The 144179-nt window shown below is 36.0% G+C and overlaps 1 protein-coding gene and 1 pseudogene across 3 annotated transcripts; one reads left to right on the top strand and one right to left on the bottom strand.

Annotated features, from left to right (window-relative positions):
* Nucleotides 1-42654: 42654 nt before the first annotated feature.
* SLITRK5 (SLIT and NTRK like family member 5) lies at nt 42655-53498 on the top strand. Of its 3 annotated transcripts, none has more exons than XM_032402781.1 (2): nt 42655-42743; nt 45863-53498. In XM_032402781.1, the coding sequence occupies exon 2, from the start codon at nt 45871-45873 to the stop codon at nt 48748-48750; it is 2880 nt and encodes a 959-aa protein (XP_032258672.1). In that variant the 5' UTR covers nt 42655-42743; nt 45863-45870; the 3' UTR covers nt 48751-53498. The 3 variants fall into 3 exon arrangements, with proteins under 3 accessions (XP_032258672.1, XP_032258673.1, XP_032258674.1); XM_032402782.1 differs by lacking the exon at nt 42655-42743 and adding an exon at nt 43108-43339; XM_032402783.1 differs by lacking the exon at nt 42655-42743 and adding an exon at nt 43987-44055.
* LOC116631384 lies at nt 50688-120176 on the bottom strand (annotated as a pseudogene).
* Between the last annotated feature and the right edge of the window lie 24003 nt (nt 120177-144179).

Below are 144179 nucleotides of genomic sequence, written 5' to 3'. Positions count from 1 at the left end.
AGAAAACTTAGTTCCTTATTGTTTAATGGTAATTTTTTTCTCTTAACTACACCATAAAATGAATACACACACACATATGTATGTACATATATCATTCTGAAATACCACAAGGTTAGCTGAAAATAATGAGTTTCGATTTAACAATTTAACCAACTATCAGAGCATTTGAAATAACCAATTTAAGTCCTAATTCTTACTGCACGCTCCTCCTCAGCAACCAAACTACAAAATCCAACGGGATAAACGATGGTCTGTTAATTTTATATCTCTGGCACAGAGCAAAAGGCTTGCTCAGTAACCGCTGTGTGTTGAGTAAATGTCATCACATTTAAAAGACTGATCGGAGGAAAGAGAAATAGTCTACCTTGTTGTCATGGAAACAAATTAAAAGAATTCAAAGTGGTAAATTCATTTTTCCTTGGTTATGTCTTCATTAAAAAATTTTCCAGGAGTGATACGTAATTCCTGTCTGACAGAAAATTATAACAATTTGAGGTCCTAAAAAGTTTTTTTGTTTTGTTTTGTTTTGTTTTGTTTTTTCTATCAAGTTTTAATAAATTTCGTGAGTGGCAAATGTTGGGATAACAGGCGCTCATAAAAATGTGTTGAATGACTGACATAATATTAACAGGTAATTTCAACCATATACTTGAAAACACTTCTCCAAATTTAGTGAATTTTCTCCTCTTTTCCTCCTTTATCTGGCAAATATGAAAGTGAAAGAAGATATGTAATTCAATGAACAGTTTCTCAAGTTTGAAGAATGTATGGGCCCCTTTTTTACATTAAAAAGATATCTTAGGTGTTCTCTGTACCAATTTAAATTACATTATGTTATTAATTACATACTTGAAAACATAAATCTTGGGATGAACTTCAAGTATTCTTCGGATTTATAACTATAAAACCAAAGGGAATTTACAAATTAAGTACAAGCACAATTACAAAACCCATAAAATTAAAATGAACAACATAAATTTAGGGTAATGGATCATGTTGTGCTGCTACCAATAAATTTCCAACCTCAGGGCGCCTGGGTGGCTCAGTTGGTTGGGCAACTGCCTTCGGCTCAGGTCATGATCCTGGAATCCTGGAATCGAGTCCTGCATCGGGCTCCCTGCTCGGCGGGGAGCCTGCTTCTCCCTCTGACCACCCCCATGTACTCTCTCTCTCTCTCATTCTCGCTCTCTCAAATAAATAAATTAATTTAAAAAAAAAAATTCCAACCTCAGTTTGAATGTGATATGACTTCTATGATAAAATTCTTGAGTTTCCCAAGTGTAGTCAACCCTGAGCCATGCAATGATTCAATTTCTCTTTATTCTCACTTTAAGGTACCACCAAATCTTTGTTTCTGTAGTGTCCTGTGGATGTAATTTGACCTTCGCAGGGGACAAACACATTGTTTCTGTGACTTTTCTATCTAATTTTTTTAATTAACTTGTCATTATTAAAGTGTTACTTGAAGCCAATGAAATCATAAAGCTAAAGGAAAGCATGGCATGAAATGATAGACCTGTATTTGGTCACATAAATGATACTGACTATGCTTATATAAAGTTATAATTAAATTATTATTAAGATGAAAAGATATAATTAAAATAAAAAGTTTAGTAAAGAACTTGTGGCACCGAAAAATGTGTACGCAGATCTCTATGTGTCTATAGTAACAGGTTTGAGAAACACTGTACAGCAGGAAAAATACCATTTGTCACACAAATGGTGTTAGGAAACATTTTAGTTTTATCAGAGAACATTTGTAAGTTGATTAATTCGAAATCTGGATCCACTTTGCTTTGTTTTCTTTTCCAGAAGGGAATGATAAAAGAATTGTTTTGGGCCCAAACCATTACAACACAATTTAACTTACTTCATAATTGTGCTGAAAACTCTGCGTTTTCATAAAGATAATAGAAATTACTTCAGCAAAGTCACTATCTTCTTTTCAGTATATGAATATAAATTATGTAAATTGCTTTACAGTAGTTTCTCTAAGTATTGCAATAATAATAATTAAACAAAAGCTCAAGAGTAATATTTGATTGGGTATTTTTTAAGTTAATGTTGAATGCAGGTGCTGGAGGGAAAGTAGATTTAATTATTGACGTAGCAAGTTCAGAACATCTGCGGAAATGTTAAAAGGTGCTGGTTACAGTTGGGAGCCTTAAAATATTCACCTAACTAGTTCTTGATTAGTCCCATTCACTCAGACGCTCATTTTTCCTTAAGAGTAATATCTCCTTAACAGTAGCCTGAAGCTTATTATCTATTATTGAGTTCCTATTTTAACAAAAGAAGAGAAATAGTCTGTGCCATTTTTCACTTCGTCATTTCAAGTCACTAGGGAGAATTTACTCGTTTAGAAATCTCAAATATTTCTGTTTACATAATGGGTATTTTTTCCCTAATATCAAAAACTAAACATGTTTGCTGTAAAAACAGCAGATAATATAAACAGAGCTTTAAGTTAATGGAATTTTACCATTTATGAATTGCATTATCTCAATCGTACCATTATACTTCAAGTCATTCCAAGATGAAATAACTAAATATTTGGGTTTTTTTTTTCTTGATCACAATTTCAATGTGTTTCAGCTAAGGAGAAAGTTTTTTCTATGTGACTGTCACCTAAATTTTCACAGGTTATAGAATTCCATAGGTCATTTTCCAAACTTTATAAAAATAAAGTTACATTTATAGTGATAATCCATGTTTTACTGGGTTTTGCTCACAGGAGCTCTACAGGAAGTCTATACCTTTGCAAATCTCCTGCTTTGCTTATTTGTTTTGTTTTGTGTAACTCAGGAGATATTTTCTTTGTGCTCACAAATATATTCAAGAAGCAAGCATTCCAACTCCTTTGTGCTTTCTCTACACGGCAGCTTCTGAGCAGACTACATCTGCTGGACTCTGTTATTGCTTCTCCTGGCATGTACCATATTTTCAAGGCAAAATTATAATTTTATGGAGAAGTCATAAAAGTCACTGCTTGCTTATTCTAGGCACAGCCAACACTTGCATTAAGGGTGATCATATATACAAGTTATTCCTATCACCATGACTTTTTTTGACAATGTTGAATTTTACTTGAATCCTGTACTCCTAAAAAACAGTGAGGATTTAAAACTCCCCCCAGATTGTGTGTTTCAGGAAATGGCTCACTGCAAAAACCAGTCTTCCTCATGTGACTTAGATAAGATTCATAGATGCCACCCACTCCCATTTACCCATGAGTAGGCCAAACACAGACCCTCTAAATTCTTATTCTTTGTCCCAGAAGTAATTAGCTTGTCAGCAGACATCCATCCTTGGTTGATGGCCTTAGACTCCTATGTCTTAACCTCATTCAAAAACTGTTTTTTGGAAACAGAGCTGGAAGTGTCTGGAATGGAATTCAGCTTTTTAAAAATGTATCTAGTATGTTTCTTCATTCAGCATTTATTGATGAACAATTCTTAAGATGGAGAGGGTCCAGCAATATGATTTAGTAAGTTATAGTCCTTAAAAGTTTTATATTCAAACAGCTATTTTGAGTGAGTAAGTGGCATTCTAAAAGGAAGAAGAAACATACTTAGGGGGAGAAGAATAAAGGATTTTTCTGTCTTTTTCACTGTCATAACTACAATTTGTCCAACAGCTGAGATATATTCAGCATTCAATATATATTTATTGAATAAATTAAGGAAGCTGGTACATAAAATGGTAATGTAATATGCTTCAGAAAAGAAAAGGACAGCAATTCTAAGTTAAAATTTTGAACATGTACCACTCCCAGTGTTACACTTAGTATTTCATAAAAGGAAAAATGAGAGAGAGAGAGAGAGAGAGACTGAAGCTGTGTCTGTTCTAGATTAAAAGAGATTTAAAAGCCAAAACAACCAAATGCAATAATGTATTGTCTTTGATTGACTCCAGGTGTGAACATATCAGCTATAAAAGACACTTTTGGAATATCTAAATATTCTCAAACATATAATTAATATTAAATAATATTAGGTAATCTATCTCAATTTTATTAACTGTGATACAGTATTATGGTAAAATAGGAGAATTTTTTGCAAGGGAGATGCACGCTTGAGGTATTTAGGAATGAAGTTTTTTTCATTTTATTTACAATGTAAATATATATATAGCTAGTGAAGCAAACATAGGAAATAGCAACACTTTTTGAAATCAGATTTTGGATATTTGTTTGCTCATTGTATTTTCTAAACAGGCAAAAATATTCATGTTTATAGTAGATGTGAAGAAGAGATGGAAGAGAAAATATTCAGATAAAGAGGAGAAAAATAAAGTAGCTATTTCAGAAATAAAAAAAAAAACTTCGTTAAAATTTCCTTAATAAATGTGAAGCTCCTGAGAATAAAGGAGAAAGAAATGCTATCTCTACAATAAAATATGAGAAGGGGAGCTCTGTAGATACCTCCTCAACCAAAGGGAAAGTGGGTGGTGCTAGCCAAGAACAAAGATCAGCAAGTTCCCATGGGTTAGCATCCTACTTTTCCCTGAAACTTATACCAAATTAGTTTAGCCTAATAGCAATATACAAAAATTAGCTTCGATAAAAACCTGGAGATATTTACTATTCTTTTATTGATAGATATTTTTAAACTCAATGTATCTTTATCATAAAATTGGTGTTATAAGTCTGTGTGAGAGAGAGGGAGAAACTTTGATTATTTTTTGGAGGGTAAATTCTTACAAATAGAATTATTGGGCCAAAGATCTCAACATTTTGAAGTTTCCAAATGCAGATTACCAAAGTCCTTTCTAGAAAACATAGACATGATCATAAACTATCACCATTATCATGATAACCATTTATATAATTTCCTACATATAGGCATTACACAAAGAATATTATGTGCCTGATTTTCTTACTCCATGCAATAGTTCCATTAAATAAATATTATTACCCCAATTTAAGAGACTGAAAAACTGAGGCTTAAATGCTTTAGGTTATTTACAAGTGTATAAAGAAAGGAAATTATACAAATTCATTTGTGTTCTTTCCACCAGAACATATAGATCCCTACCAACATTGCTTACAGTGTTCATATGCACCTTTCCAACAATGGATCTTATATTTTTTTAAAGGTTAATATGATAGGTAAAAAACGATATCTCATTGTTTAAAAGGTTGACCATTTTATTGGTCATTTATATTTCTTCTTTCATAATTGTCTTTTCCCTTCTTAAACACATTCTCTACTGGAGTATCACCCAGTTCTTATAATTTATAAGTTATATGTAGATTAACAGTATTAACCTCTATGGTTAAAAATACTTGTCCCTAGGGTGAATAGAAAAGTATCTTTTATTTTATTTTTTTAATTTAATTTTATTTTATTATGTTATGTCACCATACAGTACATCATTAGTTTTTTTTAATTATTATGTCATGATAATCACCATACGTTACATCATTAGTTTTCGATGTAGTGTTCCATGATTCATTGTTTTCGTATAACACCCAGTGCTCCATGCAGTATGTGCCCTCCTTAATACCCATCACCAGGCTCACCCATCCCCCCACTCTCCTCCCCTCTAAAACCCCCAGTTTGTTTCTCAGAGTCCATAGTCTCTCATGGTTTGTCTCCCTCTCTGATATCCCCCCCTTCATTTTTCCCTTCCTTCTCCTAATGTCCTCCATTCTATTCTTTATGTTCCACAAATAAGTGAAACCAAATGATCTTTTAAAAAAATAGAGCTGTTCACCTAAATCTAAATTAAATAGCAAAACATAAAAAAAATTACCTCTGAATAATTCCTGTGAAAAGAAAATGTAGAAAGAGACTCACTTTATAGATAAAAATAAAATTCAAGTTAAATTACTGGGGTTTCAGTCCAAATAATAATTTTATACTGTCCATTGCTTATATTTGTCTAAATCTCAATACTTATTTTAAAGCAACTTCACAAAATATGTTCAAATTTCTTAATCTCTTAATCTTATTTGCTTCATGGTTGTATCTCTTAGTAACAAAAATGAAAAGGTACAGATGAACAAATTGCTAATATTTTGGGACAATGCAACTATTCTGGAAAACTTGGTTGCAAAACAGCCTATTCTTCTTTGAGTTTTTAAAGTGCAGCTAGCTATTCATGGTGTACAGGTCAAACTTGGCTCCGTTTTTGCATATTTTAATTAAGGGAATGAATTTAATTTGCTATCTAATCTTTTGGCTTTAAAGTAGTACAAATTTTGTACTAACATTTTAAAATGTTAGAATTTTAAACATTTTTTAAAATGAAAGTGCACTCAAGTAACCATTAAATTATAATGCACAAAATGGATACATCTTTTTTTAACATTTCAACCATTTGTAATTGAGTGCAACTATAATTTTTTTAAAAAATTAGTTGTACAGGTGCAACATGAGTATCTATGTAACTTATTTAAATACATCTATATTTTGAAAAATGTGCCCTCACTGGTTTTCAAAATACATCAAATATTAACTTTATACATATTCACATAATCCATGCAAAGTCTACAAATATATAGACGAAATGAAAAGTGGAAGTCACGACTGAGCTAAGTTAGGAACTGCTCCTACTTTTAGAGTAAATATTTTAAAGGTTTGAATCATGCTGATTTGCTCTTTTGTTTTAGAGGTACCAACAGCGAATGAAGAGTCATCTAAGCCATATTTATTATGGAACCCTATCTGAAAAGATTTGTAGTATTGTCAAAGAGCTTTCTAGAAATAGCAGTCATTAAATAGCATTTCTAAGAAAGAACTAAAACGGCATAACCAAATGAGTATCATTCTCAGTTTAATGCCACTGTTGGCTAGACTACTCATAAATTCTCAGAGGATATGAAGTAGATCAGATAAAATATAAATGATAATTCAAATAGGTTAATCTTATTTTATATTATCCTCCAAATTTCATAGAAACTATTTTTTTTTTTTTTCCCTACATGTTACCTCTGATTTGCAGACCTATCCTTTGAAAGAGGTTCAGGTGCAGTCAAGCAGTTATAAATGTTGTTAGGATATTTTACATCCTAGCCTAGAAAACTGCATTCCACTAGACTAGTCATCCACTTTAATAATAAATTCTGTAAGGGACATTTGTAAGAAAGAGAGCCTGGATGAGTGTTATTCTCTTCTGTAACATTATTCATATTTTGCAAAAGTGAACTTTTGGCTTTCTTTTGGTCAATTTTATTACACTTTAAGCAAGTTGCAGTGAATCCCATGCTTCACACCCTTGATTTGTGAAGAGAGACACAGAGTTCATTTCAGGAGAGAAAAGCACATAAATCTTGATAAAGTCTAAAAATGAAAGAAATAGCTAAAAAAATCTAGGTCTACCAGAATCCAGTCTTATTTTACTATAGTCTGCATATGTATCTTTTTTAATTTGTGAGAAATGTATTTAGGAGTATCTTAAAAGAAAATTTCTAAACAACATTTACTGTAAGCAATTATTTCCCAGAGGGGGAAAAATAGGGCTACAACAATCCTGCAAGTCTTATGTCAAGTCAGTCTATGAAACAAGTTGAGTTCATGTTGTTTATTAATCATTAAAATTCATACCTTTTGCATCAACTTTAGTAAAACATGAAAGACAGAGGAATTTCACACATGTGTTTATTGTACTTACGACGGAGCTTCAACCCACCCTACTACTCAGCTATAGTGACAGGTCGGGGACGAGTTACTCTCTCTGTTCTATAAGGCTTCACTTGCTTTTTACACCTCCAGCACCTTGAAAATCCATCTTTCTTTCCCATTCATACCTAAGTCCCATCTGTCACAAATCCGTATCTCCCTCAGCTCTGATTCCTCAGGACATGCTTCTTTCTCCCAAATCAAGTAAAACTATGAACAATTTGGAGTAAAAAAGAAGGCTCTCTTTTATGGACGCTATCATTTGTTGCCACAAAAGCAAATTAATATAACATGGAGACCACATATTTTTGTATCCCAACAGATTCTACTTACTAGTCTGACATCACATATATCATTAAATTTGTATTAGACTCTGTTAGATAACTAGATGTTGTGAATTACAATCCTTATTCTTTAGGTTTACTGAAACGTTTACGTCTACATGTTATTCCACCCCTGAAACCGTATTTGGTTTCTATGTAAAATTTCTGAATCTTCAACCACCTATTTTCTAGAGCCATAGAATTAAAAAAAAGAAGATAGCCATTAGATATAAACAGGTAATGGCCAAATTATATTACTGGCTATGACTTTGGTCCAAGGCTCAGTGGCTTCCTGAGTTGGGCTAGTCTGTGTAAGGTTTTCAGAACTCCTTTTGCTTAGACCACTGGCAAGCTTAAGGGCAACATTAAAAGCAGTACTAATGTGTTTCTTGGTTGTTTTCTGCTTTTAAAGAGTTTATTTATTGGGTGCCTGAGTGTCTCAGTGGGTGAAGTGGCTGCCTTCGGCTCACGCCATGATCCCGGGGTCCTGGGACCAAATCCTGCATCGGGCTCCCTGCTCAGAGGGGGACCTGCTTCTCCCTCTCCCTCTGCTACTCCCCCTGCTTGTTCATTCTCTCTCTCTCTCTCTCTCTCTCTCTCTCTCTGCCAAATAAATAAATAAAATCTTAAGAAAATAAATAAAAAACAAAGAGTTTATTTATTTATTTATTTATTTAAGAGTGAGAGAGCACTGCTGAGGGGCAGAGGGGGAGGCAGAGAGGGGGAGAGAGAGGAGGAGGAAGAGGGAAAGAGATTCTGAAGCAGACTCCACTGAGTGCACAGCCTGGCCTCTAGGGTGGATCCCAGGACCATGAAATCACAGCTGCAAGATCACAACCTGAGTTGAAACCAAGAGTCCAACGCTTAACCAACTGCACCACGCAGGTGCCCCTGAATACCATGATTCTATTGGTGAAGACAGCAAAAAGCTGTTCCTAAGAAAAAATTCACCAAAGACAAAAGGGAAAAAGTAATGCATCCCTAAGGCCAAGAACCTCAAACTGAGTCACATGTTTTCAATCTTCTTCGACAGGGTCCCTTCCTTGTTGTATTATATAGCCAGCAGTATGTTTTGAGAGAGAAGTTCACAGAGAAAGAACTCCAAGAAATACATTTGATGATTATGAATCAAATTTTTGAAGAGTTCCAATTTTGTACAAGACACTAAAGTTACATTCTAAGTAGGATAGATATTTAACAACAACAAAAAAACCTGGTAATTTTTAAAACCATTACTAGTTTGATTTCTTTGTTAAAGTAGTGTAGTCTGAGTTCTAACTGTGCCAGGTTGTATTTTTCCAAAAATGACTGCAATATTGTGTGTTCTGCATAATCTTCTTACCATGTGACTTCGACAACCCTCTTATGAAGAGGTGAGATCTATGCCCCTTTCTCTTGAATCCCAGAGACTTTATGTTTATGACAGAAACAATGATATGTGACTTCTAAAGCTAGGTCACAAATTTCCACATTTTGTAAACCAGCAACCATGCTATGACAAAACCTAAACAAGTCCACATGGAGAGATCATATAGAGGAGGAACTGTCCCTGTAAGAAGACAGACAAGGCCAGCCCTCAGCAGCCCACTGTCTAGCTCATCACCTTTGACTGCAGGTGTATGAGAAACCCCAAGTTTAAGTAGCCATTATTACCTCATATAGCCTCACAAGGATCTCAAGTTAGAATAAAGTTTATCTCAGGGAGATTTGTGCTTGTGGTTTCTACCTAATGGAGTAAAGACCAATAAAATCTATAGAAAGCCTACAAAGTTGTTCTGATAGCAGCACCACCAGGCTGAACTGAAAGGAACAGAGACCGTACAAAATAAAAACAGGTGTTTGAACTCCTGAACTTCTATGGGCAGGAAGCAGGCTACTCAGCTACAAATATCAACTACATTTTATGGAAAGAGAAGGATGTTTCAGAGGGCAGAACCATCATCCCAAGGAGAGAAGCCACAAGCAATAAGGAATCATTCCCAGAAAGCAGGAATATGACTCAATCAGTAAACTAGCAACATTTTCCAGCTGGATTTAAAGTTTATCATGGACAAACGACTGTGCTATGCCTCCTCTCCACCTCACCTCCCTCAGTAACTATTGCTGTTATCCCGTCCTGTCTGACCACTGAATGTTGGGCACATGGGAGGCAGATAATGTGCCCCTTTATTTCCTACAGCCTCATGTCAAGGATTGCTGTATTTGAGGAGAAGTAACCAAGGAACGGCACTAAGGAGCCTTATCCACAGCTAAACATGATTTAGATGAAGAGATCTTATTCCTTGATCTTGTTCCTGATGCTGTAATGAGATGAAATCTCTGGGACTTTTTGAACAGGATGAATATATACTGCATGGGGGAGGAATGTAAATAATCAGTGGCCAAAAGGGAGAATATAGCCGCCAAATTCTTGTTTCTCCTGTCATTGAGAAATAGTATAAGCCTTTACCTGAAATCTGGGCTCTATACACAAACCGATAGTATATGGTAGAAGGGAAGTTGTGCCAATTTCCAGAAATGTCTCCTGAGACCTTGACCTTATAACCAGCTACCACGGTGTGAAGAAGCCCAAGCAGCGCAATTGGGAGACCTGTCTGGAGAAATTCACATGGAGAAAGACAGAAGCCCCTGGCTGTCACCTCTAGCTGAGTTTCTAGCCAAATGCCAGCATTAACTTGCAGCCATATAAGAGATCCCCCAGCTCCCAACTGAGCTGACCCAGCTCTCCTTGCACCAGATTGCAATTTGGTAAACCAAAGAACACGCTGTTGCTGTTTTATGCCAATAAGCTTGAGGTGGTACGGTAGAGAGCAACTAATTATACCTAATGTCCTTGCTTAAAACCCTCCAAAAATTTCCAGATGAATTTGAAAAACAAGCCACAACCTCAGATTTCTTACCAGAGACTAACAAGCCCTTCTTGACTGGAACTCTAATCACATTTACAAGCTCATTCAATTCCACTTTTCCCACCTCTCAGTATTTTGAAGGTCCAAGAGGTTTCTCTATGGTCTTCAGTCAATCCAATACCCTTCCAGCTCAGGGCCCTTGTTCTTATCTTTTTTTCAGGGATACACTTTCCCTGATTTATGTGGTTCCTTCTCATCTTTTAGCTTGAATGCCGCCTCTTCAGAAAAGACTTATCCAATCATTCTCGTCAAATTTGTTCCCCTTGCAATTACTCCTTTTTACAGTGCCCAATTTTATTTCTTTATAGCACTTATTACTATTGAAATGAACTACATTAGTGTATGCCTTTATTATCTGTCTCTGCTACTAGATTTTAACCTCCATGAACTAGCGACATTGTCTTCCTATTCCCTGCAGCTTCCCCAGAGCTATATGGGACACATCTTAAGTATGAAACTATATGTGAAAAGGATACTGGTTGAACAGAAAACATAATATATACTTTGTTTCTCACTTATTTGTCACCTTTTCCTGTCACCTGATGACATCAATAGCTTACTCAGACTTAACAGTAAAATAAGGATATTCTAGAATTTTCCATTGTGGCTACATGGCTCCATACATTGACAAAGGCCCAAAAATTGTATTTATTAAGGGAACAATGAGTTAGGTTCTGCCATGTACATAATATTTAGATACAACTTAAGTTGGGTAGAGTGCATACAGAATAATTTCTTTTGTTTTTTTTCTAGGTACCTCTAAACCTACAATAATCAGGACGCTGGAAGAGGCATAAGATAGAGGTCAATGGAACAACAGAGACCAAAAAATATTTAGGTAGCATAAACCTATCTATTTATGACTTTTAGAAAGTTGGATTCATATAGAACTAAATTTTTCTAAATATAGTTTTGAATCAGGTGAACTAATTTGATCTTCTCTTTATTTGCTAAATAATTTTGAATAAATTGTAGGCATTCATATCCCATTACTGCATCCCTGTCTCCCATCAATTGAGTCCAGGACTTGGCCTTCTCGCAAGACACCTAAACATATGATAATTTTTCTATTTCCTCCTTACAAGCTGCTGCACATTCCTTTAAGACCATCTGGTTCCAGAACAACTTAATTAGAACAAAATTTCACCCCAGACCATATGTAAATAGAGACCTCACTTTTTATTGTTGTTTTAGCTCACATTCATTGAGCACATACATTGCAAGAACTATTTGAAACACCTTAACTGTATTAATAAAATTAATATTCTTTCTCCATGAGGCTGCTGGAATATACATGACCAAACTGCAGCATGGTGGGTTTAACTACTATATTATATGGTATGAATGGAGGTTTCTGTGATCTGTCCTGTGTAACCCACCACCCCGACCTGCACACATGCAGGCAGGATAAAGAATGTTGTTTGTGAGACTTTTGCTGCGTAAGTGACCTGGGGAGCCTGATTAGTGGACATTAGCCGGCCTCCAGGTCAGAATTGGCCCTTCTGGTCTGGACGCCAAGAGCTGTACATTCCCTCCAGCTTACATTCCCTCCAGCCCCAGACTGGGCTGGCCCCCAGGAATGGAATCCCCTGGGACACAATAATATAGGAATGCAGCTTGCTCCAAACTGCACATAGGCAAGCAAATGTTTAACTTCAGATCCTGTCATTGGCCCTATAAATAAGGCCTTTCTGGGGATGGTCAGTTGGAAGTCTCACCCGAGGGGAGGATCCTCGCCCAGGCCTCTCCATCAGGACTCCAGCCTGGCTGTCTCCGCAGGGCTGCTCCAGCTAATGAGGTTGGAGGTTGTACCAGATATTTTTTTTTTTTAAGATTTTATTTATTTATTTGACAGAGAGTGAGAGAGCAAGTGAGAGAGTGAGAGCACAAGCAGGAGGAGAGGCAGAGGGAAAGGGAGAAGCAGAGTCCCTGCTGAGCAGAGAGTCCTATGCAGGACTTGATCCCAGGACCCTGGGATCATGACCTGAGCAGAAGGCAGACGCCTAACTGACTGAGCCACCCAGGCGCCCCGGTTGTACCCGATTTGATCTAACTCTGTCTTATTCTCCTTTACTGCTTACTATTGCCCTCACCTATGTGCAGATTTCCCTTTTCTTCTGTTTCTATTAGACTTTTATAATATCAATAAAGTGTTTTTTCCCCTTCAAAGCCAAAAATATGGCTGCTGTGAATCTTTCATTCAGAACATAGATCTCGAACAAAAAAACACATTTAAAAGCAACTGAATCAATTTCTAAATTTTGTTTTTATAGATCTAAATTATGTATTAATCTGACATTGCTCCATTTAAGTTTCTTCAAGATATCTCCGCTTGCAAACACCACAGCCAAAAAAAATTTTAATGTCCAAACTTCACTTCATTGCCTATCCTTCAAAATGGATAAATCTGCGCCTTTCTTGTATTTCATATGAGGTGAATACCCATTGCCATAGCTAGAATTCTGGAAGATCTTCTTTTCTGACCCTCATAGTCAAATCTTCTACCAAATTCTGTTGATTTTATCTTCTTAGTAGTTCCCTAACCAATTCACTCCAAAGCATTCCCAGATCTCTCTTAATTCAAACCCATGTCCTTATTCATAGAAATTACTATAATATACTCTGAACTAGTTTTATTTATTTCCCCTGGTGTCCAATCTACTCAGAAAACGCTACAACAGTAATCTACCCAGTAGTCTAATCTGATCATGGCGTGAAGCTAGATAAAATGTTTCAATGATTCTCCACATTGCATTGAATTGGTAATTCATTTTTACTCACTTTATCTCTCTACTAGACTGTGGAATGTTTGAAGGCAAACTAGATCTTTATAGCCTCCTAGCCCAGGGTCTGATACTAACAAATTATTTTTTTAATGTTTACTAAAACAATTTTTTAGATGAAGAGAGTTAATGAGTACAACTTGTTTTTTGTAAATAGTGTACAAGTTGAAAGCAGAAATCTGGCTTTTCACTACATTTGAATTCTTTTGGTAGTATCAGAGAAAAATAAAACTTAAAATGCAGGGCTCATATAAATTTGAAGTGATTATGTTGAAATGTTGGGTGGTGTAAGGATTGATTTCCTTAACTAAATATATTTGTAAACTAGCTGAGACAATATCAGACGCTGAAGTTACCCCCAAATTGAAAATCTTACTATTATTTAAATTTTAAAATCAGTAATAATACTTATTAAACATTATTATGATAATCATCATTATCAAAATAAGTTGGGGAAGAAAGCTCTGCTTATAAAAAATAAGAAAATAAAAGAAATACAATAGGTATGAAAATCAGTCAGTAAAGGCATTGAGAGTTCTTCAAAATAAGCTGAATATTTTGTCAATGCAAGGAAAACCCAACTAGATTCATTTATTTTGAAGAATTGGAAGAAAAACTTTGTTAGCCCAATTGTAAAATAAACATTATATTGCCTACTTTTTATTAACATAAATCTGAAAAGAGACAATGATTTCTTGCTTCAGTTTGTTTTGTTTGCTTGTTTTCTTTATTTTCTTGGTTGCTTTCTTTGCTTCTTCCTTCCTTTCTTCCTTCTGTTCTTTAATGAAATAGTGTTTTATCCAGGTATTTCATTATGTTAATGGAAACTTTTACATGATAAATAATCATTTGATCATGAAAAGAAAAAAATAATTTATCTACTTTGGTCATTATCACAAACATGAAAATTACTGAAAACTAGTGAACATTGAAATGTTTCATACACTTAGCAAACTTTAATTGTATGGTACGTAAGCTTAGTATAATAAAAAGGATTGTACAAATTCAAGAAAGACAAGAAAATGATATAATGTCAATTTTAGTGACATATTGAGACTAACAAATGCTTCATAAATTAAATTTAATTTCTTGTACATATTAAAATGAATAAATTAATAAAGTAATGACATTATTTTATATAAAATATTGAATATTAGGTTATGTGAATAACTCTCTGAATAGGAGTATGTAAAATGATATACAAAAAGAACTAAAATCTGTTAACAGTATTAAGTAGACTGTAATTAAAATTGGTTGCCTGAGAATATATCCTTCTGCCTAATTTAAATATTTTTAAGTGTCATCAAGGAATCTTTTTTTTTTAAAGATTTTATTTATTTATTTGAGAGAGAGAATGAGAGACAGAGAGCATGAGAGGGAGGAGGGTCAGAGGGAGAAGCAGACTCCCTGCCGAGCAGGGAGCCCGATGCGGGACTCGATCCCGGGACTCCAGGATCATGACCTGAGCCGAAGGCAGTCGCTTAACCAACTGAGCCACCCAGGTGCCCCCATCAAGGAATCTTTTTAAAAATACCTCTTCAATGGAGCACCTGGGTGGCTCAGTCGTTAAGCGTCTGCCTTAGGCTCGGGTCATGATCCCAGGGTCCTGGGATGGAGCCCTGCATTAGGCTCTCTGCTCAGCGGGAAGCCTGCTTCTCCCTCTCCCACTCCCCCTGCTTGTGTTTCCTCTCTCGCCGTGCCTCTCTCTGTCAAATGCATAAATAAAATCTTTAAAAAAAATACTTCTTCAATGTTTAATCTCTACTAGAATCAGGATATACTGAACATCAGTTTTTCATATTTGAGAGGGCCATTAGTAATGCTTTCCTGTATACTTAACTTTACACAATTGTTGCGAAGGTAATGATTAACTTCATTTTATTCTACCTTAGTTCTACTTTCAAATCCACATTCTTTGTAAAGATGAAGAAGAAGAAGCAAAGGAGAGATTATTATTTAAAAATACTGTGAAGATCAGTGTCTGTGATATGCTTAAAAGCATTATAAAATTGTAGCCTCCATAAATAGCATCAACACTTTCTTAAATCTCTGTACCACTAATTGAATGATCTGATCATGTGGCAATTTTTAATATATATACTCCCATGTGTGTGTATGTAATTTATACAGGTGACTTACATGCATGTACACACATGTCCATTTTGAAGAAGTACATGTTTCTTCACTTTGTCTCTAAATGAAAAATTAAGGAACTTCCAAATTCCTAAACTTAGTGTTTATGTTCTACAATATTTTAAAAATGATGTCAAATGTATAAAATCCTGAAGAGAATAAGATCTCCTGTTGCTGTCCTATGAGACCACAAAGTTCTAAGTAACTGGTCAGGAAAAATAGATTCCCTAAGTTTGAAAGGGTTAGTGAAGTTCGATAAGAGACAAAGAGGAACAAATATTTATGGGCAGAAGTAAAACGGCAGGAAAACAAAAAGTGCATTTACAGTGTTCAGTATACTAGTTTATGTGTTCATGTATGTGAGTAGTTGAAACTAATTACAGATATTAATGCCAGATTATGTAGGTTCCCAATTTCAGAAAACACTTGGAATTTATCAATTGGTCAAACTAGATATAAAAGTTTTTGACCCCAAAATTCATATGATCAAGATCCTGCTTTGAGAGAATTCATCTGAAAATCATATATTGGATATATTGAGTGAGAAAAGTTTGAAGGCAAATAAATCAGATACAAGTTTACTGTAATTCTCTGGATGAAAGTTCATGGGACCCCTGAGATATGTTTGTGGTAGTGGTAATAGAAAGGAAGGGACAGATTTGAGGCATTGTGTAAAATAAATTTAGTGAGCTTTGTGAACAATTGAAAATAGAAGTAGAAAGAAAAGTCATATGTATCCCTGATGGTCCTCTGGGGTGTGTTCAGGTGGGGAGGGCAGGACACTGCATAATATCCATCAACTTTCACAGGTCATCTGAAGTACTAATATTAATAATACTCCTAAAAATAATATAGCATTAATTTACATTTTCATAGTTTTATATAAAATATGAAAGAAAAATCTTTTTAAATTTATATTAACTTTCATTTTTTAATAATAATATATAAAATGGTTGCTATGGAAAACTAAGAAAAATTTTACCTATGCTCCTCTTTCCTTCAATGTCACTAAGTCACTCTCTGTAATGCCCTCATAGACATAAATTCTGGAGCATCACAGACAGGGACTTAGGCTGATTATCTGAGATTAGTGCTAATAATAATAAGACAATCATAATTGCAAGGAATTAATGTCAAGGGAAATGTGGAATTCTTTTAAAGATGTATGGAGTTTGAGATAATGAGATATAGAAATATCCAGCAGGCAGACAGAAATGCAGGACTGAAGTTCAATGAGAAATTAGAGAATGAAGCAATTGATGAAAGGGTTAAATGTATGAACCGAATTCAGGGCCCAAACATATGTTAGAGGTGATGCAAGGAATAAAGTATAGCGAGGCAGAGCATAAAAATTGGTCAGAGAAGCATGAAGAAAGGAATGTGGTTTAAAGCACCATAAGGTCCCAAGAAGAGAATTTAAAAAAAAAGAATTTAAAAGAGATATGGATCAACGTCAAATGCTGCGAAGTCAAAGGAAATGGTGAGGACACTTGCCATACATATGTTCAACAGATATTGATAAATATGTTGAATAAATGAGATCTCTTAGTGACTTTTGAGAATAACTTTCAAAAAAAGAGGACAGACAGAAATCCGATTTCAGGTTTTAGACAAGCTTATGTAGTAAAATATGAGTCCCCAACGTCAAGGTCAAGGATGTAATGTGCCTTGCTTTCTGGCTGCAGTATCCACTTTGGTGTCTGGAAGTTATGGAGCTTAATGAATAATTGTCGATCATGGTGATGAGTGGAGAATATAGACTTATAGACTTTTTTTTTTTTAATTTTAGAGTAAACTATCACTTACTAAATGACTCCTCTGTGCTAGAACTGTGGTAGATGTTTTAAATGCATTCATTTATTTAACTGTCATGAGTTCTTAAATCCATTCTAAAGATAAGGAAAAAACGTGTTTACACACTAAAGGTAACGGTTCAAGGTTAAAGAAATCACAAATATTGAAATCAGATTTTAACTTCCCAAGTTTTAAAGGCTATATTCTTTACAATGCGCATGCCACGTTTTTTTTTTTTTTTTCAGGTGCACAGTAAGATCCAAATGGAAAGATGAATAGAACCTGGGGATGGTTTTTGAACAGGTAGTGGTGATAAATCAAGGGCTAAGAAAAAGTATAGCTGTCTAAAAGATGAAAGAGGAGCATTTTTGTTAGTAAGGACATAGAGAGAGACATATACGGGATGGTAGAAAGAGGGAAGACAGCTCTCTGTAGGCAGCTGTCATGATGGATAGCCCAGAAATGCTCTCGTGAGTACGGAGTTCCACGGAGAAATTTGTGTTTTAAACACACATTTAATCCATCCATATGTAAGAAAGTTTAGAAGAACACGATTAAATGTAGACTCAGAGAAAGTTAGAAGGAGCAGTGGTACACAGAACAGCTAAGGGGACATGTGACAAATTTTTGAAGGAAGAAAGCATACCATGCTCCATAAGTCTTTTGCTATGTGATTTTCATGAAGGGTGAATTTAAGTTAAACAGGTAACTGAAATGCAGACAATGAACAAATATGCCTTTTAATCTAAGCACACATTAATCTATGTCTTGTAGATACATGAATAAAAAAGAAAGTGGCACACTTCCTCAAATCCTGCTGGCTTGCCCTGAAATGGTGACCTATCTGCACTCAATAAGATGTTAGACGAAAATATATATTTATATTATTCAGCATAAATGGTAATAGTGACCTAATTTCAGTATAATTTAATTTTTATTTAGTGCAAATGTGGAGATGTTAAAACAGTGTATCTGTTTTAAATATATTGATAAATAAAACATGCAATCTGGTTTTGCTACCCCAGGAATCATTTCAAATATTTGTAAGTATTTTATAAGGCTAAACATAAACTAAATATAATCATGGAATGTTTTCATATCATAATTATAGAAAAGTTTACATTGATAAATTCAATATAAATCCTAGAATTATTATTATTACTATGCAATTATTTTGCCTGAATGAAATGTCATACTGGATCCTTCTTTTGTCAGTTTAAAACCGGATAGCATTTTTCATTTATTCCATGAAGACCATATTGTAAAATGGAAGAGGAGCAAATTAATCGCCATTCAGACTTCTGTCTCGGCAGTGGAGATGGGTAGAGAAAGGATCAAGTTAAGTAAGGACAACGCATTTTTTTCAAATTCTCTTGGATTCAGTGCTTAAATATTGTGAATGCCTATTACATGGAGATTTCTTTTCTTTGTGGTTGCTGTCAATTCCAATTCTTTCACAAAATATTACATAAAAGCTCTGCAAAATACTATAATGTGCTTGCATAAATTGTAAATTGATTTCCATTTCAATGCCTTCTAAAGAATTAGGAGATACATATATATACCCTAATAATAATATACATGTGTATCTATTATGTATAATATATGCATATATGTAGAATCTATTACATATAATTATATAGGACTATAAATAATTAAAGAACAACATACTTATTAAAATATTTAAATATTGGGGCGCCTGGGTGGCTCAGTTGGTTAAGCGACTGCCTTCGGCTCAGGTCATGATCCTGGAGTCCCGGGATCGAGTCCCACATCGGGCTCCCTGCTCAGCAGGGAGTCTGCTTCTCCCTCTGACCCTCCCCCCTCTCATGCTCTCTGTATCTCATTCTCTCTCTCAAATAAATAAATAAAATCTTAAAAAAAAATAAAAAATAAAAAATAAAATATTTAAATATTAAGTGATATATTTTGATTAGCAGGTACAAAGCCTTAAAAGCAAGAGAGACCATTGCCAGATCAGACAATGCAAGTCATGTTATGAGAATGGAGTACCACAGCCCGGAGTTTGGCAGATGGCAGGTGGCAAGCGAAGAGATGAACCTGCGTAGACCAGCAGGGGAACAAACCGCTTTCTCAGCTAGGGAATAAAAACCTCTCCCTCTCACAGGAATCCAGATATCTCCCCAGAGCCACACAGGTCACAGGTGGTTGAAATGACAAGTCAAGATTTCCTGAGGCCCAGACCAAGGCTGTATCTTGTATACTCTGAGAATCATGATTCTCAATTAAGTGTTCCAAGTAACTGTTAAAAATAAAGTATTATGTATTATATTAAAATTCTAAGAATTGTTGGGGTGCCTGGGTGGCTCAGTCGGCTAAGCATGCGCCTCATGACCTCCTGGGTCATGGGATCCAGCCCCACTCTGGGCACCGCACTCAGCAGGGAGTCTGCTTGAGATTATTATCTCCCTCTGCCCCTCCCCCACTAGTGCTCTCCCTCTCTCTCTCTCTCTCTCTGTCTCCCTCTCTCTCAAATAAATAATAAACCTTTTAAAAACAAACTTCTAAGAATTGCTGTATGAAATACTCACTTGAACTTTATCTTGTAAAAGGCATATGTGAATAGTTGTTCAAAGTACGTGGCCTGAGTATTAGCAAGAGAATGATTTTCAGTTTTTTCAGTTAAACCATACTGTTTAAACACTGTAGTATCATTACCCATGTATCTATAGACTTTGTGTAGGTTTTTAAAATAATAAATACCTTAGATATTGATAAACTGTCTCCAGCATTCTGCCAAGATTTCTCGTGCTCTGAGCCTTGCAGTGGTGGTTGAGTACATCGATACCTTAGGGTATTCAGTTAAAACACTTCAGTAATTAACCAGAGAAAGCTGTCGATGAAGTTAGCTCTGATTAACTAAAGGGATCCTAGAAAGGTAAAGCCTGGATTTAGATAAAAATGTTATATGAAGGAAGCAAATTTGATGAAAATTACCCATCTACCTTGTCTTTATAAACTTTTGCCAGCCATTTGACAGCTCCATTTAGTCCACCTTATACTCATACCCGGTGCCATTCAGTTACCTGAACATCTCTTATGTCAACAGGGAGAACTCAGGTGATAAGATTATCTCATTTTTCAGTCACTTTTTTACTTCCTGGGTCCCCAGGGGTCGAATGTGTAATATCTTATCAACCTGAAATTCCCTATAATGTTATTGTGATACAAACATTTGACACTGAGCATTAAGTGAATATTTATACTTTTAATAGGGGTTTTTTGGATTAACGGGGGTTTTTTGGAAGCTACATTGTAGAACAAATTATTGAAACTGTTAGTCTTACAGTCTAAGTTGTTGAGGAAAATATCTGGATAGCATGAACTTTTTGACCTTTCAAATTTCAGTGTTCACCCTTACAGCAATGGTCCCTGACTTTTGTATTTTGTATTCCATAACACTGGCTTGTGTTCATCACTGGTGAGAAAGCACAGGTGTTGTCACAACTAGAAGCCACAGGGTGTTTTCAGTTTTCCTGTCTCCCACACACGGATAAAGGAAAACAAACAGGGTTCCTTGGGGCAGTTTCATACAATGGAGATGTCTGAGGAAGGCCAACTTTCTGAATGATTATCCAGCTAAGACAGTTCCTCCTTTCAATAGGAAACCTAAAAGGAGAAATTCTATCAGCCTTCAGTGACAATTCTTAATCACTGCATGACATAATATTTAGCACAAGTGATTTCTTGTTACAAAATAGGGGAAAATGACACCCCTGAAGTAAGACCTGCATTCAGAGCTCTGGCAGGCAGCTCCCCCCACAGCATATCTCAAAACCTAACAATCATGTCTTTCTGGCCTCTAAGGAAAATCCACTGGAGGGTGTCTGTCCTCTGGCTTCTGCCAGTGTAGATGCTCCTGAAGCTGCACCTCTAAATGACAGGGGTTAAATTCCATCCAGCCCCTATACCAAATAAATTCACTGCATCCTTTAACACCCAATTAAATGTTGTTTGGCTAAATATTTGTATCTCTGTGCTTTTGCTGTGAAAAAAAAAAAAAAAAGTCATACTATTCTGATATCTGCTATGGGTTTAGGAAATCAACAACTTGCCTAATTTTACATAGTCAGTATATGGTAAGGAAGACAAAAATCTAATTCAAACTGCTACTTGATTGCTAATACCTCCTATTGCTTTTTATTAGGTGCAGTGCACTTTCCGTGTCCTGAAATTTCCGTTTCTGTCCTCTCTATTCAGGACACCTGGATGCTATTAGAAACTATGCTATCTACAAGGTTTAAGACTTCTTTTTTTTTAAGATTTTATTTATTTATTTGACAGAGAGAGACACAGAGAGAGAGGGAACACAAGCAGGGGGAGTGGGAGAGAGAGAAACAGACTTCCCATCGAGCAGGGAGCCCGATGCGGGGCTCAATCCCAGGACCCTGGGATCATGACCTGAGCTGAAGGCAGACGCTTAACGACTGAGCCACCCAGACACCCCAGCTTTAAGACTTTTAAAATATCTTTGGATATCAGTATCATCATCTATAAAAATGTTGATTAAACTATACATCTCATTTGCATCTGAAAAATATTTAAATCTACAATCTTACTTTTCCTTCCTTTTCTTCATTGTATTGGTGGATTTTCAAAATACCCACATCAGCCTCTCAATGTAACTACTGATCTACAAAAAATACAGGGAAACAGGGAGCATTTTTTTAAGTTGTTGTGTTTTTTTTTTTATTTTAGAGAGAAAGAGAGCGCATGTGGGGGGAGGGGTGGGGGGAGGGGGAGAGGGAGAGAGAGAATCTTAAACAGACTCCATGCCCAGCACCTAGCCCAATTTGTGGCTCCAACTCATGACCCTGAGATCATGACCTGAGCTGAAATCAAGAGTCAGATGCTTAATCTACTGAGCCACCCAGGTGCCCTGGAAACAGGGAGCATTTTAAATGACACCACAGAAGGCAATCTGTACAATCCGGATTAGGAGAATTATGCAAATTCTTCATCAGATATTTTGCAAGAATAACACCAGGAGAGAGAGAGATATTGGGGTGGGCGGCAGGTGAGGGGGGAGGCAGCATGTATGAACATGCTGTGATAGGAACATATAGATTAAAAGAGGCTTAGAAAGCATATTAACAAAGTGTTATACGTGAACACTATTTGGATCTTAATTTGAAAAACAACAATAAAGTTTGTGAAAAAACAAGAAAATTTGAACTTGGGTTTCTTGACAGCACTAAGGAACTATTGTTAATTTTAAACCATAAAATGATTTTATGGTTTAAAAAATGAATCTCTAGCTTATACGTGCACTCTGAAATATTGTGGCTGAAATGAAATTGTGGTATTTACCACAATATATATCTGGGGATTGAATGGGTAAGAGTATAGAAAAAATATATATTATAAAAGTTATGAAAATTAGGAAAATACATGAGTTATGGATATGTTCAAATAAAAATGTTCAAATTTTCAATAATAAATGTTAAAATGTATCTATATCATTAAAAGTAAATATTGTTGATAAAGATAGTACATGGAATTTTTACCCTAAAGATAATTTCAATCTAATTTAATAAATGATGAATTTGATCTTTATATGCTAAAACTGACAGCTTAAAAGAGAAGGTCCTTTGGCACAAATAAAACATTTGTATAAATAGTCAGCATTTTGAGCACTTCCAATTTCATTGACCATGTATTGAACATGACTTTTTACATATATTGCTTTTTTTTCTCTTTATTAACCTGTTTAATCTCAAATTACACCTCCTCTGAAAAGCCCAAAGAATCCTTTACTGTCTTTAGGATATAACCAGAGAAACTTTACTATCACAGCTTCAAGATATAAATTGTAATCATAGATTTGAACTTAACCAAAACAAGAAAAGCTGCATTCTTTCACTCCCACTCATTCAATAAAAATTAATGGATCCCTAGGGGGCCTGCATATTTGCTAATATAGAAATGCAAACTGGGTTTCATTTTTGTTACTTAACTTCTGGTGTAGTTTTCAGAAATATTTTTCCATTGGAAGTGAAATCTTTCTACTTACAAATAATATTAAGTCTTCATTTTTGTACAAAAGGGCACTTAATTTTTTCTAATTTAACTTATTGACAGCTTTATTTATATATTATATCTTGATATATACCTTAGATGTAACAAATTATTTAAAAAATATGAGTCAACATATAATATTCATAAACAGAAGCATCCCATTAATACCAATTACCTCTTCGGGTGATTACACATTTTTGTGGCAATGTTTTCAAATTTTGGAGAAAAGTTGCTTTATTCAATTTTTTGAAAAGTTTTTTGAAAAGTTGCTCTATTAAAATATTTAAAATTATATATTATTAGATACCAAACCTCCAAAATTATAAGTTCTAATCAATCTATAATTTTTAGACATTTTGTAATGCCATCGTATAATTTTATACTAATATTGTTGCTTGTATTAATGGTAAGATGATGATATTCATGTTGGAAAATGTATTATGGACCCATGTATATTAATTCCTAAAAGACAAGCCAGGCTAATGTTACAACGGTTCCATGGGTTACACCTGCTTGTCTTAAGGAATAATTATGATGGAAGATGTTTATAGTTTATTTGAAACTTATCATGAAAGCAATTTACATGTGTTTTTTATGCAGTTGGAAACTTCAAGAGTTTACAAAGAGATATTACTGCTTGCTCAGGAATACAGTATTAATCATAAGATTTTTATGTTACTGACATACACTATGAGCTAAGAATTTTAACTGAAAACATAGAAATTGGGAAGACAAATGCTTATAAATTTGTGCAATTTTACATAAATTTTGACCCAAGGAAATCTTAAATTAGGCCTAAGTTAAATTATGGGAAATGTATCAAGTAACATCAAACATTTAGCATTGTTTTAAAATTATTGTTTAATTATTTAAAAGAAGTCCCAAATCTTCCTATCCATGTATTCTAATAGCTGACTTTTAGGCCCAAGAGTTATTCTAAAATAAGCCTTACATGATGGAATTCACTAAGAGTAACTTCTAAAGATCTATCCATTTAAAACTCTTTGTATAATATCTAGATTTATGGGGCACCTGGGTGGCTCAGTCGTTAAGCGTCTGCCTTCAGCTCAGGTCATGGTCCTGGGATAGAGCCTTGCATCGGGCTCCCTGCTCTGCGGGAAGCCTGCTTCTCCCTCCCCCACTTCCCCTCCTTGTGTTCCCTCTCTCGCTGTGTCTCTCTCTGTCAAATAAATAAATAAAATCTTTAAAAAAAAAATCCAGATTTATTGCCATGGCTATTGTGGACATAATTGTCTGACATTCATGCATGACTTAATTTGCAAGAACATTGATTCTCAATATGGCTTCTTCTCTGCCATGACTTGTTTCTAGGCCATTAATTGGTCTGTGCTCACTTGATGTCATATAATTAGCAAAGAGGAGGCACAATATTAGGTTTGAACAATAGAGAGAGCTTTTGGGCTAGAATATGGAGGACAAGTCATTCAACCTCCCTAAGTCTTCATTTTTTTCTTTTTTATGACATAGTGATAAAAGTACGTAACATTCATAGCTTGTCCACTTATTCATTGGATTTTTATCCAGGTAACATTTATTGATCCTTGATTGTAAACTGCTTATATGTGATACTTGATTTTGGAGACACAACTGTCATTAAATTTTAAAGTTCAATGAATTTATGTTAGAATAGCCACTAAGACAAACAAATCCTTATGTCCTGGTGCCATAAGTACAACCACAAAGGTATGCACAGTTTCTCTAAAGCAAAAGAAAGGCAGAAGTAAATGTTGTGGAATGGTCAGAGAAAAATCTCCTCAAGGGAGTTGATATTTTTAAGTTTTGAAGGACATCTGGAGGGAGGAATTGCTAGACAAAGATGGAGAGAGAAAGCACAGACAAAGCAGAAAGCATGTGAAAAGACATGAAAGCCTTCCTTCAGAGTCTGAGTATTGATTTGTAGACTAGATTCAACATAGACAGTAATAATTTTATCAATTCTAAGATACATTTTTTTTCACATTTTTATATCATGGAAATGAGGGTGCATTTTATAGGTGTTGATGTCTTATAATCACTGTCAGATGACTATTGTCAGAAAGTTGTATAAAAATTTCCAATGATGCCTTCTATTGAGGTCAAGCAAGAGCCAGGATCAATGCATCTTAGATCTGGTGAGACACAGATAGAGGACATGATGGAGATGGAGATGGAGGGGATAGACAGGGTGAGTGGGAGGGAGAGGGAGAGAGAGACAGGGCGTACTGAGGAAGAGAGAGAAGAGGTATCTGCTCTCTCACTATGAATTATCTATGAATTCTCTCCTATTTTTCTTTTGTTCCTTCTTATTTGCACTGGTTTACTTTTCAGCTACCATCCACAAATAGCTTCTAACACTTCCTGATGGACTTGAATAGGATTTTCAGCTTGAATTACTTATGGGGAAGAATTTGGTGTACCCTCAACAAAGTATAAATCACAAATTGAAACTGCAAAATAAATCACAAATTAATTTAAAATGCAAGCTAAAATTCTGTCCCTTATAGAATGCTGATTTATAAGTGTATGTATAATCAACAATTGACACATTTCCCACTGCTCACTGTGCATCAAATCCTAGGTGGTTCTAATCCTGCCAAAAGCAAGGGCTCTGCTTTCCTAAAATACCAACTCCAGAATTTATTCTACATTAAATTTATAGCAGCATAAAGCTGAATACAGAATATCTTGGTTCTTCCATTGGTTCATAAATTATTGGAAGATGGTTTTTAGTGATTAGGGGTCTGATCCACATTTGCTCTTAACTCAGTCTTCCAAAAATTATTGTCTTTTTTCACATTAGTTGAACTTTAAGTACATAGTCAGTACATTTTAATATTTCTTTTTGTATGTTTCACCTCAAAGTGAGATCTTTTCCTTCTTGATGCCATTTGTTCCTGAAAATTGACAAAGAAACTTACACATGTTAAGGGATTAGTAAATGACTGTTAAATGTTCAAATATTTTTGAAAATTTAATTTTTGAAAATATAAACACACATAAGTTCACACAGTGACCTGTCGGGGTTTGAGGATAAACTTAAGAGTTTCATAGTAAAATCAGATGAGGCAAAAAGTAAAATGTCCACAGATATCCTGTTCTAAGTTAGGGAGTATGCATCCAGCACTTTAGGAATATTAGGTTAGAAAGATTAAATATTTATCAACCAGAAATTTTTTACTAATTTTTTAGCATTTCTTGAATTTGACTAGTGAATTTACCAAAATTTCCTTCTTTAATAATCATTTCACTCCTAAATTCCATTATCTTTTGCTGATATGCCTGCAATAGATTGTTTTATAATAATAATATATTTGCCTACCAACTACGTGTCCTCTTAAAGTGCAAATTTCTTTATAAAGTCCGCAGGTGTTGGGCGCCTGGGTGGCTCAGTTGGTTAAGCGACTGCCTTCGGCTCAGGTCATGATCCTGGAGTCCCTGGATCGAGTCCCGCATTGGGCTCCCTGCTCAGCGGGGAGCCTGCTTCTCCCTCTGACCCTCCCCCCTCTCATGTGCTCTCTCTCTCTCATTCTCTCTGTCTCAAATAAATAAATAAAATCTTAAAAAAAAAAAAAAAAAAAAAAGTCCGCAGGTGTTGGCAGACATCGAGCTCTTATTTTGTTTCTCACTATCAGAAAGGTTTTAAAACAAAGAAACACAAATAAACAAACCAAAACCCATTTCAGAGTTTTATTTTGTGAGAACATTCATCAGACTCTCCTAACACTTCACCCTGCAAATTCAGGAACGTCAGAGCATAGAGCACTTTAGAATCACCTTTGCAGACAAGAAAAGGCTTCTAGAAATACCTGCTCTAACAGCAGCCTGAAGGATTCTGCAGTCTTTCAAAGCTAGCACAGAATGGCTTTAGTGGCCCCTACAACCTGCCTGGTCAACCAACCAGGATTTACATAGCTCTCTATTTCTGAAGGGTTTCTTGTGGCCGAAGCCCGCTGCATGATGGGAGGAGTCCTTGGGCCCCAAGAGTTACAGCCACTGTGGCCCCAGGCTCCTCTTTTCAAGTGTGCTCAAGCTCTGAGCCATGGGTTATTCCACATTCTGCAAGAATACGATGGGGGTATAAGGAATAGAATTTTGAACAGCAAAATAAAAACAAACACACAAATCCTTCCACTCATGTTTGAGGAAATAGCAAGAGATAGACAAAACAGGCTTGGGGACTGTGTCCAAATATGCCTTCTGAATATTGCCCTAACATATGATCTTGGTATATTAGGCGACATAAATATCTATAAACATCTAAACTTCCAAAATTCAGTACAATCTGAGTCACTGGATTTTCTCCCAGCAAAAAGCATCTATTAACTAACATTTGGATATATTAATAATTATTCTTTGAAATGATGGGCAGATGTAGCAAGCAGATCACAATCTTCATGTGAAAGTCAACAAGTAGCCCAGCTACTGGGAGATATTAATATTAGCACAATAAAGTTGCTACCCATTAAATTTAAATTATTATTAAATTAATTATTATTATTAAATATTAAATTAAATTTCCATCAAAGTAGTTACCAATTATTGAGAACACATGAACAGTATATTTGCGTACATGTGGCAAATGTCTTTTAATATTGGCAGCGATTTTTTTAAATTTACTGCTTTCAGGATGACATTCATGGTGAGTGCATTTTATGATGCTCTGATATTTGGAAAATTGAATACACCACATATAGTATATACATTTATCATTTTCACTCACTCTCTGCTAGTATGCATGTGTGTGTGTGTGTGTGTGTGTGTGTGTGTGTATAAACTAAGCCATGCATCTCCACAACTATAAGAGGAGTTATTATACAGTTTGCTGTCATATCAAAAATAGTATTTATCAGTGAAATGCACCAAAATCAATCTTGTGGAATCGAACAAAAATACCTATGGTCAAAATATTTTCTTCAAGAAGGAACAAGTTACTTCCTTATATGTGACTTTCAAGATCATAATCTTGGGCTGCAAAATCGCACCTTAACAAAAGTACTTCTTTAATAGGGGCATTTAGAAAAATATATATATATATATTAAATAACAGAATTCAAAGTTAGTAAGGTTTGCTTAAAATATAAATTCAGGGATGATAGAAGTCATTCAAAATATACAAGCAAAAAGTATGTATATGCATATATATATTTAAAGTAGCAATTAAACCATAATATTACTGATATTTATTTGCATACATACCGACAAAAATTAATAGATAATACAGCAGAGCAATAATACGAATTAATGGTATGCATGTATAATGTTCTATATGCCTGATAAACTAATTTATACCAGAGTTTAATATTCCTAGTAACTTAAATTGACAGTCCCATATTTGTTTATAAAAGCAACTTTTACTTTCCTGTCTGTTAACTCTAGTACTACAGACTTATTTTAAATATATCCAAATTATTTATTCATCACGAAGACAGTTATAACAATTGCTTTATAATTTCTTTAGGGTAGTAAATATGTTTCATATTCAAACCTGACTTAATTTTCCATACAATTTTACCAGAATTTCTCATTATTTATGTTGTAAATTCTAGATTAAAAAAACTGTAGTTTCTCCACTATTCTGTCCTCCAGATCTTTTGGAACAATGTACAAGCATGAGTTCTACAAAATTCATCACTAGGAAGTTCAGCCTGGCAAGGATTCCCATTTTCTTATTCCAGTAGCCAAAAAGAGCTGGTGAAATCTGCAAGCCCGCAACTGCTTCATCTATAGCAGACTCCTGGTGCTATAAATCCGTAACTAATCAGGATCAGCTGATAATGAATGCAACTTGTCTTGAAAAACATCTATTCTGGGGGAAAAACCGAAAAACAAAAAACACCTCTACTGCAATCCCATATGGCCTCCTCCAACTCTTTGCTTTATCGAGTAGACTCAAACTATGTTGGTGCCTTTAACAACTAATAATATGACACAAAACAATAGCTAACACTTATTCAGTGCTCACAATGTGCTGAGAAGTATGCTAAACATTTTGTGTGAATTAGCTCATTTAATCCTCACAACAAATGTAGGTATTAGCTGAGATAAATAAATTAACCAATATTTTAAGCAGTCACTAAAAGGCAGAGGTGGAACCAGAATCCTAGGGAATGTGTACCCAATCCTGTTTCTAGTCCCTGCATTATCTGTGAAAAAGACCATCACACAGTAAAAGGCATCAATGCAATCAAAAAGGACCCATCCCTCTGTGTTTTAAAATATTAAATGAATATATTTTTTAAAAGAATTCAAACTATTATTTCCTAAACAATGATTTAAAAGGAATCAAAGAAAATCCACTTCAGATTTTTGTTTAGTTTCCTTGTATAAAGTACCTCTCTGAATGACATTTGGGAAAATATTCTGCATTTTAATTATGTCTTCCATTAGAATGTTATCAAATTCACAAAAACCTCCAAAATATAATGTCCTGATAGTACATTAGTTGGTATTAGAAATGCATAGTATGAGTTCCCTGATAGGAGTAAAAGTACCCAGAGCACACTCTGATGTACATAAATTAACGTGCTTGTAACCAGAATTATGGGACATCTTCATTACAGGCCGGCTTTATCCCCGTAAAGGTAACCCATTTTTGGCTTCATTTTTTCTGCCAGTGAACACACTTGCTAAGAATACAACATAATAGCTTACTTATTGCTCACATTGCATACTGAAGTTCTTCAAGCTTTCTTTATGATAGCCCATTCAGTAGATGTAGATGAAGGTCTTATGCAAATGGCTTGAAATGCTGCCCCAGTATGGAATCTGTGGTTGTTAGTGTTTTATGTTTACTTTGTGCTTTCCAGAATAAGGTAATTATCAAATTAACTCACGCTTCTGTTCCTTCTGATGTATGCTAAGGAGTCAGAAAATTGGGAGACCTGTCTAATTCTCCAATAAACAGAGGTGCACTTTGGTTAAAACATTTACTCTGCCTGGGTCCTTTAAATAAGGAGGTAGTACCCTGTTTTCCTGCCACTTTTAAAATTTGATGTGAATAGCTTTCCATTTTTCTTCTTTATTTCTCATTCCCACAACTCTAAAAACATACTCAAAAACTGACACAAAAAAAGCTTCTAATTGTTTTGCTTTTATTTTTTTAAGATTTTATTTATTTATTAGAGAGAGAGAGCACAAGCAGGGGGAGGGGAAGGGAGAGGGAGAAGCAGACTCCTTGCTGAGCAGGGAGCTCTGCCTTGGGGTTTGACCTTAGGACCCTGAGATCATGACTTAAGCTGAAGGCAGGAACTTAACTGACTGAGCCACCCAGGCGCCCCTGTTTCTGCTTTTAGATGTGATTTTAAAAATGTTCCTTGAGGTAAATCTTCAATAATTCACTAGATTTTAGGAATCAGATCTTTATATTTTTAGGGACTATTGATCTTCTAAGTGACTCAACACTTATAAAACTGATAGACTTTCAAAGGGGTTTCTCCATTCAATTGTAAAGTTGAATAGCTAGCCAAAGATGAGCTAGTCTACTTGCCTCCATTTGGACCTCACCTAAACCCTTACAGGAACAGATTTATGACTTTTTTAGAATTTTTCAGATATTTTCAAAAAGTATTGTATTGGGGCACCTGGGTGGCTCAGTAGTTAAGCGTCTGCCTTTGGCTCAGGTCATGATCCCAGGGTCCTGGGATCAGCCCCACATCGGGCTTCCTGCTCCGCGGGGAGCCTGCTTCTCCCTCTCCCACTCCCCCTGCTTGTGCTCCCTCTCTCGCTGTGTCTCTCTCTGTCAAATAAATAAATAAAATCTTAAAAAAAAAAAGTATTAAGCTTTAAAAAAAGTAATTCAATTCTGAATGACTTGTTATCACCATATGGGCATAGAGAGTATAGGGCTAAACATTTTCAGCATAGTAACCATTTGTCCTGAAATACCTGATAATTGGGATAGATCATCCCAAATTGAAAACCTTATTTGCAGATGTAGCTCCCTTTTCTAGTACTCTGCTCAATTCTAGTACACATTTCTGGAAAAAAAATTCAACTTCTTCATTTTGTTAAGCATAAATGGAAACACAATATACCTGTTCATGTATGCATTGCTTTAGTTATGCATGCTCTCACACACTCACTCACAGTCAGTGCTGCCTTGCAGACTTTGGTTTGTGCTGCAATTTCTGTGATCCTGAATCTTACACACCCGCCGCTAGCAGGTGTCTGCAGGTGTTTGCCTACAAGAAGTTCATTGACAGTTTATTGCAGCAAGAGTACTTTCTCTGGTAGTGAAAAATAGCTGGAAAACCACTGCAGGCTAAGGAATGCAGGACAATGATGCTTCATGTACTGTGAATGCATAATTATTCATTATCAGTCGGGCAAAGATTAATCATTCTTCTGTGTTATTTTTCCCATGGAAGATCTAGTTATCAAATTCTAGTTTCCACAGATATTGTCAGTGTATTGGAAGGACTGCAGCTGTACTATGAGTCTCATGGACATTTAACTTCTGACAGCTGTGAATGCTTCTTTGTGAATGCAGACATTGCTCTTTGACTCAGAGTTTCTGGAAGAACTCCAAGATGCATTTTCAAGTGCTGCTCAGGCTCGCCGGGCGCATATTAGGAGAAGGTGGTCAGAAACGTCATGAATTGCTAACATGGACAGATACTTATAGTTCTTCTAAATATATTTATTTCAGCACAGTTATAAATAGATGAAGTAATTGTCAATAATGAATCTAATATTTATAAACTTTCAATATTTGAAGATTCGTAATTATGTCAAATTGTTCCATGTCCAATTTTACTTACATTGAGGAAATACTGACATACCCCAAATCTCAAACATTTTCTTTGAGTTTTATGGAGATATCCATGTGGCATTCATAGCAATAGACATGGATGACCAATAAGATTAAGGTCAGATGTTGAAAAATAATGAAATAAAATGTAGCGAATGTTAATCATTTGTGATTAGTATTTTCATGAACTTAAAGGGTTTATCAATCATTCAGAAATTCAATTTAGTAGTGATATTATTTCATTGTATGTATTCTTCGGAAAAATTTAGAAAATTGTGTTATAACAAATGATCTATATAACAAATTCATATGGCAAATCGCTATGGAGTTTTATCCTTAAACTTATGCATGAAAGGGTTGAAATGATTCCTCCTCGAGGGAACCATTTTAGTATTTTTTACTATTGATTTTTTTAAAGATTTATTTATTTATTTTAGAGAGTGGGGGGAGGAGCAGAGAGAGAGAATCTCAAGCAGATTCCCCACTGAGCACAGAGCCTGACAAAAGGCTTGATCTCAGGACCCCAAGATCATGACCTGAGCCTAAATCAAGAGTGGTATGCTCAACTGACTCAGCCACTCAGGGACCCCTACTATTGATTTTTTTAGGAGGTATATAATGCTTGCTTTGACTCCTGGTTTACTAAATATAAAATAATAAATATTCAAAAATTCAGAAATAGAAAAACTATTAGGGACATTTTCTATTTTAGAATAAAGTATACTATATATATTCAAAAATATTGTTTTATGAAACTTATGTATTCAAGTTACTGTGACAATAATTCCTGGTAGTTAATAAAGTCTTTGATATTTTTAAGGTACATCAATATAGCTACAGTTTATTTATAAATCTATTTAGTGATCAGTTTAATATATATTTTATCATAATTTTATAAGAGTAGTATATATTGATGATTTGAAATGTATTTCTACTGTTGACTTTCTCAGAAAACGTTTGACATTACAGAAATGATGAATCACTTAGGAAGTATCTTTGTTAAAGCTAATTACCAGGTATTGATACACATTATTTTCCCTTTTCCTTTAAATTAAAGTCCAAATGTGTACATCTAAATTAGCAAAGTTAAGTTAAAAAAAAAAAGGCATACTGAGAGTCCCTATAATTCATATCATAGTATGTTTCTTCTATGTACTATCTGTATGAAATAATGGAATATCACCAACTACCAAGAAACAATATGCAGTTGTTGTAATAATTATATGAAAGAATGGGACAATTTCATGAGATAGCTAGCAAATAGCAAATGACTATTTGTATGTTGTAGGCATGTATACATTCGAGATGATTGATTCTGAATTATAAATGATGTACGGATTGCTTGTTGATGCTTGTGTTAACCGTGGCTGGTAAATAAAATTACAAATTGAAAAACCTTGTCAAATAGATTCCTATTCTTCGGGACAAGTCAATTTAAGCCTCCCTTTCTCTAATTAATGGATTACTTCTAAATGCTACTATAAGAATACTATAATGAAAAACTTTTAAATATAAAAATACTTACAAATAAATTTCAGTATTTACATATGAGCAAGAAGCACTACAGTGATTGATCAAAGTCTGCCTTCATAGCCGTCACTACCCATATAATATTGCGATGAAGGACACAGATTGATTGTACAATGAATCGTACCTCTTATACTGGTGATTCAAATCCAAATTGGTTATTTGTTCATTGGGATATGTAACAATCAATTAAAATTACAGCATACATTGTAATATGTCATATAACAATAACTATGAATCCAGTGTCACTATAAAAGCATCATTAGATTGACAGAATGTTTTGGATCACAGAATAAAAATGCATCATGTAATATTAAACAAAAATTAGCCGCCATAGATCTATTTATCACAAAAGGTACACCATTCACAAGTTAGCATGCTATTATTAATAGTTATTTAAATGAAAATAACTTTACATTTTAAGATAAAGTGAATAATTTAAAGTCTACAATTTGAGTAATAATTGTATTTTTCTTCCACAGACATTTTAACACTTACCATTTGATTAACCAGTGTGGTTATCATAAGGTCCATTGGAGAGAAGCACTGTAACTTTTTTATAAATAAAATATGTGATCTGCCCAGAGAGTTGTCTTCGTAAGTTCTGCAAAGCCAGTCAAGAATGGAGTTCAGATCTCTGAGAGCCACCTAGTGCTCTGGATCAGGAGGCTTCCTCTTAATTTTGGACTTAAGCTTTTAAGCAGTTCATGCTTCTTTTGAAGCTATATTGATTTTGGCCACAGAAGAGGTATAATATATACCTCTATACTATAATATAATAATAATGGAAATATAGGTCAATTTTATTATTCGTATTTCAGGTAAATTGATGGAAAACAAAAAAATTTAATCTCAAAAATTGCAGTAATTTGTACCTCTGGTTACCAAGCTATTACATCGGTTTCAAATATATAAATATGACTTTATTTAAACTGAGATTTATACAGATCTTCATGGAAATTAGAGGCTATATTTGCATTCTATAAATTCATTAATTACAGTTTCTTGTCCAAACTCTGCCCACTCTACATGTACAAAACACCACTGAACTTCAAAATAGAGCTTCTGTATTCAAACGGTGGGCTATGAGAGTTCAAGTGTAGTTTTGTTACGGACTGACAGACTTCTCTGCACAAAAGGCCTATTCTAGATAGTTCCTTGAAGCAAAACACCCATGTAGGACTTTCTTTTCAGTTCTACTAACATCCTGCTGTGTGATCTGAAGAAAGGCACCTTAGAGAGTACTTCACCATACATAAAAAGGCACTTATCTTCTAATAAAATTCTATTGATATAAAATAATCTACCTTGCCTTCCTTATAGTGGTGTAGTAAGGATGTAATAAGGAATTTTGAAATGCCTGTAAAATGCTTTGAAATCTTTAAAAGAATGGCAGAGGTCTTCAACTGAACACAATTTAAAAGAATTGAATAGAGACCCTCAACAGAATGCAAATCAGGCCCCTTGCCAAATGTGAATCATAATTGTCCTTATTTATTGAGGGTGTCATAATCACCGTCATTACTTATGAGTACAGCTCTTCATACTGATTGACTTTCAAGGTATCCCAGAAATTGCAGGAGACATACAGTTTTGGCTCTCTAGGAACTTACACTCTAGATCTGCATTGCCCAGTAGGGTAGCCTCTAGCCACGTGTGGTTATTTACATTTAATAAGTTAAAATTTTAAAAATTAAAATTGTATATCCTGTGTTACACCAGTCACGTTTCAGTTGCTTGTCACATGTGGCACTGGCTGTCATACTGGACAACGCACATATAGGGGTTACTTCCATCATCACAGGAAGTTCTATTGGAGAGCATTCTTATGGAAGCTTGGCAAATATATGCTACAGGAAATACTATTCAAGTACACGATTTATGCAATAGTTTTTCTATATGTTATATTCCATTTATTTTGACTGGAGAATGCAGGTGATTTGTGAAAAAGTAAAAATGTCCTTGAACTCCTCTAACTACCCTGATATGAATCAGTGAATTGCTTTATCTCAAACATAATATGATTTAAAACAAAATATTTCCCAAATAAATATTTGTTGAGTGAAAAAATTTAAAAATGGACATGCATTTCTTATGTATACAAAGGATTTTTGGGAGCTCATTTTTTCACTCTTTGAGGAGTAGCAAACTCCAATTCTTTGCTCAACAAGGAATGATAATCTAGTCCAGAAGAAAACAGCAACTTTGTGCTAGTCAAGTGCTAAATAATGGAAGAGAATGTTCAGATAAGTAAGTCTTCAATGTTGTTAGAGTGGACAGAATTTTTTTTTTTTTTAAGAAAAGATTTATGATGAATTCTCTAGAACAATAGCTGAAAGAAAAGAGAAAAGCCAATTAGATGAATGGGCAGTACAAACCAAGTTTTGGAGTTGAGAGAAGCTGATTTATTTTGAGGGGATAGAGAGATGATGGGAGTGTCCTCTTGAATGAAAGATCCCAGATGATAAAAGCTGAATAAAGTATCGTCAGTTTAGACATTCTCATATAAGCAATGGGCCTTCTGACACTTTTGTGATGAAACTGTGTTTTAGGATGGTTAATTGTTTTTCTTCGAAAACCCAGAAAGGCTACAGAAAATATACAAAATGCCTGTTTTGACTTGTTTCCTAAAAATGACTAGAGAGATGCAAGAACCAAGAACCAGTAAATCTTAAGAGACACATCCCAGCTCTAATAGAAAGATATATAGAAAAGCCTATCTAGCTATATAATAAAACTGCCTCTTTTCCCATGGAATATGCATATTTCAATGTGAGTATAAGCCAGATGGCAGCAACCTTTGTTCTAACAGGGCCTGATGATAGTTTGTATACTTAAAATATGCCAAAATTACACTTACTCATCATCCTGCCAATAGCAGTAAGATCTGCTGCTGACAATTTCAAGTATAATCACTTATCTTCTCTAGAGAACCATTTTGATCTTTCCCTTCACCCACCACAGCATCAAATAAAAGTAATGTTACCAGTACACAGCATGGTTCTGCATAGTGAAGGAAATGGAAACTATCTTCTATTAATTACTATTCTCATAGTTAATACTGGCAGCTGGAATTGAATGTCACATGTTAGAGCTACGAAGAGAAGCCATTTCAACTAATTAATTTACAGTCATATATTTAGAAACATGGTGTCTTCATGGATAGCAACGTGTCCTAGAAAAAACAGTTCTGAGAACTATGGGACAGAGATTAACGTGATAAAGTCATCTTCCACTCTTCATCGCCTCTCATATCATTCTTCCCAATACAGATTTCCCTTGACTTATGACAAGGTTATGTCCCAGTAAGCCCATTGTAAGGTGAAAGTGCATTTAATACACCTAACCTACCAAAAGTCATAACTTAGCCTAGCTTACCTTAAACATGCTCACAAATAGCTTAAATAGCCTACAGTTGGGCAAAATCGTCTAACACAAAGCCCATTTTATAAAAAATGTTGAAATACCACATATAATTTACTGAAGACTATACTGAAAGTGAAAAACGGTGGCTATATGGGTACAGAATGATTGTTTTTTTTTTTTTTTTTTTTTTTTTTTTAAAAGTTTTTTTTTTTTTATTTGACAGAGAGAGACACAGCGAGAGAGGGAATACAAGCAGGGGGAATGGGAGAGGGAGAAGCAGGCTTCCCGCGAAGCAGGGAGCCCGATGCGGGGCTTGATCCCAGGACCCTGGGACCACGACCTGAGCCGAAGGCAGACGCTTAACGACTGAGCCACCCAGGCGCCCCTGTTTTTTTTTTTTTTAAGATTTTATTTATTTATTCATAAGAGACAGAGAGAGAGAGAGAGAGAGAGAGAGAGAGAGAGAGAGAGAGAGGCAGGCTCCCCGCTGAGTAGGGGGCCCAATGCAGGACTTGATGCCAGGACCCTGGGATCATGACCTGAGCCAAAGGCAGACGCTTAACCATCTGAGCCACCCAGGCATCCCAGAATGATTGTTAAGTGTATGGGTTGTTTATGACTGGGATGGCTGACTGGGAGCTGAGGCTTGCTACCCCACTGCTCAGCACCACAAAAGGGAATCATACCACATTTTACTGGCTCAGGAAAGGATCTAAATTAAAAATTCCAAGTAGTTTCTATGAAATGTGTATTGCTTTCACACCATGGTATAGTTGAAAATCCTAAGACAAACCATTGTGTGTCAGGGATCATCTGTAATATCCTATTTTTCAAGTACATATATTTTTTAAAATTTTTAATGGAAATGTGCATAGAAATTGAAATTTTCAAATAATAAAAAATAGAATATAGGGTGAAAAATCTTCATTCTACTCAAGACTCCCCAGTCTTCTTCCAAAAGGCAAATGCCATTACTGAATTTATGTATCCTTCCAGAAAGATTCTCTCCTCCCCACCCAACAGTGTATATAGATGATGTTATACACACTATCAATAATGACAGAACCATATACTTAAATATACTGTTATTAAAGGCAGAAGAGTATTCCAAGGTATAGATGGAGATGTACCACTTTTTACTTAGACACGTGGGCTGTTCTTATAGTCATTTACAAATGCAAGCATGTGTTACAATGAACGTTTTCTTACCTATTGTTTTGTACATTTTATTTTGGTACACCTGTAGGCTACTTTCTAAAAGATAATTGTTAAAAAAATGTATCTTAAATTTTGGAAGGTACTTCCAATTGGTCCTTCAAAGAGAGTGTTTTAATACATAATCGGTCAAAAGATTATCAGAGTATATTTATAAGGAACTGTATGAGGCAAGGAAGAAAATTGTCTATTTTATGCACATCTTTCTCTTCTGCCACTGACAGTAAATTTCTAAGATTGTAAATAACAAATTAAGTCTATAAGTGAATAAATAATCTTGGTGAAATTAACCAGTTTAGCTAACCATTTTTGGTTTGATAAATATCATTGTATGATAATTTTGATTGCTGTAATTCCAAATGTACCAATCTGATAAAAAATATGCTATATTACAGTTATTTAGCTTATCAATTACGTAGAGAAATGATCATAAATGATGACTCATGTTTTTCCCACCAGGAGAAACTTTTCTGCTTTTAGGGATATGTGGTATATATAATTTAAATTTCAAAGACATTGAAAATATAATTTATATCTGAAAAGTGTGTTGTTTAGCAAATACGGTTGTATAGACTTCTTTAGCTACTACTAACATGAAAATAATCTATTAGAGCTAATTTTGGAGGAGTCTGGAATCCAGCATTACATTTTATAATCTTAATTCACCAGTTAGGCTAACAAAAAGAAATGCAAGGTCTTCTTGCTTTAGACTTCAATAATGTTAATCAGTATTTACGAAATGTCATTATCATTACCAAAGAATAATCTCTTTTAGGTTATTCCATAAGGGACTATAACACTTGACTAGGCATTTTAGTATTCTAAAGAAACCATACAATACACAAATGTAATATGATAAGATATTTTAAGAAATGCACTTAATACAAGAATTCTTCCAAAGAGTCCATAAAACACTAAAATGACAATTCCAGGTAATAATAAATATGAACTCACACAAATGTATGGTCAATTTCAAGTGAGAAGTATGCTCTTTGTGGTTTGAATTTAAATTTTAATAAGGAGGTATCAGATTATGTCCATAATTCCCACTAATTATCACCAAATATATTAACATATATGAAATCTATTTATGATGATAGATCATGAGCTAATTAAAATATGCATAACTATATTCACAAACATTTAGACAAAGATTTTCAACTTTTCACATCCAACCAACTGAATCAAATAATGTTTAATTTAGCATAATGCCCTTAATTCTGGACAGATCTATTTGATCAGTCATTTCATTTTCTAGTTTCCAAAGTGTTTATGTAATCCTGTGCCTTCATTTGGGTACTGTGTGAAAGCAAGTATATATATCATACGACTATATTTTTTAGTATGGACTGAAACATAGATATGTTTGTTCTTGTAGCTAAAAGTCTTGGCTCAGATTTGATCACTGTTACATGATTCATTTATTTCTTTTCTAGGCCATAGTCAATATTCAAAGCAAATAGGAGTCCAAAGACTAACAAACAAGGATTTTCCTTATTTCTATGATGTTTTTCCTCCCGAGTTCTTCTGTTTGGTCTCTGCATGTCACAGTATTTTCTCAAAATTCACTCTCCTGCAGAGCAGCTTATAGGGACACCTAGTGGTAAACCGTAACAGTGGCTTCTCAGGCTATCCTTAATGAGTTAACAGTAGAGAGTTGTCATCACTAACTCATCTGGACCACAAGAAATAAACTGGAATATTTTTATGTCAGTGTTTCTAACAAAACCGGCATCTATAATAATTGCAATCATGTTTCATACTTTTTACCTCGACAAAATTTATTTTTAATTGGGATAATAAATATTTAAAATGAAAATAATACAAAATCAAAAATTAAACCAAATTTTGATACTAAATACAATTATGAAGATTTAAAAAAGCGACAAAAGAATGAACTAAAATAGCTATTATACAGCTATTCTGAAAAGTCCAGTAATTGATTAAACCATTTTATACCCTTTCAGAACTTCTATGGAATTTGTCCACATCGAAAATTATGTCTGTGATAGAATGCCAGGAGTTTCCAAATGTAAATAATTTTTACAGTAATTAAGTTATGACACTTTAACACATTAATTTAAAAATATAAAAGCAATATTATTCTTTAAAAATAAGTTTTCTAAAATATTCATATCATGTTAGAAAACGCTGACTAAATAAAATATACAGTAAAAGACTTCTGTGGGTGAAGTTTAAGTTGTCTGTTTATATAAGGTAACTGCAGCAAGTGGCTATCATTCCCGGTGCCAAATGTTTCTAAATTCACAGGAAGTTCTTTTATAAGGTTTTATTGTCATTATCAAATATTACAGGTTACTTCTTTTCTCCCCCTCTTGTACATGCCCTGAATTTAAACGAAATAAATTGTTTTCAAACAAAGTATGTATGGATTAACTGAAAAATATTTGCAAAACGGAGCAAGAAGAAATTTCAAGAAATGTTGCAAAACCTCAAGAGACTGCAATATAAACCACCTCTAGAGAACTCCTTCTAATTTCAACACAGAGAGAGGATGTGGGAAGATATGTTTGTATATATGTCAGAATCTTTATAATCCTATATTTAATTAAGATATTATAACCACAATAGTATCCCAAATATTACCAAGGAGACAATATCTATTCTGTTTAAGATGATTCCAAAAAGTAATTAATTCATAATTAATCATAAAATAAAACAGATAAAAATATTTAAGTGGTAAAACTGCCCAGTTATCATAGAATAGGTACATGTGCACTCAGCCTCCACTGGGCCACTTACAGCGATCAACTTCTTTTCTATACCTGGGAAGGAATGCAGTTCTAATATTACAAACACTAGAAATATGCCTACGAATGTAAAGAACCCCTCTGGGGAGGGAGGTGTCTGGTTTCATGGAAAGAGACAGGAATACTTACTGTAGAGATGATGCTAGTGGAGTTTAGCAGGTGACTCTTCAAGAAACTCGCTTTCTATCGATACTGCATTTATTTAGGGGTTTCCAGCTTTTTAGTACACACCAAATGTATTCACAAACATTCTCTCTGAAAGTCGTTCACATTCCCTTGCATCGCTCAGACATACCTATAAAACGCATTTCTTTTAGTATTTATTATAAATATATATATATATTAGCGCCCTTGTTTGCAGCTAGGATGAACCACTCCCTCTTCCAGGGTCCTTTAGAGTAAGTACATGAGACAGAAGCAGGGGCTCTATTATTCTAAATGGCAGGAGGAAGGCAGGCGATCAGCACAGGGCTGGAATCGTCTGTCCCTGACCACCAACAAGCCTGGCTCTGTCGGGGTTATTTCCACTTCTCCCTTTTTCAATCCAAGGATTGCACAGTCCCACGCTTGTGTTACGCACATGGTCCAAGACTCCTCCGTCTCCCACGAATGTGACATCCAAGGGGTGCTCCGATTGCACCGCCCGAATCCAGAGACGCCTTCGCCCTCGGCTGCCATCTATCGGCCACTGAGCGCCCGCTTCGCCCCGGGCCCATCATGTCTGCTGCAGCTTGGCTCGCACCAGCGGCGCGACAATAAACAAGTGCACTGGACGGGGCCCTGTGCCCGAGCTGGAGCAGATGTCTCAGAGACCCCTGTGATGCTTACCGTGTTGCCACATCTTCAGCGCCCGGGAGGGAAGACGCGATTTTCTCTGAGTATTTTAGAGCCGCCAGGCTGCCGGGACACGCCACAGGCGTAGAACAACGCTGCTCCTGTCCCCCCAGGCCCCCTAAAGGATGTCGGAGATAGAGAGTTCCAAATAATGACGATCGTGCGCCGCATCTGGGGAAGGGATGAGAAAAACCCCTGCAAACACTGGGAGCGATGAAACCGCCAAGAGGATGCGGGAACCGTAAAAATACTAATTAGGGGCCGCGGCGGCGGCGGCGGACTCGGCGAGGGGACAGCGGCGGCGGGATCCCACCGCGGTGGTCTCCGCTGCGCTGGGGGTGGAGGACGGCGCAGGAGCCGCAGCCGCCGCGGGAGTAGCCGAGGGGCCGGTGCCACCTTTGCTCGCCCCCTCACTACCATGTACAGTGTGCGCTGCAAGAAGAAGGCGGGCGATGCATGCACACCCCCGCGCCCGGCTCCCTCTGGCTAGTCCCCGGGCGTGCGCCACTGACCAGGGGGGAATGTGGTGAAGACGGCGAGGAGGAACGCCGAGGGGGGAGGGGAGGGGCGGCCAGCGCGAACCCAGGCCGAAGGGTGCGTGGAGCCGGAGGCTGCTGGAGGGGGCGGCGGCTGCTGCTGGCTTGGAGAAAGTTGCCCCTTATGCAGATGGCAACTGTAAGTACCCGCCTGGGGAGTGAGGCGAAGGGTGCCTGGGACCCTGCGATCGCGCGGTGGCGCGGGTGGGAACGAGTATGCGAGTGAGCTTGAGTGTGAGCGGGTGCGATCGCTCGGCGGGGCTGACCGTCACGTTGGAGGGGCCGGCGGTGCCAGGCAGCCCTCACGTCCCCTCCTCGGGCTCCGCGCCTCCCCCCTCCAACAGCTCCCTTCCCGCCCCGCCCGGCTCCGGCTCCCGGCCCCTACTGCGAGGAGCCTCTACCGCCTGTCCTCCGCCGCCCCCTCCTCCTCCTCCCATCCCTACCGGCCGCTCGCGATCGCCCCCTTCTACCCTCCCCCCCACACCCCGCTGCCCGCTCCGACTACCGCGGAGAGTGCCGGGGAGAGCCGTTTGGGGAGCCCGGGAACCCGCGGTCGCCACCGCGGCGGCGGCCCCGGGCTGGCGGCGTCCGGGCGCCTCTTTCCTCCAGCGGCTCGGACCGCACTGCTCGCCGCCTTCTTGCCCTGCCTGGGCTCGGGAAACCCAGTGCACACCCCAAAGAGGTGTTTTTTATAGGGGCGGCTATGATGAGTGGGCCATGGAGATGTGAGACGGGGTAAGTCGACCGTATACTTTGCAAAAGAGGCTCGTGTGTGTGTGTGTGTGGCAGCGGGGTGGCTTTCTTTCCCTCTCCTCCCTCTCCTCCTTCCTTCCCTTTCTCTTCCTTCGCTTTGGGGCGGAGTGGGGGAAGGGAGCCTCACGTCCTGGAACTCCGGGTGCTTCTGCCTGGGCCGCTGTGGGAGCAGCTGTGCCTAGAGCAACGGGTCCGGCCTGGGTGCTGGGCTCCAGCCCGCGCAGCCCCACTCTGTTCAATGCGGGATGTGCAGGGCGATGGTCTAGGGTCTAAATCCTTCGGGGCAAACAAATACAGTTCCTCCGCCCCCGCCCTCCAAAAGAATAATCTGAGATGAGATACTCTGAAGAATGTGCAACGCAACCGCTAATTTACATCGGAGGTGCGTTTCCCAGTCAGAATGTCAGCCTTCCCCGGCTCATTCAACTTTATTTTCTCAAATTCTCGGGCTCCTTTGATGGCAAGGAGGAGGAGAAAGAGAGCGGGGTGAGAGGAAGCTCTTCGACCCCGGCTAACCAGAACTGAATTAAAGTTGTAAACGCTCCAGTTTAATACCGGCTGGACACAATTTGCAATGGGCTGTCAGAAAGGGTGGGAGGTGAATGGGGGCGGGGAAGCAGAGGGAAGGAGGGGGAGGGGACCCAACCCCCGCTGAATGGATGTGCAGATTTGATCCAGTGGAGAACAGAAATTTCAAGGTAAACGTTTTGCTTTCCACAGTGGGGTTTTTGCCTCTTTTAAGCCAGGAGTCGTTTGCGGTTGCGTTGGGAGGTCGGAGATACTTGTGAGGTTTATACACTGTGATTCCGATTCGTCTCGACACGTCTGGGTGGCCACACGTGAATGATTCGCAGGCACACTTGCACATGTGCGTGCGAATGCAGGAGCTCTTAATAACGCGGGCTGGATTCGGCTAGGGGAGCAAGATCGAGGTCTCCAGGCTTGAACCCGTGACTCAGACACGTCTTGGTTTTAGTTTGGGTTGCGATTCGACATCAGACTTCGGTAGTGGTGAGGCAAAGGCAAGGTTGACTGGAGAAAAGGCATGGGTTCTTAGAGCCCAGCATCTCTATCAAATTCCCGTCGCCCCCCCCCCCCCCCGCCGCAACCAACACAACACGCACTCACACACTCTCTCCATTTATGTCCTTTCCTTTTTGAGTACCGCTGTCGACCCGAAGTAGGAAGTCGAAGGAAGCCTTTAAGAGGACAAAAAAGAAATCGAGAAAGAAAAGGAAGAGGGGGTCCGATTGATTCCTTGAGGAGATGAAATTCGGATATTAAAGCACAGACCTATGTCACTTGCTGTTCTCCCTCGCTTCATCCTTGCTATTTTGCCTGTTAATCAGCCCGGGTTCCCTTTCACTTAAGGGGGGAGAGGAGGGGGAGGAGGAGTAAAACATTGACAATTAAATGCAATAAACAACTCCAAAGATGATGGGGATGCTGGTGAGGTGGTAGTTCAGTCCAAAGCTTGCTAATTCAGTAGGGTTGGTTTTGCATACCGTGGCGAACAGACGCTGAGCGGGAGGTAAGGGAAGCTTTGGCGCTGGTCCTTGGTTTACTTTTAGCTGATTCCCGGTAAGCGGTAGGAACATCCTCTTTAAACTCCAGGTATCCAGAGGTGTTCCGGGATTGCGGATGCCTTCGCTGAGTTCTTTGTAATCCATCCTGCAGAACTATTTCTGTGGCTTAAAGATGCGGTTTGGTAGCGTCGCTGACATGATCAATGAGGAGAAGTGGACGCAGGGCGCACTCAGAGAAGCGCTGCTAAGTGGCACCGTGCATGCAATTAGGACGCTGATATGCTTAAAAGCGTGGTAGTGAAGTCCACCATGAAAGCAAACGCACTCTCCTTTTCTCCATACTCAAAGCTCCCAAAGACAATTGGTGATTTAAGAGCTTCTTCTGGGTCCTTTTGATGCATTATCTTACATCTTTTTTGCCTCTGAAAAGTATTCTTTAGGTTCCCACCCTGGCATTTCCAGCGATGGTTTAAAATAGCCCAAGTATTGTGACTCCTTGCTTTTTTGTGAAAATGGGAGACCTTCACGGTGAACTGTTAACTGAGTAGGTTCTGAAAGAAAGGCAGACGGGTTTGGTATAGGTGAGGTGGGGAACCTTGTAAAATGGTGCTTCTTTTCTCTTAAATTAGAACCATAAAACTGAACTGACAGCCATTTTATGTATATTTATGGATTGATTTTGAAAAGGGGGGAGCAAGGAAAAACACTAAAATGGGACTTTAACCTGCCCTTATCTTGTGGAGGGCAGCATGTTCCTGTTGTACTCATTAGGAAATGAAATCAACCTTTAAATCAAAATGAATATCAGATATTAATAAAGTCTGAAGAATGTCAGTGTTCCACTGAGGGGGGGATGTCATTCATATCCTCTCCTTCTGGATTTCAGAGAAATAGTATTAGGGACGAGAGAGACTTTCTTACTGATCCCTTAAATTTTTGTCATATTCTGTTGTTTCCTTTTTTCCTCTCTCCCTTGCAGGAGGTAAAATGCACACTTGCTGCCCCCCAGTAACTTTGGAACAGGACCTTCACAGAAAAATGCATAGCTGGATGCTGCAGACTCTAGCGTTTGCTCTAACATCTCTCGTCCTTTCGTGTGCAGAAACCATCGATTATTATGGGGAAATCTGTGACAATGCATGTCCTTGTGAGGAAAAGGACGGCATTTTAACTGTGAGCTGTGAAAACCGGGGCATCATCAGCCTCTCTGAAATTAGCCCTCCCCGTTTCCCAATCTACCACCTCTTGTTGTCTGGAAACCTTTTGAACCGTCTTTATCCCAATGAGTTTGTCAATTACACTGGGGCTTCAATTTTGCATCTGGGTAGCAACGTGATCCAGGACATTGAGACTGGGGCTTTCCACGGGCTGCGGGGTTTAAGGAGATTGCATCTGAACAATAATAAACTGGAACTTCTGCGCGATGATACCTTCCTTGGCCTGGAGAGCCTGGAGTACCTACAGGTCGATTACAATTACATCAGTGTCATTGAACCCAATGCTTTTGGGAAACTGCATTTATTGCAGGTGCTTATCCTCAATGACAATCTCTTGTCCAGTTTACCCAACAACCTTTTCCGTTTTGTGCCCTTAACGCACTTGGACCTGCGGGGGAACCGGCTGAAACTTCTGCCCTATGTGGGGTTGTTGCAGCACATGGATAAAGTTGTGGAGTTACAGCTGGAAGAAAACCCCTGGAATTGCTCCTGTGAGCTGATCTCTCTCAAGGATTGGTTGGACAGCATCTCCTACTCGGCCCTGGTGGGGGATGTGGTTTGTGAGACCCCCTTCCGCTTACACGGCCGAGATCTGGACGAGGTGTCCAAGCAGGAACTTTGCCCAAGGAAACTTATTTCAGATTATGAGATGAGGCCACAGACGCCTTTGAGCACCACGGGGTATTTACACACTACCCCAGCCTCGGTGAATTCCGTGGCCACTTCTTCCTCTGCTGTTTACAAACCCCCCTTAAAGCCCCCTAAGGGGACGCGCCAACCCAACAAGCCCAGAGTGCGCCCCACCTCTCGGCAGCCCTCCAAGGACTTGGGCTACAGCAACTATGGCCCCAGCATCGCCTACCAGACCAAATCTCCGGTGCCTTTGGAGTGTCCCACCGCGTGCACTTGCAACCTACAAATCTCCGATCTGGGCCTCAACGTCAACTGCCAGGAGCGCAAAATCGAGAGCATCGCAGAGCTGCAGCCCAAGCCCTACAACCCCAAGAAAATGTATCTGACGGAGAATTACATTGCGGTTGTGCGCAGGAGCGACTTCCTGGAGGCCACGGGGCTGGACCTCCTACACCTGGGCAACAACCGCATCTCCGTGATCCAGGACCGCGCCTTCGGGGACCTCGCCAACCTGAGGCGCCTCTACCTAAATGGCAACAGGATTGAGAGGCTGAGCCCGGAGTTGTTCTATGGCCTGCAAAGCCTGCAGTATCTCTTCCTCCAGTACAATCTCATACGTGAGATTCAGTCTGGGACTTTCGATCCGGTCCCAAACCTCCAGCTGCTATTCCTGAATAACAACCTCCTGCAGACCATGCCCTCAGGCGTCTTCTCAGGCCTGACCCTTCTCAGGCTGAACCTAAGGAGTAACCATTTCACCTCCTTACCGGTGAGTGGAGTTCTGGACCAGCTGAAGTCACTCATCCAAATCGACCTGCATGACAACCCTTGGGATTGTACCTGCGACGTGGTGGGCATGAAGCTGTGGGTCGAGCAGCTCAAAGTGGGTGTCTTGGTGGACGAGGTCATCTGCAAGGCGCCCAAGAAGTTTGCGGAGACGGATATGCGCTCCATTAAGTCGGAGCTGCTGTGCCCAGACTACTCTGACGTGGTGGTTTCCACGCCCACGCCCTCCTCCATCCAGGTCCTGGCGAGGACCAGCGCGGTGACCCCCGCGGTCCGGTTGAACAGCACCGGGGCCCCCGCGGGCTTGGGCGCGGGCGGAGGGGCGTCCTCGGTGCCCTTGTCCGTGTTGATTCTCAGCCTGCTGCTGGTTTTTATCATGTCCGTCTTCGTGGCCGCCGGGCTCTTCGTGCTGGTTATGAAGCGCAGGAAGAAGAACCAGAGCGACCACACCAGCACCAACAATTCCGACGTGAGCTCCTTCAACATGCAGTACAGCGTGTACGGCGGCGGCGGCGGCGCGGGGGGCCACCCGCACGCGCACGTGCACCACCGCGGACCCGCGCTGCCCAAGGTGAAAACGCCCGCGGGCCACGTGTACGAGTACATCCCCCATCCACTGGGCCACATGTGCAAAAACCCCATCTACCGCTCCCGAGAGGGCAACTCCGTGGAGGATTACAAAGACCTGCACGAGCTCAAGGTCACCTACAGCAGCAACCACCACCTGCAGCAACAGCCGCCGCCGCCGCCGCCGCCGCCGCCGCAACCTCAGCAGCAGCCCCCGCCGCAGTTGCAGCTGCAGCCTGGGGAGGAGGAGAGGCGGGAAAGCCACCACTTGCGGAGTCCCGCCTATAGCGTCAGCACCATCGAGCCCCGGGAGGACCTACTGTCGCCGGTGCAGGACGCCGACCGCTTTTACAGGGGCATTTTAGAACCAGACAAACACTGCTCCACCACCCCCGCCGGCAATAGCCTCCCGGAATATCCCAAATTCCCGTGCAGCCCAGCTGCTTACACTTTCTCCCCCAACTATGACCTGAGACGCCCCCATCAGTATTTGCACCCGGGGGCAGGGGACAGCAGGCTGCGGGAACCGGTGCTCTACAGCCCCCCCAGTGCTGTCTTTGTAGAACCCAACCGGAACGAATATCTGGAGTTAAAAGCAAAACTAAACGTTGAGCCGGACTACCTCGAAGTGCTGGAAAAACAGACCACATTTAGCCAGTTCTAAGCGCAGAGAAACTCCCTTGGAGCTTTTGCATTTAAAACAAACGAGCAAGCAGACACACACGGTGAACACATTTGATTAATTGTGCTGGTTCAACGTTTAGGGTGAAGTGCCTTGGCACGAGATTCTCAGCTTCGGCGGAAGATACTGAAAGGGTGTGCAATTTCCTTTTAATTTTTACACATGGGGAAAACATTTGTGTAAACTGGGCACATCACTTTCTCTTCTTGCGTGTGGGGGAGGAGAGGAGAAGGGTTTATGGAGGGCAGTTTGCTGCGCAGGTGACTTGTTAAAGGTCGCAGTTATTTTTGTAGTGGTTGGAAGTGCTAAGAATGGTGGAAGATGGCAGCGCATAGATTCTACTCTTCCTCTTTTGTTCCCTTTCCCTGCTCTCCTCCCCCCTCCCCCTTTAAGCCATGGGTGGGTCTAAATGGCTTTTGTGGAGAGATTAGCACACCCCAACATTAATAGAAAGTTTGTTCTCTCTCTCTCTTTTCCTCCCCCCCCCTTCCTCTCTCTTTCTCTGCTTCCCACCCTCCTCCCTCATTGCTTTTCCTTTCTTTTTAAAGGATGTGTTTGTATGCATTCTGGACATTTGAATTAAAAACAAAAGTATTGTGATCTGGAGAAGGATCACCATAGATGTGGACAAATCATTAAAATTACAGAGCTATATGATCCATAATTGATTAGTCAAAATAACTTATTGATGAAATATACAAATATTTTATTGTAGCACCTATTTTTATATACACATTTAGCATTTCTCTTTCCTTCACTATTTAGCCTATGATTTTCACAGAGGTGTCGCACTATATTAGGAGCTGCATTTCCAAAAGTGAAGTGATATCAGGAAGGCATTTTAAATCATTAAAAATATGGAGAACTTAATGGGAAAATCGTAAAACCAATGCAACCCACCCAATTGGATCTGTAATTTAAAAACAAACTGTATCCCATTGTATAAGAGAAAAAAAATAGGGCAATTAATTGGGCCATTTGAGTAAGAATCATGTGCAAGTTTCTGGTTTTATTAGAGAAGATTTAAAAGTATTTTTATTAGTCAACCAAAACGATGTATTGATTTGACTACTATTGTAGCCGATTTTTGATTGTTTAACCAAACCCAGTTGCATTTGTACAGATCCACATGTACTGGCACCTCAGAAGACCAAATGATGGACTGTACAAATCTCTATACAATGTCTTTAATCCCTCTGGGCAGCAAGCAATGATGATAACCACAAACAGGATCTCTGTAAGATGGGGCTACTGTTGTTACAGTCTCTCATGTATCCCAGCACATGTAATTTTTTAAATAGTTTCTGAATAAACACTTGATAACTATGTCAAATATGAGGGACTGAAGTAATGATTACTTAAAGTGCAAAAGAAATAGCTATGTGTGATTGACTGAATCTCTATTATTAACAATTAGGACATAGTAGCTAACTTTTATTCTTAATATTAAAAAATTTTCCCTAATTATCAAGTTTGAATATATGTATATATATGTAAATTCACCTTTGAAAATTCAGGGAATTATGTTTTTCTAAATGTGACAGTTAATGTGTTTATTAATGAAATTTCAATTGTATACTTTCTTTCCTTACGGAAGTATTCACCTAATACATGGACCGTGGTAAGTAATAGACTGCCTATTCATTTTTCTCCCAATGTTATGTATTTTGTTATGTCAGTATTATTTATTCAGTCTACAATACCTGTAGTTTCCTAATTTTCCCATATTCCCATAGTTTTCCTAATTTTAACTCATGTAAAACTACCTTCAACAATTATGATGGATACTTTATCTCAAGTTGATCTATATCCTAAATGTTCAAAAGTTGGTGGGTATAAGCTGTTCAACTCTGAGTAAGGCTTGCCAGTGAATTTAGGTTAGTACTTAAGGGTAGGAAATGTTTGAATTAATCTGAAACTTAAAGAGCCATGTGCTTCATTGGTATTGGTGGATCTTCCCCTAATTTCACCAGAAATGTGTACAACATCAAGGGCTGTTCATGAACTTGATGTTTAAAGAGCACTTTCCATGGCATTCTGCCACAAAGAGGCAGCATTCGCCCGTGAGAAAATTGACAGTAACCGCTTGAATTCAGATTGAACAGGTGGTAACAGTTTCCCTGAGGAATTAAAAAAGAAAAAAATTAGTAATCCTACATCGGTCAAGTGAAATAAACTATCCCCATTCTGTGCAACATTTTCCCTTCCAAAATTTTCTTTCAAAGGGGAAAGTAACAAGCTTAATAATGCCATGATATTATCATGAAAAGAAAAAAAAAAAGTATCTCTTACTCTTCATCTACCTCCTCCATATTAGATACAGGATTAGAAAAGAAAAATAAATAATAGCATTTGACTTCACAATTGGGGTTATTAATTTTTCTTCACAATGGGAGTTATTTTTTCAATGTCAAAATCACTTCCTCAATGTTATATGTAGATACAATGGTATTGTATAAATTATAAAATATTAATACAAAGTGGAATCTTCCATGTAACTAAGTTTTATTTCTTAATTGATGCATAAAAAGTAAGAGATAAGAATTACATGAAATTAAAGATGTAGTTCTGAACAATATATGTAGCTTCCAAAGAAAGTTTGTTGATGCATTTTTCAAAGATTTACAAAATAATATTATTATTTCACGCCAGCACTATTGCGCATAATCTTGTCACATACTCTTTCTTTAGATAGCTCATTTGTACTTCTACTCTTCTAAGGTGTCCAACCTTTATTTTAATATCAAAAATAACAATTACATGATTTATGAAAAGAGGCTACTTCTAATTTTTATATTTTCCCCAAGTGTATTAAGAGGATAAAAGTAAACTCATTCCTGCTCTAATAAACTTGAAAATTTTTAACATGTAGAATTATGAAACTGTGTAGAACTAAAAAATGAATTATCTTTCTCTTTATACATGGCGCCCAGCCAATACATTAACATATACAATAGAACATTAAGTTGTGTGGTTTTGAGTATTTGATTTTTGGTTTTTCAGGTTGTTCGCTGAGGAAACAATTAAATTGGGTATATCAGTGGTATATGATTGGATTAAGGAACCCTGCAAATTCTCTCCGTAGAATTTTGGAGAACAATATGTAATATTTCAGGCATCAATTAAAATTTGGATGCAAACTAAGCTTACTCTTTGTGCTTGATCCATTTGCTGTGTTGCATAATCTCATACAAATATATTTCCAGGTAGGCATTATGAAATCTTATTTTTGTCTATATATGAATATAGTGTAAATACTTAAATTATCTCAGCAAAAGTAAATATATTCTATGTAAGTGTGGCAATTGGTATGCTAATATTCAAAATTATTTACAGCTAAACTATTGATTAAAGTTATGTGTTAATCAACTTTAGCATAAATATACTTGGAACACATCTCTCATTTAGGCAAGATTATCACCTTTACACTTGTGAAGTGTGAGATTTCGGTAAATGTCCTGGATATCCAGTCCCTCACCACTGTTCCCTCAACCGCAGTAGGAAAATCAAACTGTGTGCAATGAAAACATCCACAGGTAATGTGGAAAAGGTTAGGACTTAAGAACCTAATTTAAGATACCAGTTTCTTGCCCTATGTCATTAATTCCATTCTTGTTACTAAGTTATGTTGTTAGCAAATTATTCAAATTAAATATGTATAGTTTCTTTCCCTATTCTATTTTTCCTGACTCTCTTCCTTTTTCCTTACATCTCCCTCCTTCTCTTGTCTCATCCTTTCTCTTCATTATTTTTCAGTAGGGCAAGAGAGAGAGGGAGAAGAGTTCAGTCCCTGTTTGAAATGCCAAAAACTAGCTACTTGATTTCAAGAGCTCAATGGATTGTCCCCAGTCATGCAACTCCAAATTAATGTAAATAAAGCAGACCACAAATATGGTTCTAATTCATTCAGGAATATGCTCTTGTTGCACTTTTCAGGTGGCTCCGAATTAAGATATTTGTAGGGGTGGCAAAATATTTAGTTAACCAATTTTTAGACTAAATTTTAGACTGAGAAAGAAGAACCTAAAAACAAAACAAAACAAGAAAAGAACCGATTTAAATGCTAAAAGACGGGAGCATTTAACTAATTGATTTTCAAAGGAAATAAAATGTTAAGAGGTAATTAAACTTACCAGATTAACTGTTTTATTTATGGATAATGTTTCCAAACCCCTCGATGTTCTCTACCTTTTTGCTACTACAAATATACAAAATTAAAGGGGGATGGACATTAGGCATGTGCATAAAAATAATTATTTAACATCTAGATCCAAAGGAACCTTACGTAAAATAATACTGCATTTGACAGCTGCTCATTTTATCATTAATTTTATTTCAATTCAACATAGTGCCTTTCTATAATTATCTATATATATTTCCATCAGTTCGTGTAGCATGTATATGGCATACAAAAATACGTATCATCAAAGAAAGCACTGCATACTCAATTTTCATCTAGAGTTCTTTATATTTCAAGTTTTTTTAAGTTATTTCAAATTCTACTTCCATGGTCTATGACATGGTAGACTGAGAGAAAGAAAATAATTTTATGCAGTATAATGTTTGAGTGTGACAATAGTATAATACTCTTTTCTTCCTCTGTTTATAGCAGACTATTTGGCTTACAAGACACAGGTCAAATATTTCTCATGTAACCAATATTATAAAATGAATAACTTCTATACTCATTTTTTTTAAAGATTTTATTTTTATTTATTTGACAGAGACACAGCGAGAGAGGGAACACAAGCAGGGGGAGTGGGAGAGGGAGAAGCAGGCTTCCCGCCGAGCAGGGAGCCCGATGTGGGGCTCGATCCCAGGACCCTGGGATCATGACCTGAGCCGAAGGCAGACGCTTAACGACTGAGCCACCCAGGTGCCCCTATACTCATTTTTTAAAAGAACAACATGTAACCTTACTTAAGTTTAAGAGTGAATTAGATTTTGGGCGCCTGGGTGGCTCAGTCGTTAAGCGTCTGCCTTCGGCTCAGGTCATGATCCCAGGGTCCTGGGATCGAGCCCCACATCGGGCTCCCTGCTCGGCGGGAAGCCTGCTTCTCCCTCTCCCACTCCCCCTGCTTGTGTTCCTGCTCTCGCTATTCTGTCTGTCAAATAAATAAATAAAATCTTTAAAAAAAAAAAAGTGAATTAGATTTCTTCTTATAAAAAATTCTGAAGATCAAAACATAAATATTTCATAAAGAATTGATGTAATGCAAATATGAATTAATTTTACTTTCTCACTTTCTATTTACTGTCAAAATTAAAATGTAACGATGTATTGCATAATGCTAAGTATATCTGATACATTTTTATTAGATATTAGGAAATTCCTTTTATAGAAAAAGAGTAATGTTCATAGACATATGTTGAATGGAAGTCTTCCAAAGAGGTTTTTTTTTAATTAGGCACCTTCTTCAGAACATGAAAGAATATTGTATATTTCTACTACAAAATGAACACATACATGTTTAAAAATTACACGTGTTTCCAAAAGTGGAAATTATGAAACAGTGTTGTCAAGGATAAATTGCTTTCTTTTTTAAATTTAACTTATGAAGAAATGGAATTGTGGCTTTATGGAATTGAAGGCTCGTTAATGTCATGGTCTAATTTGACACTTATTTACAGATCATTAGGTTTTAAGAAATATTTTTAACATATCATGATATAAATTCAATTCAAATTTAACTTTGATTGTTCAATATCGAATCGTATATATGCAAGTAGGAAAATTTGGTGACTTCTCAGTGTTCTGGAATACACATTTTAGATTTTCTTACAAATTTATTTCTACCACCAATAATAATTTCTAGTGGTGCCAACTAACGCATGTTTTAAGAATTTTATTTTATGCTTCCTATAAATAAGACTTAATATTGGATATTGAATCCAAATTTGCTATATATTTTCAATTTGTAATTAGCAATGTGCCTATTCAAATAAAACATGAAGGGTGGCAGTAAACCCGTGTTAGTTGATTAGCAAAAGTCTTTGTCAGATACTCCAATAAATTTTTTGACCAACATGGTTTGTCCATGAGAGAGGTTCATCTGGTTAATGTAGACTAAAAATTTAAATATTAAATATAAAAATTAATATGTAAAAATGAATAGTTGATCAATAAACCATTCTACTTGTAATGATATATCTATTTAATTATCTGTACAAAGGTCATGCTTGTTAACATTGCGACAAAAGAATATTTTTACTATATTTAAGTCCAAAGTCAAAGGGTGTTTCACTTCTGAAAATACTACTAATAATGGGGAACGTATATCTTTCCAATTTATTTAAACCCTGAGTTTTAATATCAACTTTAAATCTCCACTGACAGTATAAAGTTCATAGTACATGTTTTTTCTTTATATTACTGCACTCTGCTCTTGATAAAGTTCCCTTGAAGTATACAAATACCCATAGTATTTTTCCTTTGTGTTTTTCTTTTTTTGCAGGTCTAGGTAGCAAATATTAAAACAAACAGTTATGAACTAGCACTGTTAAATTGTAAATTGAATTTCATTTCACTCAAATAGTATCCTTCAATTTTATAATTATCTTCAAATTTTTAAAGCTAGTGAATAGTATATTTACATAGGTACTTACAAATATGAACATTTAACTACTCATATATGTCAGAGAATATCTGAAATCATTCACCATACTGCCATCTAAATTCACTCAATCAGTGCAATGATATTCTTGTTACTTTGTTATGATTAAAGACCCTCAAGTCTTAGATGAAAATTAAGTATCTCCTTAGAAATTTTAACAAGAAAAAAAGTAAAAGATAAATATTGAGTATTTGGATTCTAATCTTAACATATCTTCTCCAAAGCTAACAAAATTGTATATACAGAAAACCATTTAGAAAGGTCTTTGTATAGAATTGCTAATTCCATATGGTTTATCTTTTGACCTATAAGTTAATAATGAACTCTGTCTTCATTTAAGAATTTTTACCTGAGAGAAAATATCTTTTGCATTGGATATACTTGAGTTATCTTGTCACATTATGGCTTTGATCTATCCTTTCCTTTTAAAAGTTCAATTTTAAACATATTGAAAATGGTCTCTATTATTATGTTTAATTCTTGCAACTCAAATCATTTACCTCTCAAAATTTTTTGAAAGCAGAAAAAGTTGTTATATTTCTTCAATTTGCTTACATGAATTTTAAAGGTATCTTCAAATTAATGACATCCCTTCAATGTCAAATTAAAAATATGATTACCTCACACTTTTCCTAATGTAACAATCAAGCACTATGTAAGCATGACAATGTGAGTAGGAGGATGTGGATATTAAATTGTCACTATGGACTTGTCACCCATGAGTAATCATCTTTGATACAAAACACCTAAATATGAAATTTTTCTTTGAATGTTAACGTACTTAAAATTACACACGTTGATTAACTGGGTAGCACATATAGTTTGCAAAATGCCACCTTTGTGTGCTTATAAATACTAAAGCAATGCTCGCCAAGTGGTAATCCATAGGCTAAATCCTGAAAAATCTGTCTTTTATTTGATCATACAATTTTATTTCCATTTAAAAATAATTTTGAATTTGAATGCTTTTAGGCTGGATAAGCACCCTCCATATTGTCTTAACTTAGCAGCTTCATATAATATCAGATTATCTTCTGGACCATGAGGGCACTTGAGCTTTTAACAATGTTTAAATAAAATTGTTCCTCCAAAATTACAATCTATGTATCACGATCATGGATTTTCAGGAAATGGTCTCTAGGAGCTCAGTTTATGAATGCTTTATGAAGTAGCAGATTCTATGTAGGTTTATACTATAAGAAATTAAGTATAGGGAAAAAGCCAGAATGAATAATTTCACAATCAGAGGAAACTGGTTTACTATATATGAGTGTTCTATTAAAAATGTAAATATAAAATTTACAGTGACTTGGAGTCTCCAGAGCCAATTTTGCAAACTGCCCTGACTCTGACAGGACCCTGGACATCCTAAAGGGGGCTGCAGTAGTAACTTCAGAAGTGTTTTATTACAGAGGGAAAATTTTAATCAGAGCTCACAACAGAAGCTTTTCCCCAAATGTCTAACTGCTGATGTACTTGAAAACAATGCAAAAGGTCAATTCAATGAAAATATGTCAAACATCAAATATCATGAGAATCGCTTCAAGGATGGAAGATACAACTTGGAAAATCCGATCCAATAGTTTTAGGAGCAAAAATTTTTAAAAGAGGGAGACTGAATTGCCAAGACTACTTTTTCATACTGAGAGAACAAAATAATGATTAGAGGAAAGATATTCTTCAGTATTGCTAGTGATAACTTGTTTGTAATTTGATGTACATCTAGAGGAAGCAAACTGATGTATATTTAGAGGATGTAAGAGAGAATTAATGAGATTCCCAAACTTTCCAAATCTGTTTTTCTTTAAGACTTTTTTTTTTTTTTAAGACTAAACACATACTTTGTAAAGAGATTTTGGATTTCATCTTCTCTGTTGTTTTTCTAACACGATATGAACTAGCTTTGATATATTAATATACTGTCCTTTGGATTTTTATTTTTACTGTTGATTTGGTTTAATAATCATGTAACCTTAACTTTTTCCTTTTTTGAAAGTTTTTTTAATCTTTTTATTTTTTAAAGATTTTATTTATTTATTTGACAGAAAGAGACACAGCCGGAGAGGGAATACAAGCAGGGGGAGTGGGAGAGGGAGAAGCAGGCTTCCCGCCGAGCAGGGAGCCCAATGTGGGGCTCAATTCCAGGACCTGAGCCGAAGGCAGATGCTTAACGACTGAGCCACCCAGGCGCCCCTGAAAGTTTAATAAGCTGTACCTGAAATAACAAAATGATAGTTGCACATTATTTATTTTATACCAAATTGTAGCCAGTTTTTAGATTACAGGTGGTTTGTCCTTTGGCAACTTTCTTTGTATCTCTGCCTTATTTTCAATTTGTAAAAATTAATATAATGTGCGTAGTTTATGAAGAGCTTAAAAAATTCAGATTTCCGTTGTCTTTACTGGGTGTATGTCAACTGTGATTCTTTCTAAAACTAATAACATGGTTATTATCACTGCTATTTATACTACATATCTATGAGTGGTATGATTTTATCTTTCAGATAAAGTCATCTTTTTCTCTTTCTAATATATTAGTTTGAAATGTATTTTTAAATTTCTCATTAACTGTGCTTATGGTTTTTGTTTTTATAAAATTCAATGGTCATTTGTAGATACGTTACAGTAAATTTAAAGGCACAACTTCTTTGAAAAGGAAAGAATTTGGTATAGTTTTATTGACTTTATGACATATTCTTACTCTTTGAAATGATAACATTGAACTTTTGGTATATTTCAAAAAGATATGATCGGTATTTATTGAGTGCTGTTTCTAAATTAGGTGGTAATTTTTTCTTACATAGGCTTATTTTGTTTGCATTTAACACATTTTGAAATTATGTGTGACATAATTTCCATTATTTTGTTTTTAATTGAAACAATCTTGGGCATACTTATTTTTTGTTAGATAATATTCCATAATAAATATCATAGAAAGATGTATCAATAATATGAACCATATGTAATATTTAGGGATCTTTGGCTTTTTTTTTCCAGTTAATTATAAAAGGTAGAATAAATATGTGAGATGGCATTCATCATTTTAATATTCTAAATTTAGCAACTGCTCTTCTACATAATGATTAATAACATAGATGGTACTAATTTTCTTTTATCTATTGTGGTATAAATTTGGTTTTCAATCCAATAATGAAATTGTTTACATTCTCAATATTTTGATATACTCTTACAAGTGGTATTTACTAGTCTCAGTGGCAATCTGAGTTCTTCCTCAAATTCTTCAAGGAGTTTTTACACATTATAAACAGAGAGCTCTAATGTTTAGAATTTAAAATGGTGGTAATGACAAATCTACTATAAACAAATCCATGATAAACATTAATAATTAAATCATTACCTTTTCTATTAAGAAAAGAACAGAAACTCAAGTACATTAAAATAATGTCTTGAAAGATATTGGAAATGTAGCAAGCTGACATTCCTACCTAATAAAAAGGCCTTACTAATATCATCTTACAACATTTATATTGTTCTTTACAAATACTATGTTTCCATTCAGTGCAACAGAGGATTAATTAATCCAGAAATATTTTGATCACAACTTGTCTCTCTAATTTGCTTACAGAATTCATCTAAACAAAGATACAGTAGAAAAAAATGGATACTTGTCATAACAACTGTATCTATCCCCACATCATAGAACTATGAGTTGCACTTAGTAGGCAGTCCCCTCATGAATTAAGGAATATGTATTTATAGATGTGTAAGGACTAATGTGAATTCAGTGTACACTATAAACTTCCTAAATTGTTTATCACGACACCATTTACCTTGGTATAAACTTCACAGATGACTAAAATATCACTAAGAATATTAGGTGACTGTTTAGTACGTTGGCATGCAAATATTTATTTGAAAACCATTGGAGAATGCTAGTGAATTTAAATAAATTTATAATAATAAGCATTGGAAATATTTTCCAAATGACTCCACTTTTAGTCCCCCTTTTCTAGTAAAGATCTGATAGTTAAGGAAAAACGGAAATATCTTGAGCACTTAGACATAAATCTTATCCCAATCTTAAATTTTAATTATTAATTTTGTTTTGTTGGTATAATTGGCTATGTTTTTTAAATAATTAAGAGAAGAAATGATTGCTGTTCTGCACGGATATTACTGTTCAGAGCCTGCTTTAATGGAGGGGCTGGTTAAATTTTCAGGGATTTCACAGATATGCTCCTAGTGTTTTAAGCTGGTAAAGTGTTTATCTATTTAGAAAGCTTTTCTGGGCACTATGTGTTTTCCCCTGGGTGTGAGAAAATCAGTTCATCCTTTTAATGGGAATGTTACCTCCAGGGAACAAGTAATCCAGAAGGAATAATACATTCCTTAGGGCAGTTGCCTATACACGGACACATTTTTCTCTGGGGCGGACTTCATGTATATTTTAGTTGGAAAGTTTTAATACTTTAAAATATCATTGCATTTAGTCATAAGGCACCGTGACTATCGGATAGAGTATTTTTGACACATTTTTTTGAGCTTTTTTAGACATCAATTATAATTTAGGAAATTTAATTTATTGCTAAAATGTTAGCTGTCTTCATAGTTGAGGTTACAATAAAATAGACAATTACTAATATGGGCTTTACATATTTTCTTAAACTTGGAGACAGAGAGCAGGAGGCTTAAATGAAGTGGCTTTCGAATTTCACTTACAAACCCCAAACAGCACAATTTGAGAAGCCTTTAAGCTGTTTTCATGCCAAAGTATAAATTCTTTCTCACCATCCATACTTACTTCATTTTAGCTTTGATGAACTCTTGTATGATGAACTATTTACTTCTTGTGGTTACTTCGAATGTCTTGGAGAATTTATGACTTAAGAATGTGAAGCTGTTTGACTTTGTAGCCCCATTTTTTAATTCCTCAACATTATATTTAAAATTCATATATTTCAAAATTCTTCTGAAACTTGGGCGCCTGGGTGGCTCAGTTGGTTAAGCGACTGCCTTCGGCTCAGGTCATGATCCTGGAGTCCCGGGATCGAGTCCCACATCGGGCTCCCTGCTCAGCGGGGGGTCTGCTTCTCCCTCTGACCCTCGTCCCTCTCGTGCTCTCTGTCTCTCATTCTCTCTCTCAAATAAATAAATAAAATCTTAAAAAAAAAAAAAAATTAAAAAAAAAATCAAAATTATTTTCAGTCACTATTTTTGTCCATTAAAGCCTATTGGAATAGAACTATAAGACTTTTTGGATTTTAAATACTTCGGTATTTTTTCTTTTACAAATTCTTAATAATCCTCTTTCCAAATAAGAACCAGCTAGATATAAAAATATATAATATTAAAACATTAAGATATGTTGATATTTTGCTTTTTTGGTAAAATATACACTTTGACAACCAACTACAGTAAATTATTCCATTTTAGAAAACATAACTATTATACAAATATTCCATAGAAATTCGATGATAAATGTGAAAAATGAATTTCATCTTAAGAGAACTAGCCTCGTGGAATAATGAGTCATAAAAAACAAAAGAAGCACCTTTTCAAAATATTTAACATTATCAAAATGAAAGTTAAATTTTTGTATTTGGGAAATTCTTTTCTTCCCACTACTATCTCTCATTTCATGATACAAAATCAGTTTCCTTTTACTAATGTTCATTAAAAATTGCTTAATTTGAATTGCTATTTATTATGTAAAAATAAAATCACTATTTGTTATTTAAAATAAAAATAATAGGTAAACTTATTCAAATAAATAGGTTTGATGTAGCTTTGTCTTTGTGCATTCAAATAGCATTTAACTAAAATTAAGATCAGTTATTTTTGAATGAATTTTATAAATTAGAAATGTAAAATCTATTATATGTTATATATCAAAGTTGTTTTATCATATGCTAGAACATAGTAAATACTTTTAAAGGAATAAAACATCATTTTTTTAGGGGCGCCTGGGTGGCTCAGTCAGTTGGGCGGCTGCCTTCCGCTCAGGTCATGATCCCTTGGTCCTGGGATCGAGCCCCGCCTCCGGCTCCCTGCTCAGTGGAGAGCCTGCTTCTCCCTCTCTCTCCGCCTGCCTCTCTGCCTACTTGTGCTTTCTCTCTCTGTGTCAAATAAATAAATAAAATCTTTAAAAAAAAAAAAAAACATCATTTTTTTAATAATCTGAATCTCTTTTTTAAACATTTGAACTGTGATTCTTTAAACAAAACTGATAATGCAGATTTCTATGGACCTGTCTTTTTAAATGGGAATGTAAGTATTCGTATGCATGATTTAAATACTGTCTTAATAGTTTAAATTACATTTTGTTCATTGAATTGGAAAAAAAATGACATAACATCTAAACAATTAACTGAGAAAATTTAAGATCATCATATTGGGAAAAATACTGTATCATCTCATATGCACATTTTTGTAAAGTAACTTAAAAAAATACAACCACATACGTATTGGCAGAAATTGCATATTTGTATTAAAGTTAAACAATGTGTAAATATTTTATTCAATTTTATGTGAAATTTCTATTTGCAAATATTTTTAAAATAATATTACACTAAAAGTTAGTCTAGTGTATGTGGTACAAATAATACTAAAGGCATTACTTGCATTGCCAGAGAATGAAGACAGTCTAAAGAAAATAAATAATTTTTATTTTAAAATAATTAGAAAAAATACAGTATGTGGTAAATTTTAACCTACATCTGATTTCTAGGTGTTTTGCATGGTGGTTCAATTAGTAGTATGTCTTTTCACATACTCTTCGTATTCGTTTATTTTAAATCATTCCAATATTGATATACATGCCAAAGATAATTCCTTTAAAAATGCTATTTCAAAGTAACAAAAAAAAAAAAAATTAGGCAATTATTTATGTGGAATCTGTACCACAGCTATGACAAATTTGTAAATATCGCAATGGAAAGAGCAGTGTTTGGTTTAGTTTTGCTCCCAATTTATTGTATTTACTTCTATAGATACTCTCTTCACTTGATATTTTTTCTACAAAACAGGAAATTTCCCACGCAGATAAAATGGGACAACAAGGAAAGAAAGGAAAATAAAAATGTGGTTATGGTCAAACTAAGACAATTTTCAAAATAATTAAGCTTAAATTAGTTTTAAGAAGTTCTGAATTTAGTATCTATCAGGGAGTAAATAAATAAATACATAAATCTGATAATCACATAAGAATTTTGGGTACATAATTTTAAACTAACTCTTAATCCCACTACATCATAACAGTTGTAACTTTGCTCTTAGATTCATATTTGAAATATTGGAAGTGTTAGACAAAAATCTATTTGATTTGATTTTCTTCTAATGAATCATGTTGTTATTACTGTTGCTAGGGTTTCCTTTAGAATCATTTTATAACTGAAACTCTATCTGGGTCTTATCATCTGGACCTGTTTTTGCACTGGATCTACGGGTGTTGTGAAGAAAATTTCCATAAAATAAATAGTGTCTAAACCAAATATTTATTCAGTCATGAACTCTGAATATCTATGTATATTCATATGTATACATTCTATGTATACTATAGTATTCATATGTATATATTCTATATATATATCTTTTCATATTTGGATAGTGAAATTGTTTTATAACTGGAATGGTACCATGTATTAACTAGGATTTGGGGCTTGGGGGGTCTCGCATTTTTCCCCTTTATTTTTTTTTATTTCCCCAATGGATATAGAATTTTGGTGTAAAAGTTTCTATATAATGAATTATTCACATGAACCAGATTCATGCTTATACATTATTGTTAGACTTCATTTCATGATACAATATTATGGTTTATGTTGTTTTAATTAAATGTAATTCATGGATCTTCTAAAAATTTACCTCTTTGTCAAGATTACCATCCTCCTTTTATGCTCTGTGTATAAAATAGCATTGTCTGATAATTTTTTTGTAATGCAATAAGCCAGATAGAGTACTTACCTAATCAAATAGTGTAAAGATATGGCATCTGTCTATATAGGGAAATCAAAAATATTTTAAAGTGATTACTGATCTTTTTACATGTTAACAATATTCAATTCAGTGAAAACACTGCACACTGTGATCCCTGTTTAAGTTAAGATCCCTCTTTATTCATTTTTTAAATGGCTTTGAGTTTTGAAAAATTTTTAAATTTACATTGTTCTAGTTGTTCATAACTTCAAGAATTCACTCAATCTGGTTGGATTTAACCTAGGAAAACTGTGAAGTAGATAAGTAACGTCTCTCTTTCAGTCTTGTTCTCTATTTTGGCTTGCCTTTTAACCTGAAGTTCACCAAGCAAGTTACAATCATGTCACTTTGAACTTATTTTTTCTGAAGTGTTCATTTGTTTTTGACATTGTGCTTCATGAGAGTGATATTATGATGAATGTAACTCAGAGATCAAAAGGATTTTCAAGGCCGTTACACATACCTCTACCTAGGAACCCAAGTTTGGTGACAGCAATGGACAGGAAACCAAACTTCGCACCAAAGACAGAAACTATGCAGATGAGCCTGCTCAGCTTACTTCCGGGCCAAGCCTGCCAATCACATAGAAAATATAGCCACCTAAGGGAATAACTAACCTGTCTTTTTTGGTTTATATTTTCCATCTTAAGTAAAAAAAAAAAAAAAAATGTTGGGGGAAGATATAGATAGGACTTAAACCAAGAAAAGACATTTTAATCAACAAATCTAATTAATTCTATTTCAATGCCTTAAAAAAAAAACTTGGTTTTTAACAGTTATTTCCATTTATGCTATCAAATTTATTCTGACAGCCTATAGTTTTAAAAATTGCCAAAAGAAAATATGCATAGTTGTTTTTTCATTAATTGGCTGATATAACAATTATGTATATTTACTTAATAAATTACAAACAGTTGAAATATATTTGGGTATTATACTATTCAGTTATTCACTGGTACAATGAAATATATTATTTCTGTCTCCACACATATAATGCAATTTCATGAGAGAAACGTCCCAATGAACAAGTAGTTTTTTCCTTTAAAATTTCCCTTTTAATTCTAATTTAAATAGTTTCTTCAGTAAAAACATAACTCGTCAATAGTAATATAATTCTGCGATTCTTTCCAGAATAAAACAGATTTTGTGCATATCCTTTTAAAGTATGATCTAAATCACAGAAGTGTTTTTAGTCTTCGATTGGGATTTTTCAAAAGAAAACCCAAGCTCAGGGCCTTAAATATCTTTCCTATAAAATAATCTAACAAGTATGATAAAATAAGTACTCCTCATATTTTTAATTTTAATATTTTAAGATCTTTAGTATCTTTGACCTAGGTTAAAACACTCCAGTGAATAACTGTCAAAGAAGAATTTGCATGGTCAGCAATTTGGGCCAACTGGTGCAATAAACTTGTATTTACAAAAATAAGAGAACGAAAGAAGCAGTGTTTCCCTTCAGCATGTTTTTTAGGTTATGATCTATGTATGTGTGTTTGTGTTATGCGAGTTTTGCAGGAAGAGTTGCTGGTTTCATCAGTTTTTGTTTCTTTTTTCTTTCATATTTTCTAAGCCATTGTGATCGTTTTCATTATAAGCCGCACACATGAAGATTTGAAGGAGGGGTCAGCATAATCTTTTAGCAATCCTTTTATCCCATCAATCACCAGCAGCAAATGATGCCTAGAAACCCTGTGAGCTATAATCTTCATTGATCATGTCCTCAAGAAGGAGTGGGGCTTGCAAATGTGGCAGTGGTAGGCTATGCCTTATTAACTGCATATGTATTTGTTATCTGATTTGGGGGGCGGGAAACAAGACGTTAGCAATAGCCACTCATCTGCAACTTTCATTGTCAAATACACCAATATTTGAAATGGCAGTTTTGGTCCAGAAAAAACTTAGTATGATTTTGAGTGAGTAAATACAGCCACATCTGCCTTAGAGGGTTTTGTTTTGTTTTGTTTTTTAATCTCTCTATTTCTATGCTTTTTATAAATAATGTAAAACTAAGTGTCATATAATGGATATAAGACAAAATAGCAAAGCCACTGAAATACTGACTTCTTCCTGTGAATTAGTCTCCCTTTCCTGTTGTCTTGCCTTGTTTGATACAATATATTTCTAGTGTGTCACCTGAGGATTATTTTTGACATTTTTCTTGAATAGTTATTTATTTGCATAATTCACATTTTCTCTACTAATTATCTCAAAAAAAAAAACCCTAATGTTTAAATTATTGAGGTATCCAAAAATACTCCCTAATATATAATTCCAGATCATTATCATTATTCATTTTACTCTATACAAACTATGGTATTGTGGATAACGATTCAGTGTATAAAATATAGGTCTCCTTTCTTTTTTCCTGTTTTGCATTTTGGTGCCCTACTTGCTATGTACTATTTTAGTTTTCCTTTTCCTTGATATTTTGCTTAATGTAGGTTCATTTTTATTACAAGATTTATATGACGATCTGAAAGCCCTTAGTTAGTTAAACAATGCAAAAAATAGTATTTGGGAACCATACATTTTTTTTACATTTTACTTTTTTTTCGTTGTGCCTTGATTGTGTGGTGTGTGTGTGTGTGTGTGTGTGTGTGTATGTGTGTATAAAACTAAGATTTTGAAAATTGGGAAATTTTATTCTTCATTTAATTCTATTTCTTTGAGTCCTCTTGAAGCCTGAAACAATAGTTAGGGGAATAATATAAAAGGTGTCATGTACCAGTGAAAGTTGCATTATATATTATGCAAGTATAATGCATTTGTGTATTTTTCCCCTGGGTGCTTTTCTGTTATTTTATTCCCCTCACCTCCTAAAATTAGTGAAATTGGGGCTACAGATGACTATTCATTTGGATGATTGATTTTTAAAACTACACTAAACTATGAACTACCTAAGATTATATTCAATCTTGACAATTTCAATAATCTGAGCCACTCAAAAATCTTACTTTGGAATAGCCAAATGTCACCAGAGTTAGGTGTTACTTGGACCCAGGCATTTTTTAAGGCCGCAGTTGAAATTGCCTGTTGCCCTCACTCCATTCTCAAGAATCCTGCCCAGGATTGAGGTATCCTGCTACGCATTCACAGATTCCATGGGCTGGTGCATGGTGGAGCCCCTGGCAGCAAAATGCAGTTAACAGGAAACAGAGAGAAAGAAGAAAGGAAGGGGGGGGAGGGGAGGGGAGCGGAGGGGAGGGGAGGGGAGGGAAGGAAAGGTATTGGAAAAGGGAGCTCTTTCTACCACTGTTTTCAGCAACTGGAGGACTGTGCATGCCTGCTTTCCAATGCTCCTTTCTTCATTTACTGGTGCCAGAAAGCCCTGATTGTGGTGAGCACAAAGCTCCAGGCCCAGTTTCTGTGATCCTTCCTTGATATTGCCTTCTGACATGTAGATGGTTTTTGTCCCTCTGTTTGTTTGTTTTTAGTTCATTCATTAGGAACTTTGTGTGTGTGAATGGAAATGTTTGTTTTTACTACTCTCTCTATACAAAAAGAGATTGGCAGCTGAAGAAGAAAGGTGAACTTTAACTCTCTGTTTCCCTAAAACGACTAGTGATCATAGATAGATGGATGGGTGGATGGATGGATGGATGAATGGATGGATGGATAGATGGATGGATAGATGGATGGATGGATAGATGGATGGATGCATGGATAGATGGATGGATGGATGGATGGATGGATGGATAGATAGATAGATAGATAGATAGGTAGGTAGGTAGATAGATAGGCAGATAGATGCCCCATGGATTTGCTTTAGGTAGATGAGACATGGTGTAGTTGTGGCTGTATGCTACTGCAGATTTTCCTGGACTTACAATGGGGCTATGTCTCAATAAGCTTTTATAAACTGAAAATATCGTAAGATGAAAATACATTCAATACACCTAACCTAGTGATCATTATTGCTTAGCTAATCTACTTTAAATGTGCTCAGAATACTTCCATTAGCCTACAGTTGGGCAAAATCATCTAACACAAAGCTTACATTACAATAAAGTGTTGAATATCTTGTGTAATGTATCAAATACTGTACTGAGAGTGAAAGACAGAATGACTGTGGGCTGCAGAAATGCTTGTCAGTGTAATGGTTGTTTACCTCCGTGATCCCACAACTGCTGTTGACCAGCATCCCCAGAGAATTCCACACTCAGTTAGCCTGGGAATAGAGCCAAACTCAAAATTCTAAGAATGGTTTCCACCGAATACGTTACCACTTTGGCACTATCGTAAAGTCAAAAAGAAATATAAGTCAAACTCTAGTACGTCAGGATCCTCTCTGTTTGGTGAGTTATGGAGGAAAGAAACTCTCAGTAGAAGTACAGAATAGTGGCAGGGGAAAGCATTAGTAAAAGGAAAGAAATTGGGCAAATATTAGTTGCCCTAGGATATGTTGTCTTTATGAGTCTCATTTTATTCTCTGCTCCCTGGAGCTGCTGATCGGATCCTAGTCATTGAGCTGAACATTCATCTCCGGGATCTTCGTGTCCACTTCTCCAATTTCACCCACTCCTACCTACCTTGAATTCCTTCTGCAGGCCTTGAAGGGCATAACGGCTTTATTCGGATTGGAGCAGCCCCCCGTGGCTTTACCTTTGGAGAAGGCAGAACTTAACAACCCATGATCTGACTGGATATGTGTTCCTGGTAACTTAGATCTTTTATTTTGCTTTTGAACATTGTCACATACATTTCATTGTAAAAGTCACAGTGTAATAAATACTTAAGGGGCATCATAGATTAGATTATCTTTGTTAATAGTATAAAGGCATGTTTTATAGTTTGATTTACAGTAGAAAAAATATCAACTTCAAAAACAGACTATGGGCCATAATGTTTAAAATATCCCATTTGTAAATTGATTTTTGTGTATTTCTTAATTCACAACTTTGCATTTAATCCAATGTACGAGTGACAAAAGTAATAAGAATGTATGTATGTAGAATTTAAATTGTTTATGCTTTTCATTTAGTATTGAAATGCTGAGGGTTTTGCTCTGTTTTGTTGTTTTTGTAATCAGTGGTGGCCAGGTAAAGCCAATGATACATTTAAGAATGCACAACCTTAAAGACACTCTATCATTGTATAAAGACATGGCTACAACATTTTATGCAGCTATATGTAGATTCCAATAGAGTGATCTGGACACTTGTAATAGGTATCTTTCTCTTTTTAAAACCACACTAAGAACAATCTTCATGAATTTCTTTCTGTTTAGACTAATACATATAAATCTAAAGAATACTACATCTCTGAAAATAGCTTTTTAAAATATTGATTTGATTTAAAAATGAAGGCATTCATTAAAACAAGCCTCCACCTCCTCAATCCTTAAGAAACTATCATGGCTTTGGACATTTCTAGTTAGGGGACTGTAAATTCATTTGGACATCCTTACTATCTAATGACTTAATCCGGTCATAAATACGGCAACCACCTTACTAACTGAGCTGGATTGTGTATGGATTTCTAACTAATTATCTAATAATACCATGAGGTTATATTGTTTCTATAATGTGAATGAGGCAGAGAAATTTTATATGAACATTTTTCAGCCGATTTGAAGCAGAATATTTATGCCTATGAAATGACAGAAGCAGGCAGATTTTGCTGACAAGAAAAAATAGTTGCATTTGTGAAAAATCACTATATGAAGACCACAGGGCAAAGAAGAAAAATTGCAGATAGTGAAATGCCTTCTTAAAATGAGAAGACAGCCACCAAACATCAGCAAACCACGTAAGGCAGTAAAACATACGTGTGACAAGTCCGATGGTTGTCATTCCGACCATTTCCAGAAGAAGCAACAAAATAAGGCAACTAGAAGGTATGTTATGTTCAATGTTTACCCATTACTCTTATTGTTCAAAGTAAGCAGGTCCTCACAATCAGTTGGGAAGTGAGGTCTCGGGGTGGCGGGTAAAGTAACCAGGAACATGACATTTCATGTCTTGACAAGTGACAGTAGTCCTTTTTAGAAATTGGCTAAATTTGATTGACCATTGAATATAGTGAGCAGATTTTATAATCTTTTATTTTGAATAAGCACATGAATGAGCAGGCCTTGTCTTACTAGGTTAATATTCATTGAATATCAAGGAAACACTCTACAGGCATGCATATTAAAATCACAATAAAAAAGAACCACTCATTACTTTCAACACACTAGCTAACTGGACAGACACACATACCAAAAAAATAGATAATTTCAATATACTGGGATATAAATTTATAATTTCTTATAATCACTTCGAGTTGGGAATCTAGACAAAAGATTTACCTCTAAAGTAAGTAATCAAATATTGATTTAAATATTGATCACTTTGGATAATTTTTATTTTAAGGATTCAGTTAATCAGTACATAACCACTGAAACTATACTGTATAAATTTCCCAGTTTTCTGCTCATTCTCTGTTTGAATTCATCTTTACTAAAAATTTGGTAAAAATTCATCTTCACTCAGATTTGTAGAAAACACTGCTTTCATTTATTTGAATCCATTATTTATCTTAAGAATCACAGTTCCTGTGCACATTTTAATTTTCTTTATTTTACCATAAATAATTAAGCTTATTTGGAATGTGGTGTCCTTGGGTACTCAAAAGTGATTACCAGACATGACAATGATCACAGACATTGTGGCCTGGACCTCATGCTAAATAAGTAATACCTGGGAAGCAAAGAATTATCTAGACAGAGACAGAGTGAAGGTGTTCTGACAGAGACAAGGGTGAAAGTGTTCATTCTCTCTTTTTCTTCCCCTCCTCCTTCTTCTTCTTGTCCTTCTACTTCGCCTACCAAGTGACTGCAATTAGTTGATTCCAGTTATCAGAACAGTTTGCAGCCAGATAAGGCTTCAACAATTGATGTACCAGGCTTAATAAAAATGATTAAGGTGGTTTTTTGTTTTTTGTTTTTGTTTTTTATAGCTAAACTATTCAGACTAAAGATATCCTAGGTTCTTTGGAAGGTTTCATTTGTAATTTCAGATCTCTCTCTCTGGTTTGAGCTGCATGAGTATACCAGATACATTTTTTAATAAAGATTTTATTTATTTGAGAGAGAGAGTGAGTGAGAGAGAGAGAGCACAAGCCGGGGGGAGAGGCAGAGGGAGAGGGAGAAGCAGATTCCCCACTGGGCAGGGAGCCCCATGCAGGGCTCGATCCCAGGACCCTGGGATCATGACCTGAGATGAAGGCAGACGCTTAACTGAGCCACTCAGGCGACCCTATTTTTTTTTTAAATTTTTTATTGTTATGTTAATCCCCATACATTACATCATTAGTTTTAGATATAGTGTTCCATGATTCATTGTTTGTGCATAACACCCAGTGCTCCATGCAGAACGTGCCCTCCTCAATACCCATCACCAGGCTAACCCATCCTCCCACCCCCCTCCCCTCTAGAACCCTCAGTTTGTTTTTCAGAGTCCATCGTCTCTCATGGTTCTTCTCCCCCTCCGATTTCCCCCCCTTCATTCTTCCCCTCCTGCTACATTCTTCTTCTTCTTTTTTTCTTTCTTAACATATATTGCATTATTTGTTTCAGAGGTACAGATCTGAGATTCAACAGGGATGGGGTGACTGGGTGATGGACACTGGGGAGGGTATGTGCTCTGGTAAGCGCTGTGAATTGTGCAAGACTATTTTTTTTTTTTTAAATAAAAGTTACCAGAGAGTGTTTGGTTGTTCAAATATATATGATTATACTAGTCAATTCAATGAATATTAAGATATTAAGATACTGTTAATTCCCTACAAACCTGAGAAAAACTTCAAATTTCAGTTCTGTTAATTTATATAGATTTGGTCCAAATCTATATCAAAACTCATAATGGTTAAAATTCAAATAATATTGGGAATTTTATTTAATAATAGGAGGTGAACAGTTGAAAATATATCAACATAATTGTCAGAATCTTAAAATTGTCCTTTATATGTGTTTGATATTCTAGAGAGATGAACTTCATATATAAAATATTCAATATTACAGTTTTGAATAAACTCTTTTAAGTTAAACACTTTTTTTTAAGAATTGTGAGTTACCAGGAATTGTACTATTTTTTGATAGTTTGTATCCAAAGTCATATATGTTTATAACAAGTGCAGACTATGATGTTCTTGAGGATATAATTAGAACACTTCACTATCCTTTGCCAAAAAAATGTTCCCTCTTTTAATTCCCCCTGAAAATACTACACATTAATGCACTTGTTGGCAGTGAAAATCAGTAGAGTAACATAATGTGGTATTGCAGTAGGTTGCATTTTTATATTTATTAACATTCGTCTATACTCGAAGTCTTATTTCCTTTGGATTTGGATAATTTCTTTTTATGAGATAAAAGAAAATGTGTCATAAAGTTAATTTCCACATCTAAATTGCAGGATTGTTGGTCCCTGAAAAATAAGACTTTTTTAATAGGGAATTTACCTACAATAATAAAGCCTTAAAGCTTTCATTGCAACTAATTTTTAGAAAGTCTGCAATAAGGAAAATGATTATACTACAGCAGCAATAAAATGTACTGTACAGATTTAGTCAATATATGGTGCAATATGATATAGCTTACTTATTTTTTATGGATTAATATAATCCTTCCCTTCCCAGGAAAGGGCAACCAGAGGAAGAAATGGAGAAAAAATTAATCAAAACAAAAATCTGTTCACAAGCACCTGGATTCTGAACTTTATATAGTTTTGTGCTTGAAATCTTCAGTTTTTATTTTAATACCCAGCATTTAATAGTCACCATGTACACTGGAAATAAGCTTTGGTATATATTGATATATTTTATAAAGATGTATTACATTCCTAATACAAGCCAGGCACTGTGAATACAGCTATGAAAAATCCTGGAGTTGTCTCTGTCGTCCTTGGGTTTTCAACCCTTATTTCTCGAAGTGTACTCTCCACGTGGACCCTAATGCCTTACAGATTTTTGCATGCATGATCTCTCCTCATTTTATGAGTAATCTATTCTCACTTTGTAGTGGTAAAATGAGTGAGAGAGAAGTTACATTTTTCAAGGTCATCCAGCAAGTGGTTAAGTCAGGATGAAGAGGTGATCCCCTCTGCCTCCAAATTCTTTTTTTTTTTTTTTTCATTCCATGAATGCTAAAACTTAAAAATATGTAGGCAAGTAGAGAGGTAAGGGCGCCTGGGTGGCTCAGTCAGTTAAGCATCTGCCTTTGGCTCAGGTCATGATCCCAAGGTCCTGGGATGGAAACCCACGTTGGGCTCTTTGCTCCGCAGGAAGCCTGCTTCACCCTCTCCCACTCCCCCAGCTTGTGTTCCCTCTCTTGCTGTGTCTCTCTCTGTCAAATAAATAAAATCTTTTAGAAAAAGCACACTGTTTTAAAAAAAGTAGATAGGGGCGCCTGGGTGGCTCAGTTGGTTGGGCGACTGCCTTCGGCTCAGGTCATGATCCTGGAGTCCCGGGATCGAGTCCCGCATCAGGCTCCTTGCTCAGCAGGGAGTCTGCTTCTCCCTCTGACCCTCCCCCCTCTCATGTGCTCTCTCTCTCTCTCTCTCTCTCTCTCACTCTCTCAAATAAATGAATAAATAAAAATGTTAAAAAAAAGTAGATAGGTAAAAATATAACTGAGATCTCTTACAGAAAGGAAAAAGTAGTTGGTGAGAATACAAAGGGGGAAGATACACTGAGATACAATACATTGTATCTTGGAACAGGTGGTATCCTCAAATGCTTCAGAAGTAAGTTAAGATTTTGACAGGAAAGAGTGGGAAATTCTAATGTATAGTAACAGCCAAAGCACGGACAATCCCAGGGGCATACCTGAGAGTAGGCTATTCAACATTACTATTAGTATTAGTGCAGTGGTGTGATTTACAGAACATTCTGGAAAATCAAATTATTTTTAAAAAGTGAAGAGCCTTGAAGCAATGTTGGGGATTTCCAGCCAATGATGAGCAATTAAAAGATTTTGAGCAGGGTTCTGACATAAATCAGATTTTGATTTAGGAAAATAAGTCTGGCAGAAGAGGGCAAACTGGCTAAGAAAGGAGAAGCATTGGAGAAAAGAACACTGCTTGGATAGGTATTTCTGTAACCCAAGTGTGAAACAAAAAAAAAAGAGAGAGAGAGAGAGAGAGAAAGAGACAGTGGAAATGGAAATGAGAAGGCAGCTCACAAAGATAGTAAGTATATGGGAAAGTTTGGACAATAGAATGCATTTACCAGAACTTAAACTCCACGAACATAAAGCATTTGTTGGCCCCTCCTGTGTCCCCAGCCCTCAGATAAGAATCTGGCACAAAGGACAAGGTAATCAAGATTTTTTTTTAATGATTTTATTTATTCATTTGAGAGAGAGACAGAGAGAGCATGAGCGGGGGTAGGGAGGCAGAGAGAGGGAAAGGGAGAAGGAGAGAGAGAGAGGCAAGCAGACTCCTCACTGAGCAGGGAGCCCAATGCGTGGGGCTTGATCCCAGGACCCTGAGATCAAGACCTGAGCCGAGGTCAGACACTTAAACCACTGAGCCACCTAGGCGCCCCAGGAAATATTTTTTTAATTAATAAATGTAGTGGGTGAAGGAAAGAGTCTAGTAAAATGTAAGTGAACTTGGATGGCAATTTTTGACACAAGGGGGTGAGATGTTTTTGAAATACATTTTTATGATTCCAAATTTTGATGTTAGTAATATTCTTCTGAACACTCCTATTTGCTGATCAGTTTTTAAAACTGCCTTTGAATCTTGCTGGGTTTGTATAATTCTACCAAAAATAAAGAATAAAGAATGGTGAATATTTTTATGTGTTATTTGTGTAGTTTTTAAATAGTTAACTATTAACTGAAAAATTCCATCATCATGAATTGCAGATCAGGGCAGTGGATTGTAAAAATACCCATCAGAGATGCCCATTAACTGCTGGTGAAGGCACATAACTAATTTTCGCATGTACTTTCCTTATAATGGAGAAAAGCAGATTAAAAGATCAGCGTTTTCCAGTGAATGGAAAATACACTAAACATGTTCAATATAGGGGCCACTTTGATAAACCACTCTGTTGTTTCCGTGTGTATGTCCTTATAGAAAATATATATTTCATTTTGCTCTTCATAGTAAATAGCTTAATTACCTGAAACTACCAGTACTCCAGTCATATTAGCCTGAGCAGGATTCCCATGTTTCGTATGGGAGACATTATTTCTAAATTTATCGAAGGCTGTCAAAATGTGAACATACAACCTTGGGTTAGCACGATTCCTTCAGTGTTCTTTTGGGACTTAACAGATTTAATGGTTTCATTCCACAGAAGAGTTCATGTGACATAATCCATGTTTTTCTAGTAATATAAGACTTCCTGTATCAAATTTTCAAAAACTAATTTCCAAGAACACATTTTATAAGTTGGATAGGTCCTTACTTTAACTGCTCACCTTCCTGAGGACGATGGACACACAGTGGCAGAATTTGTTATTCGAGCTAGAGGTAAGATTCCCCTTGCAGGGTGCTGGTCCTTCACATTTCTCTTATCCCTGCAGCATTGTTTAATCTCTTGTGCACCTTGTGTCTTACAAACAAAATGACAGTTGAACCAGGATTCAGCACCTGAAATGAAGGCATCCCTGCAAAGACCTTACGATTTCTTGTAGGAGATACAGATATCATCGCTGTGCTCTGGCTAGCTGGCCCCATTTTAACTCCTCACGTGGAGCAGAGCCACATATACAACGTTTCCTTTCTTCGTGCATGTGTAGATGTGCACCTAGCCACTCATCCTGAGCAAGGAAGCAAAATTAAAAATGGAATATAAATTTTCCCAGGCTTGTATTTGAGCCTCAAATGGAGGCAGAAAAGGCAGCAAACTCTGGAATGATTAGCAAAGTTTAGATTTTGAACTTCCGGAACATCTACCTAAAATCTGAAGCACAATGTACGTGGTTGTCATAGTTTCTTGGGAAAGAAAATGATTATGAGCTGAAATGGTTTCATTTTTGCCTGAAGAAATTCGTGACTTGGTGCATACACTGTCCAGGATTTGGAAATTCAGGAGAGAGATTTGTTTAACTAGACACCTCCAGGTCAAGGTCAAGAGTGCCGTGTTCTTCGGCCATAACACTAATGTTAATCTCTCTACTCCTTTCTCTTCTATGTATCTTTTCACTCTCTCTACTGAATTTCTACTCTCAGTCTATAAACATGCTCACACATATTTACAGGAATTTTTAAAGCTTTATTTTATCTAATTACTCTTCTAGCTATTGTCTCTCTCATCTCCTAATTATCCTTATTTTTAAACCATGATCTGCCATTTTCTTCTTAATTCTTGTCCATTGATTTGATTTTTCCCTCAACCCAGGTCAATTGGATTTATGATTCTGCAACTGTTTTGACAATGCCCCTGATAATGTAACTAGTAATAGCCTATTTTTTTTAAAACCCACTATACATGGTTTTCATCTAGTGGAAGTCCTGCTGCATTTAACACTGTTAACTGCTCCCTTATTTCATGAATATGTCTGGTGCCTTTCCAGCTACCTCTTATGATTTATCATACATCTGTTGGGTCACTTTTTCTATCTCCATATTGAATATCACTTGTCCCCCTGCCCTTTAATGTTGGTGTACTCCAGATATCGTAATTTATGCTTCTAATCTTTTTCTCCCCAGTTTTATTGTTCTAAAGGTTTTGAGTCATTTAGGGAGCTTATTAAAACTTGATGCTTTGGTGAACCCCATCCCACTGCCATCATTCTGATCCATCTGGTCAGCAGCTCTTGCCACGTGAAAGAGAACCCTATGTACAAGGAGGCCAGTAAAGCAGAATCAACCCATACTAGATGCTTTTGTTTACTTTTCTTCTTATTTTTTTTTTTCATATGCTGCCATTTTATTTTTTGGATATTTTTCAAATCACTGTCTTTTATCTTTGATAAAAGATATTATCTTTATGTTTGATAATATCATTCAAATTTACAGCAATAACATTCGTTTTTTTTAATTTTGGCAAAATATACATAATATAAAACTTACCATTTAACCACATTTAAGTATACAAGTCACTGACATTAAGTACAGTCACATTGTTATAACAATGTTACAACCACACCACCATGACTCTCCAGAACATTTTTCATCTTCCGAAACTTAAACTCTATACCCATTAAACAGTAATCCTCTGTTATAATTCCTTCTCTCCCTTACCCCCTACAACCACCATTCTACTCACTGTCTTTATGAATTTGACTACCCTAGGTACTTCATATAAGTAGAATCATTAGTATTTGTCCTTTTGTGACTGGTTTATTTCATTTAGACTAAGCTCTTCATAGTTTATCCACGCTATAGTTTGTGTCAGAATTTCCTTCCTTTTTAAAGCTAAATACTACTCCAGTGTGTGTGTGTTTATGACATATTTTGTTTATCCATTCATCTATTAGTAGATACTTGGTTTGTTTCCACCTCTTGGGTCTGGTGAATAATGCTGGTGTGAACATAGATGTACAAATGTTTGTTTGAGTCACTGCTTTCAATTATTTTAGACATATGCCCCGAAGTGGGATTGCTGGATCATACGTAGTTCTATTTTTAATTTCTTGAAGAAATGCTCTTCTCTTTTCTATATCAGCTGCACCATTTTCCATCCCAACCAGCAGTGCACAAAGCTTCCAATTTATCTAAATCCTCACTGATATTTGTTATCTTTTATTTTTTATTTTGTTTTGGATGGTAACCATCTTAATGGGTATAAAGGGGTATATCATTGTGATTTTGATTTGCATTCACCTAATGTTACTGATGTTGAACATATTTTCACAGGTTTATTGGTCATATTTATATTTTTCTTTATAGAAATGTCTATTCAAATGCTTTACCCATTTTTAATTGGGTTTTTAAAATTGTTGAATTGCAGAAGTTCTTTATATATTCTAGATAATAATCTCTTATTAGATATACGTTCTGCAAGTATTTTCTCCCATTTTGTGAGTTGTCTTTTTACTTTGTTGATGGTGTCCTATGATGCCCTAAAATATTTAATTTTGATTCACTCCACTTTATATTTTCTTTTGTTGTCTGTGTTTTTGGTATCATATCCAAGAAATATTTGCCATATCCAATACCCTAAAGATTTCCCACTATGTTTTCTTCTACAAGTTCTATAGTTTTAGCTCTCACCTTTTGGTCTGTAAGCCATTTTGAGGTTTTTTTCCTTGTTTTTGTTTTTGGTATAAGGCATAGGTAAGGGGCCAACGTCATCAACTATTATTTTATTTTTTGACATTATGTTATGATATTGTCCTCCATTCATTCTTCCACACTTTTAGCAGAGTAATTTGTATAAATTATAAGTCTGATCATGTCATTCCCAAGATTAAAAACTCTCTGACATATCTCCTTTTCCTATGGGAAAAAGCCTAAGGTCTTTAAGATGATAAATAAGATGTTCATGGTCAGACTCTTGCCTCACTTCTCCACATACTCTCCAACAGCATGAACATATTGCCTCCCTGCCTTTGGTGATAGTGCTCCTTTCCTTGAACGCCATCTTCCTCTTCTTGTTCAGACCTTAGGCAGGAAGTCCTTCCTTATAATTCACCACTTTCTAAGAATCGTATTCAAATAGGGTCCATTTCATGTGCACCATTAAATCTGATGCCTATCTTTTACAATGATTTTGTCAGTCCTTTTTAATAATAATGGTTTTCTGTCATTTTTCCATGCTAGAACATGACCTTTTGCAGGAGAGGACTATGTTTTATTCACCTTTATATCCCATATGCCTTAGCATAACGTTAGGCTGAATCTTAAATTTGTGGCTATGATTAAATGGAAACTTGAGGAGCATTGTAGTTTTGAGATAAGTTGAGGTGACAGAGGTTAGGAAAGGGGAAGTAGAGGAACTATTGCAGGGCAGGAATCTCTTAAGAGGGACAAAGTTTAAGAGTGCAGGGAGCATGTGAGAGTAATTCAGAGCCTATGAGTGAGGAATCTGGAGAAAGGCCAGAGAATGGATATACATGTAGGATCAGAGAGATTTTGAGGAGGGTCATCTGACTTTGGAGGGCAAGAACATCTAGGAAAATAAAGTATTTCTTTCTGGGCTAAATGCCAAACAGAAAAAAAAATGTTCAAAAAATAGGCATAGCTATGTCCCTATTAGGAAACAAACATTGCTGTCAGCAGCAGCAACCGTGGATATATTACCTGTAAGACGATGAAATTATGACCATAGAGAAAAAATAAATCCTGACTCAGCCTTGAAAGTGCCTAGAAAAAGGACACACTGCCATTAGGCCACTCACACCCATTTGAGTTGGGACCCATTTCTTATTAGAACACACTCATTAGGATTAAAATAACAGAGGAAAAGAAACACTATGATGGAGATTCTTGGTTTTCAGATGATTTCATCCAATACTAATCTCAGGCTGTATTTATTTCAGATAAAATACTCCAATTCTGGAAACTCTGAACAGAGTAGTCTTATGATAAACTAATTTAAACATAATACCACCATTCAGATTTTTTTTTTCTGATTTATTAAAATAGCAGGTATTTTCTGTTGCGTTGCTTTTCCTGATACTTGAAATAACTGCTTCATTTCAGATGTTTTATAATACAATATCACTACCTTTGTTTTGATTTGTTCTTTTAGTTTTGACTTTGAAATTATATGGTTACATGCAGGAGTATCATGTCATTTATCTTTCATAGGTGGTAAAACTATACTTTTTTTTCCTTTACAGTTGGATCAAGGACTATATTGAACTTATTTATTATACTACATATAATCTATTTCCACAATGAACTAAAGTACTGAAAAATAGAAATATAATGCTATAGCATTCATCATAAATTTAATTAGAATGATAAAATCACATAAGATAATTTTATAGTATATTAGGTCAAGTATCCAATCTTCCTTCAGTTACCAAACCCTATAAAAACTTCAAGAAATGGCATCCTTCATTTGACTACCTCTGTTGTATTTGGCGAGTGACTTGGAATATCTCCAGAAAATCATGTTAGTGAAACAGTAGTCTTCTAAAAGCGTAGAACTACAGCACTGATATTTCTAATATCTTAGCAATAATACCCACAGTAATATGAGTATATCTGCATGTCCCTTAAATTATTTTAGTAATTTCAATCTGAAGTATTTATTTTAGTTGTTATAAAACTACAGTGTCATTTTTTTAAGAAAATCAAATTTTATTTCAAATATTTTAACACTCTGTAATCTATAAGACAGGTCCAAAACAAACTATTTAGAAGAGTGTAATCAGGGCACCTGGGTGACTGAGTCAGTTAAGCATCTGACTCTTGGTTTCAACTCAGGTCATGATCTCAGGGTTGTAAGTCTGCTTAAGATTCTGTCTCTCTCTCTCTCTCTCCCTCTCCCTCTGCGCCTCTCCGCCCCACATATGTGCACACGCTCTCTCTCAGAAGAAGAAGAAGAAGAAGAAGAAGAAGAAGAAGAAGAAGAAGAAGGAGAAGAGGAAGAAGGAGAGGAGGAGGAGGAAGAAGAGGAGTGTAATCCATTAGTAGACTAATTAGTCCATTGTAGCCAAGGGCTATTCCAGAGCAGTATCTGTTTAGTTGTCTGTGCAATCCGTATAGCAACTTTTGAGTACTTCTGGTATTGCAGCTTTTTTTTTCTTCAACTTTGTATTTAAATTCCAGTTAGTTAACACACAGTGTAATGCTAGTTTCAGGTGTAGAATTTAGTGATTCATCACTTACATACAACACCTAGTGTTCATCACAAGTGCCCTCCTGTATGCCCATCACCCATTTAACCCATCCCCCCGTCCACCTCCCCTCCAGCAACTCTCATTATTTTCTCAGTATTTAACAGTCTGTTTTATGGTTTGCCTCTCTCCCCCACCCCCACTCCCACCGTGTTAATCTGTTTTTTTTCTTACATTCCACATATGAATGAAATCAAATGGTATTTATCTTTCTCTGACTGACTTACTTTGCTTAGCATCATACTCTCTATCTCCATCCACATCATTGCAAATGGCAAGATTTCATTCTTTTTGATGGCCCAGTAATATTCCATTGTAGATATATACCTCTTCTTTATCCATTCATCACTTGATGGACATTTGGGCTCTTTCCATAATTTGGCTATTGTTGATAATGCTGTTATCAACATTGGAATGCATATGCCCCTTCAAATCAGTATTTTTGTATCCTTTGGGTAAATACCTGGTAGTGCAATTGCTGGGTCATAGGGTAGCTCTATTTTTAACTTTTTGAGAAACCTCCATAGTGTTTTCCGGAATGGCTGCACCAGTTTGCATTCCCACCAACAATGTAAGAGGGTTCCCCTTTCTCTGCATCCTCACTAACACTTGTTTCTTGTGTTGTTAATTTCAACCAGTCTGACAGATGTGAGGTGATATCTCATTGTAGTTTTGATTTATATTTCATTGATGATAAGTGAGGTTGAGCATCTTTTCATGTGTCTGTTAGTCAACTGTATGTCTTCTTTGGAAAGTGTCTATTCATATCTTCTGTCCATTTTTAATTGGATTATTCATTTTTTGGGTGTTGAGTTTCATGAGTTCTTTCCATACTTTAGATACTACCCTTTATCAGGTATGTCATTTGCAAATATCTTCTCCCATTTTGAGGTTGCCTGTTAGTTTTGTTGATTGTTTCCTTCACTGTGCAGAAGCTTTTTACCTTGATGAAGTCAAGTACTTTTGTTTCCCTTGCCTTAGGAGATGCATCTAGTAAGAAGTTGCTATGGCCGATATCAAAGAGGTTATTGCCTGTGTTCTCCTCTAGGATTTTAATGGCTTCCTATCTCAAATGTAGGTCTTTCATCCATTTCGAATTTATTTTTGTGTATGTTGTAAGAGAGTGGTCCAATTTCATTCTTTCGTATGTTACTGTCCAATTTTCCCAACACCATTTGTTGAACAGACTTTTTTCCATTGGATATTCTTTCCTTCTTTGTCAAAGATTAGTTGGTCATATAGTGTGTGTCCATTTCTGTGTTTTCTTTTCTTTTCTTTTTTCTTTTCTTTTCTTTTCTTTTCTTTCCTTTCTTTTCCTTTCTTTTCCTTTCTTTCTTTCTTTCTTTCTTTCTTTCTTTCTTTCTTTCTTTCTTTCTTTCTTTTTTTTTTTTTTTAAGTAGACTCCATGCCCATTGTGGAGCCCAATTTGCGTCTTTAACTCACAACCCTGAACTCAAGACCTGAGCTGAGATCAAGAGTGAGGCACCAACTGAGCCACTGAGACACCCCCATTTCTGGGCTCTCTATTCTGTCCCACTGATCCATATGTCTGTTTTTGTGCCACTACCACACTGTCTTGAATCACTACAGCTTTGTAATATAACTTGAAGTCTGGAATTGTGATGTCTCCAACTTTTCTTGTTTTTTTTGTTTGTTTGTTTGTTTTTTGTTTTGTTTTGTTTTGTTTTTCCAAGTTTGCTTTGGCCATTTGGGGTCTTTTATGGTTCCATACAAATTTAAGGGTTTTGTTCTAGCTCTGTGAAAAATGCTGTTGGTATTTTGATAAGGACTGCATTAAATGTGTAGATTGCTTTGGATGGTATAGACATTTTAACAATATGTGTTCTTCCAGTCCATGAGCATGGGATGTTTTTCCATTTCTTTCTGTCATCTTCAGTTTCTTTCATAAGTGTTTTACAGTTTTCAGAGTACAGATCTTTTACCTCTTTGGTTAGGTTTATTCCTAAGTTTCTTATAGTTTTTGGTGCAATTGTAAATGGGATGGATTCCTTGATTTCTCTTTCTGCTGCTTCATTATTAGTGTATAGAAATGCAACAGATTTTGTGTGTTGATATTGTATTCTGTGACTTTACTGAATTCATGTATCAGTTCTAGCAATTTCTTGGTGGAGTCTTTCAGGTTTGCTACATAGAGTATCACGTTGTCTACAAATAGTGAAAGTTTGACTTCTTCCTTGCCAATTTGGATGTCTTTTAGTTCTTGTTGTCTGAAGGATTGCTCATGCATTTATGACTATATCTGTTTTTTCCATGAACATTATTTGGTCTTGCAATGTGTCAGATAGTATATTAGGAATTAGGAAAAAGAAAGCAATAGTAATTTCAGGCCCTAGAAGTTTGCATAAAAATACTAGACTAGACATAAGCAAAAAGTTTTTGTTGTTGTTGTTGTTAATAATAACATGGGAACCTAATTTACTTGGTATAAAAAAAAAGGGGGAGAGAAGAAGGAAAAGGGAACTTTGTGGAATAGTTGTCTTCTGAGCTACATGTGTCTTGAACAAATAGCAAATCTTAGTAATTTTGGACTTTTATAATAACTTTGTACACATTTATGACTGTAATCTATCTTTCTTTCTCTCTGTCTCTGTTTCTATCTTTCTCTCTCTCTTTTTTTTTAATTTTAGACTTTTAGCCCCTTTATTTCCATGCCAAAAAGACATATAGACATTTTAGTGTCTTATCACTGAGTACTCCATCTATTGAATTATTTTAATTTCTTTCTTTAAAATTTTCTTAAATGGCTTTTTTTTAAAGTATTCCTTGTACTGCATGGTTTAAAATGTTCAAATTTTAAAATATCATTGCAGAAATGGATGTCACAATCAAGTACAGTGAAAGAATAGAATCTGTTATGAGCTGTCTGACCTCTACATGGTTCTGGAAGGTCTAGGCTAACTTTAATTAAAGTCACATCCATATATCTGTGCCCACCTACCAATTTCCATAGTTAATTATTCAACATAAATTCCATTTTGATGTTTCCCATATGATATTCTGAAATTTAAAAATGTAAACAATTCGAAGTTGTTTATTTTTATATTATATGTTTATAGCATATAATCCATGTATCACACAGAACATTAAAGGATGTTATGCAAAAATAACATACCTTACATGCCAAGATATTTTAATTTCGTTTGACTTGTACATGCTGACAGATTGGTAGAAGAGTATCATAATAATTTTAAGAATGCAATTTTCTTTAAAAATTAAGCAAATTTATTATAGAACTATTCATATCATACAGGTAAGTGGTCTAACAGATACCGAACTTTTCTCATATAGCACAGAACAAGCTAGATGTTTTGCCAAATAATTTCATTTTATTTTTACAAAAACACCTGGACATTTACCTGCTATCTCTGTTTTGTAAAAGAGAATTGAGAGTTCGAGAAGTTAAACAACCAGAAAAACAAGGTCAAACTAAAGCTATTTGGCTGTAAACCTCTCGTGATTCTATCATATCATGGTTACTAGTAAAGAGTCACTTTATAAGTGAGAAAACAAATTTTCTTTTAATTTGTTTTGTTTTCAAAATAAAAATCTTACAGTAAGGAAGGAAATAGGGGTTGTTGGAAGATATGGAGTAGTCTGCTTTTCGTGGAGTTGGTGAGGACACTACTTGAAAGACAGCTGGAGCATCTATTGGAGGTATACATTGGAATTTTCAAATTTGAAGACAAATATTCCGTGGTGAAACACCAAGTCAATAAGTCAAAATGAAGGAAAAACATAAGCAAAGGCAGAGTAAAATTCTACCAGGCAATACCTAAAGTGTTAGGAACAATATAAATTTAAATAAAGTCTTTACTATAACTGAATTATTAATTAAACGGGGATTTGAGAAATATTGGAAGATATAGGGAAAACAACTATATATCTCAGATATATAAAAGCCATTTATAAGTGGAAAAAAAATTTAAAAATTTAAAGAAGAATAAAGACCAGTTAAATGTCCAAAATTAAACAGAATCAAAATAATCAAATCTGCAAATAGTGCATTATTATCACACATACATACACAAAATAAGTCAGAAAACACAAAATAAGTCAGAAAAAAAAGGCCCGTGTTTATTAGGAAGAATATATACATTCCCATTTACAATCTATACCCCATTAACTCCTTATTTAATTTACTGTGGTTTGTCGTTACATTTCTACATTGCTTGGTTAGTGATTTTGAGATATATATGTCCTTTACATGTCAAATTCAAATCATTATATACTGAGAGCTGCTTTTTGAAAAGATGACATGACTAAATACCTCATTAATTCTCTTTAAAAATTAGGCATTAACTCAGACAGCAAGGGTTAAAAAAAAAGAAAGAAGAAAATTAGAAAAGGTTGTGCCAGAGGAGTGTCTTGACAAGCCACTCAATCATCTTCAATTTCTCTGTGGGATCATATTAAAAATAAGATCTCCAAAATCAAGAAGGGTGATTTGTATCAAGTAAAAGTTTTGTTATTAAGGTTGTCATCCATTCAACACCTTCAGACAATTGTCAGAAATTGGTTAGTATTATTCAGGGATATGAAGGCAACAACTTAGGAATTGAACAACCTTCTATTATAGTACACCATAAAACCACAGTTAGCAATAATGCCTTCTTTAATTTTTAAAGTATATTTATAACATTTTTTTTTTTAAAGATTTTATTTATTTATTTGACAGAGAGAGACATAGCGAGAGAGGGAACACAAGCAGGGGGGAGTGGGAGAGGGAGAAGCAGGCTTCCTGCAGAGCAGGGAGCCCGATGTGGGACTCGATCCCAGGACCCTGGGATCATGACCTGAGCCAAAGGCAGTCGCTTAACCAACTGAGCCACCCAGGCGCCCTATTTATAACATTTTATGATAAAATATATTTTTAATTACTCTGCCTGGTTTAGAAATCAACAATCAACTAAACATATGTTCTAATCTTAAAATCTCTATCTAGTGTGGATCTTAGTGTCTATTAATGTATCAACACAACTTATAATAATAATTATTGTACCAATATCTATATTCCTTGTCTTTATTAAGTGGTATTGTGTTTTTATGAAAGTGCATACAAATAAGTTTGAAAACATTTAAATCACTTTTGAACATAAGTACTAATTTCGTTAATAATTATTAAGTGTTTGCCAAGTGCCAAACACCATTTTAAGCATTTAAATTCACTGTACAGTTGTAACTATTAAATAAGAATACAACCCAATAACAAAAAGAGCTATTATTATCCTCATCTACCATTCAACATCTTCGAGACAGTAAATCATTCTCTCAAGTTCACAAAGAAATTAATTGACAAAGACAATGCTGAAACCCACATCTGCCTGCCCCAAATGTTCTACTTTTAAGTACTTCATTATATTGATGTCAAATTTTATCTTATGTTCTTTCATCCTGCCTACATGATTGTTTACTTTAAATTGCTACCTTTCTGAAACATAAAATTCCAATTTATATAGATGAAATCAATAGAATTGATGAACTGCCAGTGAAGATAATGCCAAAAAATATTTTCTCCCCAAGAGTGTATAAATTCATACTGCTCTTTCCTGTGTCATCAGTGTTCTCTTTGTGATCAAGGGCATAAGGTAGAAGTAGTCTGCCCCACGTTATATTGAAGTTGTAATTCTATGGCTATTGAACAGTGGAAATTTAACTACAATGGAGATGAAACTCAAGACTTTAATTATATTAACACTGTACTCTAGTCTATAGGGACTTTTTTTAATACAAACATTCACTATAAATGAAGAGATAAAGAGTTGTTTCCAAGATAGCCTAATCTGATTCTATTTGAATTAATCATAAAATGCATGCATTTTAAGATACTCAAAAAATGATCTGACTACTTGTTAAACCAAGGACAAAGTGCATGGGGTACACACAGAGCATCATCATCCATGTGTCATCTTCTGTATACTACCACTAGACTCCTTGATAATATTTTCGAAACGCCAGAAAGAAAAATTTTGAGAATTTGCGTATTTTCTTTATCAGATAGCTTTATGAAAGAAAGTTTCATACATTTCAAAGCTCTTAAAGTCTGAACTTGTTCAAATAAGTATATTTTACTCAAGACTATAAGGTTGGCTGAAATGTAAAGAACAGTCAGATATTTTTAGTGATTTAAATATTCATGATTTAAAATTAAATGTTCAGCTTAATTGCTTTTTACTCCATAGGGATTTCAGTAATCCGTACATTGCTTAGTACGTTTCTGCATCACATAAGACAGTCATAAAAACAAGAACGTGAATACATCTTGGTCTTGTATATCCAAATATCTCCCAATCTTGTTAGAAGGTATTTGTGCCTCTAAAACGGCAATGAATTGTCAAAGAAAACATTTAATTTCTCCTGAATCTGTTAGAGAGCCATCATATTGAAGGTTTCCAAACCTTTGCATTTTATCTTGCATGTTTGATTTGAACCACCCTCTGAAAGGAAGCAAGTTTCATAATTTACTACCTGCTGTTAGGTAATATTTGTGGTTTTCTTTCTTTAAAACTTCAATAAATGTTCTTTATTTTTAATATCATTTTCTACATCACGTTTCTTTCCCCTTAGCCAGTTTTTTAAGCTACGGGAATTTACATGAAGTATTTATATATTCTGTCATGACTTGTCTGTCTCTTCCCACACCTGTCACTTGTCTGATTAGGTGAACAGATGACTTCGTCTTCTTCATTACCTTCTAGAACACCGTGAAATTCTCCTAGAATAACCTACTGGGCTAGCACCAAGCTGTAGCTGTGCCGTGCACTCAGCTGCTCACCCCAATTTTCTACCACCCATTTTCATTTTCTGGCTCTCTCTATGGAGTCTATTCTTTCTATAAAGGCCTTAGTAACTCTCTGGAAATGGCTCCGGCTTTAATAATTTAAAACCCTTCTTCTTTTCTTCTAAAATTGAAACATTGAAACTAACAGAAAAAAAGTAAGATTCTCTTGAAAAACAATATTCTATCTCTAATTCACATGAAAAAAGGAAAGAGAAAGAGAGAATGTAGGGCAAAGAAGTTTTTTCTATGACTTGATATAAGAACAAAAGAACAAGGATCTCGTATATCTCTATCTATATATATCCATGTACTGTTGATCCTTGTTATATGTTTATATGTTACATACAGCTTTTAAAAAATAATACAAGTTAAAACATCAAAACATAAGCAATACACTATCTTCTCTAATTAGAAGCAAAATTATATATACTCGTACTCTTTTGTTCTTCAAATATATTTTCCCACTCATCTCTAATGATTGCTTTTCATTCTACAATGTAATATTTTCTGTCTTTTCTGGTGTATTTTATTTTATCATAAACTGAGTTTAATTTAAAAACTACTTTTCCAAATCATTAACAAAGTAGTTAAGCAAAAGATTTCAAACAAAATCACAGGAGCAAACCAAACAGAATTTAGAATTTATCATTTGTCTCTGGCACAATTTCATATTTAATTTTGCCACCATCTTTGCAAGTAATAACTTATAAATCACAATAAAGAAGTTTAACAATATTCTCCAAATAAATTTCATGATCAAATACAAATATATAAATTTCTAATATGCACTTAGAAATATATACACACTTAGAAATATATATGCACTTAGAAATATATATATTTGTTGTATAATAAAATCATTTCAAAACTAGAAACCTACTTTTTAATGATTTTATCATTTGTATTGGATTATGTGATCAAAACAATATAAATCTACATCTAAATATTTTATTAATTTTACATGTAATACGAGATTATGAAAAATAATTTATGTAACTAAAATTTACAATCCTATGAGTATTTTTCCATAAGTATATTATAGATATAATTATACCATTATAGAGATAATTATACCATATTTAAATTTGATAAAGTTTATTGAACTCCTGTATGAGAGAAATCGATATTTGAAAAGATTTAAAAATATATGTGCTTTAAATTTTATGTCTATATAGGGCACCTGGGTAGCTCAGTCAGTTAAACCTCCAACTCTGTATTTATGTTCAGGTCATGACTTCTCTCTGCCTTCCCCCACACCCAACTCCCAGCTTGCATGAGCACTCTCTCTCTCTCAAAAAAAAATAAATAAAATAAAATATATATCATATTCATATGTATACCAAGAGCTTTCCTAAAGCATTTACCTAAATTGTCATTACTAGTCATGGTCTGCAGTTAAACAAACATGACTTTCACTTTGAATGCTCACAATCAACTGGAGAAATACTTTTATCTTAATTCTTTCATAGCACTGACTCTCTTCCCTCAGCTTCCATGACATACATCACCAGATTATATATGAACTAAATGTTTTTTGGCATAAGGTCAATTGCCAAGGGAATTGGCAATGATTATATTTATTCCTTTCAAGGAAAGAAGAAATAGAATACAAATAAGAAGGGAAAGAAGATGGAATGCTGATAGGTTTCAGTTGTATGAGAACAATCACAACTGATATGGCCTCAGGTATAGTAACAGATGGCTAAAGTGCGTATTAGAAATCTACGGGAATCAGCAATACATAATGCCCAGTACTCTTGAGCTAAAGGTGTTTGGCATCAGGGTCAATTGCTTCTGTTGATCCTTACGTTTAATGTGTTGCGATTTCACCCTCAAGATGATGGATGTTTATGTTAGGAGCTCAACTGATGTGGGAAAGAGAGAACAGAAATACTAGGTGTTGGAGAAGCCAAATTAATGCAACAAGTCAAAAATGAAACAGTTCAACCTTTAATTCCTGCCACGGTATAAACAGCAAGCTAAAACCGGAGGAAGTGCTGACTCTCCCTGTTTCGTTTTTCTCCACAGATTGCCATGTAGGTTGAGGGTCCTGTGGGTCAGCGTGGAAGGAGGGGTCATCCCACTGTTGAGGTCGTCCTGAACAAAAGTTTTATGGATTCTGGAGTGCGGAAGTGAGGAGGGCAAGGGATGAGCTAGGAGTAGAAGAGTACTGGGTGCTGAGGCAGGGGGGCAAGGAGATGTCTTCAAGATTTTCTCCCTCTTGGGGCGCCTGGGTGGCCCAGTCAGTTAAACGTCTGTCTTTGTCTCAGGTCATGATCCGATGTCCTGGGATCGAGCCCCCTCTTCTTCTGCTGTTCCCCCTGCTTGTGCTCCCCCCCCCTCTGTCAAATAGAAAAATAAAATCTTAAAAGACTTCCCCCCTCTTTCCTCCATAACTAGGCCTCACCAAAGGTTCCTGAAGAGGACCTCCACCCAAGGCCTTAGATGAAGAAACCTAGAAATGAAGGCCCAGGGCCTGGGAAGGCAAGACCACCCTGAGCCTGAGAGGCAGGGGGCCTGAGTCCTTGGCCACAGCCCCCTCAGCCACTGCAGGGCATCCTGCTCTGTCTGGTGTGCGGAGGGCAGATTTTCCTCTTTATAAGTACCTGTAGCTGGGCCTGAAAAATCAACAAAGGTTTTTAACCAGTAGCCTGACTCCTCAGTTTACATTGTGATACCCACCTCACTGATTGTGAGAATCACGTGGGGGGGTGATTGCCAGCGCTATAAAGGGCATGGTTGACAGCCTGCGCCCGAAGCTTCTCCAAATAACACTTTAGAAGTATGGGTCCAGATTCAATCCCTACAGATTAAAGAAGGCAACTAAATAGAAAGCTAAACGTATCAATTAACTTGCATATTTTTATGTTCCTGGACACATGGGCCTCTTAATACTCTGAAAAATCGAGGACCCTCAGTAATCCTACACATTGCCTCCCTTTTTTGAAAAAACAAGATGAGAGAAGAAGGAGGGAAGGGAAACACACCAAGGGAAGAGAAAGCGGATTGGGAAGGTAATATTAAGATTGGGTAACACATTACTTTCAGTTTATCTTAAGAGAGGACAAAAAGAGCCAGGGCGCGCTATATGACATAGGTCATAATTTAAGGATTGATGATAGGGTGAAGAGGTTTCTATATTAATAAAAATAGATTTCAAGCAAGTGCCCCTGAATGCAAGAGAAGTAGTATAGAATTGTTTTTCTTCTCCTTTTTATAGTAACTTTGTGAAGTCGACAGGAAATTCGTTAAATAGGAGTTCAATTGTTTATCTCTTATGCTCAGGCTCTTGGTCATCATATAGTTGAGTGGTAGTTGGAGGATCCTTCATCCAGACATAAGAATCCCACAGAACACGAATCATTGTAAATGTTTATTATATATATAATGTTTGTAAAAATGTGTATACACACACACACACATATATATATATATATATATATATATATATATATATATATATATTTATAAAAATATATCCTGGTTCCCAGGCACCTGGGTGGCTCAGTGGGTTGGGCATCTGCCTTTGACTCAGGTCATGATCCCAGCAGGGTCCTGGGGTCAAGCCCACATTGGGCTCTCTGCTCAACGGGGAGCCTGCTTCTCTCTCTCCTTCTGCTTGCCTACTTGTGCTCTTTCTCTCTCTGTCAAATAAATAAATAAATAAACCTTAAAAAAATAAAGCATTGAAAAAAAAATATATATATATCTCCTGGTTCCTATAGCCCCACACATGGGATGACTACAAGAAAACAGGGGAGCTTCTGGTGGCTGCTGGAGGGATGTGGATTCTAGGAGAGAAGAGCCAGCAGGGCTGCCAGGGCATCCTTTGAGTCAGGCCATTGCAAATTTGAACAATAAACTCTGTTTTGAGGGGGTGGGGGCTTATGGAAATGGTCTACAACAGTGAGCGCAATTGAATCCCACTTTGGAGGACATTGCCCACCTGCCTCCCACTGTTGCCTAGGTGAATGACTCAGGATTGGGAAGTGGCTTGGTTTCCTTGGAAAATCTCCACTGACGGATGTTACTAAGTTACAGAGAAAAGACAACCAGAAACGAAATGAGCCTGAGGGATTGTTTTAAATGTTTCCACAGAAAATCAGGGTAAAATATGAATTAATTTTATATCATATTTATAATAATCAAAATAATACATTTAACCTCATATTGACTCTAAGACTTGAAATTATTTAAAATCACTTTTTATAAGATCACTTAAATGGTTTTAAAAGATTAGTATATATCATATTTGGTTTGACAGGTGCTTCATGCCATGACAGTGTATCTCTATGTAATGGTCTGAAAGGTTACTATTCCAACATTTTTACTTTTTGTCAGATCAGCATTATGAATAACTTCAAGAGATGAACACTGAGATTTCATAGACATATACTTACACACCCTTAAGTACTCTTTCCCAGAGTCTCAGTCCTGTTCACCATCTCCATAGAAATGAGTATCTGCCTGCTTGCAGACATTCCCTAAGTTTATTTCAAAACAGGGCATGTAATATAGTTTCATATTTTCTCCCTTTGTGTTGCTTTATTTTTGTATTCTATATTATGCAAAGCTTGAGTACATCAGCTGTGATGTAAAAATATGAAACAAGTTATATACACTAGTTAGTGTCTTGAACATTTTTGAAGAATTTACTTATACAATGTATAGAGAGCTTTCTAAAGTGGAAAGATATAGGGAAAATTGTATGCAATTACATTACAGAAATTAGCAGTTTATGGACTCAAGAATTCCAGGAGTGGCTCTAAATCTGAGTAAAACAGATGCAGCAGATATACCAATGTAAATTTCAAATTGGTGTATGACCTAAGTTTTAAATGTAAAATCATTAAAATAACAGAAAGACAAATAAGTAAGTATTGCTCTACTTTTTCTAAGCATGACTCCAAAAGCAAATAGCGTGAAGAAGATAAACTATTTATAAATAAAAGATATTTCTATGTATCTGAGCAGTGGTAAAGTAAATTTAAAGGCAGCTAATAAAATGCTTGATTGCAGGGCACCTGGGTGGCTCAGTTCGCTGAGTTATCTGTCTTGGTTTCCTTTCGGGTCATGATCTCAGGGTTATGGGATCAAGCCCTGCTTGAGATTCTCTCCATCTGTCCCTCCCCCTGCTCACACGTGCTCTCTCTCTAAAATAAATAAAGTCTTTAAAAAACACATTTAATTGCAACATACATTAAAGACTAAACATCTGTTTCCCTGATGCAAAGAATTTCTTCAAATCAGTGAAAAGTGAGCTTACCAGGAATGAAACACATAAATTATATGAATAAGCTATGAATAAGCTATTCCTAAAAAAATATATGAGACAATTTTAAACATAATTTTTCAAAAAAAGTAAAATAAACAGTAGGGACGCTATTTCTTTTTTCTATTACAGTACCAGATCTTAAGTGCTGGGGGCAGTTCAGGTAAAGCCTATGCTTGTCTACAGGCATTGAAACAGGAATACCAACAGCAGCGAAGAAAGTAGTTTGCACATTCTTATACGTACAATTTTAAGAACATTGTGAAAATAGAAATAAAATGCTGACAAAAGCTTAATTTTAAAGATTTTCTCATCTTAATGTTAATTATTGTAGCAAAGAACACAAGTATCTTGAACCAATTTGGAGAAATTTGTTCAACAAATGATGTATTTCAGAATAATGAGATTTTAAAAGTGATGTGGCAGATTAATTCTCTTTACGTGGAGTATATTAAGTTATATGACATGTATTTTGAGTAAGAAACATATTACAAGAAAATATGACACATTTTTAATCAATAAATAGGACCTACACTGAATATTTTTAGTTTTCATACATCATAAACTTATACTGATTTTGATTTTTTAATTTTGTGTTTTACAGGTTGTCTACATGTTTTCCTTTTAAAATAAAATGTATTTAATTCCAAACAACAGAAGTATTTAGTGTAGATTATTCTTATAAATATTTTCAAATGTATTAAATAAAAATTAATTGATTTGCTGTTTTAAAATCAAATGGTGCTAGAGAGTTAATTTTTCAGAGTATGAAAAATGGAGAAAAATTACACTTAGAATTTAATTTTTTACTTTAGGCATTTGATAATCATTAAATATGATAAGATAGTACATAAAAACTCAGCGCACTAATTACAATCAGTATATGCATGCAACTATTGCAAAGAACACACATGCCATCACCCTTCAATTGGAAAATGTTGAAGATGAGTCTACCATAAGCATTGATCTTGTAACTAGGACAATTTTCTTTACATAAATCCTTCACATAAATTTCCTTGATAGCTAGTTATCAAAAGTGACGCAGGCTTTGAGTGTATAAGTGAGAGGGAAAAATAAAGTGCCTGTTAAGATAAATTATAATCACATATAATAAAAGAAGATAGATTATTAAATTTATTGAAATAAATCAAATGAAATAGTGTGATTTCAATATATTTAATATATTTTACCATTTATAAAAATATTTTATTGAAATTCAAGTTTTCCCCATTAGTGCAAGATAAACATTGAGACGTTGTTTTAACAAAGTTTTTAGGCCATTTACTATTTCTCAAGTTTTGATTAGGAAGTTGTGTGTAATTGCCCTTTAAAGGAATCAAAAGTAGAATAACTTAAATGCTCATTTAAGAAAAACACCACCTTGCATACTAAAACCTTGAAAATTATGTCTTAATGTCCAGTACTTTTGTTTACTTGTCATGATTAGGAATATTTCAGATAAAATATTTATTTACTCCTTCATTTACTCACTTATAATAAAACTTTACACTTTAGACAATATAAAAATTTCTTCTCTGGCTATATACCCTAATACAAATACATCATTCTCTATCTGATTGCTGATTACGTACAAATCCAAGCTTGGGCAGGAGAATCCCTCTTTTACACCTGTTGAAATATTCTGGACTGTATAATTTAGCAGTCACCCATTTTCTTTTCATTTTTTAATTGTCTTAGCATTAATGTTGCATTAAAATAAGTCATGCTGGGTTTGGTAGAATTCCCCTTTGTAAAACTAGTTTCTTCCATGGTCTTTTCTAGTAGTCCCACTTTAAAACTTAGCTACATCCATAAAATTACCCAGGGCCACAATTCTCTCTCCACATGACCCTTATTTAGAAATGTGGCCAACACTTCTCTTTGACATATGGCCTGTTGGTTCACTTACTGGTTAGGCAGAGTGTGGACATGCAGAAAAAAAAAGTACATTTTTGGTAGTAGTTTTGTTTACCAAATGTGTTATGCACTAATCAATATAAAATAAAGTCATTCAAAACATAAATGTTTTGTAGTAGTATTTTCTTTCTAAAACCTGTTAGATTTTCAAAACTTTGCTGGTTGATAATAAATTATATAGTTAACCTAACTCTTACCATCATCATAAAACACTGACTTCTTCTTGTAAGCTAAACTTCTTAAAGTTTGGTGTTAATAAAAATCTCTCATAAATCTGTAACTCCTCTTCAAAAATTAAATATCAAAATTTCCTTAACTGTATCCTCAAGCTATGTAAAGTTATTGGCATGATGTGAGATGTAATTAAAACTCAAAATAACTTATTTATTCAAATTTTTCTAAACTTTGTACATTTAAAACATAACCTATTTTTTCATCACTTTTTATATTACTTGGCAAACACTAAATGTTTGTGTTGTTTGTTCTTTTTTATGATGGTTGAAAATGTACTAAGCTTGCTATCTATTTTTTTTTTTCATGTCTTTAAGTACTAGAATAGAAGTAAGACATCTCATTCTTTCAATTGAATTGTTATATAAAAATGTTTTTATTAAACTTGTTTTCATTAATTTATCTTTTCATCATTTGTTGCAAATGAGGTGATTAAAAGACAGTTGGCAAAGACAAGAAAGAAAACAGGTTCTGATTACAACAAAAGAATATTTTTTCTATTTTCGGGGGAACTTTGCTCTACACATCAAATTCCTTTTAGAAATAAATGATAGAGCAATTTGGAAAAGCAACTCAAATGAGTTCCTCTGACTTCTAACTGGCTGTATAGAGCTAATGCAAACTGGGAAGAATTAAAGAGAAGCAAGATATAACTTTCAAATCTTGAAACTTGAAGATTGATGCCCAGGAAAATCTAGAATTGATGATAATCTGATGCGTGGGATGCATACCTAATGTATTTGTCAGAGATCCATCTAGGATATTTAGAACAAAGTGCAAAATCATTACTTTGACTGGGGAAGTAACAAGAGATGGAAAATGATAGCATCGTTTTGCAAGAATTTAAGTTGCTGGAATGACTTCAAGGAAAGCAAAATTAGCAAATTATTACAACAGTCAGGCTTAGTTTAAGCAAAAGAAGATTTTCCCATAGCAAGGTCTGCATCTGAGTAAAATGAGTATTATAAGATATTACATTTCCTATTATTTTTGTTACTAAGTTGCTATTGTCATCTTCCTCCTTTTGGAGAAACACTGAAAGTGGAACATCTGCTTTTGATGAAATTGGTGTACCAGTATTTCTGTACAAATCCCAGTCATAATTAAAGGTTGCTATTCCTATCTTCTCAAAAGATGTTTTGAAAATTACATCTCATTTAGAAAAATTACTTCCCTTTTTATCTAATAGTTATACTTCTTTCTGTTTCTCAAAAATAAAATAAAATAAAAATGACCCATTCTGCAAAGCTTAAAGCCATTGTTGTGAATACTCTTTAGCGCATGACAGATTTGTTTTGGTGATAGTTGTCTTGGCAAGTTTAGCTAATAAATGAGTCTTCTAGACAAACTTCATATGCTTTTTCTTCATGAAAGTTTATCAAACTGCAATGTTATTCAAGAGCTCAGTTCTTTGATTTGTGTTTAATAGTGCAAGGGAGGACTTTGCCAAATTTAAAAGAAGATGAGAGATTAAACAATTAAAAAGCTTTCTTTTTGTTTTTTTAGATGTTTCAAATGTTAACAATGGTTACAACTAAATGCTTTTCCACTTTTTTCTCAAACCTGTGCATTTTCTATGACCTCATCCTTCTTTCATACCTATACTTAACAATGTTGAGACATATTCTAAAAGAATCTTATTACTTGCCATATATCGAAAACAAATGGCTTGACCTCTCCACCTCTGATTCTCACTGTCATCTGAAACCCAAAGTGTATAAGATGAAACACAAGTTCAAACCTTTTCTTCTTACATTCTCCATTTCAGAATTCAATCCCTCTATCCATTTAGTCATTCAGCAAGAAACTCATGAGTCACTCTTAATAAATCAAATCTTCATTGTCTCTAGGCTTTCTTTAGTTAAGAAGCTCATCCGTTCTTGGCTAGACTATTTCAATAACCAGCTAACTGTTCTCAAAATAATATATCTAGAAAACAAATGGAATTATCTTTTTACTCAGATGAAAATCCTTCAGTGGAAAATTATATTAATTTTTCTTTATATATATACTAGAGAATTTCCATTAACCCTTCATACTTAGCTCAAATAGTACCATTCAATTAAAAGATTCCTGAGTCATCCCTAAAAACTAATCACTACCCCATCAGGGAATGTGCATACATTATTGTCATTGTACTAAATATGTAGTTATACAGTTGCATCTCCCCTAATAACATATAGAACACTGTTACATAACTACCTCCCCTACCAGCATATGAGGGTGGGTCTAATACATATAAGTGCTTGTGAGATCATGTGGCAGTTAGGAAGCACCGTTGATTTGTGGAAGAGATACAATATAGGCTCAGGTCTGTTAATAACTTAAAGCAAAGTATGAGCATCAGAGGGCTTCCTTGGAAATTTCAAGGAGAAACACTCCTATAACCAAAAATCAAGCAGAGTTGAAGAAAATACACCAGACATAATTATAAAGAGGGGAAGAAGACCAGATAAGTGACAATTCCAGCCCAGGTAAGTTTGCAATGCTAGAGTAGGGTCCTGGCAGGGAAAGAGTAGGACTTTGAGATTTAGGATGGAGATGTGTGTATATGTACTCAAAAACCTTGACTCCATAGTTGCTTTTAACCTCTGGTCCTTCAGAAATGACCCATTGCACCTTATTGAAAAACAGAGTTTCTTTGCTTGAAGACTATTGAGAGGCTTCAAATAAGAGAGGTACTTTATTTTTTTTAAAGATTTTATTTATTCATTTGAGAGAGAGAGAGAGCACGAGCAGGGGGAGGGGCAGAGGGAGAGGGAGAAGTGGGCTCTCCACTGAGCAGGGAGCCCTGACATGGGACTTGATCCCAGGACCCCAGGATCATGACCTGAGTCAAAGGCAGACGCTTAACCAACTGAGTCACCCAGGCACCCATAAGACAGGTACTTTAAAAGACAATATGCTTCCTCTTCAAGCTCTGTCCCCATTTTCTCTGGCCATAATTAAGGTCAAATTGCAGCATTATCAGACTGAGAAGGTGCTGGGCCTGCTAATGGAGGAAAGAAATTACACACAAAATGACTTTAGTACCCTCCGTATAATAACAATAACAACAACAATGACAACAAACATAGGGGATGGCTCTGGGGAGCTTGAAAAAGCAACAGCCCCAATTAAATGAAGCAGAGATGCAAGGATCAGTCACAACTCTGAAGAAAGGGATCAAAAAGCTGAGAGAATTGAGTGTGTTAGAATGGGTTCCCTATAGAAGACAAGAAACACACACACAATAACCACATTCCTTGAAAGGGCAAAGAGACCACTCTATTGACCAAGGCAATAAGGAAAGCAGTGTTGAAAGATCAGTAATGACTCTCCTCTATAGATCTCTACAGGTGGTAGGAGAAATTAGAGAACTAGGCTCCCATTAACAAAGATGGTAACCCTTAACTCCCATAAGAAATGTGAATATAATTAATTGGACAGCAAGGCCAGAAAGGTACCCAGGGTGTTGCTAAAGGAATATGGAGATGGTTCAAGGCAAGATAGAGAGCTATCAAATAACTGTACAGAATAGATGTGTGTGTGTGTGTGTGTGTGTGTGTGTGTGTGTGTATATATATATATATTTATGTATATCTATATTTAAAAATAAATAAGCAGAGGTCAGCAACCCAAATGAAAAAATCACGATCCCTTGCTTAATTTATAGACCTGATCCTGTTTTCAGAATCAGAAACCATGACTGAAAGACAGAATAGAAGGTTCCTATGAGGAGACACACAGTAATATCTCAGAAAGTGCATAAAGTAATGATTCCCTCAGTCTTTCTCTTAAGAGGCCCATTGTCATTTACTTATATAACCATACTCTAGTGAAATCAGAATACCCAGACCTTTCCAAACCTTTCAAAAGCTGGTGAATTCAGTGCAAACTGACATTGATATCTGAGAATAAAAGGCACCATCAAACCCATTAGAATAGGGGGGCATGGAACTTAAATCATAAATTGTAAATAAGTCACAGGAATAAAAGGCAGAGCATAAGGAATATAGTCAGTGATACTGTAATAGCGGTGTAATGGGATGGATGGTGGCTACATTTGCCGTGAGCATGGCATAATGTGTAAACTTGCCAAATCACTATATTGTACACCTGAGACAAATGTAACATTGCATGTCAACTATACTCAAATTAAAAATTAAATAAAAATAAATAAATTGTGTCCTGGGCCAGGTCTAGGTTTCAAAGAAATAGCCAGTGATGATTTCCCTACTTTTAAAATGTAAAATTGGAATTGACATACTTAGCAGCTGGCAGAACCCTCACATTGTTTCCTTGACCTGTACAGTAGGACCTATTATAGTAGCTAAGGCAAAGTAGAGGCCCCTGAAATTACCAAGATATTTCCATTCTGATCAAGATAATAAATTAAAAGCAATATTATATCTTGGAGAAATGGCAGAGATTGCTGGGACCGTCTTAGACTTGAAGGATGTAGTTTGCCGCTATTATATCCCTATTTAATTCAACAGTCTGGTACATGAAAAAATCACATGGATAATGGCAAGGGCTAGTGGATTAGCACAAATTTAACCACTCAATGTTCCCAGTTGCAACACCTGTGTGAGCTGAAGTATTCTCACCAAAGTAGGATAATTTGTGACTATTGATCTGGTGAACGTCTTCTCTTTCATCCTCGTCAAGAAGAAAGATTAGAAGAAGTTCACATTTACATACTATACACTACTTCTCTTTCCCCAGTGCTATGTAATTCATCTGCTCACCTTCCTAAAATAACACAAAGGGATTCTGATGTTCTGGATACCTCAGAGAACATCATGTTGGTACACTATATTGATGACATCATATCAATTGTAACTGATGACTAAGAAGTGGCAAGCATTCTGAATGACTTGGGAACATAACTTTACTCTAGAGCATTCAAGGTAAAGCTTATAAAGATTTAAGGGCTTGCCACATAGATGAAGTTCTTAGGGTCCAATTGTCTGTGGCATGCTAGGACATTCCACTCCAAAGTAAAAGACAAATTATTGTACGTCGTGCCTCCTACAACTAAGAAAAAGTACAAAGATTGAAAGGCATATTTAGGTTTTGATATAAGCATATTCCATACTGTGAATACTGCCATAACCCATTTATTGGTGTGTAAGCCTGCTAGACGTGAATGAGGGGGACAATAAGAAAAAGGTTCATAATAGTTCTAGACTGTGATATAAGAAGCTCCACCATTCAGGCCATTATAATCTTACAGATCCAATGGTACGTGAGGTATCTGTGGTAGGAAAATATGTCATGTGGATTTACTAAGTAATTCTGACAAGTCTTAATAAAACAGTCACAGTGCAGACAGACACTGGAGCTCTGGAGGAAGGCGATGTCTTCTGCAGCAGAACACTATACAACATTTTAAAATCAGCTCTTGGCACACTCCTGAGCCCTAGTACAAAGAGTGTCTGACTATGAGACATCAAGCGATCATGTGTCGGAAACTTTCCATTATGAGGTAGATGTTGTCAGATCCACAAACTCAAAAGTGTGGGTGAGCTTAGAAGCAATCCATCATAAAATAGAAGTGTGCTCAAGCATATTTAAAGAGCACAGGTAAGCTGCCCAGCACCCAATGTCACCTCCCAACATTGGGCCAGTGCCTTTCTCTCTTAGTTGTTAACCATAGCCTAATGGCCACCCAGTGAGGAGGTGATAAAGGATTACACACCTGAATTTGGTTCATCGCTAGCCTGGTATGAAGGTGTAAGCTAAAAATTGTCTTCATTTTATTTTTTTTTTTTTATTTATTTTTTTTTTTTGTTTGTTTTTTTTTTTTTTAAATTTTTTTATTGTTATGTTAATCCCCATACATTACATCATTAGTTTTAGATATAGTGTTCCATGATTCATTGTTTGTGCATAACACCCAGTGCTCCATGCAGAACGTGCCCTCCTCAATACCCATCACCAGGCTAACCCATCCTCCCAACCCCCTCCCCTCCAGAACCCCCAGTTTGTTTTTCAGAGTCCATCGTCTCTCATGGTTCTTCTCCCCCTCCGATTTCCCCCCCTTCATTCTTCCCCTCCTGCTACATTCTTCTTCTTCTTTTTTTCTTTCTTAACATCTATTGCATTATTTGTTTCAGAGGTACAGATCTGAGATTCAACAGTCCTGCACAATTCACAGTGCTTACCAGAACACATACCCTCCCCAGTTACCAGAACACATACCCTCCCCAGTTGTCTTCATTTTAAATAAAGCTCTTCTCAAAAGTGGCCCTGGAAGAGAGCAATGAAGTAAATTCTCTCAATGGGCCTGAGTTAAGGTTGTGTGGAGAGAGAAAAGACCTAAGAAAGAGTATGCAGACTCATGGCAAAATGCAGAGATCTTTGTATCACAAATGAGTGTCCACCAGAAGCATCACTAAATTAGTAATCAGACAACAGATTTTCAGCAAGTAGATTTCAGTCCATCTCTGTCCAATGCCAATCCAGTTACCTGTTCCATTATGCAATGGAAACATGAATGTTAATACTATAGGGCCAGCGTTATTTGATATGAATGGGCCCAGTAGCATGGATTTCTTCAAACCAAGTACTACCTACTGGTGCTGCTGAATAAGTAACTTGCCAGCAATATAGACCAAAACTGAGCCCCCAATATGACACCTTCTTGAAGGAAAACAACCATCTGTTTAATAGCAAACTGATTGGCTCAGTTCAGCAATTTTCCTTATTGATTGAGACTGACTCATATTCTTGGATGAATTTGCCCCTTGTTTTGCCTGCAATGCCTGTAACATTATCCAAGGGCCTCCAGAGAATCTCACCTACCAACATGGGATTCCACATAACATCTCCGCACACAACGAATCCACTTTATAGCAAAGGAAGTGTGGTAATGAGCACAGGATAATCAATCAAGTTGCTTCCTACTAGAGCAATGGAATAATGGCCTTTTAAAAAAACAGCCGAGAAGCCAGAGAGGCTATGACATTCTGAGAAAATAGGTTTTATCTTTCAAGATAGAATATGTGGCCTTTTTGTGGTGCTATGTCCCCCCAAAATACAATCATGGGTTTGGGAAACAATAGGTAGGAGTAAGAGTGACCTCATGGCACCATTTCCAGTGAACTGCTTGAGAAATCTGCAGTTCTCCTTCCTGGTCTCCAGACAAGGAGTGCTTCCACTGGGTAGGGCACAACAGGAGTCCCACTGAACCTTCTGCCATCATCTAGCCAAACTGAACTTCTTGTGCTAATAAAAAAGAAAAAAAAAAAAGGAGTTAATGTTCTAATACAGGTAATTGACCATGAGAGCCACAAGGAAAAAAAACTGACACCTCATAAGAGGAGGAAGGAGAAATTGCTTTGCCCTCAGGTGACCCCCAGAGCATCTCTTGGTGCTCTCATCTCTAGTTCTAACTGTAAATAGGTCAGTGCTGTAATCACAGCTTGATGAGGGCATGGTTTCCAGTGACTGACCCTTCATTAAGGTCAGGGTCAACCCACCAGATAAGCCACCTGACCAAGCAGATGTACTAGAATCCCATTGGAAATCTAGATTTGAAGGGGAATCCAAAGGGGGGGGGGGGGAGAGGATGGCAATAATGAGCAGCAGGAAAGACCTCAAGAGCAATTGCAGAAACAGAGGCTGTTGATCCCACTCTTCCCCTCCTTGTAAGTTTTCCTAGACATTGTGATAAACAGAAATTAAAAAAAAAAAAAAAAAAAAAAAAAAAGGCATTGTCAGAATGGACAAATTCAAGGTAAGAAACAAATGGAGTTGAGTAGCTAAAGGCATGCAGGCCTGCAAGCTGCTTTAGATGCACCACCCCACCCAGATCCTTTCTGTGATTGCTCCTCCCAGCTCCCAGCTATTGGGATTATTGGCCAATAACAACTCACTATGGCCCCCTTGCTTAAAGACTTGTCCTCACCACACAAGAGCCACCATATCTGAGAAGCTCCATTCCATCTCTGAGGTAAGAGCTCAGACAGGAACGGACAGAAGGCAGTGAATGATGGTCTGAAGGTGGGACTGACTCTGTGTTGCAGTATGGTCCTCAAAGCTTCCCTGAGTGACACACTCTAGGTAGTGTCTTTGTAAAGACTACACTCTTGTTTTTGTTTTTTTTTGTTTTTTTCCCCCTTCCTTGTCTTACTTTCCTGCTTCCCTTTCTCTTGAGAACACATCCCAGATAAAACACTTGAATTAATATCCCCATCTCAGGCTCTACTTCTAGGGAACTCTACCTAAGTCCTGGTCATGCTTTTTAAAATCTCAGTATCATTAGGTATATTGTTTCTTTTATCCAGGGGATACATACTCTTTTTATTGCTCTAATAAATTTTTACTTTTGCCACATGTCAGATAAATTGCCTTAGATTCAAGAAGATTTCCTAGATATTCAGTAAGGGGCCTATTTTCTTTTAGCCTTATAGCCCCGACTCCATGTTAGCACTATCTCATTGTATTATAATTGTTTGGTTTTGTCTCTTGCAGTGAAATAAGTATTAACAGAAGTTCATTTAAAGATTTATTTTTAAATACTTTTTTCTTTTATTCAATGAATGATGGGTTTTTGAAAAAAATTGAAATTTTGATTCTTAAAAATTGAACTGAATTCTTATTTTAATATATATATATGTCTACAGTATAGACTGGATATGATAAGGAAGTATTTATTCCAGGAAATATTTATTGTGTCACATAATTTTATTTAATGACTTATATTTTCCTTTTGACTCTCATTATATGTGTCAATGAAAAAAAAATTAATCCCTGGGTACAGAAATATTACAACTTAAAATATGAAACAAATAAATATTCAGTGGAAGACAGTCATCAAAATATTAACAGTACATCTCAAAATACTAATGATGTTAGAACATTTTCACTGACTTTTACAGAACTATATTAAAATAATTAACATAATCCTATTAGTCGTTCTCCAGTGAAGAAATACATATTTATATGTATGGTATAATATAAATTTCTTAGGTAAGCTAACCAATATTTTTCTCCATTACATTATGCTTGATAATCCACAGATAATGTGACAGTAGTTGTAAGTACAACTTAACTGTAGATTTTTTTAAAAGGTGAACACTTTCCTCTTCATAATATTTCTTTATTATTTTTTCTTATTGCTATCCACTTTATTTTTTTTTCTTCATAATATTTTAAACTACTTAGAGACATCTTCATTGGTAAAGTATCCAGATTATCTCTGCCCACACAATCCCCAGCCACATATTCAAAGAAAGGGAAATCGGTACAGAAAATGGTAATACTTTCAAAGCACACACTTTACTTGGCAGTGGGTGAATTTCCTCCAGATATGAAGAACATGTGGTTCAGCATTTTTCTATCTGAACATAATCAGTAAATTAAGAGAGTAGCTTGTACTGACTATCCAAATTTTAATCCAACAATGTGTACAATGAAGAATAGCATGAAGGATTTCTCATACTTTCAAGTGTTGTTATCCTAAATCCACCTGTATTGGAGTCTAATTAGACATTTTCAGGGAATTGGCATATATTAAATATTTTTCATACAATAAAAACTTCTTAACCATATTAATGAAAAAGATGCTAACTTCTATCATGTTTAAGCAATAAAAAGCTACCCAGATAAACTGGTAATGACAAAATCTATATAGAAATAGAAATGCATGAGCTTTGTCTATATAAAGTAGCTAAATAATATAAAAGTCTTTAAGATACTGAGTTCCTCAAACAAGCAAATAAGAATAATCAAGGGAAAAAAATGGAAAAAAAATAAACATTTCCCCAAAGGCTCTGAGGCTATGCTATTTTTTAAGGGTAAGTTCTTATAATTTTGAAGAGACAGACAACTTCTCGGCTACATAAGTTGATCTACAGCATGAAAATGATTGGAGTGATCCCAAATAATTATAAAATATTGCTATTACCCTATCAGACTAATGTTATACATGCATATATGTATATTTAATATGTGTTTTATATAAGAAGAAATTGCATGGTATTTAAACTTTAGAAATGTTGTTTACTTTAGTGGAATAAAAATGTAAAGATAATATTCTATCAAACTCTTATCCATCAGTTCATCTGTTGTTATAATATTAATAAAATATACAATACGACTGTTAGAAAAAAGTGAAATATGTATCATCTGCACTGCTGAATGGAAAGTAATTGATAAAATTTGGAGAGTTATTTGTTCAAATTCATTAAATTTTATTTATTTTTATTTTTTTCAAATTCATTATTTTTTTCTTTTTTTCTTTTTTTATTGTTATGTTAATCACCATACATTACATCATTAGTTTTTGATGTAGTGTTCCATGATTCATTGTTTGTGTATAACACCAAGTGCTCCATGCAGAACGTGCCCTCTTTAATACCCATCACCAGGCTAACCCATCCTCCCACCCCCTTCCCCTCTAGAACCCTCAGTTTGTTTTTCAGAGTCCATAGTCTCTCATGGTTCATTTCCCCCTCCGATTTCCCCCCCTTCATTCTTCCCCTCCTGCTATCTTCTTCCTTTTTTTTTTTTTTTAAGATTTTATTTATTTGCGAGAGAGAGAACGAGAGACAGAGAGCATGAGAGGGAGTGAGAGGGAGGAGGGTCAGAGGGAGAAGCAGACTTCCTGCTGAGCAGGGAGCCCGATGTGGGACTGGATCCCGGGACTCCAGGATCATGACCTGAGCCGAAGGCAGTTGCTTAACCAACTGAGCCACCCAGGCGCCCCTTCCTTTTTTTTTTTTTAACATATATTGTATTATTTGTTTCAGAGGTACAGATCTGTGATTCAACAGTCTTGCACAATTCACAGCGCTAATCATAACACATACCCTCCCCAATGTCTATCACCCAGCCACCCCATCCCTCCCACCCCCCACCACTCCAGCAACTCTCAGTTTGTTTTCTGAGATTAAGAATTCCTCATATCTGTGAGGTCATATGATACATGTCTTTCTCTGATTGAGTTATTTTGCTCAGCATAATACGCTCCAGTTCCAACCACGCCATTGCAAATGGCAAGATCTCATTCCTTTTGATGGCTGCATAATATTCCATTATATATATATATATATATATATATATATATATATATATATATATACACACCACATCTTCTTTATCCATTCATCCATCGACAGATGAATGGATAAAGATGTCAAATTCATTAAATTTTAAAATGTGAATATGCTTTGAACCAGCAAATTCAGTCTCGGAATTGCTATAAAGATCTATATGCAGAGGGTTATAGGGAAAATGTATTAATTGCGGCAAGATTTGTGAGAAAAAATAATGAAACACATTAAATCACCAATACAAAGTTGATTAATTTTTATCTTCATAAGTTGAAATGCATGCAGCTCATTTAAAATTGATGTGAATATTATTCATATATATTGAAACATATAAGTATATATATACACTCATGTATTATATATAAATATATGTATATACAATATATTTGAAGATATTTATTTATTTATCTATGTATATTTGAAGATATTTATTTATTTATCTATTTAGGCAATTTTTCCAAAGTAGAGTTTATCCAAATAAGCTGCAAGTCATTATGAATTGCATAATAGTCATTTTATAAATTGTTAAAATAACACATTACAGTATCTATTGATTTCTAGTAGGAATGATTGATTACTTTTATAATTACTAGAAAGGCAATAACATATTTTATAGTTTTGATCCAGAATTCCTTTATTAGATATCAGTTATAAGAAAACAGCCAAAAGTCATGGAAAGATTTATGTTTCAAGATTCTTCTATCAGTGTAATTTTTAATTGCAAAAAATGGGATCTGGCTAACATGTTCAAATGCAGGAGAATAGTTAATAAGTCATAGAGCATTCAAATAATATAATATTTTAGCTATTGTAAATATTTTAGAATGTAATTAATGATCCTAAGACATGCTTAATAATTCTAGTGAGCAAAGAGAAGCTAAAATTAATAAAACGTGTGATCAAGATTATGTTTTTAAAATATTGCACGCATATGCACATTAAAATTTGTGATAAATTAAGAAGTAAGAGTGAGAATGACAAATTGGTTTATTGGGAAAGTCCGTCCAAAAGAGATAAATAGCTTAAGACAATGGAGAATTGAAGAGGAAGGTAGGGGTTATGCAAATCAGAGACTTTCATCTTCCTGGAGTTTGAACACTAGAAAGCTGTTGAGAGGTTGAGTTTCTGGAAGAATGACTAGTGTTCTTAGGGTCAAAGCCTCCACTTTGGTGTGAGGTCTCTTGAACATTCATTTCCCCATGATCTGAAAAAATCTTCAGTAAACTACGAATACAATGATATATCTAGTGTGATTGAATTTGGCGACAGTTAGGATTCTGCTCTGAACTGCCATGTGTATGTGTTGGTGGGGTGGAGGAAGTAATCAGATTCCCTAGGTAGATGCAGAACGGTGAGGTAGCTCTATGGGAATTGAAAAAACAAAAACAAAACAGAAGCTATAAAATTTGAGGGAGAGCACTGAACTTTCTCCGCTAGTGAAACTGGGAGTTTGAGTCAAACTATATTAAATCTCCCAGGGTATGGAAATCCGAAAGCAACATTTGAGCAGACAAAAAATAAACATAATATATACATTCGTTAAATATTAAATCTTTTTTTTTGTAATTCTTTACGTCTTGACATATAGGACTATAGTGATTAATTCCGTTGTAAATGGAATGTGTGCTTTGAGTGTTTAATGGTTCAGATATGTACTGGATGAAACTTTATCTATTGATTTATTCAGAGACAGCTAGTGTAAGGGTTTACTGAAATCTTATAAAATGTCAGTGTTTAACTATATTAGGTAGCCATCAGTATTTGTATTCCGTTTGCTAGGGCTACCGTAACAAAATATCACACACTGGGTGGCTTGAACAACAGAAATTTATTTATTCACAGTTCTGAAGACTAGAAGTCCGAGATCGAGGGGCTCGTGGGTCTGGTTTCTCCTGAGGCCTCTCCGCTTGGTTCACTGATGACCACCTTCTCACTGCCCTCACGTGGCCTTTCTCCTTTCTGTGCATGTGCATGTCTGGTGTCTTCCTTTTCTTATAAGGACGCTGATCATATTGGATTAGGGCCCCCATTTTATAACCTTGTTTAACCTAAAATACCCCTTTAAAGTTCCTGTCTCCAAATGCATTTGTATTCTAAAGCCCTGGGGGTTGGAACTTCAACATAAGAATTTGGAGGAATTTTATTCAGTAAGAATAAAAGATTAAAGATGACTGCAAGGGCACCTGGGCTGTTCAGTAGGTTAAGTGGCTGCTTTGATTAAGGTCATGTTCCCAGAATCCTGGGATCAAGCCCCATGTCCTGCTCCCTGATCAGCGGGGAGCCTGCTTACCTGCTTCTCCCTCACCCTCTGCCTTTCCCTCCACCCCCCACCCTGCACCCACGTGCTTGCTCTCTCTCTTTGAAATAAATAAAATCTTTTTAAAAAATGATACAGGGCGCCTGGGTGGCTCAGTTGGTTAAGCGACTGCCTTCGGCTCAGGTCATGATCCTGGAGTCCCTGGATCGAGTCCCGCATCAGGCTCCCTGCTCAGCAGGGAGTCTGCTTCTCCCTCTGACCCTTCCCCTTCTCATGTGCTCTCTCTCTCATTCTCTCTCTGTCAAATAAATAAATAAAAATCTTTAAAAAAAAAAAAGAAAAAAGATACAAACTGGCATTAAAATGAAGCTGCTCAAATCCTTAATTTGCAAGTTCAGTGGGTGCTTTTCAATTGGATTAATTTATGCCTCCATTAATTATTTACAGCCAAAATCTGTTCATTGAAGTTCCATCAAATAAAGAGTAAGTATGCATTGTTTAAAAATCTCCATTAAAAATACAGTAAAAGTAAATCTGCCAAATTAATTCTTTTTCATTAAGACTGTGAGAAGAAAAACTAACAAAGAAGCATAGGTATAATATTCCTCTGGAGAAGTTTCTTAAGTAGATTGAGGATGATTTCAGTCTGGAACAGAAAAATGTTTGAAGCACCTACAGGAAGAAAGGGGTAAATTACTCCAAAAAAGGCACAACTAACAGCGGGAATAAAGACCAGGTCCCTTGTGGCATAACCTAATGTGAAGAGGGATTCTCTGAATAGGTAACTTTCCAATGAGACCTGAAAGAAAAATAGAAATTAGCCAAGAGAGTGGAGAAGGACATTCCTAAAAGGACAATCCAACTACTACCCTAAAATTGACAATGTTTCTTTTTAATCCTTTTCATTTAGGTAAAATAGAATAGTATCCTCACCTTCCCTTGTTTTACTTTATTAAAAAACCTGCAGTTTGGAGTCCGCATTTATGACCTAACTATTTGATTCTAATTTTCTGTGCTTTTTATAACATATTCCTTAAATAAATGGGACTGATATATAAAATTGTATCAGGCTCTCATATTTCCATAATGTTATGTATCATTGAACTTTTAATATTAATGTAAAAGAGATTAAAATATTTAAAATTAAGGCAAAATTTCTACAGATTCCATGAACACAATCACTAACAGCTCATTAGTCTAGTAGCATGTTACACTGGAGAATATCTTGGCATGCGTCAAGACTGTGAGCCTGCTCACGGTAATGGTTTATTTTTGAATAATATGTCAAGGGTAGTTAACTATTAAGTTTAGCATATGTGTGCAAGTTAACCAATTCACTGGACACTTTGACCTTCAACTGTATTAATAAGGTCATGGAGCTATAGAACAGGGCCAGGGGCATGGCGGGCAGTGGTGGAGGGGGAGGGGGATATGGTTGGTCATTCATTCAAGTGGAACTGGAGTTACAGTAGTTGTTTTCATCTTTTTTTTTCCCCCACTAAAAGCAGAGAGAGCTTCCTTTGCCTCATTTCTTCAGTATGAATACACTTAAAAGTGGATTTGATGAAAAAAAAATTTTTTTATTCCATACCAACTGGCACATTTATAAAAGCAACCGAATCATTCTCAATAGGTCAACTGCCTCAAATATTTTTAACCTATGCAACAAAGATAAATACTAAAAAAAGAAAAAAAAAATTAAGATTTGCTCATTTCTCCAACATCTGTTAAGAACAAGTCTTTGGTTTGCCTTTGGGGTATCTCTGTCTGCTGCTTCATACAGCCCTTGAAAGATTTTTGCTGGCCCCAACAAAGACAGGAAGTCATTTTCTGTCTCTCATTTTCAGTCTATACCTGAGTTGAAAATCTCAAAGATTCAATTTGATATCAGATTTGGTGTGTGATGGCAGTCCAATCTCCCGGAGCTGTAAATATACCTGTAAAGTCTGGGAAGTTTATTTAGGCTCTTTCACAGAGCTCTGGAGGATACTAGATTTCTGGGTTTGGGTTCTGGGTCCAGGAAGGTGGCTTTATATTGACTGTTTAAATTTTGCTACTTTTTTACTTGTTGTTGAATGAAATCCTATCTCAAAAAGAAAACTGTGGTTAGAATAAATAGCCTCTAGGAATTCATCTGGCTTTTCAGAAATCTGTCTGAGGTGTCCTTTCTCCTTTGCTCTGGGAGCCCAACTTGGCTGAGGCTTGTTTTAAATCAGTGCCAGTTGTAACAGTAGATATTACAGATCCAGATTATGGGTGTTGCTGTGGAGATCATTAATTAAAAGATTTTTAACGGTCATCCTAATTACATAGGAACTTTCCATATTCTTCAGATAAAGCCCTCAAATTTGCTAAGAAGCCTGCACTTGGAATTATTTGGTGTTTGGAAATCAAAATAGGAACTAATGTGCTTGTAACACTATAAATGTAGTCATCCATGTGAGTCAAATCAGGGACTGAGACCCATTTAAAGAATACCATACAACCAGGGGAGCTAACTAATAAATGAATATTTAAGTAAGTGAAAGAAATATATACTTTTTAAAAAGGTTTTATTCATTTATTTGTCAGAGAGAGAGAGAGAAATAGAGCATGGGTGGGGGGAGCGGCAGAGGGAGAAGCAGGCTCCACGCTGAACAAAGAGCCCGAGGTGAGACTCGATCCCACGACCCTGGGATCATGAACTGAGCCAGAGACGGAGGCTTAACACACTGAGCCACCTAGGCATCCCAAGAAATCTATACTTCTTACTCTCTTGTAGGATAGCAAATGGATTTAATAAATAACATCCCGGAACAGTTTACATCTGGTTTACTTTACATTCTCTTAGGTCTCTCATTTTCCAGGGCCCCTGGGTGGCTCAGTTGGCTAAGCATCTGACTCTTGATTTCAGCTCAGGTCATGATCTCAAGGTCGTGGGATCTAGCCCTGCATGGGGCTCTGCACTCAGCAGGGAGTCTGCTGGAGAATTTTTCTCTATATATATATCTCTATCTCTATCATCTCTATCTCTATCTCTCCCCCCCAATAAATAAATAAATCTTAAAAAAACAAAACAAAACCAAAAAAAAAAACTTCTCGTTTTCCAAACTTTCCCCACCATAAATACTCCACTCTGGTATCCCAGGCCAAGCCACTACGACTCCCTCTGCCTCCCTTCTCTCCACTCTAGGTCCATCTGTTAGTCCTTCTTTTATGTCTGAGTTTTATTTTGGCTCATTCTCTGATTTGCATGAGAAATGGGTGGATATGACACGCTCTCCTACGTGGAGGTGATAGGCTTTAGATATAAGTCAGGACTTGCATCAACTATTGTCACACAGTATTTGGCAAGTTGAACAAGGAGGAAATTTTCTTTTTCTTTTCCTACTTCATTGAAATATAATTGACATAAAACACAGTATAAGTTTATGGTGTACACGGAATGATTTGATATATGTATATATTGCAAAACTATTGAGAAAGGTCTTTTTTCTTCATCTATTTTTTTTTTCCTCTGTGGCACAATGAATACAATATTTAAAGGCAGAGAAAACTATTCTATAAGAGAATGTATGTGTAGGTACTTCAGCCTTGAAAATAGTAGAAATTATCACTAAAGTAAAAAAAGGACTTATTTATGAAAAGATTCAAGGTTTTAGAGAATAGGAAATACCTATGTGAAAGGAAAATGAGAGCTATACTAAAGGAAATATAAGAACAATGGAAGATGGTCTAATCCTTTAAATATGGGGCTAGAAGGAGGCAGATATTTAGTCGTAATTGTGAGCTTGGTATTAAGAGCATGCTCAGGGAAGATTCCAGAGAGTGAACTGACTCAGATGATTACAGCAACCTCTAAAAGTTGAAAAAATAAACCAATAATGGAGTCAACTGGGGAACCTCTTCCAAATGGATGAAGCAACTACCTAATATGTTTGCACCAGTGAGGAAAATTTAAGCAAACAATAAGCAGCATTTGTCAGGTTCTATTCAGTGTGTTGCAGAGTGACACGATTTGTGTGTGAAGGTGAGGGAGAGTAAGGATAGCACATTTAACGACAAAGCTTGACTATAAAATGTATGTTTTTATGTTTTAAGGGAAGTACTAAGAAGAAATGTACAAAAAGAAAGTCAAGGTTTAGTCCAGCTTTGTATTAGATACTATATCTACAATAAATAGGGAAACTATATAATTTATTTTCCAAACATGTACTCTTGGGGGAGTGAAAGATAGTCATGTAAACACAATAAATATAAACCAGGATTGACCTGGGCAAATAAATTGAATGTGTGGTCCCTGTAGTGACAGAGGCTGCATCTTATAATTAAATTGTTATAGAATTATTATATAAATTATTATATAATTTAAGGATAATTAAATTATCCTTCTCAATGGGGTATCAGTGTGTATGATTCATAAAAATAATACATATTTTTGGCAGTCAAATAACTAATTGACATTATAGTTCTTATTATCTCCATTATGCTGAAAGGAGAAGGATGTGAGGAAGATGCATTTATGAAATGAGAAGCACAGAGAAAGGAACTGTGCTGTGTGTCCAGTTTTTGTACTAAGGATAGGTCTACTAGGGAGATTTGAGATAAAGAGAACACACCGTCTAAAAGTAAATGTGAAATAATGTTGATGGTGGGAGATAGACCTTGGAAACCCAAAAGCCATTAGACAGAGCAAGATGCGGTGTGAACACACGGGGGAGACTTAAGTGACTAAGTCTGTTAGTAATGTGAAGCCAAGAAAATTGCCAGGTGATCTTCTTACTATGGAAATGGTCTATAATATTCTGAGCATAAGAGGATTTATGGAGAATGAATCAGCCATGCTCTCTGGATATAGACATTCTAAACTTTTAGATGTAACTTCCGTTTCATTATAGCTTATAAGAAAAAAAAATGGGGGCGCCTGGGTGGCTCAGTTGGTTAAGCGGCTGCCTTCGGCTCAGGTCATGATCCTGGAGTCCCGGGATCGAGTCCCGCATCGGGCTCCTCGCTCAGCGAGGAGTCTGCTTCTCCCTCTGACCCTCCCCCCCCATGCTCTCTCTCTCTCTCATTCTCTCTCTCTCAAATAAATAAATAAAATCTTAAAAAAAAAAAATATTAAAAAAAAAAAAGAAAAAAAAATGGAAACACTGCTACAGTGAGCACAGACATCAATTGAAGATGTATCCAATTTCAAAAGGTCAATCACTGAAATAAAAGTGACATATTTGAAGGAAATAAAAACAAAACCAGCTAAAAGATTACATCATTTCCACACACCTGAAAAGTAGACAGTTTCATTAAAATAGCTTGTCTGTGCTTTTCTGATTCTTACCATGATCAGCTTATACTCCAGGTGATGGTCAACTATAAGATTCCTTGGAATTTCATTGTTAGTACTTGGGTTTTCATTAGTTTCAGTCTTCTTGGAACTTATGGGTAGAGGGAATGAGAACACCCAATTTATAAGAACCACTTTGCTTATAAGATGGGCAAAACTGTCATTAATTGAGTTAACTATGTTATTATTGAAGAACTAATTAAAATAAATGTCATTAAAGATGTTGTCAATAAGCTAACATGTTCAGCAGTTAAGAAATTTCTAGTAGCACCAATGACTTATGCATGTATTTACGATATCAGGAAAGGTATGGGTAACAACTGAAATATTTATTTGGGTCGTCAGCCATCCAACAGACAGAATATCTGAAAGCCCCAGGCCAGTAGAAAACAACATAGATAGTTGCTAGAGATCTATTATTATTGCCAATTGTTAACCTCTCACCTCCCTGCAAAAAAAAATTTATATTCTCTCCTGTTGCCATGTGACTTGCCACGTCCCTATTCCCTGTAGGAGGAATACACTTCCTCAACAAATTGGCATTGTTTTTGGCCATTTGATGGATTTGACCAATGGAGTATGAGCGTACATGAATGATGTCACTTACAAATGAAAGGTCAAAGAGCCATTTTCCTTTGCCATGAGAATAAACATGCTCCAAAAGGAAGCTGCTTCTTCAGTGCAGAGCTAGAAATGAAGCAGATTGACAAGAGCCAAGTTACAGGTGCTAGACACTGGAATGTGAGTTAGATATCATGATGTGTATTTGTAAGGCTCAATGTAAGGTGCAAGGTAAGCCAGTGAAGACTTGGGATCTTTTTCTTTCTTTCTTTCTTTCTTTTTTTTTTTTCACCAGAACAAAACTAATATAAGTAAGCTTCAAAGCAGTGGTAGATATGAGTAAGTTAATTGCAATTCAAAGGAAAAAGGGTAAATATATTTTCTTTTTAAATTCTGTATTGATGTGGTGTTGTAAAATAAAAATCAAATAATGCATCAAGACTTATGAATAAGTATAGTGAGCCTACAAAGCTACTAAGTCTGTTAGCCCTTAATGTCATAACCTGGAAATATCCACAAATGTGGATTCCTAGCCAATGTTCTTTATTCTCTTGTAATAAAAATTAAAAATTGGTTCTACTCCATATCATTTAAGAGAAGTCGTCAGTGCAAAGTTCTGTGCATTGAAGGTAGGCAGAGGACATGAAGAGTTCCATCAGAAACCTTATCTAGTTATATGAACACTTTCAAGAACAGAGCTATCTTCTGTTAATTGAGAATTTTGACGATCTCTTGATAATACATGCCAACCAGAAACCATAGGAAGATTAGAAAATAACAATTCGTATCTTGGAGGCATTTAGGAAAAATAACGGCTAGTCTAACTTGGAGGAGCACATCTTTCTCAACGGGAAAAGAAGCTGGACTTCGGACGTAAAGTACTAAGTTCAGCAACTTTTCAGTAACAATCAGTTATAGAGAGAAAAGCATCAGCTAATATGGAAATTAGTGAGAGACTATAGTGCACTTTTGCTTGTCCCCTTTAACATCTGATGTAACTATTAACCTTCATGCAACAATAACTGCCAATATTACGGTCATTGTAATGAAGTGCCTGAGATAGAAGACACCTGTAGCATGTGTCTGCTGGGGGCTTCGCTATGGGAGAACGAAGCGTAGATGGTCAAAGCCTCACTGTTGCAGGAGAGTACCATAAACCTAGAACGTGGTTGATAGTGGTGGTGGGAGTGGCAGCAAACTTCAGAACTAATCTTATTAACTCCGTCAATGGCTTAACCTGGGTAAGTTTTTAGAAGGACCAATCTGTCATAACTCTTGTCTGGTGGAGATTTCTATATGAAACTATTGGAGAGGGTGTGGTCTGGCCAGGGACACTGTGATCACAAGAGAAGATTGGTGCGCCATCATAAATGCATTTCATCTACGAGTTGGAAAACCTCAGCAGTTTTGATACATGATAGATAGATAGTAAAATACGCTGATGCGAGTTTAAAATTTCATGAAGACATAAGGATTTCAGAAGTTAATGTCATTAAAATACCCAGGAAGGAAATCATAGATTCCGGGAATTCGGTAGGCTTGTGTCAGGAGGCTGAGTTAGGTATCCTATAATATGGTAGTAAAGGAAAGGTGCCCTGATGACTATAAAAGTTTCTGTGAGTCTAGGGGCAAAATGCTCTTTTTATTTGGTGAATCAATAATCAGTTTGCAACCCAAGATGGGTTGAACATAGGGAGTAAGATATAGGATATAACTTCAAAATCACAACAAAATACAAGGAACAACAGTCATGAGGCATGCTAAGACAAGTGTGTGGATAAGGGAACATTGACAGAGCAGGTTTTTCATTGCATTAGAAGGAGGCCTAATGTTCCCAGGTTCTTTTAGGACAGTCCTCTAACACTAACGGGAATTAACTCTGGCCTTGCTTCAAAAAAAGGAAAACCCACAAACGTGCTTTCATGCAGGCCAGTAGCAGTCAATAATTAACCTTCAGTTCCTCACAAGGGAAAAGGCTTGTGGTCTACAGATACATTTTTGGACCCCAAATATTTTCATATTCAGGGATAAATGTAGGGAATGAAATCATCAAATATGTGTATTAACAGCTGTGAGGCTGGGGCGGGGGAGCAGACAGTCTAAAATGAGAAACTATCTATCCTTTGCAACTTACTGATTTTCAGGAAAAATAAGAGGAGCTGAGGCTGAATATGTCAACACCCTGATAACACATTTAAACTATCTTCATACTGATAAATTGGACCAACTTTTTATTTTTATAATAGCAGTAGTTTCTCCAGGGCGCCTGGGTGGCTCAGTCGTTAAGCGTCTGCCTTCGGCTCAGGTCATGATCCCAGGGTCCTGGAATCGAGTCCCACATCGGGCTCCCTGCTCGGCGGGAAGCCTGCTTCTCCCTCTCCCACTCCCCCTGCTTGTGTTCCTGCTCTCTCTATCTCTCTCTCTGTCAAATAAATAAATAAAATCTTTAAAAAAAAAAAAATAGCAGTAGTTTCTCCAGAATGAACACAGGCTTTCTTCCCCAAAGATTAATCTATTAAGGTCACTGCAGAGATTCTAGCCTCTGGACTTTCATACAGAGGACTTTTCTCTACAGTTATTTACTTAAACAATGGGTACACCTTTAGAGTAGAAAACTTAAGGGGATGATTATATATATATATATATATATATATATATATATATATATATACATAATTATATATTGCAGTGAACTGAAAGCAGTTGTGAAACTGGGAAGTAAAATCATCTGACAAAGAGGGCGCCTGGGTGGCTCAGTTGGTTAAGCGACTGCCTTCGGCTCAGGTCATGATCCTGGAGTCCCGGGATCGAGTCCCACATCAGGCTCCCTGCTCAGCAGGGTGTCTGCTCCTCCCTCTCATGCTCTCTGTCTCTCATTCTCTCTCTCGCAAATAAATACAATCTTAAAAAAAAAAAAAAAAAAAAAAATTAAAAAAAAATCATCTGACAAAGAGTTGACCTTTGAACAACAGGGGTTTGAACTGTGAGGGTGCACTTATATGTGGATTTTTTTTAATATAGTACAGTATTATAAATGCATTTTCTCTTCTGTATGATTTTCTGAATAACATTTTCTTTTCTTTACCTTATTTTACTGTAAGAATCCAGTATATAATACATATAACATACAAAATAAGTGTTAGTGGACTGTGTATGTTATCAGGCAGGCTTCAGGTCAACAGTAGGCTCTTAGTAGTTTTAAGTTTTGGGGGAGTTAAAATCTATGCAGAAATTTTTGACTGCATGAGGGATCGGGCTCTTAACGTCCACAGTGTTCAAGGGCCAACTGTATTTTGTTATACCATTCTGTTTTTTATGAAACATAGAAAGAAAACCATGCTATTCACTTTAGGAGCTGTTTGGAAATCTCTCCCTCATTGTTCTTCATATATTCATAGGGCACAGAGAGTCTTATCAAGGAAAGTTCCTAAGGTGGCTACCAAAGCTATCCAAGAAGAGTACCCACACAGACCCAGTTCAAGCCATGAAAGAAGTCCATCTTCGTAGCCCTGATGTCCTTTAATTCCCTTCAGTAACTTTAGCATCCCTTGAAGAGCTATTGAATTCACTGAGTTGATGATTATTTTCTCAACATACGACAGTATGTATTCTTATACATATTCTATTTTAAGATTTTATTTATTTATTTGACACAGAGAGAGAGAGAGCACAAGCAGGGGGAGTGGGAGAGGGAGAAGCAGGCTTTCCGCAAAGCAGGGAACCCGATGCGGGGCTCCATCCCAGGAGCCCCTGACTTTCCTGGACAAAGGAATGTAAATTAGAATACAAGTTTTAGGGAAGTTATTTGTTTGTCTCAAACCCAGATGGCAAAGACAAATTTTTCTAGTAGAACCTGGGAGGAAAAAAAAATTGGCTTTAATAAATGTTGCTGGAATTTGGGATCTATAGCCCTTTAAAAATTCAAGAACTTAATTGTGAGTAAAGCAGACACCATTTTGCTGTCATTAAAAAGTGCAGTCTAGTTATTAAAAACAAGATGGTAAGTGTTATGAAGGACAAATGCAGTGCACAGTAAATGAAAGATCTAACTTAGTCTAGATAAAGGTCCTCAGCACTTGCTTGAAAATAAAAACTCTGATCTTTTCATTGAAATATAAAGGATGAGGGCTAGCTGACAAAAAAAAAAAAAAAAAAAAAGGAGAGAGAGAGAAGTCAGGATGGTTAGAGCAGAGGGGACAGTGTGTGTGATGGTCTACGGCAGGAAGTACTATTGCTCACTAGAGGAAATGAAGGTCAGAGTGAAAGAAAGAACAGAAAAATGTTAGAGATAAAGCTAAAGAGTGAAGTGCAGACCAGATAATGGTGGGCCTTACACACATTAAAAGTGGGGAAGCCACTGAAAAATTATAAAAAAGAAAGATGCAGTCAGATTTGCATTATTAAATAATCGATTTTCCTGTACTATAGAGAAAAGATTTGCAGAACAGAAAGAAAGTGGGACCATTTAGAAGGGTGTTGCATTAACTTAGGGAACAGCAGATGATCGCTTGGATTAGGATCCTGGCAGAAAAGATGCTGAGGGATGCAGTGTCTGAGAGCTATTTAGGAGGGAAAATCAATAGAGCATCAGAGCTCCATGCTACGGGAGGATGAGAGGTAGGAGAGTGTCTTGAAGGATTCTCAGGTTTCCAACTTGTACAGTTGGATGGAGGCTGTTATCATTCATTCAGATAGGAGCCATTAGAGGTAGACACGGCAAGTTCACTATTGAACATGGAAACATACAAATAGTTATACGGATATATGGGGCTAGAATTCAAAAGGGCTGAGATGCAGACACCTACTTACATATTCCTAACAACGGAAGCCATGCATATGGTGTGAACACTTAACTGAATGACATGGAGTGAGAAAGGATCCTATGACCTATGACAAACCACAAAGAAATTCAACAGTGAAGGATTGGATAGGAAAAAAAAAAAGGACCATCGATGTGGTTGAGAAAGGAGAATTAGAGCATAAGAGGAATGTCAGAAGAGGGTGGTATGGAATAAACCAAAGCAATATGCTGTTGTTTTTACTACTATTGTTATTACGAATGTTATTTTTTATTTAGAGGCAGTGGCTTAACGTTAACTTAGAGGTAGTCAAAGTGCTTCTGAAATAACAGGCGAGGTGTGAATTGGAAAATATTCCCCGGACTTAGTGATGTGGAAAGGAAGAGCTCTCTAAGTAAAGGGGTGAGTAGATAGGATGGAATGGAGTGACGAATGAGAGCATGATGAAGAAATTTCTTTTTTTTTTTCATTTAAAAAAGTATTTAGAACACATAAAACAAGGCAACATTCTTTTTTTTTTTTTTTTAAGATTTTATTTATTTATTTGACAGAGAGAAAGAGAGCACAAGTAGGCAGAGTGGCAGGCAGAGGGAGAGGGAGAAGCAGGCTCGCTGCTGAGCAGGGAGCCAGACATGGGGCTCAATCCCAGGACCCCAGGATCATGACCTGAGCCGAAGGCAGCCACTTAACTGACTGAGCCACCCAGGCGCCCCAACATTGTTCTTTCTTCTTGTCTTCCAGATGGGGTCCGTTGGTGGCTTCTCCATGTTGCTCTCTGAGACGGTGTTACTATCACTGGGCTCCTCCTCAGCCATCCCGTCCGCCCCCTCCTGCCGGCTCTCCTTGTCTTCAGGAGTAGATGTGTCTTCCTCATCGTTCTATTGGCTTCCTGTCGCTTCTTCAAGGTGTGTCTCCTCTATCTCCACTGGGATGCTCTCGTGGTCCTTCTGTTCCTCGGTCTTACTAGGAGCTTGCTCTTCCTCAGGAACCAAGCTGCTCTGACTGCCTGCAGCTTGCCCTGCCATCTCCTTCTCCCTTTCCTCCTGCCTTTTGTGAGCCTGTTCCTCTGCCTGCGCAATTTCAGGGGCAATTTTTTCCATATCCACGTCTACATTCAAGCTGCGCAAACTTTTATGTTCATTGTTAAAAGAATCTGTGCTTTCCAGGAATTTCCTCTTCTTTTCCTGGTGTTGCTCCTCTATTTGAAACAGTAGAGCTTCTAGTTTTTGCTGATGAGCCATTAGGGACTGGACCTGCATTCTGGCTGTCGTGACCGCTGATCGAATGTCTGGCACCGCACTCTCACTGAGGATTTCGCTGATGAGGTGGTGGTTTCTCTGGAAACTGACGGTGGCCTTGTGCTTCACTGAAAGCCATCATCGTAATCATCTGGATCTTCTGCTAAATGCTCACATGCTCACTTAAGGTTCTCCTTTCTCCATGCAAGGCTGTCTCTGTCCACTATCTTCCTCCAGAGCAGCTTATGTACGACTTTTTGCATTTATGTTAGCAGAGTATGCAGGGGAATTATGATAGGCCTTCGTAGATTCATTGTACTCTATCTTTTCTGCTTTGTATTCATTTGCATGTTCTTGTTTTTTTCATTAGTGAGATCTCGCCACATGCCACCAATAATCTTGGCAATCTCCCACAACTTTAAGGTCAGGGTTGGAAGCCTTTATTTGGTCCCAGAACTTTCTGCTGTACCTCATGTGGGGAATCAGCGGCTTATCAGATGGCCGTGGGTGTATTGGAATGGTAATACCAGAGGATGCCGAGCCGGCTGCTGGTGACGGGCTTCCCTCCCAGCCTGTAGTTGTTGTAGGAGAAATGACTGTATGGATTGTATCCCCCAAACCCAGGTGTGCTGGGTATTTGTGTTGCAGGTGCTGGACTGAGGGGTGGGGCATAAGATGGTCTTTTTGACATATTGGAAGATTAAGCCCTCAGTTCCTTACGAATGAATCTGAGACACAGCGGGCGTAAAAAGTGCCCAGAGCTCCGCCCTCCTTCCCTTTACATGATGATGAAGAAATTTCTTAGTTGGGCCCTGAAGGTAGGAATACAGGGTGGTGGGTGGGTCGTAAATTGACCTTGGAGAAAGGACTTTTTTTTTTTTTTTAAAGGTTAGAGAGAATCCAGCCTGTTACAGCACCAGTGGAACAGATAAATAGTGGGACGTAATATACAGAAAAGTGATTGATCTGGCCAAAAGGAGGCAGGAGCAGCTGAATGCAGAATTTCTTTGTTCCTCGGAAGAAGTACAAAAGAGAGGCAGGTACATATCCTAAAAGTGAATGTTTAGAACACTACAAAGTCCTTTCTGAATGTTCATATAGATTAACTCACTCAATCCATAGCCATACAAAGTAGAAGCACTGCTGACCCTATTTTATAGATGAGAGATTATGTAAATTATCAAAAGCCAGTTTTGTAGGGAAGGGAACCAGGAATCAAACCTGGAATGACCAACTCCAGCACCAAGTGGTCAGCCATTACCTTATATCTTCTCTCTATCTGGCCTTAAAGTTTTCCAGCTAATTTTTGAGACCTTTGAGGGAAGCCCAACTGCCTCATGACCTCCACTGGCTTTCAGTAAAGACAAATCGAATCTTTGAAATGAAATACATATGATTATTCCGATATTTTAGATAAACAAAAGTTTAAAGGAGATGAGAAATGACCTCAGTTTTATTTGTAGTAAATGGAAAAGACCAAATTTGAACCCAAATCTGTCTAAATTTAAAGCCATTGACCTTTTCTCTTGCCAAGATGAATGATTTTCAAGTTCTCCTAGTTGAAAGCTGCTCTCCTGCTGATCACAGTTACTCCAAGATCGATCTCTCAACCCTGCTTTAAAAGAAAGCTCTTCTTTTTTTCACCCTTTCCCCTCTAGAACCTACTACAGTAATTCAAATTTGTTACCCTCATCAGTGCTCCCTAGCACCCCATACCTACTTCAATCACAGCACACAGCTTTGCATTATAATCATCTTGTTAATTATGGAACAAGATCACTGTTAACACTTTTTTTTTTTTTTTTTTTTTTTTTAATGAGAAAGGCTACCAGCTGCTAAAAAGTAGTCTTGCTGAAAATAACCTGGAGCGGATCTTGTAGATTATCAAACATTACTTATTTCAGTGTCTTAGATTTACAAAGGCATTGGATAGATGGTGTATGAAGTCCTGGGACTTTGACAAAATCAAAGTCTTGAATTTGCCTAGAATTGCTGTAATCTGAGATCCAACGTTACAGTAACATTTTGTGTGGAGAAAGGGGGCCATGTCTTATGTACTTTGGTAAAGGAGACCACCCCCTCCCAAGTACACCAGAGGAGGTTCACAGGGTAGGTAGTGTATTCTGAGCTGGTGTTGGGGGGGTTGTTGATTCTTGTGGGGATCTTAGTCTGTACCTAAAGCTAGAACACTTCTGAGGCTCACTGATTATATTTGGCAGGTAAGAGCTGAACATGGGGGAAGGCAATGAAAAATATCCTAACTAGTCCTCACTTAGAGTGAGCAGCAGTGAACAGGTTTCATCTTCCTTACTGGGCAGGACCCAGTCTAGAAAATGTGTACTTTTGGCAGTAAGAAACCCTGACAAACCACTGATTCTCTTACCCTGGCCCTGAAAGCCACACTCCCACTCCCTGTCCACTAACTGAAGCAAGTTTCTTGGACTAGCCTGTGGCAGGACATCTTAAGAGCTAAAGGAGGGGTTAATTTGGGAAAATAAAAATCATTGCCATTTGTTAGGTAATAGTTAAACAGGGCAAAAGGACTTTCTTTTGCTAATTCCTACTCCAGCGTGTGAAGCCCCTGCTGATTTATTTTTGCCACTTCTGTATTACAAACGTCTGCTTAGAGTGGATCTTAACTGTGTTTAATAAGAAAGACAGGAAGAAGCGTAGCATATGTATTTTTACTTTGGGTGGTAGGCTCATGTGGCTCTATCTCTAAATGATTGCAATAGCTATCTTATGGGACGTGTAGCACGATGCTAGGAATGTTACAGATATTATCTCATTTAATACTTACACAACTCTGTATGATAGGTACCTGCTATTTGTTAAAACCTGAGACTTGGGCATTAAACTACATGGCCAGCATCACATAATTAGATATTGATAAAATCAGTATTGAGTCAGACTTAAAATACAAGTAGTTCAGTTACAGAAACTGTCCTCTTAATCCTAAACATAATTCTGTGCCTTGTCGAAAGGACTAGGTTGAAACTATTTTAAGTAGATTCTGTGTAAAGTAAAATTTCCTTCACTAGCAATCTTTTAAGCATAAAAGCCTTGTATTTTCTCATAGGTAAATTATGTTTTAGACACAGAATAAAGATGAGTTAGAAATTATTACTAAAATTGCAACATTGCTTCAGAACTGTGGTTTTGAAAATATATTTAGTAACTTCAATTACCTATTTTGGATTTTGCATCAATAATTTTGGAAGAGACACTATGGTTATAAACTGTGTAATTTGAAAATTAATCTTAGCCAGTAGTGAATAAACAGCGTTTATTGAGTTTTTCTTGAAGGAGTACAACATCTTTTAACTCTTTCCAAGGCCTCTCTTTCCTAAGCCATACACATAAAAGTGGAGGAATTACACAAATAAAAATCGGATGGTAGCATGTAAGTCTGCCCTGAATTGAACCAAAATAATAAAATATTCTTTGTATAAGGTCTAAAGATGCTTTACACCCACCCTCTCCCCAACACCCTACCCCAGCTTTCCTTCTCCTTTCCTCTCCCTCTCATATGTAAGGTGTGTGGTCCCACACAGTGGATGTACCCTTGCAGAAGTCAACCAGCTGTCGTTACATTTTCCTGCATTTCCAGGAAGAAATGTATCGCGCTGTGTTTGGATTAGAGCATGTCACCACGAAGGTTACTGATAACTGAAAATAATAATTCAGACTGAGATAGGGGAAAAATTAATTGGACTTGAATCACAGAATCATGGAAATTACACAGCTTTTTCTTTACAGATTTTTCCTTTTCATCTCCAATCCTTCAGGCCGTCCCCTTTCTCCTTTATTAGGACTGAATCCTGAGTATGCTGCCGACACTGTCCTAGGTACTTATCTCTTGAGGGGTTCAGGTTTAGTTGAGAAGGAAAACATATAAGCCATTACATTGCAGAAGAGGGTAAAGTGTTTTACATAAAGAAAATATTGAATAGTGGATTTTCAATTGTACCTCCTAGCATTTCAGATAAGGTGGTATTCTAAATCAGCATTGTCTGAAGATTGAGCACTAACAAAAAAGAAATAAAAGGGTGTGATTTTAATTCAAAACTACCATTTAAATTGTTGTATTTTGGATTCTAGAATCTAAGAGCTAAATTTCATCACCTTCCAAATTGGAAGCAGGCAATTTGCTCTGGCAAATCCAAGGAAGAAGTTTAAAATACTCTCTTTTTTGGGGCGCCTGGGTGGCTCAGTCGTTAAGCGTCTGCCTTCGGCTCAGGTCCTGATCCCAGGGTCCTGGGATCGAGCCCCGCATCGGGCTCCCTGCTCCGTCAGAAGCCTGCTTCTCCTTCTCCCCCTCCCCCTGCTTGTGTTCCCTCTCTCACTGTGTCTCTCTCTGTCAAATAAATAAATAAAATCTTTAAAAAATAAATAAATAAATAAATAAATAAATAAAATAATCTCTTTTTTTATAAAAATACCTGTGCCATATTTTTCCATTTCAATGATTATTCTAATGGATAAATTTTGATGATGTTTAATAAATTCCATTACCAACATTTACACAGCACTATATATCTATGAGAACATTCTTTCTGAAACATTTTAAAGTGAACTAATCAAATAATTTGATATTTTCAGTAAAGTTTAGTTATTTCAAAGCACTCTGAAAGCATGTTTATAGCAAATTAGTGAAGACTAATTCTAACTAGGATCGATCTCCTAATGATCAATTCTGTGTGCTTCCCATTGGCCTAGTATTAGGCCAATACTAGAGTTTTTTTTATTTTCAAAATTGTTTTTTTTTTATTTTAAACAAGATTTTATTTATTTATTTTAGAGAGAGAGAGAGAAAGAGAAAGAAAGAGCATGAGTAGGGAGAGGGACAGAGGGAAAGGGAGTAGTAGGCTCCCCACTGAGTACGACATGAGGCTCGATCCCATGACCCGAGCCGAAGGCAGACACCTAACCATCTGAGCCACCCGGGCACCTCTGATTCTCAAATTATTTTTGACATAATGCCATATGTAGTAGTTTGCCCTCACAAAGTACCACAAACTGGGTGGCTTAAACAGAAATTTATTATCTCACAGTTCGAAAGTGTTGATAGGATTGGTTCCTTCTGAGGGGTGTAAGGGAAGGATGTGTTCTAGGCCTTTCTCCTTGGCTTGTCGATGGCTATTTTCATGTACACAATGTGTTCTCCTGTATGTGTGCCTGTGCAGAAATTTCCACCTCTTATAGGGATACCAATCATATACGATTAGGGCCTACCCTATAGATCTCTCATTCACTAACTACATCCCCAACATCCTATTTCCAAATAAGATCATTTTCTGAGGTATTGAGAGTTAAAACTTTAACACATAATTTTTTTTTTTTTTGGAGGGGGGCGCTCTACGTAACCCATAACACCATCAAGTTTTGTAATTCAGTCTTTATTTTTAAAAATATAGGAATAAACTAAAAATAATGTCCTGATCTCTGGATCTTTGGTGTTGCATTAACATATAGACAACAAATGAGCATTTTTACAGACAAAGTCTAGTTTTGACCGTCTGTAAAAGACCACAAGGCATTTTTTTTCTATAGTCTCCCTTGTATCCATGTGGACATTGGTAGTCTAGACATGATGATTTAATATGCAGTATAATACCAAATAGCTCTTGTTTTGTTATGCTTTGTGTCTGGATGTAGGGGGAAGGGAGATAGAGATAGAGAGGGTTATACTGTGTTTGCTGACTGAACAAATTACTTTATTTATTTATTTTTTTTAATGTAGGATCCACACCCAGCATGGATCCCTATATGGGCCTTGAACTCAGGACCCTGAGATCCAGACCTAAGCTGAGATCAAGAGTCGGACGCTCAGTCAACTGAGCCACCCAGGTGCCCAACAAATTTCTTTTCAGTTAGTTTTGGCTCTGGCAGATGATTTCCAAGATTATTCCCAGATTATTACCTTCAAAGTGTTCTATATGGAATATTTTGCTTTTTCTCACCCCACCCACCTCCCTAACTCAGAAATTGCAGACTACATAAATATGAAACAAGTAATAATTTTAGGTATAAAAGCTCTCTTCAGGCAGTTCTAATTATTTTTGGTGTTTCTACCATATTGACTTTATCATCCAAGTTGTAGAAACTTTTATCTTTGGCAATGTATCTTTCAGGATGGAAGTCGAAGATATAAAAGGGCCAAGTGGAAGAAATCAGAGGCGACAAGGGCCCTGGAGTATGAACTAGGGCTGCAGTTCTTTCCCCCCTTGACTTGACTTGCTGAGAAAGGCAGCTTTGTTCAGTGTGACTGATGTTGTGCCCATCATCTCTTCTTCCCCCCAGTTTATGACTCTTAACATTTTGTTTATAATTGCATTCAATATTATTTTTAAATCTTCTTCTTTTATTTATTTCTCAATTCAATGTCTCTATGATCCCTTTTTTATTTTATTTTAATATTTTATTTATTTATTTGAGAGAGACAGAGCAGAGGGAGAGGGAGAAGCAGGCTCCCCACTGAGCAGGAAGCCTGACACGGAACTCAATCCCAGAACCCTGGGATCATGACCTCAGCTGAAGGCAGATGCTTAACCGACTGAGCCACCCAGGTGCCTCTATGATCCCTTTTTTTCTATAACTGTGTTCTTATATATATATAAAATGTTTAAGAAAGCAGTCTTTATAACAACTTAATTAAACTAAAATTAAGACAAAGTACAAAATTAAAACATTTTCCCAGGCTCTTCAGTGTGGCATGTAGGCTTCATGCTGACCTTAATTGAGCATATTTAAAATTAAGCACAAGCTTTATGCCTGGACCTTATGTAATTTCAGAGCTGAATGTGGGTAAGGTAACATAGACTGATTTGAACTCATGTTCTTTTTTTTTTTTTTTTTTTTAAGATTTTATTTATTTATTTGACAGAGAGAGAGACAGCTAGAGAGGGAACACAAGCAGGGGGAGTGGGAGAGGGAGAAGCAGGCTTCCCGCTGAGCGGAGAGCCTGACGCGGGGCTCGATCCCAGGACCCTGGGATCATGACCTGAGCTGAAGGCAGACGCTGAACAACTGAGCCACCCAGGCGCCCCTCTTTTTTTTTTTTTTTGAACATTTAGTAAGATTTATCGCCTTATAAAATTTATATGGCTCTCAGCTCACTAACTGAGATTATAATTATTAGCAGTTGTATAATTACCTTTGTGGTAATTCTGGAGATGACCAAAGACAGGAAATATTTATAACTTCTTACATTTTATATAGAAATGGATGGCTTTAACATGTGATTTTAAAACATATTCATAACTTCAAAGCACCTGTATTTCTTTTTTTAATTAGAAAGGTATTTTAAAAATCTTTTAACTAAAATTATAAGTCCTTCATAATAGCAATAGGGCAGAGGAACTAAAAGGGCAATTAATTCAAAAATGTTAAATCTAGAGAGTTTAAAATGCCATGTTGCCCAAGTAATCTATACCTCCCCCACCTGGAAGGTAGAAGGCTCCTCATGTTCTTAGGTTATAGAGCCTGTCAGGGATGAGACTGAAACCTTACACATTCACTGCTTTTACTATGGGCAAATTGCTTAAATTCTCCAGATTTCAGTTCTCTTACCTGCAATATAAAGATAATAATGACTACCTCATAAGTTTGTGCAGCAGTTAAGAGAGATGACAAATGTAAAGTGCTTGGAATGTTGTTTGTTTTCTGTAGGTGCTTAATAGGACCATCACCATTATTGTGTATACAAAAGTCTCAAAAGTTGTTCTCTCCATCTTCTCAATACAAACCATCTAAGAACATTCTCTTTAGCAAGTCACTTTTATACCACCTCCAGGCATATACATTATTTTGTGAAATTTCATTTTCATACCAAAGGCCTGATCTTAGTTTGCTTTCCTAAAAACGTCGTGAGTATTTTTCAATACTTGTGAATATTTTTCTCTCTGATCCTCAGTTTACACATCTATAAAATGGGGATAATTTTCATGTCTAACAGGATTATTATGACTGGTTTTGAAAGTAAATTATAAAGCACAATATATATATTATGCATTGATGGCCACTTTTGTACCAATATTGTCAAAATAACATGTTACCAAAATGGAGTTTGAGGGACAGATGCAGCCAGACTTACCCAGAAATATTGAGAAAAATGTATGTGCCTACCTAGGTAGCAAGCATAAATTAATAGGTCAGTGAAAGCTCTCCACCAATCACTGTGATTTCATTAGGTGTTATTCTAGCAGATTTGACCCAAGTTAGCATTACAATTCAAGCCATGTGTGCTTATCTATATAATCATTAACATTTCAAGGTTAGTTTCTCCAAAATTACATTTCATCTCTCATATTATTTTTTTAAAGGTATAAATGGTTACCAAACAAATGGGACACACATTTAAGCCTTGTCCAGCTTTACATATCAGGCTTGGAACCTTGAGTCACTGATGTATACATTAGTCTAATACATATAAACATGAGGCTTATTATCATTTTAAATATAGATGCTGTTGTGTTTTAATACTCAATAGTACATGAAGACATTTTTATTATAGGCTGAGACTTTGGGGAACATAACTTCTTTCCTAAAAACTAGAAAATAAAAAAAAAATAAAAAAAATAAAAAAAAAACTAGAAAATCAAATTTGTTTACTGAGTAGAAGTGCTATTAAATGTATCTTTCTTCTTCATATATATTTTAAGTGTTAGTTTGTAAAATCTATCAAGAGTTCTAAAATAGCATTTCTAAGGTATAGACATACTCAGTGATCCTTGAAGATAAACTGTGATTGATGCAGGAATTAAATGTAGAAATATCTAATAAACATTTGTGAAAAATGATTACGTATTTACAGTTATTTTATTAACTTGTGTAATATTTTTTATTGAGCAAAAACGAAGTTTTCCAGGTTTCAAAAAGAAGTGTTAGAAACTGGAATCAAATACAGTCTATTTATGATACATATATATGAGAATTATATATATATATATATAATTACATATATATATATATATATATATATATATATATATAGTATAAAAACTATGAGAATCAAGGACATTTCAGAACAAAAAATGGGGAACCAGCTCATGTTAAGAGTATGAAGGTAGGAATAAGACTTGGTAGATTAACAAAGGAAAAGAGATATAGTTTAGATGGCTTATAAAATTAGGTCAACTCATTTGTTAATTGCTTTTTCTTTTAAAGGTCTTTTGGGAGACTTTAGTATAATAGTTATTTTAAGAATAAAATACCTTTCTTCTCCCATTCTCATATTTGATCATTAAAATTTTTAGTATCAAGGGAAACTTAACATATTGCACTTTGAATCAGCTAAATTATATGAATAAATTATCTGTAACAAAGAGGTCACATGTTTCTAGACATAATATCTGGCATATTACTGAATTCCAAAATAAGAGATGATTTGGAATATATATTATATGCTATTTATTTTCTCTTGTTTTTCAGTGGTCTGCATGGGTTATTAGGATACGTAGGTCCAAAAACGGAATGAATTGTTTTGGAATTTACCATAACATGTTTAACTGACATGCTGAAGGAGAGTATTAATCTTCTGCTAAATTATTAAGAGTAAACATTAATGATAACCATGAAAAAGCAAATATAGATGTTTATATTGGTATCTGCTCAGAGATACCATATACAACACCATTTAGTATTAAAGATATAATGTCTATCATGAAAACCCATATTGTGATATCATTATAATGAAGAAATAAAAAGATTGAAAATAACTAAATCCGTACGCAATATCTAGCTTTAACGTTACTAAATTATAATTCATATTATGTGTTTAGTATAATTCATATTATGTGTTTAGTAATATATCTGCTTTAGGTAGTTCCTCACTTCCAGGGTTTAATCTACATGCTGTCAGGAACTCTCTTTGCCTTATCCTCGATTGTGTATCCCAATCACATAGATTAGGACCTGTCACCAAGTCAATATGCAATAAATGGCAATTGGTAATTAACATCCCCACTGTTACAAAATTGAACAAAAATTTAAAGAATATGCAATATGATCAAGTTAACTGTTAATAAAACTATTTGTTAGCATTAATTAAAACTTTAATAAACTGTAGTTATTTAGGAATACATATCATATTTTGTAATAATACATATTTTAAAATTTTAGCCATAAATTGCAATACATAGAAAATGCATTTGGGGGCGTCTGGGTGGCTCAGTCAGTGAAGCGTCTGCCTTCAGCTCAGGTCATGATCCGAGGGGTCCTGGGATGGAGCCCCACATCAGGCTCCTTGCTGAGTGAGGAGTCTGCTTCTCCCTCTTCCTTTGCCCCTCCCCCTGCTTGTGCGCACTCTCTCTCTCTCTCTCGCTCAAATAAATAAATAAAATCTTTCCAAAAAATGCATTTGGAATTAAAAATAAGATTTATTATTAACCTTAGACTTGGCTCATTTTGTGCCGTGTCTCTTTTTTTGGCTCTTGTTACTCCTCTTATTATATATAATAGAAAATAACATGGATATTTTTATCATGAAGGTGGCTTCTCTAGTTATTTTTATCTTTTAAGTGACAGATATTTTGTACTGTCTAAATGGGAATAGACTGTCTTAGGAATTAGTGAGTTGTTTTTACCTGAACTATAAAAAATAAAGCTGGGAAATATATAATTATGTCCTGGATATGCTGAGAGTGGATTCATACATTAAATATGAAATGGTACAGAAAATGGTTTTCAAATTGTAGTCCATGAATTTCTAGGGATTCTTTTCTGATTGCCAAGGGTCCTCTTTGGGAAAGAAGGAAGAGCCAAGCAGACAATGCTCTGGGACCTTCATTTATGTTTTAAGCAGGGCAGATTGATATTAACTACTTTAGGTATTGGGGTCTATAAAGGATTTATCCTGAGGAAAGTGGTACATGGTTATTTAAGCTTCATAGCCACAGTATTAAAGACTCTTTGAGGTCCTTTTAAATTGGTGGTCCCATAATTCCACAAATACACAAGATAAAGGTATCATGTGTTTGTATATATAAGCTATTATCACTTTCCTCTTCAAGTATATGTTCGCCTCCTTGAAGGAGAATTATATTATCCCTCTCTGGTGAATCATAGAAAATGTCAGGCTTGATAACACTGTTAGTTTTGCAGTAGTTTTGAAAATATCTACCTGGTTATATTCATAGAAACATTAAATATCTGTACAGTAAACTATGTATAAAAATAAGTTATCATAAAATATACATGGTCCTCAGTAAAACCAAAATATATATGACAATGAATGAAAAGACATTCTAAACGGGTAGTAAGGAATTTTAAAAAGATAGAATAATTACACAATACCTACTATTAAGGTAATGTGTGGAAATGCTATTTATTTTTAATGGTTGGTTTTTGGACAATTTCAAAATTATAGAAAAGTAGTAAGTACAACACAAAGATTTTTTTCTTTTTTTCTCTCTTCTTTTTCTTTTTTTAGCAAAGGAATCGCTGCATTCCTCTCCAACCACACTCGGCCACCACGGAGATTTTTTTTCTTAAAATATTGAGAGTATATTGCTAAGCTGATGCCCTATCAACCCCAAATTCCTTAATATATATCTTGTAATTATGTACATGGCTCTCACGTAACCACAGTACTAAAGTCACAATCTGAAAATTAACATTGTTATACCATATCCATTTCATCCTTAAATCCCACTCAGATTATGCCAGGTATCTTTATATTGTTCTTTGTAGCAAATTGATCAGGTTCAGAATCATTGGTGGCACTCGCTTAGCATGACTCTGTAGTTTCCTTCAAACTGACTCTGTAGTTTCCTTCAAACTAGAATAGTTTTCCGTGTTCCCTTGAGTTTCATGATCTTAAAACTTTTGAAGTATAAGAAAATCATTTTGTAGAATGTATCTCCATCTGAGTTTGTTTATGATTATCTATGCATGATTATCTTTTCCAGGAAAACCACAGAAACCAGACCTCGTTCTCTTTGTGTGTATTACTAGGTGGCACGTGATTTTTATTTTTTCCTAATACTGATGATGATCACTTTGACTGGTTGATTAAGGTGGTATCCAACAAGGTTCTCCATTGTAGATTTACTGTTTTTCTCCTTTTACCATTGACAAATATTTTGTGGACAGGTACATTGAAACAATGTAAATAGCCACGTTCCTCATCGAACTTTTGACTTATTCTATTTGTTTATTTATATCAATATGGGCTCATGAGTATCATTTTATTCAATGAGTTAAATTAATTAATATTACTTATTTGGCCAGAAGAAGAGCCCCTTTAGCCTAATCACTGTCTGTGATCTCTCACCCTGGTCAGGTTCCAACACCCAGCGCTGGTAACCCACTCTAGTCCTCTGTGCCTCTCCAAGCTCATTCACATTAGTCCACGTGCCTTCATCGCTATGCCACTTCATAGTTCTAGGACCGAATTGTTTAGAATGGTAAAGGGAAAGATGGGGGGAAAAAGAGGAAAATAAACAATATTTTTACCTTTATTATTGAAAATGCCGGGACACCTGGGTGGCTCAGTTGGTTAAGCGACTGCCTTTGGCTCAGGTCATGATCCTGGGATCCTGGGATCGAGTCCTGCTTGGAGCTCCCTGCTCAGCGGGGAGTCAGCTTCTCCCTCTGCCTGCCACTCCTCCTGCTTATGCTTCCTCTCTATTTCTTTCTCTCTCTCTGACAAATAAATAAATTCTTTACAAAATAATTAAAAAAATAATAAAATGCCATTTTGTTACTGATTTAGAAATTTAAATACTTTTTTAAAAAGCGTTTTCATGTTCTTTTAGAAACCAATGATTACAGGGTGCCTGGGTGGCTCAGTCGTTAAGCGTCTGCCTTTGGCTCAGGTCATGGTCCCAGGGTCCTGGGATCGAGCCCGCATCAGGCTCCCTGCTCCACGGGAAGCCTGCTTCTCCCTCTCCCACTCCCCCGGCTTGTGTTCCCTCTCTCGCTGTGTCTCTCTCTGTCAAATAAATAAATACAATCTTTTTAAAAAAAGGAAACCAATGATTACGGTGGGGGGGGGGTGCTGTCTGTAGGTGTGTGCATTCTCTCCTAATGAGTAGGGGTGTTGCAATTACAAATATTCTCTTACTAAGATTTGTAGAGAACTAAAATTTGAAAAAAAAATAGAAAAACACCATTGTGCAGTCAAATCTGAATATTAGCTATCTACCTACTGCTCCTATGGTAATAGAACCCTGTTCCCACTCATAATCTAAAAACATTAGAATCATCTTTGAATTTTCTCCTTTTTCGCCTACAAAATTCTTTTGGTTTCATATTTGCAGTATTTTACTTTTGCTTCTTCATTTACTTTCTGTGTTCTCCTTGTCATCCTTCTTTCCCCTAGTTTGCTGCAATGCTGCAAAACTGGTCTTCCTCCTACAATCTTTATGCCTTGATCTTACACTGGGCTGCCAAATTACTATCTTCTACTCCCCATTGCCAGGAAAAGAAAGGCATTCCACAACTTCTAGGCTCTCCCTTCTAACCTACCTTTACAATCTTTTCTTTTCCACTCTTTTCTTTTAAAATTGGTCACTCCAGCTAAAGAAAAGATGTATTGTTCCTTTTGGGTTTCCAGATCTGTACCTTTTCATTTTCTTTTGCGTGTGGCACTCTCTTTTTTAATACTCCATTCAGTCAGCTGTTCCCTAACACTTAAAGCCCAGGTCAGATGCAACCTCTTCTACGAAATGTTACATGACTTCTCTGGGTCATCCAGCCACATCTTTGTAACCAAATTACATATATTATTTCCCACATATGTTTTATTTTTTAATTTATCAACCACTTTACATTTACAATGTGCCAAACACTATTTTAAGCCCTTTACAAATACTAATTTAATTCTCAAAACAACCCTATCATATAGGTATCATTGTTAATCTAATTTTAAAGATTGGAAAACCAATCCACAGAGTTTTTAAACAATGCAAACCTGCACAGTTTGATTATTGAGAACACGTATTTAAATTTTATGCAGTGTGGCTGATGTACTTATTTATAATTTTACTTCTTTTAAAAATATATAAAGGGAAAACTTATGTCAGTAACTCCCCATTCCCAACAGAACCTAGTTCATTGCATTGCATTTATAAGGCATCCTAAAAATATTTGTTTGATAAGAAAAGTGTTAACATTACTGAGCATATATTATGGAGAAGTACTATTACTATTAATATGCATTTATTAGTTTATTTAATCCTTCGGGACCTACACGGTATGTACTATTACAACTTTTTAAAGATTAAGAAACTGATCTGAAAATGCCTTAAGCTACTTATTTTTTCACTATCTGCACTAGGAAGCACAAATTGGGAACATTTGAATATGTGATCTTTAAATCTTAAATAGATTGTTTAAATCTTAACAGCTTAAATAGATTGTTTTAGTTTAGACTGGCAACAGCCCTGCTACGTAAATCGGGGAATGTTATCCCTATTTATAAATGGGAAAACTGAGGTTCAGACAAAATGGCTACGTTGACCAGGAGCACACATTTATAGCAAGCACATCTTGAATTTTAACTCATTTTCTGACTCTCAAATCTAAGAGTTTCAGTTTGCCCTTCCAACTCTCACATTTACTCCACAAAAGAAGAAAATGAAGGAAAATTGTGTTCTCACATGCCCTCAAGTTGGCCTTTGGGAAACAAAGACCAGAGCATGAGCAATGCCTTAAGCAGCCAAGGAAAACATTTCACCATGTTCGTGGAAGAAAATGTAGTCTCTCCAGAGTACAAAAATGTGAAACTAGCTTGCCTCCACATACTGAACATCAGGTCTGTAACAAATAGACAGGTGGCAGACTTCTATGAGAAGCTTGAACAAACATTTTCTATACCACTGAGCATATTAGAGGCTTAAAAGCAGTGAAAATAAGTTATATCCAAAATAATAATGAAAGTAGCTATGAAGATGTGATTGGTTTTATCATCTATTTTTCAGACTTTTATCTAACAAGTCAATTTAATTGCTGAACAGGGAATACCTTAGCACTTACTCAAGATGATCTTTGGAAAAAGAAAAAGGAAACTATGGCAAACAATGAAGCAAAAACAATGGACTTGAGTTGTAAATTTTATAAACTTAATAGCTGTCATAATTGAAAAAATAAAATTAAGGTTATGGCTCAAGAGATTTTTAAGAACACAATATCAACCCTTTACAAGTATTAAATATAATTTAACATTTCATCAGTAGTAGTTATTTTTAGCATACATTCTACCCAAAGTCAGAGGTTCTTGACACACTCCCATTAAAAACCCTTGCCTCTGTAGAGGTAAATCTCAAGGTATGAGAGTGGCTAGAATCAGTTATTGCATATTATATCTTCGATGGAAAGAGATTGGCATTACATTTCTATTTACCTTTTATCTATCTTTAAAATTAAAAAAAAAAACACACACTTAATATTTCTTTGGGAAAGAAGCGTTCTTTGATCCTAAACAATCTTACACTCAAATCTAACCTAGATTAGATTATTCCATGCTCACATGGCCCCTTTTACACAATGAGGGTGTTTCCTCATTTTTTGCTGCCAAAGCGTACTATATTGATTATTTTTGTACCTATATTATGATGAACATGAGAAAAAATATACATAATATTTCAATAGGTAGAATCGCAAGGACAAAAAATCTGACCATTTCAAAATTTTAATAGATAGTAAAAATGCCTTTTCAAATATATTTCCTTAATTTATATTCTACTCAAGTGCATAAAAGTGCCCATTTTAAACTCCCTCAACAATATTAAATAAGATATGATCACATTTTTACTTTTAAAGATCTATTGGATGAACACTTATATCTCTGATATCTCCATTTGGTTTTGAAATTCTATTCCCTAGTTTATGAATTAAATTAAATATTTTAAGAGTATTTACCATCAAATTATATTTCTTCTTTGGAGAAGTGGTTGTTTATATATTGTACTCACTCTTGCTTTGGATTACTTGTCTTTTTCATTATTTTTCAAGCTACCTTTGTAATTTCTTGACGTTTATATTTTTAAATTACATATAATACAACTATTTTCTGACTTTTTAATTAAAAAAGATAATTATATGTTGTGCAAAAAGAAATGGTTTTATCTTTTGCATTATAATATGTATGTTCCTTAGTCATTTTTCTTGTCATATTGTTTGTTGAGTAAATTGGGTGTATAACTGCTTGAAACCATAGTGTCAAAATGGCACTGCTTTTAGAGTTTGTATTTGGCATACTTGGGGGTAGAAAAAGTCATTATACCATAATAAAAAGTAGTTTTTTGAAAGTGATACAACTTCTTAAGAGGGTGATGGAGAAATTATATATTTTACTAAATAGTCATTAGATGGGGTAAGTCTGTAATCCATGGCTTTCAGTTTGTAGAATTCACCACTCCCCCTAAATCTTGCAATTTGTATGTGTAAACTTTAGAAAATCTATTTTCACAATGAAATTTTAGTAGAAAGCTTTAGTTCTTAAAGTTTCTTTTTAAATCATTGAGAATTCTAGTAGAGTTTTCTGGGTCCAGGTGTTACTTTGAACATTCTATTAAAAAAGTTTACATCAAACTTTTGACTAATGATTTTAGGATATAGATTATTTTTACATGAATCAAGGATTTCATTAAGAATTGCAAAATGGTTAATTTCTAATTCAGAATTTCTACATGAATTATCATCACTTATATGGTTATTTCAAATATAGTTATTTTAAGAATGTCACAATAAATATCTGATCTTTTCCTTTAATTTAAAAAAAATTGGTATTTATTTATTTTGGGGGGGGGGTTATCAAATGATCCTTTATTGAAGTTATTCTCCTGCATGGCTCTTAATGATCTGGGCATTCCACTTCACCACAATTGATGTCATCTACGATGTCATGAGGATGACAGCCATCAACATTGCAGCCCACAGACTGGGCAGTCCCCAGGATCTCTTTAATGGTTCCAGAGAGTTCTATGGCTAAAGATCGGTGCTGCATTTTTTGAGCAATGTTGACAATCTCATCAAAAGTGGTATTTCCACTGTGCTTAATGTTTTTCTGCTTCTTTCTGTCTCTTGGAGGTTCCCTGAGGGCTTTGCTAATCAGAGCAGGGCCTGGTCTGGGCCTGTCTGCTCTGAATGGTTAATCCTCAGACCCTTCCAATCACTAGTTACCTTGGCAATGTCATCATCAACCTTTTTTGAAGACAGACCAAGGGGGCTGATCTTCCTGGCCAGGGCAGAAGTGGCACCTACTTCCCACGATGCACCTCAGGTATATGATTTTGATCTGGTTGGAGTCGAATTTAGGCAGCACGGTGGAGGTGGCTGGTGTCGATTAACCTAGATTACAGACCACTGTAGATGGTGGCATCTTCGCCTCCTCCCAGCCAAAAGCCCTTTTTTTTGGTATTTAAAAAATTTTACAGTAACTAGTTTGTACTGCAAGCAATCTCGAATATTAATGAATGGGTTAGTTGTTTTCAAGCCCATCTTTATGTACTCTTGCATTTTTACATATTTCAAGTGTTTAGTAATTATTTTTCTTTTTTGTTTAAATTATATCTTTTTGGAAAATGGCAGCTTCTTCCAGTTGGTTTCTGTGTACTTATGGACACAAATCTTGAGGTCTTATAATTTTTTTGTCTGGTGGCACAAAAAGGTGTCCCAGGATCATCTCATATATCTCCTGCCCCAGATTTAGCCAACTGGATTTAACCACTTATACCAAGAGCTCTAGTTTCTTTTTTGGAAATGAGATTTAGAAACCATAATTTGGGTAATGGGGGATGAGGAGGGTGCATGTACTGCTTAATTTTTTTCCTAGAAAGATACAGAAAAAATGTTTTAAAAGGGGAATTAATCACAAATGTATACTGGTATTTCCATTTCAAATAGAAGGTTGCAAATCATTTCTTCATGTTTTTAGGACCAACCACAAGGTAAGTTATTTTAGTTGGCATGACGTTGTTGTCATTCTTGAGAAAGTAGTAAGAAAGACAATAATTAAAGGCAACAATGGCAATCAAATGTGTGCTGACAACTGCAAGGCTAAGGCTATAGATTTGAATTGTTTTTACTCTGAGAAATGTAATCAATGAACCGTACTATATTACTATGCTAATTGTAGATATTCCCTAGGTGAAGCCCAACTTTGCTCATATTACTAAAGGAATATTAAAAAGTAAATTTTATTTTATTCTTTTTTAAAAATATTCTATTTATTTATTTGACAGAGAGAGAGACAGCAAGAGAGGGAACACAAGCAAGGGGAGTGGGAGAGGGAGAAGCAGGCCCCCTGCTGAGCAGGGAGCCCATTGCGGGGCTCGATCCCAGGACCCTGGGATCATGACCTGAGCCGAAGGCAGACGCCTAACAACTGAGCCACCCAGGCGCCCCTAAAAAGTAAATTTTAAAGGATAGCCTTTGCCAGTATCTGTTTACAATTTCTGAAGATAAAAATATATTTTTATACATTATACTCAAAGATTGTTACATTTTATATACATATAATGTGCTTTTCAAATTTTTTAAGCTGCTGAGTCCTCTGTTGAGATGAAATTGTACATGAAAGCTCAATGTGCAAATGAATGAATGCAGAACAACTCTGGTTGGGGAGGTTTTTAATGTAAACTTTATTTCAATAAAATTGCCTAGAATTCTCCCACTCAGAGAATCATATTACCAAAATCACTTTAAATAGAAAAATAAAATAAAAAATAATCCTTTGGTTTTGAAATTAGAATAACTGGGGTCTAACTTGGTCATTCCACTTTCTAGTTCTGTAAATCAGCAAAAATTATTTAATCTATCAGAGACATGATATCGTTATTTATAAGTCGAGAATCTCAGAAAAGGGTTTTATTGTGTTTTCACAATAAAATCATAGCTTCGAAAGTACTTAATATATTGTATGTTACATATAAATGAAGATTGTACTTGTATACTGAATTTTCATTTTCATTGACTATGTATCCTATTTTTAATCCTGATCCCACAAAATTACTAACTCTCCCCTTCCTCCTCCTCAAAAGAAATCTTACAGGATTGTCGTATATACTCAGTTCCCAAGTGAATGTAAAACAATTGTGAATATATAAGGCTTCCACCTTCTAGGTGAAAATGTGAGGCTTTATTGGTAGAAGATGTGCACTCTTGCCACCGACTAAATCATTCTACTTGAGTTATTGTGTAGGCCGGCGCAGTACTGTACCTATTGAGTGCAGTGATTAAGACCTAGGATATTTTACACCTTCCTATAAATGCATAACATTGTTATAATCTTTGCAGCAAGCAGCATATGCATAAGCTATTGAGAAAAATTTGACCCAGGAGATCATTTTACCCTCCAACATGATTTAAATCTTTGAGAGTGGGTATATTTTACATGAGATAGTAGAAGCAATGAAATCTCTTTCAGGATAATTTCACTCACAAGGCAATCTCACATTATAGACCTTGAAAAAAGACATTTGAGAGAGGTGTCCTTGTTAGCATTATTTTAAGTATATCTGTGATACGGATTAGATGTCTAAATGTTTAGTTAATAAATAACACATTCAGAGACAATGTGGATCCTAGTTACTATTTATTATTTAATGCCCACTCTCTTCCTTGCTGCTAGCACTCATTTGTGGAACTCAAAAAAAAAAAAAAAAAGGAAAGGTAAGAAGAATGAAGGATCACCAGCTGCAAGCTCAATGAACATAAAAGTATTCAAATTCACAGAATATTTAGTGTGACTACATTAAAGTACAGATAATTGACATTTTTATTAATAGCACTTTTAATACTTCAATAACATATAATTATTTTTAGTTATCTTTCCCCAAGAGGAAAATAGGTGTCGTATCTTTCAGTAATGAAGTTGGGACATTGTATATGTAAATACAAGGAAGGCGACATAAGAAAAGGCGACATCTGTCCTTATGTTAGATGTAGAAAACAAATGACTACTTAACAACATTGTTCTTGGTGTTGTTTATCTCTCATAACACTTCTTAGAAGTCTTGTGCCTTACCAAAATGCAGTTTGATGATAGGTTATCATAGTTTCAATAGTAAAGCTACTCTGTACATATCTATTTGCATAATGTATTATTATTACAAATATTTTATTTTTTTAAAGATTTTATTTATTTATTTGTCAGAGAGAGAGAGAAGGAGAGCACAAGCAGGGGAAGTGGCAGGCAGAGGCAGAAGCAGACCCCCCGCTGAGCAAGGAGCCTGATGTGGGACTCAATCCCAGGACCCCAGCATCATGACCTGAGCCGAAGGCAGACGCTTAACCAACTGAGCCACCTAGGGGTCCCTGTTACAAATATTTTATAAGATAGATAGCAAGGCAAAAGTTAATGTAGTGATTGGTGTAATAAGGCAAATAAATGCTTAACCTGGAATTAACAGAGTTCATTTACTTTTGAAAGAAACACAACTTTATTTTATGTTTATTTGCAAGTCCCAGGATTTGTTTCTCTTTGTTAATTATTAGATTTGTTAAGTAGCCCTCCAACCTTGTAAACACTTTTTATATATTCACTCAACAAATACCATAGAGTATTTCTGGTAAGAATATGACAATGGCAAAAATAATAAAAAGTGGGAAATATTAGTAAGCTTATCGTAATGTATTATAGTCTTTCTTTCGACAGAGCCTGATGTTAGGTAAACCTTCAGGGAAGAGTGAGTGATCACAGGGTGTGTAAGAAAAAGTATGTGAACTAAAAGAGGGAGGCCACCTGAAAAATAGGAAACTTCTCCTTTAGCAGATAAATAGCTTGTACCTGAAAGGAGGAAAATAAACTAGCTTGGTTGCTAAGGGCAACTCTAAATGCTACTTCTTCAAGCATGACATTGTATTGGAAGATTCATGTCTGTGCCTCTGCTATTTATCTATCCACAAGTGATTAAGAAGATGCTATTTTAAGTCAGGTGTTCACACAACTGTCAGCAATCATGAGTTGTGGCGCAGAGAGCATAGGCACATGGGCTTAAATTCTACACCTTCTGTGAAGCCCAAGGCACAAAAGTGAAAGACAGTGAAGACTAGGATCAAGAAGAAATGTGGGCTTCTTATCAAGCGGAATGTCGCCGTTGTCAAGTTAAGGCTGACATTTGCTAGAATGTAACAGGATGCCCATCTGTTTTGGTCAAAACACAATTGCTCTACACTGGAAAATTACCTGAGATTAACTTGACATATTTGTTGCCTTGCAGCTCTTTGTCCATTTACCTTATATAAGACTTGCAGAATAAATTATGGATATAAAAATAAATCAGGTTAAAGTTATAATAAAACATGTATAAAGATGCCTCAATCTGTTCAGGTATTATTATGACTACTAAAATTTTGTAATGTTTGGCTGGATTCTATTTCAAAAGATAGTTACGATTTATATTAGACGATATTCTATGGTATGTAAACATTTATAACTATAATTTTATTTTTTCCAGCTTTCAGATATAACTGACAGATAAAAAATGTATATAATTAATGTGCACAAGGCAATGTTTTGTTGTATGTGTGCATCTGAAATGATCACAGGGAACTAGCTGTTTAACACAATCATCGTTTTACATAGTTGTCATTTTTGGTTTTTGTAGTGAGAACATTTAAGAACACTAACACTTTCGGGGCGCCTGGGTGGCTCAGTTGTTAAGAGTCTGCCTTCGGCTCAGGTCATGATCTCAGGGTCCTGGGATCGAGCCCCGCATCGGACTCCCTGCTCCTTGGGAGCCTGCTTCTCCCTCTCCCATTCCCCCTGCTTGTGTTCCCTCTCTCGCTGTGTCTCTCTCCATCAAATAAATAAATAGAATCTTAAAAAAAAAAAAAAAAAAAAAAGAACACTAACACTTTCTTAGTAAATTTCAAGTATGTGCTGCAGTGTTAACCATTGCCCTCCTGCTGTACACTAGGTCCCCAGAACTTATTCTGCACAACTGAAACTTTGTACCCTTTCACCAACCTTCCCCTTGCTTGCCTCATGCCTCAGCTTCTAGCAACCACCATTCTACCTCTGCTTCATTGAATTCAACTTCTTTAGATTCCACATATAAATGAGATCACGCTATAATTCAAAATCCTAAGCACTTAATGTTGTTGTTCTTATGGAAGTCGTGATGTTTATCTGTGTGGAAGGAAAACGACTACCAATTCCATTTTTCTAATGAAATCATGGTCATTGAGAAAAGAAGGTCCCCTTATAACTTTGGCATCTGGTATTTTTCATTTGTACAAAAGGTTTTGAGGTTACACAATGGAACGATGGTTGCCCATAAATTGTACTTTCCATTTTACCACTAGAACGTGAACTCATATGGAAGCAGGGCCTCCTTTCATCTTTCTTTCCCTTGTACCACGCTAGTCAATGTCTTTAGACAAAATATTTTAATTTGTAGTGCCTTGGCCTCATTAACTATAATGCCAAAACTAAAATTCACAAAAATAACTTGACTCCTTATCCACTATAATCTGAAACACAGTTCTGAACTGTTAGTATAAAAAAAGATGTAAAGACTGTGGAAAGGGAATTATCCAGATAGAGAATAAAGCTTAGACATACTCTGTATGTAGCATAAATAAACTTAACATCAAAGCTATCACTTTGCTTTGCACCTGCAAACAGATAAGTCACCTGCAGAATGCTGAGCACAGGTGTTATGTGCTCAATTCATCTGAGACCCCTAAACAGAATAAACTGCTATATTTACTTCTCCATGGAGCCTCTAAGTGGATGTTTATGAAGCTTTAGACAGAGTAAAGTTTTCTACATCCCTAAAAGTAGTTAGGTCCAAATCCAGTCCACTGTTAATGCCAATGAGACACAGAAGATTCTGTGGTTATTCCTTGCTACATCAAAATCAATGGATCTGTCCCCAAAAGCCGATGCAATAGCCATATTATATAATAATGTTCTGTACTTATTAGTAAAAGGGTAACTATTGTCTAGTCCCAGGGAGACATGGTAAATTGATCATTTTTAACAAGCTCAGCTGGCAACACCAAGCCTTAAACAGTGAAAGGAATACTTGTGTCAGAGCAAGGGCTTGGAGGGGCAATTTTAAGAAGGGTGGCTTCTCAGGAACCACACTCAGATTCTTATTCAGCAGACTTGTTTGGGGCCCAGAAGTCTGAATTACTGACAACCCTAGATCCCAGGTGTTTCAGATGCAGTTTGTAGGTTTATAGACAACTTTTTATTAAATAAAAAGTCAGATTTCTGAGCTGTTATATAAATAAATAAAGACCACCATCTTTAAGAGCACAGTTGGAAGAATTTGTAACCACCAACATCAACAATATATAGTTTCCTAGGCCCAAAACTTTTCCTCCCACCATTTTGCACTCAATCCCTCTTCCAGCCCCACACACCTGACAAGCAATCATTTGTCTTCTACCTCCACAGTTATGCCTTTACCATTACAGTATATAAAGAGAATCACAGAATATGCATACTAACCATCTTTCACCAAAATTATGCTATTAAGAGTTATCCATGTTGTTGAATGTATCAGTAATTTATTTATTCCTTTTGTTTACCGAGTAATATTTCATTTTATGGGTAGACCACAATTTCTTTTTTTTTTTAATTGTATTTATTTATTTTATTTGAGAGAGAGAGCTAGGGGAGGGCCAGAGGTAGAGGAACAGGGAAAGAATCCAAAACAGACTCCCTGCTGAGTGCAGAGCCCACCTCGGGGATGGATCTCACAGCCCTGAGATCATGACCTGAGTGGAAACCAAGAGTCAGACGCTCAACCAACTGAGCCACCCAGGTGCCCTAAGACCACAATTTCTTAATTTATTCACAAACATGTGCATATTTGAGCTCTTTTCACAATTATATCTGGAGATGCTATGAATATTAGCAAATAGGTCTTTGCGTAGACTTGTGTTTTCACTTCTTTTGAAATTGCTGGGTCCTACAGTTGTCATATGGTATGTTTAATGTTACAAAAAAGTGCCAAACTGCTTTCCAAACTGGCTGTGTCATTTTGCCTGACCATCAGCAATGTATGATAAATCAATTTGCGCTACACACTTGCCAGAACATGGTATTGTTAGCCATTTTTATTTCAGCCACTCCAGTGAATAGGCAAGAATATCTTTTTGTTAAATGATTTTTCTATATCTATTAAGAGTATCTTTTATTTATTCATTTATTGCTTTTAGTTGGTTTATATGGTTAATTACATTGATTATTTCTTAAAATATTAAACCAACCTTGCATGTTTGGGATCAACTTGTTTATAATCAATTATCCTTTTATTTTTTTTAAGATTTTATTTATTTATTTTAGAGATAGAAAGTGAGAGAGAGCAAGGGGAGGAGCAGAGGGAGAGGGACAAGCAGACTCCCCGCTGAGCACAGAGCTGGATGCAGGGCTCCATCCCACAACCCGAGATCATGACCTGAGTGGAAACCAAGAGTCAGACACTTAGCAGACTGAGCCACCCAGGGGCCCCTGTTAAAGATTATTGAATCTCTGTTTATGAGGAATATTATTGTGCAGTTTCCTTCTTCTTCTAATGTCTTTAGTTTTGAAATCATGGTAATGCTGGCCTCATAGAATGGATTGTGACATGTTCCCTTTTCTATTTTTGGTAAAGTTTGTGCACAATTGGTATTATTTCTTTCTTGAAAATTTAGTACCATGAAACATTAAAGTCATCTGAGTGTGTTTTCTCTGTAGAATTTTAACCAAAAATTCAACTTATCTAATAGATACAGAGCTTGCCTGGTT

The sequence above is a fragment of the Phoca vitulina genome, unplaced genomic scaffold, assembly GCF_004348235.1.
Source record: "Phoca vitulina isolate PV1807 unplaced genomic scaffold, GSC_HSeal_1.0 scaffold5, whole genome shotgun sequence".
In the NCBI taxonomy this organism is placed as follows: Eukaryota; Metazoa; Chordata; class Mammalia; order Carnivora; family Phocidae; genus Phoca; species Phoca vitulina.
Note: the sequence above shows the minus strand (reverse complement) of the source record. Positions and strands in the feature narration are given on the sequence as shown.

Excerpts from the sequence above, each read along its gene's own strand:
- SLITRK5 (XM_032402781.1), top strand. The coding sequence starts at position 45,871 with ATGCACACTTGCTGCCCCCCAGTAACTTTGGAACAGGACCTTCACAGA.